Below are 131665 nucleotides of genomic sequence, written 5' to 3'. Positions count from 1 at the left end.
AATACTTTCCTTGAAATGTACCGTAAAACTTACGTATAATACAAAGCTTTTATCCATATTTTAGCACGTCAAATTTCCACCTCGCATTATATGCTGTTATGAACGGGATCCACACCGGCGATTAAATCGAAGATTCATCAACCGGCAGCGATTAAAGCAAAGATTCAACGACCGGAATGACCACATGGAAGTGGCAATTTCGACAGATCGTTGAGCCACGAGGACCCCTACAAAAAAAAAAGATGCCTCCAGGGGAAGCGGCCGCTGGGATCTTTCCCACGCACACGAAAAGGGGGAGATGACCTTCCCTTTGTCTGCAGTTCCTCGCAAGACATGACCGACGGTGTACAGTCGAAGGGGCAAGTGGGCCGTGATTGACAGTTTCGGACGAAGTAGCAGCGGACCTCCGAATCCTCCTTGCCCATTCCCACGGGGCTTTGCGGGCTATGTGCGGCGACTCTTCCAACCTGTGTCTCGTGTGGTGAAAGAGGCAGAGCCTCAGTGTATTTAATGAGCATCCTGAGTACAAACGATAGCTATGGGCCTTAGTGAAAAGGCTCATCCAGTGGCTCTGGGCCTTAGCGAGAAGGCTCATTCTGTCTCTCGACGCTATGAACTCTTAGTTCTTGACTGTTCGTTCTTTCTTTCGTAAAGTATGTAAATAAGTTTTCCTAAATGCCAGTAAATCTGTCTTCATTGTCCCAAATGTCAAGCTTCCATCCTTCCTAGTCCCTTCTCTGGCCAAACAACGCTACCCTGCATCAAAGCAACCGGCCATACTACCCAGCCCATGACAACTGCTGGCAGCGATGGGATCCGATCCCTGGAAGCCCCAACAATGCAGATCCAAACAATTTTCGGCCAAAATTCGCAGTTCTGGTTTCGTTATTATCGAGCGCCGTTATCACCACCCTATGCCACCATGCTTCGAGCGACAGGAGGCGCTCACTAGCGGTGGCACAGGTCGCTGGTTTTGATTTCAACACCCAGGACGATCGCACCTCCAATGGTATCAAGAACACAAAAGCAGTCCTTTGGTGCTCTTAAAAGGAAGTAATCGTAGCTGCCGAAAGCATTCGTACTGCATCAAGCACTGCTACATGGTGTGGATGAGGTAGGGAGAGCCTGCAGTTACTGCCGTCGGACACTGGCCTCTCCAGCTGTGCTTCGCAGTTTGATGGGGACACTTGGGCCAGCAGTCCTGAGAAGTTCACCGGTTGTATTTTCGAGAAATGCGGGATATCAAACGTGCTCGACGGTACGGAAGAAGTGTTTCTGTGAAAAGATATCTCTGACAAGGACCTTTTGGAAAACAGTACACATGATGACGATGATCACTAAAGCACTAACTATGGACACTTCCGAAGCGTGCGCACCTCAGTGTCCGCACGCTCACGCATATGCCAGACCCGGTCTGTGCATGCTCACGGCACAGGACATGAGTAGGTGCGAGCGCAGCGCCCAGATCTGTACCTGCCAGATATTTGGCACGCGCACTACATGTGTTGTATTTGGCGTCTGGCATACACAAATAATTGGGGGATGTTCAGGTTTTGAGACTTCCAGAATGTCTGAGCCGACTACCTTACTCGCATTATATGCGGATGGAAACTTTTTTTTTTCCATTTTTGCTATCTACAAACTACACCCCGTATTATATGCAGGTTTTTATGGTACTAGCAATCTTATACTTACATCCATAAATCCCTAACCTTGGGAGATGCAGTACACTTAAGAACACAGCACGGATTCTATTCAAGGGTCCCAGTGTTCCATCATGGAAACATCCCTATGCTAAATCTAACACACTCTAGAATGCTTGGTCAATTAAATTCAACATTTTTCAAGATTAATGTATGCCCTGAGCATCTCCCAGTCCTTGTCCTTAAAGGTGATGGTGTACACCCAGGAAGCATGTGCTATGCTCACTGAAGCCACGAAATTCAGTGTCTGAATTTCTGAGATGGTGGCACTAGCTCAGATTGAGCTTTTTGACAAGTGTTTCTGTACGTATCACACTACAGACTCTTCATGACACATGAAGGATGAGAACTTAAGGGTGACAAATAAATGCACATGCATGAGAACCTGAATTCTTTAAACTGAGGTTTTCTCAACAAATGGCAGAGAGTTTTCATGCAATTCCATGTTGTGAAAACTGTCATGCATACCCATTTATTCTTTAGCACCATAGTGGCTGTAATTCCAAAGAGGTTTTCTTTTTTCATGTGCACATGTGAGTGATTGATAAGCCTTATACTAGTCAGATAAGCATGAAATGAAATGCAACTGGAACAACTGAACTTAGGCAATAAACACCGCTAAAGAAATCCACTAAAAACAATGTAACAATATTTTATGTTAGGATGTACTACAGTAGGATGCAACTTAAAAAACAGTAGTATGTATAACAATGGGCCATGGCCCAGGGTGTCCTAGCTGCATGAGTCTGCTGACAAATTGGAACAACAAATGAAGTTAGCTTTTTAACGCGACTACAATCAAATAAGCCATAGGCATCAAAATTCTTATGCTTGCAATGCCTTGTCATTAGCTTCTTGTTTAGATAACAAACAAGAAAATTTTAGCAACTGACTACTTTTTCGTTGCGGAGCAATTCTTTGCTAGGGTCCTAAATGTGGGTGCAGATTCACTGTAAACTTAAGTTATTTTATTCGACTGCAGCACAGTTAATTTTCGGTTTGAAGGTTCAGTGACCATTATTTGCCGTGAAAAAAAAAGCATGCCTATATTTTGTCTCCTCCAATAAATACCTCTTTGTTTTTGATTTCACATCCGGACTGTCGTGTTTGCATTTCATTTGGCATTAAGTGCACCTCCTCAAACTACGCAGGCAACTTTGGAAAAGTTTCAGCAGTTCTGCTCAGGCTCCTGCGACTAGTGGCCAATGGTGCTTTGAGGCAGTAGAAAGAGAGGTATGCTTTTCACCACCCTGTGCCAAGAACGCCTGCAGGTCCTAAAGCGTGGCCTGAAAGCGCCTGTGGACATTCGTGATGTGGCCTGCATGCTTGCAATTAAGTGTACACCTAACACTTTATAAGCCATGCCAAAGTACAATGTTCAAAATTTTAAACTCAAACTTCGCAGACTTGCTCAAAATCAATAAAAACAATGTACAGTTGTTATCATCATCATCAGCCTATGTCCAGACCAGGACAAAGGCCTGTTCCCATTGACCTCCAACCAACTCTGTGCTGTGGAAGCTGCAGTCACCTCATTATTATTCGCAATGTCCGTAGACTGTATCACCACCTGGCGGTGAGAGCGAGAAGTGCCAGGAAGAGGGTACTGCGAGCGACTGGACGGCAGCATAAGCACGTTTCTTGCTTGGTCAGCGGCGCGTACACTCATCCTTCTTTCTTCTCAAAGACATGGAGACGAATGCAATGGTGCCTCAGTATGCTGACCGAGCCGGCTACAGCCGAAAATTCTCCCATTATTATTAGGGTCCCATTATTGTTACAGTGCGTGATGAAGCTGCGGTTAGGTGTACATATGCATGTCGCAACCTGTGAAAGTCTGCAGTGCACATTTCACTCCTATGGATTCGTTCTCTAGTACTACGACTAACAAAAATGAGTGTGCTTAGCCAGCTCATAAAAAATGTGAGTCGTTTTGCTATGAGATGTTTGCACTGCTGGAAACTGTCTGCCTTGCAAAAGCAACTGACATTATAGAATTACAAAAGCCAGGTGAATCATAAAAGACTGACGATTCTTTGCAACACCACTACTTTGAAGCCTGGCAGTTTTAAAGGTAATGAGTGCCACATTGGCTGTATTATAAGAGTCATAATTAATACCAGCTTGTGCGGTGTGATATTTACCTCGCCCTCTGTGATGCTTGCATGAGCTGGGGTGAGGAATTACAAGAGTAACCCCATTTAGCTGCTAAATGCTGCCAGCATCACACTGGTGAAAATCCGCTTTCTAACTCAGCCAATCATCGTGCGATCAAACTCGCCCTCTCTATTTCGATTTTTTCACTGGACGCTGTTGCGTTGGGTGAGAGAATAAACCAGAATGCAACCCGCACGAAATATGTATGCTCTCGTAAAAGTTTTCAAAACACAGAAGTGAAGAAGTTTTTTTTTTTTCTGCTGCCTGAAGGCACAGACTGTACCGAGAAAGGCACTGTGCAGGCCAAGCTGGGAACAGCAGAAACCACCATCCACTTAAGAGCTACATGTTTAGACTGCCAAGAGATAAGCTTTTTCGCTGTTTCCATGTTCAAAAAACATCTGCACGCACCTGTGAATTAAGTGCATTTTCCTATCTATACTTAATTCTATTGTCAAGCACCACACTCCGCACCGACGGACGCCGAGGAAGTTCTTTGGACATGCTCCGCATGCCACAAGCTTGGCACGCGTGCTCAATTTTGTGACTGCTGTGTTGTACATGGACCAAATCGGGCTATGTGCATTACAGCAAATAAAGGAAAACACAAATACCTTAACATATAAAGTATGTGCAGCTCCGATGCCTACACGCAACCAATCTAGCATTATGAAAGCTTTCACACCGAAGCAAATGATCTGAAGCATGCTTGATGGGCACTTATCCACCTGCAATAAAACATTGAATCCCAGCCTGGCCTGATCCAATGAGCCTTAGCATATCTGCCAAGTGGAGTAGGTTAGTGAATGACAGTGCCATATTGTTGCTTACTAAGCTCAGCGCACATAAAACGCCAAGACTGTGGTATGGTGCACACAGACCAAATAGCGTTACTCTCTTCCTAGCAGCCATTTTGGATTTTTGTCGCACCACCTATAGGCAGTGTGTTGCATATTATAACCAGCAGGGGGCCACGGTCGTCTGTACTTCAGTGCCACCACAATGGTACAAATAGCCTGCCCTGGTAGGGGGACGTGCTCTTCATGTTCTGTGTGTGTACCGACAAGCCGTCGGCAATAAACCGGTTCTCACCGGCCGTCTCGACTCTAACAATGGCGATGAGGAAACCACGAACCTGCCAGCCCTGACTCAAGCATCAAAGCGCAGCAGCCATCATGAACGCCGCCCAAGAATCAGCACCGTCCACTGGTCACCAGCCGTTCATCGGGTGCCTGTCAGAATTCTGTACCACGACAGGTAACATGGCTATCTACCTTGAACGGTTCGAGGCTTTCGCGAGAGTGAATAAGCTGGACGAGCAAAGCAAAACGACGTGCTTATCGCTATACTGGGGGACGGCGCATATACCGCTTTGTGGAACTTGATAAATCTTTTCAGGAACCTGCGCAAACATCAAGAGATAAAACAGGCACTTTTGAACCATTACGCGCCAAAGTGGTCGGTAGTCACAGAGCGTTATATCTTTCATAAGTGCACACAGAGACCCCGGGAGACAGCTGACGACTTCATCGTGGAATTGAAGCGATTGGCGACGAACTGCTCGTTTGGAATGTTTTTGTCTGAGGAACTCAGAGGCCAGCTTTTCGTGGGCGTGCACAGTGAGGCTATTCGGTGCAACCTGCTGGCCACTGAAGACGACAAGGGCCTAACGTGGGATAAAGCGTGCGTCGTCACCAAGTCCAAGGAAGCCGCTGAGAGCCATGCAAGAGCTGCTACCAGGACCCAGTGTGACACGAGAACCGGAGGAGGATGTCAGGTGGCAAAGTGGTGACTGTGCAGGGACTAGACGGTCAACCAGCCACAATCGGCGACGGGGGACGGCGGGTGCAAGGAAAGTGTCCGCTGACAAGGACAGGATACCGTCGTGGTTTCGTTGTGGGGGTCACCATCACCAGCATAACTGTCGGTACATCAAGGCAAGGTGCTACAGTTGTTATCAGACAGGACATTTAGCTAGCATGTGTGCCACAAGGCAAAGCAATTTCGCCGGGGAAGAAGTGTCTAGTTTAGAATTGTATGTGCTAGGAGAAAGAATTTATCCGTACAAAATTGGCATGAACGTAAACGGGTGAACCATTGCTATGGAAATAGACACTGGCTGAGCAGCATCTATTATTCCTGAAGATGAATTTGTGAAACATTTTGGACATCTGTCGTATCAGCGTGTGCCATTTCGCCTACGGACATACAATGGCTCAAGTGTGCCACTAAAGGGCAGTGTCCTTGTAACTGTAACTCATGGAGGCACTTTTACACTGCCGCTAGTGGTAGCTGCAAATGAACAAGGGCGCACTGTACCGGCATTGCTTGGCCGAGACTGGTTGAAGCACATTCGCCTAAACTGGTCGCAGGTCTTCAGAGTGAATGCAACCACTAAACAGGATGGGCTGCTAGATCAGTACAAGGACGTATTCACGGGCCCAATTGGAACTATAAAGAGGCTCGAGGGTTCTATTGTTATGAAGCAGGGAGCACAACCTGTATTCTGTAAAGCCAGCCCACTGCCGTACGCCCTGAAAGATAAGGTTGAAAAAGAGTTGAAGGAATTGGAAGCGGCAGGAGTGTTGTACCCGGTACTGGAAAGCCAATGGGCAACGCCTGTTGTAGCAGTTCTGAAGAGTGACGGAGAAGCCGTCAGGCTTTGTGGCGACTACCACGTGTCCCTAAACCTCTGTATAACGGTAGCTCATTACCCGCTGCCATTGCCGGAAGACGTGTTTGGGTCATTTGCAGGGGGGACTTGTTTCAGTGTACTTGATTTATAGAAGGCGTACTTGCAACTTGAAATGGATAGCCATTTGCATGAGTTGCTAACGGTACACACACCTCGGCCTTTTTCGCTTCACACATTTACCGTTTGGCATCGCGAGCGCTCCTGGCATTTTCCAATCGGTAATGGATCGGATATTGGTTGTCTCGGAGGGCACAGTGTGCTATCTCGATGATGTTCTCATCACAGGAAAGACCGAACACGAGTACCTGAGACGTACTGAACAGGTACTACAGAGACTACGGAAGCATGGCATACATGCCAATGCCGATAAATGTCAATTTCTGAAACACCGAGTCCGCTACCTAGGTCACGAAATTGACGCAGGCAGCATTTGTCCCACGAGAGATAAAGTGGAAGCCATATTGAGGGCTCCAACCCTGACTAGCGTCTCCAAACTGAAGGTTTTCCTAGGACTGGTGAATTTTTACACGAGGTTCCTTTCCCAAACAGCAATGACCTTAGAACCACTCTACAAGCTGCTCAGAAAAGATAGTCCGTGGGAGTGGACAAAAGAGTGTGAGAGCAGCTTTTTTCAGAAATGCAAGTTTTTAAGTGAGGAGTCAGTGGTAGCTTTGTCCGACAGAAACAAACCGCTCCGCCTGATGTGTGACGCATCGGCATATGGCCGCTGAGCGGTGCTCGCATATACTGGGTCACGACGAGAGACCTATCGCTTTCGCATCCCGCACGCTTACAGCGGCCGAAAGAAACTATGCCCAAATTGAGCGTGAAGCTCTAGCCATAATCTTTGGCATAAAAAAATTTCACAAGTACTTGCTCGGTAGGCAGTTCAAAATAGTGACTGATCATCTGCCGCTGACGCAGTTGTTGATCAGATGAGACACGGCAGTCAAGCAGCGATTGCAAAAGTGCAGCAATGGAAAAATTCAGATCCAGTGAATTTCAACACTTCTTGGAGCAAAATGGTGTAAAGTCAATTTTCACGCCACCATATCTCTCTCAGTCCAACGGTGCAGTAGAAAGACTTGTGCAGACCACAAAAAAGGTATCTTGAAATTGCAGCTCAAAGATGAGAGAGCCGGTCGAAGGCAGTCCTTACAGCACCGCATCAATAATTTTCTGTTTTCATACAGGACGACGCCTCATTCATTCACAGAATCAGCGCCATGCGAACTGTTTCTCGGACGAAAAATTTGGACCAGACTGTCCATGCTGAAACCGTACATAATGAGGGTGTGGAAAAACAGAACTGAGAAAAATAAGCTCACAGCAGATGCGAGAAGGGGAAACAGCCGCGAGTTTACGCCAGGCAAAGAGGTATATGTCCGCACAGTTCGCAATGAAAGGGTGAACTGGTGGCTTGGAAAAATTGTTCAGAAGGTCTCAAAAGTGACGTTCCTGATACGTGTAGGCGGGGTTCTTCGGTTTTGTCATGCAGATCACATAAGATGTAAAGTGGAATCATTAAGGGTTCCCTCGTCCGAGATGCCGCTGTCGGAGAATGCAGAGCCTCGAAGCAAGGCGGTACCCGAAATTTCACTGAGTAAAGGGACATTAGATGTCGGCATGTCCGTGCAGGCGTCGGGGCTCTTGGGAGAGGGGTCAGTAAGCGAGCAGACTTTCACACAATAGCCAGTAGGACCAGTGCCCCCGCGGCGATCCACTAGGACCCGGCGTGTGCCCGCAAGGTATGGGTACGAATGATCGCTTGGTAGCGATCCAAAATAAGGGGGGGGGGAAGTGCTGCATATTAAAACTAGCAGGGTGCCACGTTCGTCTGTACTTCAGTGCCACCACAATGGTACAAATAGCCTGCCCTGGTAGGAGGCGTGCTCTTCGTGTTCTGTGTGTGTACCGACAAGCCGTCGGCAATAAACCGGTTCCCACCGGCCGTCTCGACTCTAACACCGTGCACATTGCCAACACATACTTCACAACAAGAATACTTTCAGAAAAAAATTGTAAAATTAAATAAATGGTACGGTTTGTTCAAAATAAGTTCATCAGCCTAATATGAGACTCTCAGAAACATGATTAAGTAAAGAAAAGGGAACTAAACAGAGCACCTTCCAAGCATGTGGCATGGTTGTAGCCTCTGCCCATGACCAGGAGAGACTTCTGCTGGTAAAGATGCTGGGCAAGCTGCGTCCTTACGACATGTCCTTACGACATGTAATTATATAAAGATAATAATCGCGCTCAGAAGAAAATTAGAGTAATTAGTGGAGAGTTGAACCCCTGACCCTTGGATTGTGAGTATAACATGCTACCCCTAGGCCAGGTAGGCACACTTGTACAGCTTGGTTAAAGCAGGGTTTTATATGAAGAGATCATATTGTTGGGCAAGTCAGTCGTACCTGTAGGAAAGTTTACAATGGCCAAACAGGCCAACGTATCTATATGAACCACTAAGGGAACATCAGCTTATGATAAAGAACGAAAAAGCCTGGTCTATTTACCCATGCATGCAGTGCATGCCCTTTGGCTACACGTGAAAATTCATGCTGGATTTTGCTAGTAAGGACAAAAATTTTGAGGCAAAGTCATGACCAGATGGCACGTGCACTTGCCAACGCTTTTTTCATAAGGGACAAAAGGGATCACTGCGTCAGTGATACCCTGATCATATTGTATCAGAAAGAAAGCATGTTTTTGGCATGTACTTAGTGAATGATTTGGTAAACATGAAGATATAAGTATGTGTTTTCTTCTGAATGAAATCAGCCACGAGCCTGCACCTGTCCTTGAGCTTCTCACTCCATTGCGTTTCACACTCCTTTGCTTAATGAGGTTTTCTATGCATGTTATGTGGTCTTTCACTTAATGTGGTAGCTTACGACTGTTTTGTAATGAGTATGTGTGTGATTAGAGAGGCACTAACCAAGGGAAAAGTGACTACAAGCGAGTAGCAAAGTGCATGCTGGTGAGGTGTATGTGGACTTTATGCTTGTTTCACGTACGTGACATTGGTATGTTATGTGATCTGGTAATATTAGTAGGGCAAGTGATTGGGTAACATATGGTAATGAGATCAAGTGCAGATGCTGATGAGACCCATTAACGTTATTGCATCATACCCTTAAAGGTGGAGCTTCAGTGTCCCCCACCAAAATTTTTTTATTTGTTATAAATCTTGACACTGTCTAATAATACGGTCCTTAACAGCAAATGTGTATTATGCTTTCCTTGCCACCCGTACCATACTGAATGCAAGCTGCTTTCACAAGGTCACACCGCCAGAGCAGCAGAATGTAAAAACTCAAATGAGTTTAAACAGTGAGCCCTCAAAGAGCTGTCAGGAAAAGCGTGAGAGCATAAGCTTTTTGTGCAGAAGAGCCTCAGGGGACAATAGAATACAGAGCTGGTTTTATGGGGTTAAACGTCACAAAGCAACTCAGGCTATCAGGGACACCACAGTGGAGGGCTCCAAATAATTTTGACCACCTGGAGTTCTTTAATGTGCACTGAAATCGCACAGTACACAGGCTTCTAGCATTTCGCCTCCATTGAAATGCAACCACCATGGCGGGGATTGAACTCGTGTCTTTCGAGTCAGCAGCCAAGCACCATAACCACTCGGCCACCATGAAGGCAGAATACAATACTGATCTGTAAGGACAGGGAAACTTCTAGGCTGCACCTCAATGCTAGTTAGTGCAAACCTGAAGCAAACACAGTTAAACTCCAGTATGTTTTCTAAACAAGGGATTGCCATTACATCATTGTGAGTTGTCTCGTGAGTAGTCACTAGTGAAGCATGGCGGCAGCAAACGAAAACTGTGCTCAGTAACATGTGGCACTTGCATCACTTAGAAGCTAAGCCATGTTTTTTCTTCTAGCACATTCATAACCTTTTAATGCCTGTCTGTAGTATACCATGCCCGCCAACCGTGGTGGCAGCACAGGGAGCTTGTTTTGCATTCCATTATTCGAACATCTGTCTGAAGAAACAACTATAAGGAGCAATCTACCTTGTTCTGCAAAATTCAGAGCGTAGAATATTTTCTGACAAACAACTTGCATGACTCAGAGAACAGAGCCTCATCACGAAATAATTGTTACCCACACATGCGCCATGTGTATGGTGAGTTAGCACAGGAACTTGACAGTCAAGCAATCTTTTTTTGTTTCTCTGAATTCTGCATATTTGATATGCTCGAAAGACAGCTTAAAGGCAGCGAAAGACAGCATTAGGCAGCGTGCCCAAGTGATGCGGGGGATGGGGCATGGCAGGGTGCAGACTCAACCTGTTTTTTTAAATCCTTTTTATGACACATGTGGGTGTATACGATTAGAGGGGGAGAGGAGGAGTATCATTTTTAACTGTCAATATCTTCGGTATCGATGAAGCTAGCTTAAAAATGTCTAAGAGTGTTGAAAATGTGGTGATGAGTGATGGAATACGTATCACTCACGCGCTTTTCCTAACCGCAGTAAATATCGTTTCATAATCTCTTTCCGACCGACTTCCAAACCGACTTCACATTGAGATTTTCCCCCTTTAGTAAGCAACAAACAACTGGTACTTAACTTTTCACCTGTTTTTAAAGTTCTCATTTAGATAAAAGACAAATGCATTCAATTTCTGAGTAGATGCCTGCTATATGTAATTGGACATACTGCTTTGATGGAGTATACCTTTAAAAGGTAGCCAAGGAGGAGCTGCTCTATCAATTATTAGCATGTATGCTCATCAATAAGACCCTCTTCATGCAAATACTCTTTGGTAGACATGAAACTCACAGGAGACACTAAGGTACTGCATATGTTATAAGAGAGTTAGAGAGGTGCAATGTATGTACCTGAAAGTCTGTGAAGACCTTGAATGATTTCAGTGCGCCGGGGTTGCATGGAAATACGGCCCTCCCACATCATCAAGGAAAACATTACAAGAGAGACAAACTGACTTGTATATGCCTGCGAGAAAAAAAAGGGGCAATAATAAAAGTTAGAAACAAATGCAGGAAGTTACTTACTGCTGTACAAGCACACATACAAAAAAAATTAATGAAGCAGGCGTGGCTTTTCAGCTGGATTAATGATGAAAAAATAGACTGTACACAAGGAACCTGGCAACAAAGGCGCAATCTCCCACCAAGTAATGTTTGTTTCATAAAGTGCCATGCCCTCATGCTAGTACCATCTAAATATGGCCCCTTCTGTAATATATAATTTGTGGGAAACTACTGCACAGGAAATAAAAAACATTGACACATTACTAAAGAAATACAATGCATAGTGCAACTGCACAAACAAATGAGGACACAGGCAAGGAGCAACAGACTTCAAGGTTTACTACTCAGGCATGTCAAATATTTATTTAGTGTACACCTCAAATGCCCTAATAGAGGTTTTACATGAGGAAAAATACAATACAATATACAAAAAGAATCGGATATGAATGACAAAAGGGGTTAAAACAAAACACGCATTTCTGTGGCGTTTTCGAAATAGACACTAATGGTGTGGGGTGCAGCATCGACAGGCAGGCCATTCCAGTCGACTGCTGTCTCAAAAAAGAAAGAATGCAAGTGCACAGTGGTATTTGCGAGATTAAAATAAATAGCTTTAACATCACTGATGTGAAAGGAGACTTGGTAAGCTGGTTTTAAATCTGGGAGGGCAAGTAAACAAATTTGTAAAAGAGGCTCAGTCTGTAAATTTTGTGTTGCATCTCAAGGACAGGCATGTTAGCTTCACATTTCATGCCAGTGACACTAGAATGATAAAAACATGAGTGGATTGAATCAGTACAAAATCGCATAGTTAGATTCAGTGTTTTAGTCAAGTAACAAATGAGAGGGTCCCATACTGCACATGCATATTCCAGCTTTGGATGAACTAATGTTGCGTAGGCAAGAGACTTAAGAGAAGTAGAAGCTAATGGTAAACTCTGTCGTAAATAGGACAGAACACAATTAGCTTTGTCAGTAATATAGCTGATGTGCTGTTTTAATGCCCCAAAGTGACTCAGGCTATGAGGGACGCTATAATAGAGGGCTCTGGACAGTTTCAATCACCTGGGGTTCTTTATTATGCACAGAACAGAAATCGCACAGTACACAGACCTCTAGCATTTCGCCGCCATAGAAATGCGACCGCCTCGGCTGGGATCGAACCCGCGTCTTTCAGGCCAACAGTCAAGCATCATAACCACTCAGTCCCCGCGGTGGCCATTTACGCTGTTGTGTATGTATTTGACGTGGGAGTAGTAAACCTCAGCTCAAGTTCACACCTTGCCTTGTTTTTCTTGCCTGTGTCCCTGTTTATTTGTGCAGTTGTACTACACATTCTATTTGATGTCCCCAACTAGCTAGCCAGTATGTGTTAGTGAAGAAACTGCACATATCCCAACTAAACAGCAGTAAAAGAATATTACTTAAATTATTGGGGCCTTCAATTCTGACAAAATTAATCAATAAAAATAGCACTACTAAAAGCTATATGTTTTAATAGTTAAGAAAAGCAATAGTTGGTTCAGAGGACCAGGACGCTTATGAAACATTCCTGGTGTGCTTATCTCATTCTTTTTAAACTATTCTGCAAGTGCAACCTGCAGTGTGCTCTAGTTAACCAGTTCAATTATTGTATAGGTTTTATTGAACAGGCTTCATTTGGAATTGTATGACACATAAAACAAAATGTGTTAGCAGAGCTCTTGTTGAGGTGTATCAGCAATGTGGTAAAGTTTCACAAGAATGAAAGCAAAAAACTGATCTCATTGTACAACACTTTTTGACAGAAGAGTGATCAGTGAAGCCAAGTGCTATAGTGTGGCAAGTCTAATTCTAATCAAAAACAACTCTTGAGATTGTGCCACAAGAACCACATTAAATTAAGCTGCATACACCAGGTTCAGCTACAAGAAAGTGCACTGACCTTGGTGCTGGCCGCACCAATCTCTGGGCCTGCATTGATGTGAACACCACAGTGGCTTTCACGGCAGATGCTGGACCCAACAGTATTAGTAATACCGACAATCAGGGCACCACGCTGTTTGCAATAGCGTAGTGCCATGAGAGTGTCTGCAGTCTCACCTGCAGGGTGGAAAAAAACAAACGTTAGCACCAGGCATTCTTCAGTTACCAGCAAAACAAAAAGAACAAGCTTAAGCAAGGAAACTAGATTGGTGTGACCAGAACTACATTTTTAAGGATATCCTGCAATATATTTTTAAGCTTTAATACTGCGTGGTGTTTTACGAGGCACTGTATTTAGTAACAAACTAAAGTTTTAAAGTTAAGGCTTTTGTTTATGGTGCAGAGGCACCATATACACTTATGCGGCACGTACCATTTGACATTTTTGACACGAGTGTGGATTGAATAGTTCAAAATAAAACAAGCCTATTCTCACAGCATGCTGCATTTTCTTATCAGCTTTGCTCTGCTGTCTATTCCGTGCAACAACACAAAGCAGAATGACTTGTATTAATAAACAAATGATAAAAGACCTAACTGAAAACGATTTTGTTCAGTAACATTTATGGTTATGGTTTATGGGGGTTTAAACTCCCCAAGCAACTCAGGCTATGAGGGACGGCGTAGTGAAGGGCTCCGGAAATTTCGACCACCTGGGGTTCTTTAACATGAACTGACATTGCACAGTACATGAGCCTCTCCATCGAAATCCGACCGCCTTGGCTGATTATATATTTTTATGCATGGCTGTAGCAAGGTGGCATTAGAAATTCTTGCATTTAAAGCTTGCAAGTAAAGCTTGTAATTTATAATACATAAATTCCCAGGTGAAAATCTTCAACTGGAAATTCAATTGGGAGTAATTGGTTTCAACTGGGAGTAACTGGTCCCAGTTGGAAACCAGTTGGAGACCAACTGGTACCAGTTAGAAGTCAACTGGTTCCACTTGGACACCCAGATGGAGCCCAACTGGTCCCACTTGGGGACCAAGTGGGAGGCAATTGGTCAAGTTTTCCACCAACTGGGAAACATCAATTCCCAGTTGAGAGCCAAGCAGTGAAGAGAGCCAACTGAGAAGTGGTTCCATTTGTGGGTCAAGTGGGAAGCAAAAATTCCCAATTGAGGGCCAACTGGGCAGAACTGGTCGTGGGTTAAAACCAAATGGCAAGTTTTTTTACTGCTTGAAGGGACGTCGAGAAGGAAATAAATGCTGCTGCGGCTCAGCACATTGCACAGTCATTAGGCGCAGAAGTGAACGTAATGCGAAATTAGATGGAAGCTGGCTTATTGGCGAACATCATTCCGATTGCACTCTGTACAATGCATTTGAAAACGCCCGTAGGCGCTCTCCTGGCGAATAACACCACTTCCCTCAAAACATGTGTCGACACGCATATGCTGCGAAAATATCGTGTGCACGCATTACTGCTTAATTTTTTTTTGTTTTATTAAGCCTGTTCTCTTTCTGTCTCAACCTTTTTGTGACATAGGCGTTTCGGACATGGTAACATTATATTTATTTATTTATTTATAATTGCCGAACCATCCCAAAACGAACTTCCAAGACCGTGACTTCCGCGACATGCTGTGTCTTCAGCCATCAGCGGACCGGGTGTGGGTGTCATTCTCTACGCCGCCATCGCGTTGACGTTCACAATGTATTTTGTCAATAATAGCACAAACTATGCATGACAATTGCAGCTATGAGAAAAGTAATTCATTACAATTTAAAAATTATTAACTTATTTTTTATGCTAGTGAAAACAGAGTAGTAAGTAAAAAAAGTTGCCGAAACAAACGTCAGTTTCGCACACACTGTCCGTGCTAGGGTAGTCATTGCGGCAATGGTCGCGCGAATGGCGTGTGGAATTTCTCATCATGTTCCGTGGGAACGTTGTGTTTGAAGAACCTCGACATAGAATTAATTTTTCGCATACTATTGTTGGCGAGATTGTTCAGCAGTTCTTTCCTTGATAGTGCTGAAGGAAGAGAGTTTGCTTGCTTTGACTACTCGGTGAAGTGGACCCGTCAATACCAATTAGGACTACAAGTCGTTTTCACTGGATGGAATCATGCCCTTTCCAGATGCCTACTCAGTTTGCTCATTTAAGTGTATTTTATGCTATTTTTGCTATCGTAATGAAAAAATTCTAACGCATTTAGTGGCAAGTTATATTTTTATGCTAACTCGTTTGGCTGTTTTTCCAAACTAGCTGTTCATTGAAACAAAGGCTGGTGATGTATGCAACTGATCTCTACTATACGAGAAGTAGGCATGCGTTCGGATCGTGTGCCGAAGTGCATGTGGAAGCGAACTCCGCTCAGCACGATTGCGTCTTAATGCTGCAGAGAGCACCCCTGGACGCCTCATAGACTTGCGTGGGTAAAGAGGGTAAATTTTATTTGTACTTGCTGTGTGCTCTTGTCACCTATAAAAATGAACTATTATGTTTTGGTTTGCAGCAACCCTGACCTATTGAGCTCGGCAGAAGAGTATTAATGCCACCGCAGCTGTCTTAAAACATGACGAACGGGCTCAGCGAGAAGATTCAAGATTCAATGAAGGTGCAAAGGGCAATAAACATTGATGCACTCAAAACTTATCTTCAGTGTTTTGATCTCCTGTGACGACCATGCACACTCGCTTACTCAAATGTATTTGAGCTAGCTAGAGTGCTTGGATGTCCCGACGCTCCCGTGGAAACGTGTGTGAATGGGCTGCATTAGGCCCCCGCCGCATCTGGGATTGCAACGGGCCCCAGATGCATCTGGGATTGAAATGGGTTCCAGTTGCATCTGAGATTGCAACTGGTTCCAGATGCAACTGTTCCCAGATGCAACTGGTCCCAGTTGCAACTGGAAATCTGTTCCTTAAACCAGATGGACTGGGACCAGTTGGAAACCAGTTAGAAATTTTCACCTGGGTTATTTTCCTCCCACATACAGCATTGCCATTTGGTATGGGGCTCGACAACCGAATCCAATATATTATCAAACATCTATTTTTGCAAAAAAAATCTTTTGTGTTATTGAAAACCTACCCTATACAAAGCACACTGAACCTGTGTGCTTTGTATAGGGTAGGTATACAAAGCACACAAATCTATAATCAAAGACTTAAAACATTTTTATTTTAGTTCTCGAAAACATTGCATGACATTCACTGATATAGCAAACTTGGAGCAGCCTGCACCAGCACGACTAACTCGTCATACAGATGCATGGAAAGTTCCCAGATTCCATACTAATTATGGTGATCAAATGCTTCAGTGTCGCCTGCCCAAACTTCTAAATAGTTTGCACAATAGAGGCATAGAAATTCTCAACCAAACTCTGTCAGAATTCAAGTTGCTCATGAAATGTTGCCTCTAATCAATATGCTCACCACTTGCTATAGACCTCCTGCATGTTTGTAAACAAACGAGGTGGCGCTGCAGTCGCTAGCGGGCTCGTGGTAGGCAAAAGGTCAGGGAGTGGCGTTGCGGATAGGTGTTGAGCGCGGGTTTTCAAGGGCTGTAGGTGCGTTTCCAGTTTCTGCGAATCATAGCAATGGTTGATGCTTCGAACTTAGTAATTTGTCGAAGTACACGAGCTTGCGTTGGCCACGTGCGGCGTATTCAGAGAACTAGTTTGCCACTGTGATTTTTATATATTTGGTTAGTAGTAAAGATGTAGAAAGCGTTTCTGCTGTTGATTTATACGCTAGGCATTGAATGAAATAAATTTTGACACTCTGCACTATCCGGAATGATTTTACTTCGAGACAATAGTGAGGGGAAGTGCTGGCGTTGCTTCGTCGGAGCAGACGTGCGCTCATCGGCATACGTGTCGCGCTGTGCAAAAAGTGGGGACAGCGTCGTGTCCCTGATCTCCCCTGTCTCGCTTAGCACTGTTTTTAGCCGCATGACCACGCACCAGCCAGGCCGACTTGTGCTCTTGTTAAGCTGGTCGATTTGGTGAAAATTTTTTATTTCTAGAATTATTTTCTTTCCTAGCCCTGGAGTCTTGTTTCGTGACGAAAAATTATAGCAAAATATTGAGTACAAATTTATAAATTACGCTTTTTAGATGTGTGGTCGTCAAAAATTGTGAGGTAATTTCTTTGATTGCAGTGCCGCATTTCTTTGATAAAAGCGGAAGCAAAGAGGCCGTAAACGAGAGAATAAACTTTAAGGTTCGTTTTCTGACCTCTAAAATTTTCTGCGACTGGATCACTAACCTTCGTAATTTGCATGAAAATCAAATGATTCAATTTGTCGCAAACTATTCATGAGACATTGAAGAGCATAATATATCTCTTTTTCCTACACGTGCAGTACTGTATTTTTGTAAGAAACGTTTTCATGTAACTATGCATGCATAAGTACTAATCATCTTGAAAAAGATCTAATCGCGTCATCATACTGAACAGGGCTTTGTGTACATGCTGGCATAAAAAAATGGACACTATCTACTCAGTTATTTAAGACCTTGGGGTGACTTGACGAGGTTGTTAATTATAATTACCCAGAACTGCACCAGGTATAGCTATGAATAAAAGGAATTACTGAAACTAGCGTAGGAATTTCATATTTGCACCAAGTTTAGTTACATATCGCATGCATAAATAGCGAAAACAGTTTTCATTGCCACGTCCCCTCTCAATCTCGCCACGTGTCTGTTAGTAGCACGCCTGCGGCTGCTTCTTTCCAAACAAGCTTCGCGATCATATACTACCTCATGAAGCATGACACATGCATGATGCAATGAAAAAGCATATGGCGTTTGGCACACTTAAGGTACGCTATTCTAAGCACACCAACGTGACCGCGCAAGATTGACACAACTTACCAGACTTCTTTGTACTCGAATCAAATAATTACGTCGTCATATCTAGAAACAGTTTCAAGTAAATATTAAATGCCATAAAACGCACCATTAAACCATGCTGTGCTATTAACAAAAGAACGCATTCGTTGGGGGCGAGTGAACCTGCCGGCACCCCGTGCACTCAGGCTCAAGGTGATAAGTACGTGTGCAGCTACATATGTCTTTTTTTTCACTGAGCAATTATCAGCCTACTATCCTGATATTCAGGTGAATGAACGCAGTAACTTGCATGCTATTAAGTGCATTGAGTGGCAGTGTCTATCGACTCCCAGACTTCGCGCTTTACTATACGTGGCGCAATGCCTGTTAGCCAGTTTCCGAATGCGGCATTTATGTGCGAAAAACCTATCGAGACTAATTTAAATTTTTTTCTATGCTACTACGCGGATCCAGAAGTGACGCAGCTGGTCAATACATCAATACATGCTGCTTCTGCAGTGCACAGGCTTGAAGCAGCCGCCGGTAGCTGCGGTAGGCACGGGCAAGCGGAACCTGTTTTGCCTACCATGCGAAAGTCGCTGCTAACATCAGCGCCACCGCATCTTCGTGACGTCGCGGGGCGAAGGAGGTCTATGCATCTGACGCTACATTATTATATCTTTTTTTTTAAAGCAATCACTTTTTTATTATCCTTGTGTTATATACATTTTTTCATAGTATTATACCCATTAGGATTTGTCACACTGTGAAAGTGCTCCTTATACTGTGTGTATATCTTCCATTGCTGTTGTTTGTACGGGAGTTGAGGGTTCTTCAAGCTGCTTGCATGCAGCTTTTACCTCAGCTTCATCCATCCATGAGAATAGGAAATAATGAATGAATGAATATGTCAAGAAGCCACCGGAGAAGATCCGTCTAATGTACAGGACAGCAATATACCAGTTAAGTGTACAACATGCGCGCTGAAATAATGGAATTTACACTTCACAGGAGAACGCTATTTCAGTATATTCAAGTAAGCTCCCACTTTTTCAATTGCCTAAAGATAGTGATGCTGACCAAATATAGAACCCTGCTAAAGGTAGCAGTCAGAAATAACAGGCCTTCCAGCTGCCATCCAAATTTAAGAAGCAGAAAAGCAAATACAAACATACAGGACTTTTAAGAAGCATTAACATGCACAGTGGATAATGAGCTATTTTCTGTGTACTGGTATGACAACCACATGGCCACGACTTCCTTCTATATCTTCATTTATAGAAGGCATTGTCTTCGATGAGCCACTTGTCTTCAAGTAACTAACTTAAATTTCTGCCCTTTGCACGAATGTACACCAAACACAAGGTAGATTCGACTTGCTTCATATCCCAGAACACTGAGACGCAACTTTTCAATTGCAGTACATAGGCCAGGAGAAAGCACGTCATCTTCTCAGATCAGGTTGGCCACTGCGCACAAAAACTGCGCCCGATGCAACCTGTCTTTATGCATGAAGAAATCTGCTGTTCATTGTTCACCCTTGGCTGAATGCAGCACACAACTGCTTTGCTTCACTTAAAACATCAAAGCAGAGAAAGGCCCATTCAATAAAATGCTGTTGCCTGCATGTTATGCCAAGTGACAATCTCCACGCGACAATCTCAGCCACACCCGTAGTGCAGTGCTCTCTGCCCCTCGCCACTTTGCTGCTCCAGTGCAGGCGGGGCAGAGAATGTCACGTTGCATGTACGTTATAGAGGGTCGATATTTTATTGACATCACTTTGTGCCCTCCTGTACGCTTGTGGTTTTCAAATGGCATGAGAAATTACCCAAATTAGTCGAGCCACTCTGGTGAGGGTAATAGAATTTCCAAATTTCAAAAACTGATATGGCTGTAACTAATGACTAGCTACAAATCTAATTGCAATCAGGTGCCTATTGGTAATAGTTAAACAGTGAACTACTTTGAATTTAGTTAATCACTTTACTAGTTAACATGATTCTCCTATTTTTGTACACCCGCCAACACAGGTATTATTATTCCAAAGAAAGCTTCTCTATCTCTAAAACCTTTTTAATTATTCGTGACCGGCTTCACTGGAACACCTGGTATATCTCAACACGTCAAATCTGCCTTCCTTTTTAAATCATCATCATAAATGTATGAGCAACACTTGAAATAAACAGTGCCTAGGATTTACGTTTTTCAGTTTCTCTACTGGTGAATACAAAAAAGCATCAATACAGAAATGTGGGCAAACTGGTCCAAATTTACTAGTACTAATTCAGCAAAACAGACAATGAGAAGAAGAAAGAACAGGTGCTGACAACCAACTAAATTTTACCATAAAAGAAAGTTCAGAAAATAATACATGAGTGATTATAGAACATAGTAAGCATATTACAAAGTTTTTAACAACTAGGAACAATTCGCAAGCAAGAGATTAAGCTGTTCAGCCAGCGTTTTTAGTTGTCAAATGCATGGGGATCTATTTATGTTTTTCCATGCACTGTGTGCTCATTTATAAATTTGTTCGTCTGCAGTAAATACAGCTGCTAACCAGTGCTTGTAACTTGTCCTCTCTCTCGTCTTAGATATTTGTTTAGACCACAACTGTGCAAAAAAAAAAAAAAGGCTCTTGAGTAAGCACTTTTGACTGGTAAAATTTTACCATTGCTACAAAACACAAGAGAGTTAATTTGTAGAGCAGGTATTAACTGTGTGTACCAGACTGGGAAATGAAGAAGCAGACATCATCTCTGAACACAGGAGTGTTGCGGTCTAAGAAGTCGCTGGCTAACTCCACCATAACAGGCAACTCTGTGAGTTCTTCCAAGATTTGACGTGTCTGAAAAAGGTAAACAAGGAAACAATAGAGAGCTCGTACGCCAAAAGGAGAAAAGACACTATGCTTAGCTGAGCCAAGAATCAGAAATGTAAAGCCATCATTTTTAGCACGTTGGAAAAAAAATCAACAGCTCTGTCTTTACCAGGTACGGCTCGTCACCAGGAGTGACCTGCATGAATGACTTGGCTAAAAGATTTAACAGAATGCATGTACCATATTCTGCTCACTAAATAAGCTTCAGGTTAAGCATCATTTGTACAGCAGGACTTGTAGACAAAAGCACTGGTCCTTGAGGTGGACAAAGAACTTGGGAAATGCAAGCAATACTACAGTGGGCTGATGCCAACGTGTTCCTGACTCAGCCCAGATATGCCTTTGAAGAGATTTTCAATGTGCAGGAAAGGTCTCTGGCTAACATTCAGAGCTAAAGAAAGAAGACGACGGAGGAGGTGCAGCACAACTTACAGCTATGGCACTATGGTAGCTGGTGCCGCAGCCAATGAGCAGCAGTCGTCTGCAACGCTTGACCTCTGCGATGTAGTCTTTGATGCCCCCCAGAACCACAGTCTCTTTCTCAAAACTTAATCGTCCTCTCATGGTGTTGATCACAGACTCCGGCTGCTCAAAGATCTCCTTTTGCATGAAGGAGCTGAAGTTTCCTGAGTAAAAATAGAAAAATCAGGTCACATGTGATGACAAATACAAAAGCACGAGATAAATAAGTGCAGCCGTAGCTGCACAATGCATGCATCTGGCAAATAAGCCTTAAAAGAATCCAAAGTTTTTTGACTGTAGCATGACATGTCTCAAACATTGTGTTTTAATCAGTCTTGCTGCAGCCTGCAAAAACACTCCTACATCTAACAATACACAATATGCAGTGCTCTAGCTAAAGCCTAAGCCTTGAATAGATTCATGGTTGATGTATTATCGTGCAACTATACCTTTTATAATTTGCTGGATTTCCATCTTGAGTGTGATGATCTCACGGTTCACATTCTCACCAAGTGTCCTCTTCAATCTGTGAATCGCCGAATCTGAAATAATGGGAAGTGCTCAAACTGCATGACAGTCAACACAAAAGGCTATAACGACCAATGGCGCAGTCTGAAAAAGAATAGATCATCAACAAATGTGAGCCAATAAGCTTTCGAAATGATATGCATCTTCCTGCAGCTTGCATTAACATAGCAAATACAGCTGCCAACTGCCTCAAACTGACAATGAATGCCCAAAGTTTAAAAATAAACAATTTGAGCAATCAAATTCATTAAAAAGAAAGCTTAATTTCAAGTGATAACTGCCACAAGACTGCAAGAAGTGATGGAGTCATATGTGCCCTTTGATGCTCCTGAGAGATCACACCCCTGTGGGCTGCAGTGAGTGTCGTGCACACAGACTATAGCATGCATGGTGGCTGTTGTCATGAGCTGAGCATCTCACACCTGTACTACTGATAAGCACTGGTATAAGTCCAACTAGACTTCGTACAGTCCAATTGCAAAATCAAACATGCTGCAAATAAAATGGCACCGTACCCACTGTACAGAAAGATGCGCGCGGGGAAATTATTTTTATTTCTTTTTTCTTGCCTATTCTACTTTGTATAGAAATATGATGACAAAAAGTAAGCAGGATTGATTGATTGATCGACGTATCAATCAATCAATCCCAGTCTTTACTCTCCCAGCCCGTGGCACGCAGGCCTGGGAGACGGAGTTTCGTGTCTGCGGTTCAAGGCTGGCTGGCAGTCCTTGACTGGTAGCGGCCTCTTCCGCCAGATGGATGATGTTGCGCTGGAGCTCAGGGTCCAGGCTTATTAACAGGATCTCCTAGGCTTCTCTACTATCAATATTTTTGCCCGCCCCGGGAGAATTTGGGCACTCCCAAATTATGTGGTCGAGGGTCCCTCTCGCCCCAACGGTGTGTGCATCGATCCTGTGACCTCAGCTCTGTGTACACGTGGTAAGCCCACACCGGGTTCATAAATGTATTGTTTTGTAGCCGCCTCCACGCGACAGCTTCTCTATTGTTTAATTTTGGGTCTGGTAGGGGTACCAGCCTACATCCCAATTTGTAATGGTTAACAATTTCCCCGTAATTTTGTAGGTGCTCCTCTTTCCCCCGTGCTCGGGGTGCTCTAGTAAGCAGGAAAAACTGGCAAATTAAGGCTCCATAAAACTACAAAATGGCTGAGGCAAGCACTCCATCAGTGTTTTTTTTCATAATTAGGATATGAGGTGCATAGCTTGTACCAATGAGAGATTGAACGGCAGTCAGAGTAGTTATTATGATGAATTCAGGATTATGAAGCCTTTTAATGCCATGAAAAGGAGGCCAATGAGTTATCCTTCCTACAAAGAGGAGGATGGTTGAGCACCACAAAGACCAAACACTTAGAGAAGAAAGGACAAGACCAAGCACTTACTATCAGCTTGGTTCTGTCCTTTCCTCTCTGCGTGTTTCATATTCACGGTGCTCAGCAATCACGGATCTCAACCAACTTGCTCTTAGAAGAAGTTTGGAAACTTCGGAATCAGAATCTTCTTCCACTAGCATAGCTGTAGCCTTTTATGTGCTATACTAGTTTCTTTATTTTTGACAAATTAAGCCAAAAAAAAAAGGCTTTTGCTGGATTTCTGAAAGTACATTCTTTTCTGCATCTTTTCAAGTATCGTGCATTTTCTGTGGAGCACAGTTCCACTTAAAGAATAGTTTTCAAAAAGAGGAGGTGAGTGGTGGCAATGTTTTACCTGCCTTTTGAAACCCAACTCCATAACCAAAACTGTATGCCTCTCAGTTCAGTTGTAATAAAAACACATATGGCAAGAATCACAAAGCTCCTAGCGTGCATGTTAGCCTCTTAGTCTGAGTCACATTATCTGGGAGCAAGCAAATATAGGTTTCAACTCAAGATCCTGTGATAACATTCAACGATGGAAACATAGCAAGAGACACGGCCTCAGGTTAGCTTAAATGCCCCAAGAACCTAAACGCTCTCCGCTGTCTGAAAGAAGCTGACCAGCGTCGAGCTACTTTACTGACCAAGCAGTGCAGCAAGGCTCAAAAAAGACTAGGAAGCTTAACAACTGGTAAAGAAGCACAATGAGTTGAATGTTGACTATGGATGTGGCGTCTACGAAATAAATGGGTCAGGAATTTTTGGCACAGAGAAAAACTCTGTGGTGAATTTATTTTTTACTCTCATCTCATTTATCTCAAGCCAGATTTTTTGCTACAACAGCACCATTAGTTTCAAAACGAGATCAAGACAGAAAGCCAACTCTCTTAATATATTTCATACAATCATGTAGGAATATCCTGAGCCAAAAAGTGGCATGTGCTGTGAACTGTGCATTTTATAGAGAAAAAAAAAGACCAAGAGTGGCCTAAAATCTAGTCCTTCAGCATGAAATAGCTGAAGTACAGTGGAAAGAGCACAAATCACTGAAGAAAATAATATAAACTTGTAGCTGCTATCTCTTGTTTTCTGAAAAAACTACCCTAGAACATGCCTAAATATATACAAGAAGGACAGGGCTTCCCTGGTGCCCTCAAGTTCAAGTGCCATGTACGTGCCAGGAATACCAGCTCACTAGCATGCACAACAAGCTCCACTTATGCCAACCTTTGGAGGATGTCAGCCTTGCTGAGTAAAGTGGCCCTTTAGTTTGAACACTTTGTTCGAACCAATGTTAAATCCCCTCAAGGTCCCAAAGTACAAACCAAATTCAGTTGGTTTCCAACTGGGACCAGTTACTCCCATTTGAAACCAGTTACTCCCAGTTGAATTTCCAGTTGAACGTTTTCACCTGGGGTGGCCTTCAGCATAGGCAGTTATTTTCTACTGAATACTAATGAGATCCAAAATCTTGATTTCGGTTGTAACATATCCAGTATTACAGTTGTAATTAAGGAGTGACTCGTGTGACTGCTCCGAAAAGGAGTAGGAGTTTGTGGGGTCTAATGTTTCAAATCTGCATGGTACTATAACTAATGCTGGAGGCCTCCAGATTAATTTAGACCACCTGGGATAAAAAAAAACAAACAAACCAACAGGTGTAAGGTTTTGGCACCCAAAAATCAGCCAGACTGTGTGTACTTGTAGCTAGAACCAACCATTAATTAGCACTTATCTTTGAGAGCTTTCAGTGCAGGTGGCTGCTTTAGTTTTTAATGCCTGTAGAAACCCAACACATGTCTTTAGTATGTAACCCTTCCCTTGTACTGGTGTCATAATCATGCCATTGGCCATTAGAGCAAACTTGTTTATGATATCGAATTTATTTCCTGGTTCATGGCAGTTTTCAAAGAATGTCCCTCAGCAATCTTGATTAATTTCCCCAGAAATCTTGAAAATTATATTGTTACGAGCAATTCGAAGGATAACCTCCAGAGAAGACACGTAAAACTGCGGCGGTCCCTAAGTGGTCCAAGCGCGCGAGCGAGAGCGAACCATCTTTTTCTACCGATGCAGGCGCTTCTACTTCTTCTAAAGTGGCATGATCACTGCCCTCTCTTCTGCAGCATCGCCACGATGCGACTAGGGGGAAAATGTCCGCGAAAACACAGCTGCACTGAACTGCTGTTCAGTCAGGTAGTCTGTTGTGGTAAGGCTTCATGCGAACAATGTGCATGACTTCAGTACGGTGCGACCGGTGCGATGAGCAAGCCGCTTGTGCGGGAGCAACTGCATACGTCACATCACTGATGTGGCACACTACTTCGTAAGGGCTGAAGTATCTGCGCAGAAACTTTACAGAAAGGCCGCGGCGACGAACAGGTCTCCAAACCCACACCAAGTCGCCAGGCACGTACCTGACAAAGTGACGTCTGAGGTTGTACCTAGCGGCGTCAGTCTCCTGTTGACGGTTAATTCGCAGGCGTGCCAATTGCCGCGCTTCCTCAGCACGCTGAACGAAGGCGTCTGTGTAGAGGTCGGCGTCAGAGTCGCAGTAGGGGTCAATGGGCAACATAGCATCCAACGAAGTGGTCACTTGCCGACCGAAGACAAGCTGAAAGGGGGTCAGTCGGGTTGTCTCCTGCAGGGCGGTGTTGTACGCAAACGTTACGTATGGCAGAATGGTGTCTCAAGTTTGATGCTCGATGACAACATACATAGAAATCATGTCCGCTAGTGTACGGTTGAGTCGCTCTACCAACCCGTTTGTCTGTGGGTGACAGGCCGTAGCACGTCGATGGCTAGTGTGCGTCAGAGTCATCACGGACTGGACTGGGTTAAACGGGCAGTGAAAGCAGTTCCCTGGTCAGTAACAACAACGGGGGGGGGGGGGGGGGGGGGGGGCTCCGTGACACAGGACAATGTTGCGGATGAAGAACTGCACCACTTCAGCAGCAGTGCCTTTGACAAGGGATGTATTCTCAGTGTACCGTGTCAGGTAGCCGGCTGGTTTCAATGGAGGAGACTTCCGACGTTGGCAGTCACGGCATGTTCTTACGTAGGCCCACACCGATAGGAGTAACAAAAGTAATAATACTTTTGTTTAATCCGCGCGAGTGTACGACTTACTCCGTGATGGCTGGCGGTGGGTGCATCATGACAGGCACTTAAAATCTCTGGCCGCAACTGCAATGGTACGACAAGCAGGAACGCTTCTTTGTCGCTGGCAAAGTTTCACTTGTAGAGAACAGCAGATTGTAAAGTGAAGGTGTGGAGCCCACGACGAGATACACGCGGGATGCGAGCGTAGACGCCTTAGAGGTAATCGATGAGAGGCGTGAACTCCGAGTCCGCCCGCTGAAGCTGCGCCATTTCGGTGGTACTAACAGCGCACAGGAAAGGAAAATTACCCGCGGGTTCTTTGGGACAGATTGTGATAAGCGCGCGACACACAGTAAGCATCCTGATGCTTACGGCCCGACTTGTAGACGACTGTTAAGTCGTATTCTTGCAAGCGTAAGCTCCATCTAGCCAAGCGTCCTGAGGGGTCTTTGAGGCTCGCCAGCCAGCATAACGAGTGGTGGTCGTTTACCACACAGAAGGGTTGCGTGTAGAGGTACGGTCGGAACTTGCTGATGGCAAATATCACTGCAACGCACTCTTTCTCAGTCGTAGAATAATTGGTCTCGGAGCGCATAATTGGCTGGCATAACTGATGACCCGTTCGGCACCTTCTTGCCACTGGATCAGTACCACAGCAAGGCCAACATTGCTGGCATCAGTGTGGATGTCCGTGGCAGCGTGTTCACCGAAATGGGCGAGTATCGGAGTACATTGTAGACTGCTTCTAACCTCGACAAATGTAGCCTCTTGGTCACTTCCCCACACGAAGGGCGTGTCGTCGCGAGTAAGTGAGTTTAACGGTAGGCGATACGTGAGAAATTTTCAACAAAGCACCGATAATACAAGCACAGACCCAAAAAGCGGCGAACGGCCTTCTTGTCAGGGTCCGGGCAAACACCTTGTGTGCTGACAACGTGACAAGAAAGCGAAGTTCCTCAAAGTTGAAATTGCATTTCTTGGCTTAGATGGTAAGTTGTGCGGATTTGAGTGCTTGTAGCACAATGCACAACCCCTCCAAGTGTAGCTCAAACGTGGTCGAAAATATAACGACATCGTCCAGGTACACCAGGCAGGTCTCCCACTTCAAGCCGGAGAGAATGGTGTCCATCATGCGTTGGAACGTGGCCGGTGCTAAGCACAGACCAAATGGGAGCACCTTAAACTCAGAGGCCGTCGGGCATCACGAAAGCCGTCTTCTCCCGGTCTCTCTCGTCCACTTCGATTTGCCAGTACCCGCTTTTAAGATCTAATGACGAGAAGTATCGGGCATCCCGCAATCGTTCGAGCGCGTCGTCTATACTGGGCAGTGGGTAAACATCCTTTTTGGTCAAGTTATTAAGTTTTCAATAGTCAACACAGAAACGCAGAGTGTTGTCCTTTTTTTTTGCAAGAACCACTGGCGATGCCCATGGGCTGGTGGACGGCTGAATGACATCGTCCGCAAGCATTTCGGTAGCCTGATTCTGAATTGCTTCTCGCTCCATCGGGGAAACACGGTAGGGGCGCTGGCAGACTGGTCGCATAGTCTCATCAGTGATGATACGGTGCTTGGCGAGTGGAGAGCGGCCGACCTTCGAGCACATAGTGAAACAGTCTGCAAAGTCTGCCAAGAGGTCCGACAGAAGCTCCTTCTGAAGCGATGGCAGGGCCGGATTTATTTTGACTGACTGAGGAACGTGGTGTGGGCCAGCATTGTCTGGAGTGGGTCCCCCCTTGGTGCACAAACCTGGGACCTCAGCAACGTTGTGGAAGAAGGCAATAGCCGTGCCTTTGATGAGGTGCCGATATTCGTTGGAAAAGTTGGTCAGGAGGATGTGGGTATGGCCGTCACATAGTCGGACGAGACCTCGGGCAACGACAAGGCCCAGCTCAAGCAGCAGTGGAGCATGGCCCTCCGCCAGGCCCTCGTAGTCGTGAAATAGGTCGTTCCACACGAGCACCAGAACACTGCACCGCGGCGGCACGGTGACGTCATTCTCGACAATGTGCAGAGGGTTGCTGCAAGGATCTCGGGAGCCAGAGCGGGCCACGGCCTGTTTGGTCGAGAACGTGACACGTGCGTCCTTAAAGTCAATCACAGCGCCATTCGCCTGCAGGAAGTCGATAGCACAAGAGCACTCGGAGAGCACGATAGCACTCGGAGAGCACGACAAACTCACCAACGTATGTGAAACCACGAATTCCAACTCTAGCCGTGCACTTGCCAACAGGGGAAATTAGATGGCCACCAGCAGTGCGCATGTGGGTCCCTGTCCATGGTGTCAGAACCTTTTTAAGGTCTCCAGCAAAGGCACGGCTCATAACAAAATCAGCACCGGTATCGAGCAGCGTGGTAATCTCAGTGCCATCAATTATCACCCGCAAACCAGATGCAGCGCATCGGGTACTGTCGCTGCCGCTCTCTCTGTCCCGGTATCGTCTGCTCGATGGTTACGTGATACAGGATCTTGACACGTCTCGACGTCAGCGGCCTTGCCTGCAGAGGTTGCTAGTGTTAGTTTTCCCGACGTGGACTGGGTGAACAACGGCCAGCAGAGCTACTCAGGCAGCCGGGGCTGGAAGCACAACAGTGAAGAGGTGAAGGCAAATGGGACTCACGCCTTCCAGAGCAAACACAGTTCTGGCACGCCCAGAGATGCTCCGCAATCTCTTGTGGTCGTTCACCGTTCTGAGGACAAGGTGCGTCGGGATGAAAACCATGATGACCAACTTGGTGGTACGGACAGGCTCGGTAGAGATGACCGGGCTCCTCACAGTGGTAGAACAGAGACTTATGGTCCGGTGTACGCTACAAATCCGACTTCTGAGGACATGGCTCAGCTGTAGCAGGTGCAGTTGCATAATATGGGGCGGTGCTACTGATGGGAAACGTCGAGGTAATACCTTAGCCAGGTGAAGATGCTGCTCATGGCAGGCATTGGAGGAGCGGGACCGTAGCCAGCAGTGTGATGTAGAACGGGTGCATATGTGGGTCTGGCATCAACCTGGGGCGGCGCTTCGGGAACAGGAGGTGCCTGCGCAACCTGCCGCACTTCGTCCCTGATGGCTTCTGTCAGCACTGCCAGCGGCGCATGTGCAACCTGGGGCAAACGGAACTGCTGGAGTTCCTCCCGGACAAATGACCGAATTAGTTCGCGCAAGGTGTCTGCACTGCCGCTGAGGCACGAAGAAAAGGTTTCGGGCACAATGCTGTTGATGTTCCGATTGTACTGGCGGGCCCGTTGTTGGAGCGTCGTCTCCATGGTGGTCGCCTCGGTGAGAAATTCTGCTACAGTGCAGGGTGGGCTGCGTACGAGGCCTGCAAAGAGCTCCTGCTTAACTCCTCGCATGAGATGGCGAAGGTTCTCCTCCGTCATGTTGGGGTCGGCACGCTTGAATTGACGGGCCATGTCCTTGATGTACATGCACACACTTTCGTTCGTGCGCTGGTTTCGGGAGTGCAGCGCAGCTTCAGCCTTCTCGCGTCGGTCAGCATTGGGGAATGCAGCCAGGAGATTCCGGCAGAACGTCTCCCAGGTGGGAAGGGTAGTCTCGTGGTTTTCAAACCACATCCGGGCAGACTCTTCCAGAGCAAAATATACATTGTGGAGCTTGCGCTCGTCGCTCCAGCCGTTGTAGCAGGCAACCCGCTCGAAGGTCTCCAGCTAATCCTCAGCGACTTCGAACACGTCACCGTTAAAAGATGGCGGTGTTCGCGGTGAGTGGCAAAGGATTGGCGCCAGGGGCCGGGTGTAAGTGGCTATGGTAGTTGGACTCAACGGGCTAGGCTGGGTCGGCGCCGGGGACCTGGTGTCAGTAGCCATATCGATTGGAATAGGTGGCCGAAGCTGCGTCGTTCTGGTGGGCGCGGAAGGGGCCCAAAATCAGGCGACTCTCCACGGATACGGCGGCTGGGTCGCTGGTGAACAGGTGTGATGTCCGTAGTGATGCTGTGTGGAGTGCGGTGGCCGGGAAGCGTACCCGGCACTGCTCCAAAAAATGTTATGAGCAATTCGAAGGAGAACCACCAGAGAATACACGTAAAACTGCGGCGGTCCCTAAGTGGTCCGAGCGCACGAGTGAGAGAGAGCCATGTTCTCTTTCTACCGATACAGGCGCTTCTACTTCTTCTACAGTGGCACGTATCAATATAATGACATATATACAAGAAATGTATGACACATTCTAAGAGGATTCTGGTGTGGTCTAGTTGGTTCATACTTGCTACAACTCAGATTGACACAGCACAACGAGGACGAGAAGAAGAAACACTAAGCGCCCATCCTGTGTTTCGTGTTTCTTCTTCTCATCCTCATTCTTTTGTGCTGTGTCAATCTGTGTCGTAGAAAGCATGACACATATGTGCTGTTCAAGCTATGTTAAGCAAAGTAATTTACTTACGTCCCTTAGAGACAGCTGCAACTTCGTTCAATTATAGCAATAGAAGAAAACAAGCGAGAAAAAACATTCAGTTGCAGTATTCATATATGCAACAGTACTGCATGTGGAAAATGTTCTGGTCAGCAATCAATTGCTACAAACTGACATGTTGCGCAAAATGCGAATACTTTCCGATTCACATGAAGCTGTACGCGAGCTCCACAAACCATTCTCGACCCACCCAACTGCACAGCAGATTACTTCTATAATCAGAACCCTTTCAACACGCAACGTGTGCAACCGCCTCCATGGATCCCTGGACACACGGGCGATGACAACGGGAACCAGTCCGCTCGCAACGTGGCTCGGGAGAGTGTCTCGTTTCTTCCTCCGCTGGAATACCCCGCCTTTACCGACGACCCTGCTGATATGTACAACTTGGCTTTCCTAACGTGCAGACTAGAGCGTGCCAAACAGAGGAGCCGTGCACGACTTACGGCCGTTACACCACCGGGTTACCTTGATACCTCAGCTGCTCTCACATGGTATGAGCAGATCTTCATTAATAAGATCATTGCCGAAGCCGCCTATACGCCAGACATCATCCGTAAATGGCTTACCGGCCCTCGCTGGCATCAAGGGGGCTATATTAACGTTATGGAGAGCCTGTACTGTGGCTGTAGGTGTCGTGCTGACCTGTACCACCTAGTTTGGCATTGTTCAGTGTTCCACAAGGGACGCGACGACCTCGTCGCCAAACAAGGTTTCCCACCGATGGCGAGGAATTTCGTGCATTGACCAGAGCCGGAGCGAACGGCTCATTCAATCACATTCATTCATTCACATTCATTCATTTACTACTTTCAATTCCACTTAGCTATTGGAAATTTCATTTCAAAATGTGAGCTTTCATTAGCAATATGTGCTATTTTACAGTGTGCCCACACATTATGTTGCAAACCATCTCTGAATTGCATTTCAACACAATTGTGTACATAGGCCAGTATGCAACAACATAACAGTGGTCCTTTTTCAAAATGAGTTACTGCCTTCAGTGTCAGCAGTTGACAGCATGACTGGTGGCTTTCCAGACAATGTGGCTGACTAGATTCGCACTGCATTTTGCCATGTGAATGCAACAGAGTTGAATCCGGTTGATGTCGCTTTAACCGTTCTTAGCAATAAGCGGCCATGCATGCTAGCAAGCATGGCCTTCAAGAATGTCAACTAATAACTTCAGCCAGTCAGTGGAATAACTTTTCATGTCCACACAGCCTCCAATGGCAAGCATCACATACTACTGGTCGTGCTGCCAGATCTCTAATATGGTTGATACCGTAAAGAATAAAAATACACTTGCCATAAAAAGCATTTCAATCAGCATCATCCTTCTGGTATAAACTTGTGTCAGTGCAAGTAGTGCTTGTGCTCTATGTATGTGTGCTATCAAATTTCCCTATTACAAGCAGCTGGCGGCATTTCGTGAGGGTACATTAACTTGTGCTGTTCAAGCACATTATGAATATGTTAATGGGTGGACTACTGTAGGTGCACTGAAGACAAGTTAGATCTGAGCACTAGAGCACTTTTTGCTGTGTTTTGTAGTTTTAAAGACCATAATTAGGAACAGCAACAGAAAAAGAAGATAAGCATCTGACCATGCAGCATTGTAGCTCCCATATGCCATCCACTGCACTGGACAGGCACAACAGGACAGGTCTGATGGCATGATTAAAACATCCTTTTATCACGAACATAACACATGCATGAAAGCAGTAATGAGAATGTGACTGAAAACCATACATGGTAACCCATGCACATTTACATGATGTCTTGCAGCTTATTCTGTTCACCCTGTTACTTGTATGGGTGCTTCCAAAAATATACAGGACCCAATATTTTTAAGTTTGCAACTGTAGCCAAGCAGCAAGCTGTTCAACGCTGTGGAAAAGAAGGTCCAAGAGCTAGGCTGGCTGAAGAGCAAGGAGGTACCAAGAGTGCTTACAGTGCTTTCCACCATCCCTTCATTTCTGGCACTCATGTGCCAATGAAGCCCAAGAAGAAGGTTCACTGCAGTCCTTCACTAGTATATATTTCAGGATTTCTTAGCAGTTATTATTTTTTTAAAATTTGACAGACTATTTTCTGAGGTCATTTCAGAACACAGTCCGTATTTTTTTTGTGCATATTATTACCTGTGAAAGAAAGTTTTCTTTTTTTTCGGTAACATATGAGGCCCCTCTGGGCATTCGAAATTCGCGTACTAGTAGAGTCCAGATATATCGAATTAGATATTTTGAATTACTGGCTATATCAAACACACAGATGGTCCCTTGAAAATGCTGTCTAAATAAAGTATAATAGGGAAGTTACGCAGTATATCAAACTGCAATTCTGCTGGTCGTTCAGTACAATGAACGACCTTACCCCTGCAAGTGGCATTTCTCCTAACGGCCTCTTGCGTCCCTTTTATTTTGCGGAGACTGGTCATGCTCAAGAGCCAGCTAGCTATGGTGTACATCTGAAAGATGCTGACTATTTTTGGTTAAAACTGAATTTCAAAAAATAAATTAGGCGTACGTTGTTGATAGCGAAAAGTCCAACCCCTATAAACAGTGGATGCCTAGCTCTTCACCAATCTCTTTCTTTCATGCTAAAATTCCATTCTGTAGCAGTCAGTAAGCTGGATGTATCACACCATTTTTCATTTTTGGCCCACGACAAAAATTTTAATTTCACTATAGAGAAGAATGGTGCGAGTTCAATTTATTTAGGGGTACCCCAAAGTAAAGTAGACATTAAATGGAGAGTAATTACTCAATGGCATTCATCTGAGTGTCCAGCCATACAGCTACACAAAGGCTTAGCTTTCTATGCACATACCTAGCATCCGACGCAAAGAAATATTCTATTTCTTTGTCATCTCCGGGCGGGCCAAACTCAGTAGTCGATGCAGTACGTTGAAGGCCCCCAGTGTTAGAAGGAGGATGAGACTCTCTGGGTCTGTGGTCTAATCACAAACAATTGTAGAAAAAGGATTACTATCAGACACTGCTGGCATTGTGGAAATGTTATATGGTTAGACATAAGGAGATTACAAATCTATTATGGTATAGCTTATAACATCCTCATATTTCAGAGAATAAAGAACAGATTTAGGAGCTGCGGACCTAATCACATATACACTTTGAATCTAATACCAACTTGCCACAAAAGTCTGCTGAGAAGCTGATGCTACAGGAAAAACCAAAATGATGAAATTGGACAGTGGACACACACAAAAAAGACAGTGAACACACACAAAAAAAGCAGTGCCAACATAACTTATATCAGAAAAACACAAAAAATTTGATAAAGCACAAGCAGCAAATTATATTTCTAATTAAATGCAAGGCTGTAAGAATTACAGCGCACATGCAAAGCATTCTCAATGCTATGCACTTAATTGCATGCAGATGCACAATCGAAACAAGATACAAGGTGATTATGAAAGATGGAAAACCTACTGGCCAAGCCCCGCAATAATGTTCAATAATTTCAGTTTTCTGCTAATAATTTTTAAAGAATAACTCCACAAGCTTTCTCTAATGTAGATAAGTGTGAGATTGCAAAAGAAAGGTTTTTATTAGGCTTTCTGCGAGAATGATCCATATATAGTAATCTCAACTATGTTTATTCCTAACCAGTGTCAACATGTTTAAAAGGATTTGCAGACAATGTGAATTACTTGTGGATTCAAAAAAGTAAATTTGCAGCTTCCTCTTTTTCTTTACGCATGCAAATAGGGATGATGCAAACAAAACAAAAGATCTCGGAACTATGGGGCCAGACCATGCAAGAAAAAGACTGACACCCACTACAAGAGAACCTAAAAGGAGGTAAGAAAAAGTTGTCAAATTCTCTTAAACTTTGTAAGCAAAAAGATATTTGATTTGACATCGCAAAGAGAAACCAGGGACAAATCTTCAACAACAGTAGCAAAAGGAGACATACTATTACAACTTCACAGATATGTGGCTGCATTCAATTTTTAAATAGTTTTCCTTTCAGCCATCCCCTTTTGCCATTCTATAAATTAAATAAAACATGGATATGCACTTTTGTGAAGAGTTATAAAGGCAGGGGCATGGTTCTTTAAAACAAAAAAAATGTTTAACTAACACTAACACAAGTTACATCCTTAACAACTACACTTACTGCAGAATGCCTATTAGCTTCACATTCTCACTTCCATAACCACTGTTACTCCTGCCTTTTCACTAAAGTGCATGACCCCAAAAGTTTATTAATGTCTACCAGCAAATACTTTGCAAGGTGCTACCGAAGGACTGGCCAGGTAGGGTTGATAGGTGAGCCAATTGATGCTCATTCATTGTAAAACTGAGCGCTGTTTGCGGAGACAACAGACCTGCATGCATCAATACTAAAGGTGTGAATGGGAGAAGCATCACAGCACCCTGCCTCCCTTCCCAATGTTTGCTGTGCAATGAAGACTGTCAGTATGATACAAGTAATTTTTAATGCCACATCTGGAAACAGGATGTATGTGTGCATTTCACAGGTCCCTAGGGTTGGGAGAGCTGCTGCACAGGCAATGTATAATAGTTTGAATACATCAGTATCGTCCATTAAAAAGTAAACAAAACACTGGAAGAGTGCAATACTTATGGGAGTGCAAACATATGTCATCAAAACAACAAACAGAACTGTTTTCATTGCCGTCTACTAAAACACACACATTACTTCACATTAAATCCAAATTCATCTTTTAAAACACTTAACTTTTTTTTGAAGATGTATCAGGCCTTGAGCCAGGTTACAGCTTAATGTTAATTTGAGTGTATTGTCGCACCTTGCAACATACAGAGCTCCAGAATAAAACAGCAGTGCATGAATGTATGACCGATGATGCACTGCTTAGTATAAGGGAGCAAATTACTCATTGGTGTCCACCCAAGTACAGCCACAGGGCTACAAAGGAAAGCTATACAGCTTCCACAGAAACTTTGTAGTGTAGATCTAGAAAAATTTGTCCTGGTATGGGGTTTGAACCCAGGACCACCGCTTCACTTGACCAATATGTTCCCTCTTAGTTATTGATCAATTCACTCTCGCCCTACCATATGCTAGCCGTCCCGGTTAGCTCAGTTGGTACTAGAGCGAGTGCTCCGATGAAACGGTGGTCCCGGGTTCGAACTCTGGACCAGGACGAATTGTTGACTGCGAAGTTTCTGTGGAAGCTGTATAGCTTTCCTTTGGAACCGCGTGGCTGTGCTTGGATGGATATCAATGAGTAATTTGCTCCCTTATTACAAATTTACTCCACCTTGGGCGATTCCCCTAAACATTTAACCAACACTGTTTAGTATATTTCTCCCAAGAAACTACAGCATTTCAAAAAAACATTACTGAGTCTTTGCTCAAGCTGTTACTGCCTTTCAGCAAAGCATAGCATTTATGCACAGTCACCCCTGTGGACCATCACTCTCTCACCCAGCCCATAAAAATGGTAAATGATGGCTTGTGCTGCGCGAAGTGGCACAGTATTCCCATAAAATGATATGCCAAGAGCCCGCATCGGCTGCATCAAACTTCCAAATCCTCGCATTGACAATGCATAGCCTCCGCACTGGCCGTGTACCCACCTGGGTCGTCACAGCAATGATACCCAGCTTAGGTAGCACGCATAGCTCGATTCTGGCATCACTACCATTGAACACCAGCTCAGGTGGTGCGTTTAGCTGCAGCCAGTGTTCTGCAGAAACATGTACTGCCTCCCCCTCTTCTCTCTCACTGCACCTTCTGCCAGTCAGCACGATCAACACTGTTCCTGTCACTCTCACCTTACCCTTGTTTCACTTTCCCCCTCACACTTTAAAACTCCGACATCGCTACCAACTCCCAACCAAAGATTGGGTGCCTAAGATCTGCACTGTACAAAAAAAAACACTCGCCTTCTCTATGTCAAGTCTTTAGAACAAACAAACACAACTAGATCTGCACACCGTGGCACTTACTGCTGGAACTTTATGAGGTAAAACACCATGCAGTGAGCACGTGGTCTGAAAGACCTAGTTAATGCAGCTGCCAATAACCTTTAATCATATGACTACTTTTAATCCAGGTTCGTCTGGTCACCACAAAAGCTTTTCACGGCAAATGCAGGGACGTTTGTGGCAATGCATTCAAACTGCAGTTCACAAATACTTTGAGGTGTGTTGCAGCAACAAAAAGGTGTGAGATACTGGCAGAGTACCTGATGCTGTGAACATAAAATAAAAATGCAGTCTTATCAATTTGGACCATATGGCAAGGATTTGAACGAATCAAAGTGGCTAAACCAAACTCTGATGATGGTTACTATTATATATTATGGCACAGGGGCAGCATTCGGCCAAGCAGTGCCATGGTCAGAGACCCAATTTCCAAGCATTTCACTGTAGATAAGCCAAGCACCAGGCAAAAGGAGCGCTTGTACCCACCATATAACTGGTGGGTACACTGCAGTTTTGGGGATCGAACCCAGCACCTCCTCCATGCAGCTTAAGCAAACAGGTAGGACTGTACACTGCGATTGGGAAGCCGCCGGGAAGCCAGAGTACCTAGCTACATTGTTTAAAGAGGCAGTGGTGGAAATCACCAAGACCATTTTAGAACCGGCTCTTTACCAGGAGAAAATTCGATTCGGAGCAGCTTCGTCGTGTTTTGTAGCAGGAGCCCAACACAAAGAATTAAGGCAAAAATAAGATCATATAGGATGTTTCACCTAACTGGTGGCAATGCTTAAAAAATACAATGCACTGTCTGCAAATGTGCATGTTCTTGCTGCGTTGTGTGCATTGGTGCAGCCTCTCACCTGTGAATGTGAAGGCGCTTTGTCAGGTTACACTTCACATTGAAAGCCTTGCCACAATGGCAGCGCTAAAAGGGATGTCCTTGTCCTTGAAGCAGCTGTCATTACCGCACTCAGGCACACATGCTGCTTCGCTGTGTGCAATTCCATCCCAGCTGGCAAGCCACACCTGCCGTCGGTGCTGGCCAGCCCTGCGCAACGGAAGAAAGTATATGTCACCTAATATGCGAGGAATTTTCCACATTGCACAGATGAGGGCTGGCTCGCCCGCCAAGAACAGTTAATGACAAGTGAAGGTGCCTGATCATTGTGCTCGCAGACACAGTATTGAAATTCAGCAAGCCAAAGTTCGGGCATGCCTCAGTATTGAAATAAATGATTATGCACATCACATAGGCAAGATAGATCACAAACAGCAAATCACCAAAAGAAAACTAACTGTGAGTGAAAAGCTACAAACACTGCAGCGGGATATTACTTATGATCAGTATTCAAAGAAATACATATGCCTAACAGAGCAGCACACCCAATACTCCCTCTCACATGCTTGTCTTGTCTCATCTTATCAAGTGAATATGACTGAAAATCATGAAATAAAAACATGCACCAGAATGAACCTTGCAGGCAAGAGGTGCCCACAGCAGAACTGCAGTCATTGCATAGGCCCCATGACATTTTAAGATACCAACATCCCAGACAGTTATATCTGTCAGGTGGCTCCGCATAATCAATAATGGCTAAATGTGTAACAAAAAGTACCTGCAACAACTTTGCTGGTAACAAGAGCTGGTTAATGTTTACTTTTTTGCCAAAGGAGCTGAGAACAGGTGATACAACCATGAAAGAGGCTTTGTGGAATACACAATCTTGCCAATTAGACTCAAAGGGTAAGAATACACACCACTTGCCACAAAAACTTTGAAATAGGAAATAAGGAGAGCAGCACTGTAGATGCACAAAATGCTTATTTTCACGAATACATAAAAAGTGAAAGTTTCTTCACTAAATCACATATGACAATATTACTGATTACATGACAGACCACGTCTAAAAGCCTGTCCTTGTGCAAAACTCAAAAATGGAACACGGCACATGAAATCCCATAGGAAAAATTAGCTCAAAAATAGGAAGAAGAGGAATGCTGGGCCACTATACAATGCACAGGGGAAGTCAGGCACTGTCCCTTATTCCAGGATGTTTGCTCTTTCGAATGTATATAACGTGATTTGTTTTGTCGTAATGAAAGCTTTTCCGAGCATACAAACACAAACGTAACAGGTCACATTGCCCAGGACTAATGTAATCCACAGATCGGTGCAGTAGCGTCTAGCACTTCATCAATAATGTGAGAAGATCCGCTTACCATTTGCAAAAAAAGGAAAATCAAACCACCTGTAGCCAAGGCATTCCACCAATTTTATGGACTTTATTCATTGATTTTCTGGACAAACACAAATGGCATTGTGAAAATCTAAAGTTGCTCGGTGCAAAGCCAGAAGCGAGAAAAGGAGGAACAGCTACCATTTGTACTGCAAATTGAACATTCGAACTGGATCATTCCAGTCTGCTGAAAGATTAATGGCATTTCCATTAAGTTGACTGGCTTCCAAGGGCTACATCAACTTTAGAAATTCTCATGTGCACTAAAAACGTTCTACTCATCACTATATACAAGAAGCACTTTAAATAGCTCGACTCATGACATTTAAAAATGCATGCACAGTAAAGATAAAATAAAGCTTTATTTGCCAAGCCAAAGTAAAGCATCTGGAAGCTACAAAATATTTCCTTTCTCTTAATTGAATTCATCATTGAGCAAAGGTAATCTGAAAACTGGCCATAGGTAAAGAAAAAACTCGATTCTGGTACTTCAAAGAAGCAAGAATTTTTGAAAAAAAAAGAAGCCAATTTTAATTTCGGTCGACTGAAATATACCTTTAACAGAGAAGTATATTTCATGCCTCACCTCTCATCTTAAGCCAAAGTCAAAATGGATTTGATATCAGTCAGGGCACTGCTTCTTTCAAATGATTTACGCACCCTCACATCCACACATTTATTTGTACCTAAGTCCAGCATGCAAATGAGAGCGAAAAAGAGACTGACAGACGATCATGAAACCTGAAGCGAAAGAGCTTCTACTGCAAGTATTTGCCCTCGATGATTACATGATGCTCTTACACTAAGCCAAGCCTACACACCCAACAGAATTTTTCTTAAGGGCGAGGTGGCTGGCACTTCAAGAGAGTGTAGGTTGGGTGGGTTGGAGGTTCGAGAGTGGAGAGGTGGGTGGGGCTCCGAAAGAGCAGCTGGCTTTTCCACTGAGTCTGTGATGTCAATTTACACCATGATTCTTTGATCCACTGTAGTGAGGACTAGTGGGTGGAGGCCTTGTGGAAGGTACAGTAGGGTGGGCAAGGGACGATGCTTCTGGAGAGTAAAGGTGGGCAGGGGTGTGGAGGTCGATCGAATGTAGTGGTAGGTGGTTGGGCAGCATCTAGCTAGGAGGTGCCATGGGGAGGTGGCTGGTGCCTCTTTAAAAAGAAGGCTTCACACTCTGAAGCTTCAACTATACAACACCGGCATCTTTGCCATGTGCTGCTGGCACTGCTAATTGTCATTAGCAGCAGCCTTAGTACACTCACTGCGGGGCAAAGACTCTCCCTTACCTTTCCAATTAGCCTTCTCCTGTGCCATCTGTGGCCACCCTATCCCTGCAAAGTTCTTAATCTCATCCACCCACCTATAGCAGTAGAAAAAAATTGGAGGATGCTTAAACTTCGCCTTTAAGAGTGGAACGTGACAGCGTGTTGCAGCACTGCCAGGGAGTCCACGGAACGCCATCGCCTGTTCGGCGCGACGCCTTGCCCGTTAGACAAATCGCTCTGCTATGTATGGTGAAACAGACGCGGGGAGTGGCAAACCACGTAGAAGTGCTGCCAGGTGCCTTGCCAAAATGTGCGGGACTCAAGTTGCACTCGTAGTTCGTCGGCACATCATTTTTGACAAACTCGATGCCACGAACGCCAGCATAGCTTCGACAAACCCGATGCCACGAACGCCAGCGTAGCTTCCGCCCCGAACGAACGGGCAGCAAGCCGCAAGCTTCATGGTGAACACGCTTTGGATGTGCGCTGTGTTCGCCACTCACCGCGTGATTCTTGCGTGCCCGCACGGCCCCACTGCGCCCGTACGAGACAAGCGTAATAATTGGTTTTTGGGGAAAGGAAATGGTGCAGTATCTGCCTCGTATATCGTTGAACACCTGAACCGCGCCGTACGGGAAGGAATAAAGGAGGGAGTGAAAGAAGAAAGGAAGAGAGAGCTAGGTGCCGTAGTGGAGGGCTCCGGAATAATTTCGACCACCTGGGGACCTTTAATGTGCACTGACATCGCACAGCACACGGGCGGCTTAGCATTTTGCCTCCATAAAGACGCAGCCACCGCGGTCGGGTTCGAACCAGGGAACTCCGGATCAGTAGCCGAGCGCTCTAACTTCGCCCTGAGCCACCGCAGCGGGCGAAGTGGTTAGGTGCTAATTTTTTTGTTCAGTCACTTCATCACTGTCAGCTTGTTCATCCACATCAAGTGCAGTAAAAAGATTGTCTTTATTATTTCAAACTCTGCATAATCTGAACAAATTCTCAGTCTCCTTCAAGTTTAAATTATTGAGAATCAACTGTAGCACATAGCAAACCTTACAGCCAAGCCAAGTTTTATTCTTTTAGCATGAACGGAAAAAGCTGTCGAAATGAGAAAAACCAAGGTGGATAATGGCAAAATTGTTACTGATTATAGCAAGAGTTTCATTCAACAAGTGATTTTCCAAAGCCCTGAAGACTGAATTAATAAGCTTTTATGTTTACTGTAGTACCCATAGACCACATCTCCAGGTCACCACGGAAGTTTCCTTGAGCATACGCCCCCTGCCCCCAAGCCATCAATTCCATTAAAGTGCCAAAGACCATAAGGAAATTAATGGCCTACTGAACCAGAAATTATTCTACTGTATACATATTAGGCAACTTCATTTCTAGTTAAGTCCTAACTAAGTAATTACACTCCTAGTATGCGTGGAAGCAACTTCATTATATAGTTCAATGGGCCCTCCTCCTTTGACACCATATCCGTACATAGTCATGGCTCTATGCCAGCATTAGTAGTTGTGTCCGTCTTTTCTCTCAGCCATGTGCACATGTGAATTCATTCATTCATTATTTATTGCATGTCTTGCAAAATACAAACATATTGATGGACCCATAGCCACTGGCTAGTAACGGGTCCATAATCAACATAGTATACAAAATAAATGCAGCACACGAACAAATGAAACAAGAGATACAGTCCATAACGCAATAACTCATAACATGCATAGTTTATACAAAAATGAATATTGTTACGGTACGCAGTCGCCAAGCGAAGACGACGTTGTTGTGTCGCTGAGTAGTCGACCCCCGCTCCTCGCCGCAACCTTCTCGATATCTACGTGGACGGTGCACCAGTTAAGGCTCTGATTGACACTGGCTCTCAAATTTCTGTCTTGAGGTCTTCCTTTCGCCGTCGTTTGAAGAAGGTTGTGACACCCGCCGTTTCCTCAGCCGTTCGTTTCGCCGACGGCGGTGCTGCTGCCGTCGTTGGAATGCGCACTGCACGTGTTTGCGTTGCCGGGTGTAATACAGCCGTCCTGTTCACTGTGCTCGACCACTGCCCCCACGATGTGATCCTCGGCATCGACTTTTTAACAACGCATGCGGCTCTAAACGATTGCTCGACTGGCCTTCTTCGTTTAATTGGACCTGCCGCTCTGCTCTGAAATTAAGTGCCGGTTCCAAGCCGTCCCGCTTACGTGCCGCTGAATTTACTCGCCTGCCACGCGATTCTGCAGTCTATGTTCCAATGACCCCGGTTCCCCCCGTTCCTGATGGTGCCTACATCACTTGCCCAATCAAGCTAGGACGTTGTCCTTCAGCGAAATGTCATCCTTCCACACACCGTCCTGACCGTCATCGGTAACCGCACCTCCCTTCAGATTCTCAACTTTAGCCTCTCTACTCAAGTCTTACCCTGTGGAATCGCACTCCCTGAACTATTTCCTTTGGCCGAATGCACAGTTTCTGCCCTTGCAGCTCAACCTCAGACTGGTCTCCCTGATCCCCGCTCGGCAGCTTCACGTCCAGACCTTATTTCTGCAATCATCGCGGCGGATTTTCCACCTGACCACGCCAGCGCACTCACCACCCTGTTAGTTTCCTACAGTGACGTCTTCGATTTTGGGAATCGTCCTCTCGGCAAAACTACCGTCGTGACCCATCACATAAATATGGGCGATGCCAACCCCATACACAGAAGGCCCTATCGTGTCTGCCTTCTTGAGCACCATGTCATTCAGACGGAGGTGGACAAGATGCTGGCGAACAACATTATCGAGCCTTCTAGCAGTCCGTGGGCATCCCCAGTTGTGTTGGTTAAAAAGAAAGATGGCATTTGGCGCTTCTGTGTCGACTATCACCATCTTAATCAAATAACAAAGAAAGACGTCTATCCTCTTCCGAGAATTGACGCCCTCGACTGCCTACACGGCGCCAGCTATTTTTCTTTTATTGATCTCCGCTCCGGCTACTGGCAAATTGCTGTTGACGAACGGGATCATGAGAAGACAGCCTTTGTCACCCCTGATGGCCTGTACCAATTCAAGGTCATGTCTTTTGGCCTCTGCAACGCTCCTGCCACCTTTGAGCGTATGATGGACTCGCTCCTGCGTGGATTCAAATGGACGACGTGCTTGTGCTACCTGGATGACGTCGTTTTCTCCCCCACTCTCGAAAGCCACCTTTACTGTCTTTCTACTATCCTTTCCGTCTTCTGCCGCGCCGGCCTCCAACTCAACTCCAAGAAGTGCAGCTTCGGCCAGCGCCAAATCAAGGTCCTCGGCCACTTGGTCGATGCTTCTGGTGTCAAGCCCGACCCTGACAAAGTTCGTGTCGTCCACGAGTTCCCCACCCCTCGTTCCTCGAGCGATGTGCGCAGTCTCCTCGGGCTCTGCTCGTATTTCCGCCGGTTTATCCCGAACTTTGCCGACACGGCCCGTCCCCTTACTTCCCTCCTGAAGAAAGATGGGCCTTTCTCCTGGGGCCTTGACCAAGCTAGCACCTTCACCGCACTTGTTGCGGCCCTCACTGCTCCACCTGTGCTGGCCCATTTCCACCCTTCTGCGCCTACAGAACTTCGCACCGACGCCAGTGGCCATGCATGGTATTGGGGTCATCCTTGCGCAGCGCCAGCACGACCGCTATCGTGTCATTGCTTATGCCAGCCGCCTGCTATCTCCCTCTGAATGTAACTATTCCATCACTGAGCGGAAGTGCCTTGCACTTGTTTGGGTGTTAACAAAATTCCGCCCGTATTTGTTTGGGCGGCCCTTCTGTGTCGTTACGGACCACCATGCCTTGCGTTGGCTCTCCTCTCTTAGCGGTGGGGGGGGGGTAGTGTTACGGTGCGCAGTCACCAAGCGAAGACGTTGTGTCGCTTAGTAGCCGACGAAGACGCTGCCGCTAGCGCTTGTGTGTTTACTAAGGAGAAGAGGAAGAAGTGCTTGTGTGACCCGTTTCGTGGTGTCTTCTGTGTACGGCGTACTGTTTCTGCTGCTGAACTAACCTCGTAATATTATGAAGTCAATTATTCACAATATTTCTGAAAAAAGAACCTGTTTAAAGCAGGAGTAAAATTAGGGGCTTGTTTTATGTTTAGTGGCAAAGTATTCCAAATAAGAGTGCCGTTAAATTCTAAGAGCCTTTTGCCGTACAGGTTCTGACATGGAGGTAGATTAAAATTTTGGTTTGTGGCAGCTCTTGTGTTTAGTAACGGAATTTTGAACAGTGATGGGAAGTGGATCATTAGTTGCTATAATTCTATGAATGATCTGAGCAATTTTGAATTCATACAGTGCATTTAGTGGCAGAACATGGAGAATTGTACAAGTACGTGCTACTTTGAGAGGTCCTTGAAAAGGATATAATTCTTAATGCGTGCTTTTGTAGAGAGAATACAGGTTCCAGGTAAGTAGTAAAGGTGTTTCCCCATGACTCAATGCAGTAACTGAGGTGACTTTGAATAAAGGAAAAGTAAAGAATGCATAGGATGGGGTACTGGAAACATTCACAAGCCTTAAGTAAAATAAAACATCCGTATGCCAGCTTCGAACAAAGATGTGTAATATGTGTTTTCCAATGCATAATGTAGTTTCTAAGGTTTTACGACAGTCTACGAACATGCCAGAGCACTTGAGTACGAATACCGAGATATTTTTTGCAAGCTATATAGTACTTTCAGAATCCAGATGAAGCGGCAATTTACGAACTTTTCGTGGGCACTAAATTTAGCAAGGTGGCAAGCCACTCCAAGCTCTCATCTTCCATGGGACAGTAGCACGTTTTTGCATGCATAGCACAAAAATACACATTACTGCAAAGCTGAAGTGCAGTGAATGCAAAGCTATACTTAGGAGCAAGCGTGATGAAGCCATGAGTTACATGTCTTACTGAAGCGTACCTGCAAACTGAGGCGTGAAATGATGCTTCATGGACTAGATACACTTTGGCAAGCATTGTGAAAGTAATGCCACTGTTTAAGCATGAATTCCAGTCTACAGTGCTCACTAGTGTCAAACACATAATCAAAACACGGAGAAGAAAGTGCTCTTCTTAGAAATTTTGTGTACAAAACAGTGTAAGCAGTTTGCCCAAATAATTTGCAAAAACAATTTTTAGAAATTTCGACGCGATTTGTGAAAATGAGATAATTGCAAAAATTAAGTTGTTTATATTACATTTAGGCAAGCTGCATTACTATAAAAGAATAAAATAAGCAACAATGATCGATACACATCTTATTCATAAATAGGTGCAGTACCAGCATGCAATTTTTGCTAAGGCTATTATGATCATAATGTATAAATGTGTCAGAAAAATTGCACTTTATTTTGAACAGGAGTGAACAAGAAGCAAAGAATAATGAACAGTGAGGTACGCTACTTTTGTGTTGCAAAGCAGGAAGAATGCCATTAAGAATGGTCTTTTAAAGATATCGTACTTTGTCACAATGTATAAAAACATTTCATCAATCAAAATAAAGCACCATGTTAGGACAGAAGCTACCTTATGCACTTGCAAAAGGAAAATAAATTTAGAAATCTATATTTGCAAAACCATGTTCATACAAAAAAGCAAATAAAAATACTTCTGGCACCTCATATAGAAAAAAACGTGAAAATGAACTTTTGATATATATACGATCGCCTGTACACAGTTGTCCAAGTGAACATCAAGCACTGCATGAATATTCAAGTGAAATAAAATTTCACAATTCAGTGAACACAACTATCCATGACCGCAGTCCTTTTCTTAAATGACTTAGTTCCCAAGCAAAAAAATTCCAATTGTCTGCAAATGTGGGCCCCAAAATTTTACACTTCTTGAAAACATGGCAAAATGGAGCATGGAAAAGGCCTTGCTGAAATGACATCTACAAAAAAACAAGCCCAATGGAATATGAACAGGTAGCAAAGCTTGTCAATCTGTACAATGCATGATGACAGTCTACATATTGTGATCCCTGGACGCTTAAACAGAGGAGAGTTCAAAGGAAGAGGGCAATGCTTTACAGGACCTTCAATCAATCAATCAATCAATTTATTTAGCATTTCTTTCAATACAGAAATAAATGCAAGGATAAGAACAAAAAGCTGCTTCTCGAGCAGCTTGACAACGGTTCTTACCCCTTGTTTTCTCTTGACAATGGATAACAGCAGAAATAATAAAGCTGCGATTAAAAATTGTACGAAGATAAGAGCATGCAGTATACATAGAAATTGTAAACACAAAATATATAGAAACACAAAATACATAATATACATAGTAATTCCAAACACAAAATGCCGCATATTAGTAAAAAGTAATAATACCGGTTCAATGTAACTGATAGACATGGATTCAATAAGACGAATACTAATACTTAATCACCAATATTTTGCACACTGAAGAACATCTAACGGCGAAATTGACATATGGCTATACAGGACTACAAACATTTCCTGCTACATTTGCAGGCATAGAAGCGCAGACCACAGTTTTACGACACACAGCTGTAATGCAGCCACCATTGAAAATACGTGTACAGTTCTTGTTTACAAAGTACCCTAAAGTAAATGTTAAAGAAGGGAATTCTTTTTGTGGGTTTTCAGATGACTCTGTAGACTCTTCTTGCGTGCAAAGTCCAGCGGACATAGGTGGCAGTGGTATGGCCTCTCGCCCGTGTGGATGCAAAGGTGGCTTGACAGTAAATCCTTTCTTGTGAAGGCCTTGCTGCAGTGAGCACACTTGAATGGCCTGTTGCCTGTGTGGGTGCGAATGTGTCTCACTACAGAGGAACGCTGGGTGAAGGTCTTGAAGCAATGAGGGCACTTGTACGGCTTTTCGCCTGCATGTACATGAGGGTGGTCGTTCACGATTAACTCCACAGAAAAGGACTTGCTGCAAAGTGTGGACTGAAAAGGGCGCTCACCACTGTGTGTCCTGAAGTGGGCCTTGAAGTTGGTGCGAACCGCTGTAGAATAGTCGCACTCAGGGCATGCAAACCATTGTCTGCCCGCTTGAGATTTCTTTGGGCTGCATCCACTCCCAGTGCTGACTGAGCCTGCACAATGCATAAAACCATGTTTTCTAAACAGCGATATACTTTACTGATTTTGTTGGGAGCACTTTTGTTGGAGCTAGACACATGAATGATGCATGTCTTTAAGCAGGTGTTCTAATATTCGACAAAAATTATCCCACAGTCAGTGTATCAAAGCCAAACTATAAACAAAGCTTCTGATTTCAAGTCAGCATGCAGCTCACAGGAGCACTAATTGTAACAAACTATCATTGCAAAAATATAGTTGATTACATTGCAATATTCTGAATTTTTGATTACTGTTCACACACACTTATGCACACAAAACATGTATCGGGCAGAATAGTCCACACTGCCTCTAACATCCTTGTCTAGAAGTAACAATATGCATTAATAATCACATGAACCAGAAGGCAAAAAAATTGAAAGGTGGGGCTAAAAAAACAGGAAGCAAAACAGCAAGCACTGAAAGATAAAGAATAAAACAGTAAGCAAATAACACAGGGAAATGTTTCGATGAATGACCAGATTACAGATCATGTCTAGAAGACTAATTTGCCCATAATTCAAAAGCTGAACACTGCACAAAAGCACATATGTAATATCAAGAAACTCCAAAATTCACAGTTATAGACATGTCAAGTAAACATTGCATACATGTTGTAATCAACCTTCCAAAATGCTTTTTCAGGTACCGTCCCTGTAAAGTTACTAAAGAAGTGTGAGCACACAAAAAGAAATACTATACAAATCAATATGCTGTGCGGCACAGGTATTGAAATACGCGCTGAAAATCTGTCACGCTGTCTATCACTATGTTATGCACAAGCACTGAGGTTGCATGAAAATGATCTACGAAGAAAAATGCATCCCAAAATATAAGAGTAGCGCTGCAACTTCTGGAAACATAAAATGTGCATTTTCAATTTTTTTTGTTTTTGAGCAAAAAAACTGAGAAAGGATGGGCCAGAAACAACAAGCTTCCTTTACCTCCCTGCAGCACCACAGTGAAAGAAAATGCCGCAATTAAATTTGCTGCCATCATGAAAGTATCGAATTGTGCTCATTTTTTGACCACTTGGCATGTCTACATCGCAGGGTTTACTAATTTAGCATTTATATTCAGCGCTGGTATTGTTGCAACTCAAAGAAAAAGGCTTGCATATAAAAAAAACGGGCAAAAACCAAAAAACTATTTTGCAACAAAAATTGTCGATTTTTTCACCCACATGTCCCCTTAACTACAACAGTTAATAGAGCAAGCTACTGAAACTTTGGAGGTCACTGGGGACAGATTTCATGCCCCTTAGTTGTCGTTGCTCTACCGCCACTACTAAGCTCCAGCCTCGCAACACCGTCATTACATCTCAAAAGTACGATTGGAACCTCATGGTTGCGCTGCTCTGGTAACCGTGTGCGCACATGGTTCTAATAAACAGTGATAGAACCAATACACATCCAAAATAATCATCTGTTTTATCTGTAGACTTCAATGGAATTCAGTCACACAGTTCGAATTAACAAAGTCCTGAGCTTTTCCTGTATGAGGTTCCATAGATCAAAACACAGAAGGGACAAGTCACAATTTATAAGACCTTCTATTTGGGCTAGATGGTTCATTGTACTCGAGGAAGGAAAACTGTAGCACCGAAAAACATACACACAGCAGAACGACGTAGGACAAGCGCTTGTCCTAGGACAAGTCACGAGCACTACAAGACGTAACCATACATAAAATCGGAATGTTTGCAAATCGTCATGTAAAACCCCCAAGTCCAAAACAAGACGCTTAATTTTTTTACAGTGGTAAGCAAACATGCAAATACACATGACAACAAATAGACACACTCTCGAACACACTGCACTGCAGTGAAAAATCAGGCAAAGTAATAATTGCTTGGGCAAAGGTAATCCAAAGACTGGTAGTGACCTCCATTTCACCGTTTGTCACAAAGGCTTATAATGTGAAAAAAAAGAAAAAAGAATTTTTTTCACAGCCAAAATGTTCCGTGCATGACTATTTGTGCACTTTTCAGTTTTAGACTTTACCCACAAACACAGAGAGTAATGACAAGGTCATGATACAGACCTGTGCAAATGAAAAATGCATCAGCAAGGAACAAAGGAATTAATTCTGACATTTTCATGGGAATTAGGACACCAGTTATAAATTAGGATCATGAAAAAAACTGGATCATTGCAGTGCTTGTACAGTTCAGACGCCTGTGCTGTGTAGACCAACATGAAGGCACTGGATCTATCTGAAAACTGCCCTTACAAGCAAATATTCTTATGCTTGCAACTACATGCAAGTTGCATACAAACAAGTGCAAACTCAACACTCCTTTGACTCTTGTGACCATTAAGGTAAAGTTTGATCTGCCGCTCCCAAATTAAGGAGTGCAACAGCTGAAGTAGTAATTGGAGCAATTTTCAGAGCAGGAAAATTAAATTCCGGAGCAGGTCACTTGGAAAAGAAACCCCATTTTGGAGCACCAGTCCAAATTTGGAGCAGATGACGAGGAAAAAATCTTGAGCTTGGAGAGCAGCAGCACTGTAACAGGTAAGAAAGCTTACTTTTAGAACAAAAAATGAATAGATGTGAATATTACAACAGTTATTTAAAATGAACTCCAGCAATGCAACGAAGCTGCAAACCATAACAAAAAGGAGGTTCAATTTTTTTTTTCAGGTTCATTGCATAAAACTAACTTCAGTGCAAATGTTTTAGCTTCAGTGGGCAAGGTCCTGCAAATCTGTGACCAGTGAATTCTGCAGAAACCCACACGGCATAGGTCAATTTGTGCAAACCTGCAAAACAGGTTGATCCAAAGCTTAGAATATTATAGAACCAGGCAAGAGAACACAAAAATATAAGGTTGGTATAAATACTGCAAATTTATTTGTACCTGAATTTAAGTATGACCTGAAGGACCTGACTAGGCTAGACTAGAAGTGCATACACTGCGGCAGACTAGATTCGACCATGACAAGATATTTGACAAAGACCAAGCCACTTTTGCACAACTAAAACCTTACCAGCAGCGTGCATATATCTAGTACTTATGTCTAGTACTCATGTCATTAACGTGACATCAATGCTCTGCTTTCTTGGATATTAGCTTCTCCAGTTCCTTCAGTTCATTAAGTGCCTGCTCAAAGTTTGCATTCCCTGTTGTTAAAAGCATGCGGCCAATTTATGCCTTATTCATCTTTTTGCTTGAAGCCTGAGTTGATCATTTCCTCGGCATTAGTGAGCAATGCCTTGCTGCTTCAAAGTAGCATCTCCCGTTGCCTTCCGTTTGCCTCACCATCATAACACTAAAGAAAACTTTTAACATGGTGCATTCCATTAATGCTCAATGCTCGGAGTGCTCCGTCCATCTAGGATGTACTTGTTTTCGCTGAAGCCTCGTTCTAGGCCGGCACTGTCGTGGAGTGAAGAAAGAAGTGCTTTTATGGGTTTTGAAAGCAGAGGATATCTTTGTTCATCTGTTACTGTCTTCACCATTACACTTCAGCATGTGCCATTCATCGATGACAGACGATACCTCATCATCAGCTAAAACCCTAAGCAGCTGCCCCGCAACACAGCGGGAGAATCGCATCTCATGCTCAGTATCTCATACTGCAAGAACCCTTGCATGCATGATCACTTTGTTAGTCAGAGGGAGCCTCTGAAGCACTGCCTTTGAACAAGCAAGGTAAATTGCTGGGCACCAAAGCAGAACATTTTTTTCTCTGCGGGGTCTCAGCCTTCCATTGATTTCTCTGCAAAAGCCAATTCCGGACCGTGCCTTCCACAGGGATGCATTGTCCAGGTTGAGTTTGGTCAGGTCTTCCGCACTCTTGTTAGTAAAACACAGCTCAAAACTCTGGGCATAATGCCAGGCTCTCATCATGAAGGACATGTAGGAGTGCCTGCTGCCTCTGAAAAAAGTTCAGGAACCCGCTAAGGAGCTCTGCAGCATCTTTTAGAAACAGCAGCAGGCTAGAGAGTCTTGTAATGTCAGCCAGTCTGAGAAAGACATGAAGCGCTATTCCCAGTATTTCTAGGAGAACGAGAACAGAAAACTGGGCGAGTTGGAATGTATTCATCTTTAAGCAGCGCGAAACACAGGACAAGAGGAAGAAACATGAGACGACACGAGCGCTTTTCTAACTGAACTTTTATTTTAGAAAGGTTAGATATATAGACACCAAAACAATAACTGAAAAACACAAAAAACCCAGAACATAAAATCACGATAGTCCGTAAACCGTACGTGCAGGCAGTGGGAGCTTTATCGGCTCATTTTAACAAAGCGCAACAGCAATCTTAACACATGACATGCACCCAGCTATCACCCTGTCGCCACACATTCCCCAAGAGCGTGAATCTCTTATTCCACCAGATTGATAGAAGGCGAAGTGAAACAAGATTCAGACTCCTGCCTTATCAGAAATGCTTCAACTAACTCCCTGCAGGTCCAGTCTGGGTGACTAAACAAGATATTTGTCCTGTCCAAATGGGGGAAACAGTCTTTACATTTTCGGCAGTGCACAGCAAGGTTCGACGAAACTGCCCCTTTTACTGACCTTCGATGTTCAAACAGCTGCTCGTTTATACAACGGCCTGTCTGGCCGATGTACATCTTGCCACAGGAAAGCGGGATAGAATAAACCACTCCAGTGTCGCAGTCGACGAGCGGTTTTTATGTGTAACTGTACATCTGATCCTCTGGCTCTGACTCAAATATCGGAAAGAATGTTGACTAGGGGCGATAGCCTTGCAAAAAAAAAAAAGGAAAAGACGGCGCGCTAACAAGAATAGTCGGGATTCCGTACCTACATGGATTGTCAAACCAGTTGAAGAAGGTAGGGGCAAGATACGGGGTAAAAGTAGTTTTCACAGCTAAGAATAAGCTGAGCAGAGTCTGCAGTGCAGTAAGAAAGAAGCTTGAGGGCTGGGATGACCGAGGGAGGATCAGATGCACAGTTACACATAAAAAACCGCTCGTTGACTGCGACACTAGAGTGGTTTATTCTATCCCGCTTTCCTGTGGCAAGATGTACATCGGCCAGACAGGCCGCTGTATAAACGAGGGGCTGTTTGAACATCGAAGGTCAGTAAAAGGGGCAGTTTCGTCGAACCTTGCTGTGCACTGCCGAAAATGTAGACCGTTTCTCCCATTTGGACAGGACAAATATCTTGTTTAGTCACCTAGACCAGACCTGCAGGGAGTTTGTTGAAGCATTTCTGATAAGGCAGGAGTCTGAATCTTGTGTCGCTTCGCCTTCTATCAATCTGGTGGAAAAAGAGATTCACGCTCTTGAGGAATGTGTGGCAACAGGTTGATAGCTGGGTGCATGTCATGTGTTAAGATGAGGCGATAAACCTCCCACTGCCTGCACGTACGGTTTACGGACTATCGCGATTTTATGTTATGGGTTTTTTGTGTTTTTTCTGTTATTGTTTTGGTGTCTATATATCTAACCTTTCTAAAATAAAAGTTCAGTTGTTAGAAAAGCGCTCGTGTCGTCTCATGTTTCTTCCTCTTGTCCTGTGTTTCGTGCTGCTTAAAGATGAAAGATGATTTCTAGGAGTTCCTTCAGGCCCTCAGTACGCGCAGGATGATTAAAGTAATAGTAGACATCCCTCACAAGTTCCTCGACATCAGAGAGAAACGACATCAGAGAAAAGCCCTTTGAAAATGCATTGTGCACTTTGTGCAGACTGCATTCCTCAACATCGTCTAGATTTGGGTTAATCTTTTGTTTAAGTTTCGACTTCACACTCTTCATGACGTTTTGGCCGTAGCCCTTCCTTTGGTAGCTCTGTTAGGGCATCCTATACGCAGTCTACAATTATATCTCCAATGTCACTGCCGAGGTTAAAAGAGTTCAAGTATTCAACTACAACCTGTTGCACACTCTCAGAGAAATATATGATCACCACATCTAACTGCTGCATACGCTCCTCTGGTTTTGGTGTTTTATTAATCAATAAAGAAAAAAAACATTTGCACGACACAACTGTGTCATAATTTTCCGTCTGAAGTGAGGCCCCAGACCATCTGAGATGAGAGAGGAAAGCTTTTTCCCTTACACAGGTGAAATTCATTGCCACATTGCTGTCAGGAAACATCTTTCTATAAATGCATGCTGCTGTGTCGCCCCACGAGTAGGGAATGCCCTTTGAAACAACTGACATTGCAAATATGGCTTCAGCTTTGCACACTTGATCCTGCAATGAGGCACGTGGCTTTCCCTGTGCTAAAATCTATTGTAGTCTTGGGTGGTATAGGTACACCGTTTGAATCTCTCTCCTTTGCTGCTGCCTCCAGATGTTTTTTCATGTTTGCATGGCGCTTGACAGCAGCAGCACCATGCTGAGCACAGGAGATTGTAACGTTGCATAGGATGCAAAAAGCAAGTGCGTCCTTGATGCCTGGCTTGCACCAAGGGCTGATCACATGCATCCCCGTTGCAGTCCACTTCATTCAGCACTGAGGTGCTGAATCTTGTGCACCGCTTTGCAAAGAATAAAATTACCAAGAAAAGGTCAAAAGCCAGTAATTTTGTTACTAATACAACCTAACTACAGTCAAGGACTGATTTTCTGGGGGCTCCAGAGGGACCACGAAAAGTGTGTTTGGCGGTCCTGGGCTCTGCCGTGGCAATATGAAATTGAAAATCCGAGACTGCTGCGCGTTTTCACACCGGTCGAGACCCGAAGCAAACTTTTAAGAAGTTCCCCCTCATGTTATATTGGCGCCAATGCGATAGCCATAACTGATGCACAATCTGACGATGCAAATGTGATTCTATCAATGAGACAACATAGGAACAACCTCTCGTAAAATGAATGGCGCAACAGAATACCGGCAACTCCGAGGAGCCACATTAAAAAGACATGCGACACGTGCATTAAAAGAACCATGTCTGGCACCTAAAACACAATTGTATCAGTAAAAAATATGACCCGCTAATTTATGCGAGTCTGTTCAGCCACTTCAACAAAAGCAGTGCAAACGACGACACCGTCGATTTTTCTAGCAGATATGCCCGCTCAGATGGACGGCGTCAGTGCTTGCAACACCTGTCAAATGCTCAACGTCTCCGTCCAACACACTGGTGGCACTGACGTTTTCTGAACAAATCTTCTACTTTAAATGGACTCATCTTTGCTTATCTTGAATGCCTATGCACAGGAGGGGTTGCAGCCTACGGAGACAATCTGACAAAAACAGTCTCTCGGCACGCACACCAACCACGCACGTTCCTCTTTTGTTGCTGCCTCCCTGCGACTGGATTGGATTAGACTGACATCTGATAAAAACTGCTGGTTGCCAATGCTGCTCTTATTTTTCACTAAATCTAGCCTGACTTCAATCTTTTACGGCTAGTCTGGGCATCTTGGCATAGGTTGGCGCAATTTTAGCAATTTTTGCCTTTTTGGTGCACCTTGGCACACAAATTCCCAGTTGTATCAAAATGGCCCAATTAGCACAGCTCTTGCACCCCTGCAAATCGTGAAATATACAAATTTCATTGATAAATGTTTGGTTCATATGCTCAAAATTATGGACAGTTCAATGGCCCCACTTTTTTTCTGCTGCTTAATACATTGCCAGATAAGAAACTTTTCGCTAATGCCATTCATAATTTTACCAAATTCTGATCACACGATATATGCTCACTGACCAAGCACAGGAGAACAGCAGCTTTTCTGCAGTGCACTGCTGCTAGGGCGGGGAGGCTGAGAAAACGATGGTGATTTCAGAGGCCTCGGCTACATTTGCACTTGCTGTTGTTGCACCGTATATGCTGCAAAGGCTTGCACTAAGGTTAATGCAAATGTGAATAAATCCACAAACAGTAATAAAAACTCTTCAGATGTTGCACTACCAAATGAAGGTTTGCCAAATGTGTCACCGAACTCCTCTAGATTCGTCAAGTCATTTTCCAAAATCTGCAGTTTTAGGCCATATTGTCCCAGATAATATATTTTTTGTTGAACTATTTAAAAACATATAATTGCAGTTGTACTGCTCTTGATGAATTTGTTTTGCATACATTTATCACCTAGAAAAAAATTTCAATACTGTGCAATGGTAGAAACACAAATGTGGCACTGGAAGATAACAAGAAATTTGGAGAAGACCCAAATTAACTAGAATAATGCAGCTGCTTTGCATTTACTATACCCCCGACACAGTAGTAGTTTTCATGCCGCAATGCTTCAAGCAATTCAAGCTATGTGGAAAAGAACACAGTTCACACCATGGGTGTAGCATTAGACAGGACATCAAAGAACCTTTCAAGAGCCATTAGCCTTTTAAAGCCAACATCAACCACGACAAAAATGTGCCTAAATCTTTGTTCTTTTCTCTTCTCAATGCCAACATGGAATATATACAGCTACTGTCACTGTCAAACAAAAGTTGCAGTGCGATTACAATTACACTCAGTAATGCGAAATTCAGTTCAGCTATGGAGAAATAGGCTCGCACTAGACATCAGACAAACAAATGCCATATATAGTTTACAGAACCGTTTTTTTTACACAGATCACTTATCTATACCCATCCTTGTGTATACCATTACTTTCTCGCCTCGCCCATAAAAGTGATAAATGACAGCTTGTGCTCCGCAAAGTGACACACCATTCTCATCAAATGATATGCCAAGAGTTCGCATTGGCTGCTTCAAACTTCCAAATCCTCGCAGTGACAATGCATAGTAGCCTCCGCACTGGCCGTGTACACTTCTCGGTCGTCACAGCATCGATATCTAGCTTAGGCAGCACGCATCACTACCATTGAACACCAGCTCAGGTGGTGCGTTTAGCAGCTGCAGCCAGTTTTCTGCAGAAACATGTACTGCCTCCCCCTCTTCTCTCTAACTGCACCTTCTTTCAGTCAGCACGATCAACACTGTTCCTGTCACTCTCACCTTACCCTTGTTTCACTTTCCCCCTCACACTTTAAAACTCCCACATCGCTACCAACTCCCAACCAAAGATTGGGTGCCTAAGAACTGCACTGTTAAAAAAACCACCACCTTCTCCACGTCAAGTCTTGAGATCCAACTAACACATATAGCTCTGCACACCGTGGCATTTACTGCTAAACATTTACGAGGGAAACCACACTGCAGTGAGCAGGTAGCTGCCGATAACATTTAATCATATGACTACTTTGATTCCAGATAGGTCTGGTAGTCACAAAAGCTTTTCAGAGCAAATGAAGGCACGTTTGTGGCAATGCGTACAAACTGCACTTCACAAATACCTTGAAGTGTGTTGCAGCAACAAAAAAGTGTGAGATGCTGGCAGAGTAACTGTTGCTGTGAGCATAAAGTGAAAATACAGTACATGCTCAGCAATAAGCTTCAATAAAATACATTTGATATTCCAGTTGTCATTGAGTTCATTCCTTAATTCTTCATCCTTCATCTTTTTGACTGGTTTTCCTCTAATAAAAGCACATATCTAAGTCACAACATCTGCAATTTTACAATTATAAACAACAGTGAAAGAAGTTCCGCCTATGACAGCTTTCCGTTTTATTTGAAGATGGCAGCTATAAAGGCTTTGGACAATGAAACTGAGACAAGAACCAATAATTAATATCAAAAAAATTGAAGGTGGTCTCTCGAGTCGCCATGTCATGCAGTTACACAGGGCACAGTAAATAAAAACTACCACATGCGTGTTAAAATTTTTGAACTAAAAGCACACATTTGGTGATAAATTTTTGTTTTCCAAATGATAGCGCGAAGATGCTAAATACAAGGGTACACGTTTGCATTTTTATGTCATGAGAAACTCTCCACTGTCTATGCAGTAAACCGTCAACTCGAACATCTGAACGAAGTGCTGAAAAAATCAGCACAAGACTGGCAGTCAAGTCAAATGTCATTTGGCAAGACGGCATTTCAAATTCTGGTGTAGGCTGGGTATAATATGCTGATTTTATGTGAGGTTACAAGAAAGAGCTGCTCTAGGTGTCAGAGCTTTTGCATTGCTGAGATAGTTTACTCATACCCCAATGTCTACACATTCACTTGCATCAACGTTCAGAGGACAGGAACAAAGATTTCAATCAAGTTTAGAGTTCACTCAATACCAGGCTACACTGCAAAAAAGACTACTGATGTTCCTTTATAAGTAATGCTTTCACGAGTATGTACGTGCTCAGCATAAATGTCATGTTAGGAAATATGTATGCATAAGAAATGAATACAGCGACAAAGGAATTGCAGGGTAGTACATCCACAGTGAACAAGCAAGGCAGAACACTTGAGAAAACAGAAAGCTAGAGCACAAGCTCTAGGAAGATCGAGGAAAACATACACAAAGCATACAATGAGGATTCATTCCTTCTCCAAGCACAGGTTGCAAGGAAGATGAGGGGAAAAGAAGTTTAAAGGGACCAGAAAGGGGCTCTCAATAAAGTTGCAATATGTCTGGGATGTTAAAAGATGCCCTGCTTGATAATTATCCTCTAGCAAGAATAATTTTATTGCGTTTTGTGAAAGCTGAGTTATATGCAGAGAAAATTTGATTTTCCGTGTCTTCGCGCCTTTCCCTCTCCTCTAGCACGCCAAAATGGTGGCACTCCTCTACCGGCCCCACCCACTCGGCCCTTCCCCTTCCACCACTGGCTGCAAAGCACGGAGTAACCACGGCTGTGGTAGTGCGAGACGTCTGAAAGAATTTGGCGCTGTGGACATATGATAAACTCCGGCTGCTGACGTGACTTGCACAGTGTGACGTCGTGTGCCAGGTATCGCGCGAAAAAGCCCGGCACTGCGCGTCGTCGCGAGGTGCGAAAGTGGGATTTTTAGAAAATTTAAATTTCCCGCTTGCTTTTGAGGTCTCGTATGCGGCTTGGATGCTTGGTGGCCTGTACTCTACATAGTGAAAATATTTTAAAGCCAAGCTCAAACACAGCTTTCTGTGGTCTTTTAACTTGCACTGAGATCCAAAAAGTAACTGCAAAGTTTTGAGTTTGCTATTTCCTGCAGGCTCACATGTACTGCGTGCACCGCAGTGGTGGAATCTGCCTCACATGCTGGGGGTGCAGGGTTTGGTCCCCAGTACTGCCAGGTACCAGCCGGTGATACAATGAATACAAGCTTTCCTCTTAGGAAATAGGTGTTTGACTCTCCCTCGCATAATCAATAGTACCCTGTGTAATGGCACTCTTTGGCCTAAACTGCCCTTAGGCCATAAAAATTCATCATCATAAGCAGCAGCACATACTGAAATTTTCGAGGTGCAGCCCATGTACACATTGTGTGAAAATTAATTATATTTTTAAGTAAAAGCAACACTCTAATCCTTCCAGTTGAACTAGTTGCAGGATCACCAAACGCACTTCTCCTCCATGTCAAATTTCCTGCCTGTCGCATGCTTGTCATGTTCCAGAGCAAACTCTACGACTTTCAATTTGAAGACAGAAGTGGCGCTATTAGGATGCTTGCCGATTGTGCTAATTCCAATGCTTGGCAGCAGTTCATGCAAAAAAACACACAAAAGCCACAACACATGCGCACTTGACAGCCACAGAAAAAGCTGGTGCTGATAATACTGATGCTGACAAGAATAGCAGAAGTCTGCGAAGGACAAACAACTTGACAATGATGAAGACCCGCTGCCTAGTGTGCAATCTGTGCGTGGCATCTGGAAGTTCCTTTGCACGTGTGTTTTGAAGGCTATTCTTGCGTGGGTCATGATAAGGTTGGCTGCCGTCCTTACAAGAACCTTCTTTACTATTTTCTTTGGGACAACACGGTGCAGCCCTTGCATGCATTTATAACATATCTTTATCCAATCACCCATCACTGAAGGCCTCATGATGAGATGATACTCTTGACATGACAGGAAAGATTTTGATGAATCTGATTTCGCACAGACCTCAAACAATAAGATCACTGGATACACTGTTTTAAAGGATATGAGCATCAAGCTGTCCGTCTTCGTATGATGGCAACGGATGCATGGAAGGTTGTTCCTCCACCCATCTGCACCACTTGTCCTCTCAGTACTGGTCTTGATGCCTACAAAAGCAAACAAAGGAAAGCTACTTCTGTAGAATGAAAACTCCAAAGCCATAAATAGCACCGTTTACATGTTTTGCATATTCAACAGTAATAATATGGTGCCCGATTCAGCATGTGGAGCGAAGATTATTTAGTGCAACGGAAGGACATACTGAGGCTCTTTTTTGTGATACATGATGCTGCTGTAAACACGAAATAAATTTTGGCCCAGCCTGAAACCATGGCAGCAAAGTCTCCTTGCAAAAAAAACCAGGTAGTGTGCTGTTCTTGCAACTTTCCAGTGTGAGCCACCAGCTGGTGGTGCCTCCTCCACAGACTTCTAAAAGCCACCAGAGCATATCATGCAGTTCCACATGTAACTCAGTCTCCTTGTTTATAGTTGCACATGGAATCAGAAGGTTTCCAAAGAAAACATAGCTCTAGTATAAGTGCACTCTGCAAAAATCAAGTGCTCCTTTTCTCTGGAATTGAGACAACAAGGAAACGTATATGCCTAGGAGAGAAGTGAAGGGTGCATTCTACGGTATCATGCTGACAGCATTCACGCCCGGTACAGCACAACATAGGTGTGGGTAAGTCTGTTTTGTTTATACCTGCCAGTGAGTGCACCCGTAGAACTACACTTTAGAACGAAGATGTGGACGCCTCTCACTGAAGGAGGCCTCCATACAAATGGCAAGTAGATGCAAGGCTATAATAGGGTAGAAGTTCGGTCTGTTGTAGGCCCGAGACATGTGCCAGCCGCAGCGAGCCTCGCGCGAGCACGCAGCCAACCTAACCGGCCTAGCCACTGCATGTGACTACTGCCTACAACATGGTACAGATAATGGAGATACACTGCAAGGGTTACACAGCGCAGGAGGACCACAACACAAGACAGTCCGTGTCCGTCTTTTGTGTCCTGCTCCGCCTGCACAGAATAACCTGTACTACGTCAAGGTGACTCACCACAGCAGAACGACAATGGGCCTCATGCAATGGCCTTTTCAAGCCATACGTGCTATCCTATCTGGCAGATACCACAGCAAAAGGTGGCTGTAGTGATCTGACACCACATATACCACCAATGCATTCACTTTTGCACATAACACCGATTAAATATTTGTCCTGGTGCGGGGTTTGAACCCCGGACCATTATGAATTTTTCTTTAGCTGTGAAGTTTATGAGAAAACTGTATAGCTTTCACAGCCATTGAATGCGCTGGGGTGGATGCCAATGAATTACTCCATAATTATAGTTCACGTGCTTCTGCTTTGATGTGCATTCTCTGGCCACCATTACTCATGCCAGTAGGCAGGAATTGACGATTAGGTAAAAGACATTATTGGAAACATTTGTGCACAATCATGGTAGTATACCGCATATGATTGTGCACAAATATGGGAAAAGAAAAAATGTATATATATCAGCAGACCAAAAAATACCCTCCTTATGATGGGGCTAGCAACAGGAAGATTCCACAGATCAGAAACCGTGGCCATACAGAGAAGCTCGCTAACTTGCGAAGGAAGATCACGGCGAGATAAAATATTGTAAATTGCGAGGATTATAACTTCCCGAAGCGCCACATAGGCTATGCGGGAAGCCATAAAGGTGGGCGCCAATTAATTTAGACCACCTGGGGTTCCTTAACATACACTGACACCGCACACCATCATGGCCGCCTTTTGAATTTCGCCTACACCGAAACGCGGCCGCCGTGACCACGAATGAACCCAGGGCCCTCAGCCTAGCCGACTGCCCTATCCACCGTGGTGGTTGCTTGATGAGATCATACAATTTTTAAACTACGGCCCCACAAGCGTCCTCAACAGCGATTTTGAATGCACTAATATGACATCAGCTCCCAAAAGCAAGAGCGCCAGCTTGATATCATTCATAAAACAGAGAAAATAGCTGACATGTATAGCTGACAGCACAATGGTCTTGAATGTTCCAACGCTGCCCTGTCACACTAAGGGATATTTTTAAGCAGGCATACGGTTCCAGAGACAATGCTAGTGCTGGAGCAAAGCAGCATACAATTTGCCATAGAAGTGCACTGGAGCTAATTAAGTGAATATTTCAGTTTGCTTGTTCCGTAGCACACCCCTCCAGTGCTCTATAGGCAGGCGTGCTGACGACTGTGCACATGCCTTATCAGCATGAAGACAAGCAAGTGCTATTACAAAATCATGAGGATAAAGCATGTGAAACGGCAATAGATGTCGTATACAGAAGCAGACAGTGTGTTGGCAAACGCACACCAAAATGAGAGGATTAAGTGGGCACAATAATTAACAAACGCAACTGCATGCAAAATTGAAGGCGCATGTAAATAAAAAACTGCACTAGGACTTCAAGATTTCGTAACAGTCACGAGACGAGCCAATAAACGAACCACAGTGTAAGAATAGAGAGGTGTACCAACAGCGCCACTTGTCCTGTGCTCCGAACGTTGCGCGAAGTTTCGCAGTTTCACTGCCTGTTGACAGATCGTGGCACAACAGGGGGCCAACAGTTTTGGCTCATGACACCGTCGGAGGAGGATGCTTTTTTTCAAAGCTCCAGTGACTACGTCCAAAGCTAAGTGCTTTTTTGGTATTTGCGCTTGTACATGCTGTCGGGCGGTAGTTTTAAACCGAGTTAAGGGTAGGAAGGCTAGCTGAAGTCTGTGTGCCGAAGGTTTCTGTGTAGGAATTTTGGCAGGCTTTTACGTTGCATAGTCGTCCGGAAGATGGGTCGGCAAGCTAGGAAAGTCAAGGTGGATAGCGACGGGGAGTTAGTGCAGTGCCAGGAGTGCAACTGTTGGTGCTATTTAGACGAGATCAAATTCAGGAGCTTAGCCGAGGCAGATGGGGCTAGCTTCGCGTGCAAGATATGTAAGCGTTTTGAGAAGGCCGTTCAGACGTTGAAAGGGGAACGGGCAGCTAGGATTAAGGAACTCAAAGGGGACCTGAAGGTGGAATGAGGGGAGCGGATTAAGCTAGAAACTCAAGTCGCAGAGTCGCTTAAGAGGGAGGAGGCTAATGCTGACCTGTTGGAGCGAATTGTGGGTGAGTTGAAGGAGGAGCGGGAAAAGTGGGCCCAGCTACAAGAGCGGGTAGAAGTGCTCAGGTCGCGGCCGACAGGGCACCCCGGTTCGGAGCAGTGTCAAGTGGGGGACGAGGCTCGTCAATCCTACAGTGCTGTGGCGCAGCAGGCTCTGAGTGGGGAAGAGAGAGAGGTAAAAACTCGCAACAGTAGCACGGTGGTGGGAGAGGCAGGTAGTGCGATCCGGAGGGCAACAGTCGCAGTTAGGAAGCGAATGGTTAGAGCGCAGGAGGGTTCTGGTAGTCAGTGACTCGAACGTAGCGAGGGTTGAGGGAGGCGTTTTGACAGCAGTGAAGGCGGACAGGCAGGTGCAGGTGGAGGCCCAGTCAGGGAAGTGCATGGTAGATGCAATGGCCAAAGCCCAGGCCGTGGTGGGCGGCAGCATAGATGGCGAACACCTTGTCGTTATCAATGCTGGTCTCAACGATGTGCTGAAGGGGAGGAGCCAGAATCTCGAGAAACAGTTAGAAGTGAGGATGCATAGGCTTAGAGACCCCTCTGAGAGTGTGCATGTGACCATATGCACAATCCCAGAGGTCAGAGGCAGGCTAGTGAAACGGAAAGCAGGATCGTTGAGGTTAACCGTGTAATTAGGTTAATGAGTCGACGACTAAGATACAGGGTAATGGAAGTTAACAGGGAAGTGTACGAGGTCAGGCCCCACCCTTTTGCATAGGATGACATTCACTACGGTGGTGCCACTGGCAAGAGGGTGGGTAGTAGGATAGGTCGCCAGGCAACAGCTTTTTTGGGGGGACCCCAAGCTCTGAGGGAACCAGTGCAAAGAAGGAAGAACCAAGATCAAAGGGACGATGGAACCACAGGAGAAGAAATAGACACAAGCGCCAGGGCCAAGTTGATTCAGATATATGTTTCATTAACATGCAAGGTGGCAGGAATAGACTGAAATTGGAGGAAATAGAAGAACAGTTAAGGCAAGAGGAATTAATGGTATATGGTTTAGTGGAAACGCATCTTAGAGACAGGGAGCAATCACCCTGTAGCCCAGACTACGCATGGGAATCGCAATAGAACAGAGGGCAGCAGAAAGGGGGGTGGAATTGGGGCATTCATTCATAAAAGTAAGAATTTTGAAAGGGTTAAACTGGGATGCAAGGAACATTTATGGCTAACAGGAAAAGTGGCAGGGGAGCAAACACTCCTTGGCTTTGTATACCTGTGGACAGGAGCTAATAATGCCAAAGAGGAAAACAGGAAAATGTGATAATGTATTGCAAGTGACATTGATGAGCTAGGAGGACAGGGTGAGATAATTATATTAGGTGACATGAATGCACACATAGAAGACCTGGATGGGTACACAGATTCGACAGGAAGCATGCTGCAGGACATGCGTGACAGGCATGAATTAGTTTTATGCAACAGTACCGAGAAGTGTGAAGGGCTCATAACATGAGAGGCAGGGAGTCTGCACTTGACAGATTATGCCCTAATGTCACAGATGATGTATAATAGATTAGGGGTAATGAGCATAGATGAACATGGTTCCAGAAGTCTAGGTAGTGACCACAAGCGTATCAATTTGAGTTTCAGAAGAGAAACCAATGTAGGACTGAAGCGAGATGAACAATCAGAGGGGAATTTTTACTCAGAAAAGGAATTGGAGGCAGTAGCCAAACAAATTGAGAAAGTAATTTTTGAGGATAGTGAAACAGAATGGACTTATACCAAATTAACTCGATTACTGGAGCTAGAGCTAGCTCAGGTGCGAGGAAAGCTATAAGGGAAAAGACGCAAACCCAAGAGTTGGTGGGATGAGGAGGTCAAGAGGGCGATAGAGGAACGTCAGGAAGCGTCCACGGAACACAGATATTCCAAGAAGAGGGGGGAACCAGAAGTTGAAGTAGACAGAAAATGGGATACCTTCATAAAGTGTAGAAGGGAAGCATCCTATTTGATTAATGAGAAAATTAGAAGAAAGGGTGCCCAATGGATGTCAAAAGTAAATAAAAAGGATAGAAAAGCAGCTCAAAAATTCTGGAAACATATAAATGCAATGAGTAATAAGACTAGGCTAGAACAAAGGTTTATCGTTACAGATCAGGATATTCGACTAGAAGGAGATGAAGCGATAAAACACAGAGGAACAAGGATGACAGAAAAATTTAAAGAAAAAATTTGCACATAATTTATCGAAGGAGGATAGACCGGTCACTGCAACAGCTTCACTTGAGCAAAGAGAGTGGGAAATGGCAGAGAAGAAGGTTCCTAGTGGCACATCAACAGGACCAGATGGTATTCCGATTATGTTACTAAAGAAGCGAGGACCAAAATCCAAGCAAACATTAATACAGGTAGTGAATAAAATCATAGTGGATAAGAAAGTCCCCGATGAATGGCAATTAAGTAGAATGTACATGGTATATAAGGGAAAGGGGAACAAAGCTGACGTCAGTAATTACTGTCCCATAACAGTGACATCTGTGGTTTACAGGGTGGTGATGCAGATTATAAAGGACAGATTGCAGTCTTGGGTGGAGAACGAGGGGGTGCTAGGGGAGCTACAAAGTGGGTTCCGGAAACAAAGGGGGTTGGAGGACAATTTGTTTTCATTGACGCAGGGTATAGAGATTGCTCAGAAGGAACACAGGCCCCTACGGATAGCATTTCTGGGTTAAGGGAGCCTACGACGACGTTATTCAAGAGTATCTGTGGGACATACTGGGCACATTGGATGTGGAAGATGGAGTAATTAATCTTTTAAAAGATATATATATAAAGGTACCAGAGTGCTTATAAATTGGGAAAAAAATGTATCAGGGCCTGTAGAGATACAACAGGGGTTTAGGCAAGGATGTCCTCTGTCTCCTTTGTTGTTCATGTTGTACCTGCAAGGGTTGGAGATCAAGCTAGAGAGGAGCGGACTAGGCTTCAACCTTTCTTTTTTCAAGCTAGGAGAATGGATTAAACAGTCATTACTGGGGCTAATATACGCCGATGATATCGCGCGCAACCTGTGCACCTTTCGTATTGTGTAAATCGTTAATGTATATTACCTCTCCCTCTATCTCATCTTCCTGTCCCCTTACCTCTTTTATTTCATTTCTCCATTCTGCCTGCTATCCTTTATTTCCGCTTCCCAGCTCAGGTGCTTCTGTATCGGTGGCAGATGCCAGAGCTAGCAACAATCTTATCCTTCCTTTTTATTATTTTAATAAACCACTACAACAACATCTTTAACGGTGCTCTAGTTGACATCGCACAGCACACGGGCGCCTAAGTGTTTCGCCTCCGTCGAAACGCAGCCGCCGCGGTCGGGTTCGAACCCGGGTCCCGGACTCCGGATCAGTAGCCGAGCGCCCTAACCACTGATCTACCGCGGCGGGGTGGAAAGGAAATGGCGCAGTATCTGTCTCACATCTCGGCGGACACCTAGATATATGCGAGACAGACGTCATTTCCTTGTTTGACGTCTAGCTACATTCAAGACTAGCGGCCCCACTGACTGCTCGAAAAGCTGGCGTAGCGAAGCTTTTCACTTCAAAAACACCAGTGGCAGCGCAATTTCAGTTAGGTCAAATGTTTATGGAAATACCTGAGAGATTCCTCTAAACGTTTCACCAACACGTGCACTGTTCCCTCTTCGAGGTGTTAATCAATTCGCTGCTTGCCGTCTCAGTTAGCTCAGCTGGTAGAGCGACTGCTCCGGTGAAGCGGTGGTACCGGGTTCGAACCCCGAAGCAGGACGCATTTTTCTTAAACTACGAAGTTTCTGAGGAAACCATATTGTTTTCCTTTGTAGCCGTATGGCTGCGCTTTGGTGGATGCCATAGCTATTACTCTCTTAGTGAATATTTCAGTTAAAACCCATACCCAACCAACGGAGCGCAAATCAGTACGGAAATTCACCACGCTACACCGCCGAACGGAACCTTTACAACACGAAACAAATGTCCTGCATGCATGAGCGTATGTACATACATCCCTATGCAAAATCAAACAAAAAAAGATGATCGCGGTGCATGGTATCAGAAACGCTAAAGAAAAATGACGCCGCGTCGAGAACCGAGTGTCCTTGATCTCGAACGAAGCTGGACGACGCAGAAATCTGGGGAAAAAAAGTGGCACAGAAAATTAACCTCTTATGACGGTAAGCTAACCGCGGGACACCACGCGATACCACGCGCACCTGTGGATCTAACAAAATAAGTAAAGCCAAGGTATAAACTATAGCTTACAACACAACACGCAATTAAGAGGCCACAAATACGTTTTCAAAACAGAGGCGCATCGCAGCTAAGTACGCTTTTAGTTAAGACCATGCACACTCAAGCCCCACACCATTTTTTTCTTTTTAATGGTGTTTCATAGATTCCGCCTAGCTACTCCGAATTCGCATCACACACAAAAAAAGCAAAAACCATTTTAATTCAAGTGATGCCACAATGTCCTGCTTCAAGGCTGTTCGGCGTTAACATTCAAACCAAAGCAAGGGAGACCAACGCGGTGGTGCGGCCGAAAGCGCTTATAGCACCGTACGTGTTGAAAACAGAAACCATCGTTAACCGTCAGTCGAGTTGACGCCGGTATTATTTCCAGAAAATCGTAACAGATAGAGCCAAACCAACGAAGCAAGGAAACAACACAAAAAGAAACAAACAGTGCGAGCACACAGTTCGTTCCAAAGTGCACGCTCCTCCACCACAACGAAAACACACTGCCATCAAATCCACAAAAGCTGGTTGCGCTCAAACGGGTTTCAAAAACAAACGCTACATATTTAACGACAAAGACTTGTGCACTAGCAACATAAGAGCAATGTATGAAGTGTCAACCAGATTTTCCATTTTCCAGAACGCAGGGGTAGCGCCAGCCGTCACTACTTCCTATGCAGTGCCCCGGCTCCAATCGTAACAGCGGACTCTCGGAGCCAAACAATGGAGACAAAGCAACTCACCTTACACACCCAACGTCCAGCGCGGCCAGAGTAAAACAGAGTCCTAACAGTGCTACCTTGTCACGTCTCGAAAATTCCAAGTCTTCCTTGCTTTGTGAAGCGCGCCGTCCTCAACAGTTCCGACCGCTGTCATTGTTCTGCGCTCCACACCTCGCCATGGCAACGAATCCCGTTCGCTGCGCAGCCGACGCCATCTTTTCTTTCTTCCGAGCCCTCGCAGTACAATCCGCGTTCTGTTGCATTCGAACGCTGTACAGTGCTAACGGCAGCAACACGTCAGTAAATGGTTATAAGTCGTTATGTCGCCTTCTGCTCGTCGCGACGCATCAGAACTACGCAGTGATCTAACCAGACGCGTGTAACGCAGTAGCTGCTCGGTTCACGCCGTCGGTACAGTTCGTGCCGCCCGAACGCGGCGGCGCCATGCGCTCCAACAACCAGCCGGCGGCTACGAGCGCCATTAGTGGCCGTTTCGCACCAATGGTAGTGACTCCGTGTAGTGACGTCGCACATAGCAACGGTCCCTGGCAACGGTGCAGCGGAGAGAAAATAGTTGCGTCATCGTCCGACGGCTGTGTTCATGACCTTGGGAGTCCCGATAGCTCCAGCCAGCAACGTCGGCGAGTTCGCGGCGAGAAGCGCGAAGGGTCTTGCGCGTTGCGCAGGAGCGCGAAAATGAAAAAAAAAATTGGCAGTGGCTTAGCTCCGCTATGCCAGGATATACGTAGCGGGAGGTATACGTTTCCCTGGCTGAGCTTGTTGTTCCGGTAATGCCAAACGCAAAGTGTCATACATTGGATTCCTCACTGGTGCCAACTTCGTCCTTTTGGTGCCAGAGTCTGTCGCACACACCAGAAATGTGTCCAAACGGATTGTTCACAAAGTCTGCTTCAAATATGTCCGGGTCGCAGACGCACTTTCGGAAACTCGAATGGTGTGATCAGTCACACGACGTACGGGCCTTCACATCCGCTTCGGTTGGTTCCGGTTGACTGTCGCCTTCCATAGGCTCCATCTCAGTGGCTATGCGGCGTCTTTATGGCGCTCGGCTGCTCGCCCGAAAGACGCTGGTTCGATCCCGGGTTCGAATTTCGATGGAGGCGAAATTCTAAAGGGCCGTGTACTGTGCGACGTCAGTGCACGTTACTCTCGGCAGTCTGGCGTCTCCGTTTGGCAAGGCGTGCCTCTCTGTGTTCGGGCGTCTCCGCCGCTCTCTTCGCCTTCTGACGCTCATTCTCTGTTTGTAGAGAAATGTGTTTGTAGAGGAATGTGTCCAAACGGATTGCTCACAAAGTCTGCTTCAGATATGACCGGGTCGCTGATGCACTTTCGGAAACTCGAATGGTATGATCAGTCACACGACGTATAAGCCTTCACATCCTCTTCTGTTGGTTCCCGTTGACTGACGCCTTCCAAGGCTCCATCTCGGCGGCTATGCGGCGTCTATTACTCTCGGCAGTCTGGCGTCTCCGTTTGGCAAGGCGTTCCTCTCTCTGTTCGGGCGTCTCCGCTGCTCTCTTCGCCTTCTGACGCTCATTCTCTGTTTGTAGAGTAGCCAACTGCCATTCGACGACCTCGGGATCGGAAGAGTTTTATTGCTATCTTGTCCATACCGCCGTTTAGCAGCGGCTGGACTCTCCTTCTGTGCATCCATATCAAGCGTTGCGATACAGCCGCCGATTACATCTCCGCCTTTTATACGCAATGCTGCGCATGCGACGCGACGACGCGCGGTTCGGGTGATAGAGCGCCGCACGAGGCGGTGGTGACGAACGCGGCGCAGCTGTGGGGTCTCTCTGGGTCCGGATTACATAACTGTCACAAATTCTGTCAAAAGTTATTCACAGTGACGTCAACCTGTCGAAACAAAGAGACGTCACCGCTTGACGCAACGAGGAATCAGCCAATTACAGCAGGGCTGCGCCCCGAGAGCATTTATTTGCATGGCGAGGGCCCGTCTGCTAATTTTTGGTAAAAAGGAACAAGAAATAAGCAGCGATCAAAATAACTAATATTTTATTTTGCCAGAACATTGTGTTTTAAGTTCGAAAGTAGTGAGCAAAACAAAAAGCATTTGAAGTTGTGCTATTAAATTTGATGTTGGGTAACTTTAGATGCCGCGGGGATGCGCTGACGGCGGTAAAACGTCATGCCGCTTTGCACAAAAGCAGGCGATTCCACGACGTGTTATTAATTGTTTGTTACGCGGCGTCTGAAATCACTTAGATGGTAGTCTGGGCACGTTGGTGATTCATGATGGAAATGTACAGCGCAAATAAAGACGAGGACACAAGGAAGACACATGGAACACACGAGCGCTGAACTCTCGTGTGTTCCATGTGTCTTCCCTGTGTCCTCATCTTTATTTGCGCTGTACATTTCCGTCTGAAATCAAGCTAAATATGTGGTTGACCTAAGTGCGCACAAAAATTTGAACGAATGCAGTGAAGGCTACGTGCCTGCCGAGCGAACTTGCAAGAAACACTTGCTACGAAATCGACGAAGACAACTTCTTGAAGTCTGTGTTGTTCGGCTCTTTCGATCGATGACGAAAATGCCAAAAGGTGAGGTGTTGCAGTGTGTGATGTGTGGTTGTCTGTTTCTTTTCCCTTGGGAAACAGGAGACGACCACGAAGTGCGATTTTCTTGGGAAAATAAAGTGCTTTGCCAGCATAAGCGTGCTTTATTTATATAGTTTAGTTTAGTTTATGGACTTTTAACGTCCCAAAGCGACTCAGGCTACGGGAGACGCCGTAGTGAAGGGCTCCGGGAATTTCGACCACCTGGGGTTCTTTAACGTGCACTGACATCGCACAGTACACGGGCCTCTATAGAGTTTCGCCTCCACCGAAATTAGACCGCCGCGGCCGGGATCAAGCCCGCGTCTTTCGGGCCAGCAGCCGAGCGCCATAACCACTCAGCCACCACGGCGGCCCCTTTATTTATATAGAGCTGTGGCACAGAGGTGACAGGTGAGGTGACGGCGACGAAGCGCGCAGCGCACCCACTGCTCCTATGGTAACTGCGCCATGGTAACGGCGCATGCGCAAAACTGGCCTCTTCCATGTACCGGAATTCAGGATATTACTGCAAAACAGATATTCGAGTTTAACTGAGGAAGGCGATCTTGATGTTCATACAATGAAAGATAATCTGACAGCCATCATTAGGGAGTGCGCAGTAGAAGTAGGTGGTAGGACAGTTCGACAGTATACCGGAAAGCTATCTCTGGTGAAGAAAGATTTGATTAAGAAACGCCAAAGCATAAGGGCGTCGAACCCTACCGACAGAATAGAACTAACAGAGCTATCGAAGTTAATAAATAAGCGCAAGGTAGCCGACATAAGGAAGTTTAATATGGAAAGAGTCGAGCATGCTCTAAAGAACGGATGTAGCCTAAAAGCGGTGAAGAGGAAAGTAGGCATAGGTAAAAACCAGATGTATGCGCTAGGAGACAAGCAGGGCAATGTCATTAGCAATATGGTTAAGGTAGTTAAAGTAGCCGAAGAGTTCTGCACAAATCTGTACAGTAGCCAATGTAACCATAGCGTTAATGAGAGAAACAGTAGCGCTGAGCAATGTTTCATCCCGCCAGTAACGAAAGATGAAGTAAAGAAAGCCTTAGGGGGGGGGGGGGGGGGTAATGCAAAGGGGAAAAGCAGCTGGGGAGGATCAGGTAACAGCAGATATGTTGAAGGATGGAGGGGATCGAGATCATTCTAGAAAAACTAACCACCCTGTATACGCAACGCCTTCTGACCTCGACTGTACCAGAAGCTTGGAAGAATGCCAACATTATCTTAATTCATAAGAAAGGAGACGCCAAGGACTTGAAAAATGATAGACCGATGAGCTTTCTATCTGTTGCTTACAATGTATTTACTAATTAAGGTAATCGCTAATAGAGTTAGGGCAACCTTAGACTTTAATCAACCAAATGATCAGGCAGACTTTCGTAAAGGATATTCCATAATAGATCATATTCACACTATGAATCAGGTGATAGAAAAATGCGTAGAATATAACCAACCTCTATATATAGCCTTCATTGATTACGAGAAAGCATTCGACTCAGTGGAATCCTCAGCAGACATACAGACATTGCGTAAACAGGGTGTAGAAAAGCCTTATGTCAAAATACTAGAAAATATATATAGCAAGCTGCACAACTACCATAGTCCTCCATAAAGTCAGCAATAAAATTCCAATAAGAAAGGGCATCAGGCAAGGAGACACGATCTCGCCAATGCTGTTCACCGCTTGTTTATAGGAGGTATTCCGAGGCCTGAATTGGGAACAGTTGGGAATAAGAGTAAATGGAGACTACCTAAATAATCTGCGATTCGCTGATGACATTGCCTTGATGAGTCACTCAGGAGGTGAACTGCAAATCATGATCAATGAGCTAGACAGGCAGAGAGAATGCTGGGTCTAAAAATTAGCATGCAGAAAACCAAAGTAATGTTCAACATTCTAGCAAGGGAACAGCAGTTAACAATTTGGCAGTGAGCGCCTGGAAGTGGTAAAGGAATACGTCTACTTAGGGCAGATAGTGACAGCTGATCCGGATCATGAGAGGGAAATAACTAGAAGGATAAGATTGGGGTGGAGCGCATAAGGCAGGTTCTCTCAGATCATGAATGGCAGTTTACCAATTTCACTCAAGATAAAAGTGTACAACAGCTGCATCTTACCGGTACTCACCTACGGGACAGAAACGTAGAGGCTAACAAAAAGAGTTCAGCTTAAATTAAGGACAACGCAGCAAGCCATGAAAAAAAAATATGCAACGTGTAACGTTAAGAGACCGGAAGCGGGCAGAGTGAGTGGGGGAACAAACGAGGGTTAATGACATCCTAGACGAAGTCAAGAGGAAGAAATGGGCTTGGCCAGGGTGTGTAATGCGAAGGCAAGATAACCGCTGGTCCTTAAGGGTAACAGAGTGGATTCCAAGCTAGAGAAAGTAAGCGTTGCAGGGGACGGCAGAAGGTTGGGTGGGCGGATGAGATTAAGAAGTTTACAGGCAAAGGGTGCATGACTCTGGCAAAAGACAGGGTTAATTGGAGAGACATGGGACAGGCCTTTGCCCTGCAGTGGGTGTAATAAGGCTGATGATTATGATATACCGGAAAGCAAGCGGCGCAGCCACTGCTCCTCTCCGGTTGCCATAGTAACAACGGCGCATGCGCACAACTTTCCTCTCGCATGTACCGCGAAATGCTCGACTGGGAGCCTAGTATAGCTCCCGCTGCAAAATGGAAGTGAGGTCAACCTCCCACGGTGGCTCAGTGGGTTTCGATGGAGGCGAAACGCAAAAGACGTCCGTGTGCTGTGGAATATAAATGCACGCGTTCAAGATTCCCTGATAGTCGGCACTACGGCACCTCTTTATTCCTCTCTTCTTTCGCTCCCTCCTTTATGCATGCCTTACAGCGCGGTTCGGGTAAATGAAAATTGGGTTTTGAGCAAAGGAATTGGCGGACACCTGAACCGCGCCGTAAGGGAAGGGATAAAGGAGGGACTGAAAGAAGAAAGGTGGCCGTAGTGGAGGGCTCCGGAATAATTTCGACCACCTGGGGACCCTTAACGCGCACTGACAGCACACGGGCGCCTTTGCGTTTCCCCTCCATCAAAACGCCGCGTTTTGATGGAGGGGAAACGCAAAGGCGCCATTAAAGATAACCCGCCGCGGGGGCTCAGTGGTTAAGGCGCTCGGCTACTGATCCGGAGTTCCCGGGTTCGAACCCGACCGTGGCGGCCGCGTTTAGATGGAGGCGAAGCGCAAAAGGCGCCCGTGTGCTGTGCGATATCATTGCATGTTAATCCCCAGGTGGTCGAAATTATTCCGGAGCCCTCCACTACGGCACCTCTTTCTTCTTTCACTCCCCCTTTATCCCTTCCCTTACGGCGTGGCTCAGGTGACCGCCGATAGGTGAGACAGATACTGCGCCATTTCCTTTCCCCAAAAACCAATTTTCAGTTTTCCGCTGAAGATCCTTAGGCGGTCGAAATTATTCTGGAGCCCTCCACTATGGCACCTCTTCCTCTCTTCTTTCGCTCCCTCTTTCATGCCTTACGGCGCGGTTCGGGTCCCCCCCCCCCCCCCACCACCACTCGATATATATGAGACAGTTACTGCGCCATTTCCTTTCCTCAGAACGAATTTTTCATGAACCTGATGAAGGCTGGCGAGAGGCGCATTTCCTTCGACTCTGTGCACGCGCACGTATCTGCCGTCGGGCTCATCATGAGCGTTTTCGAAACGGAGTCTGAATCATCATTGTCTCAATAATCCTGCCGGCTTTACCGTCTCGCCAGCCGCCAGGTGTCTCGTGTTACCGTTGAGCGAGACGCCGAAGCGACTGCTCGTCATGTACCCGGGTTCGAACCCGACCTCGGCGGCCGCGTTTCGGTGGAGGCGAATCGCAAAAAGCGCCCATGTGCTGTGCGATCTCAGTGCACAATAAAGATCCCCAGGTAGTCGAAATTACCCCGGAGACCTCCACTACAGCGCATCTTTCTTCCTTTCTCCTTCTACTGCTGTCTGATAGAAAGCAAAGTGAACGGGCCTGCCTACTGGCTCAAGCCGAGCCACGCTCGCTACCGCTGGCTGCAATAATAATAATATTTTTGTGGGAAAGGAAATGGCGCAGTATCTAGCTGTATCATATGTCGTTGGACGCCTGAACCGCACCGTAAGGGAAAGGATAAAGGAGCGAGTGAAAGAAAGGAAGAAAGAGGTGCCATAGTGGAGGGCTCGGGAATAATTTCGACCACTTGGGGATCCTTAACGTGCACTGACATCGCACAGCACACGGGCGCCTTAGCGTTTTGAGAGAGCTGAAAGTAGGAGAGCTAATTAAAGGATAGGAGAGGAAAGATAAAGAAAAGGCGAGCGCTAATATGCCCCGGGCCGATCCCGTAGGCAGTGCAATACCGGGCTGACCCGTGCCAGAGTGCTTCAAGCCAAACACTCCGATTTCCTGTCTCCTTTCACTTCCTCCTTTATCCATTTCCTTACGGCCTAGCCGACCTCAACCCAGGCGAACGGGCGTACAATTATGTTAAAGCCTTCCTAGAAAATAGAACGGTGGAAATCACCGTTGGACCACTGAAATCCACCCCAATCAGGCTCGGAAACAGAGGGACACCACAAGGAGCAGTCTTGTCGCCCTTCCTCTTTATTCTGGCTTTAATCAAGCTTCCAGACAGGCTCAACGCAATTATTCCATACATCCATCACACTCTGTATGCAGACGACATAACTATCTGGACGGTGGTGGTGGTGGTGAAAAACATTTATAAGCAATTAAATTTTTACAGAAAGGTGATTGGGGTAGGACCCTATTGGCCCTTTCCCCTCACAGTACTAGGTGGAGCCCCTATTCCGGGGCCCCATTGGCAAGCAACGCCGCCCGCGTCCGTTGAACCAAGGCCTTTTGGCTCTTCAGGTCTTGACAGCCGAGCAGGGCCGCCTCCCAGTCCTCTCTGGTGGGGTTGGGGGGGATAGATGGGTTAGATTGACACGCCCAAACCATGTGGAAGTTGTCAGACACCTCCCCACAGAACTGGCACGTGCCATCAAAGGATGTAGTGAAGTGTTTAAGCACCGCCGGGCACAGTACAGTGTTAGTGAGAATTTTGATGAGGAGGCGCTCGTCAGCGCGATCCAGACCCTTACAAGGGGCCGGGTAGCGCCGGTGCTCCTCCTTGTAGTAATCGGTGATTTGTTTGAATGTAATGGCCAGATTGTCTGATTGGGAGTACCCTTCCAAGTACAGGGAGATAGCCCGGGGAGAGAGTGCGCGGGCGGCCTGATCGGCCTGTTCGTTTCCCTGGAGGCCCTGGTGACCGGGGGCCCAAATCAGGTTGCGTGGAGTTGGATCTTCAGATCGACAGCGATATTCCAGTATGCGCCAGGCAAGCGGGGGAGCCCAGCCCAACTCGTAGTTCCGACAGGCCCCTCGCGAGTCGGTGATGATGTGTTTTGACTTGGGATTCGTGAGAGCCAGAGCAATGGCAATCTCCTCCGCGTGTGTTGCGCTGTAGGCTTTGAAAGTGAGCCCGTTAACTGTGTTTGTGTTGTGTACGAGTGCGGCCGTGTACCACCCCCCGTGGTGTGGGCCGGCAACGTCTACGTAATACACATGTTCTTGGTTACCATAGTATCGCGCCAACGCTTCCGCGCGCGCCTGGCGACGACCGCTATGGTCTTCACTGGACATGTTGCGGGGAAGGGGTCGGACCCGGAGGGCACGTCTCCAGGGTTCTGGCACTCTCTCCCTTTCCTCAATGTGGTAGTCGTGTTTGATGTGTAGCCGGTCCAAGAGGCGGCGACCGGACATGGTCTGTGCAAGACGCGTGTATTGGTTGCATAAGTGGGCCTCTCGAAGCTCCCGAAATGTGTTCACCACGCCCAAGGTCAGAAGCCTCTGGTTGGACGTGGTGAACGGAAGATCGAGAGCCCGCTTGATGACTTTCCGCAGGATGACCTCCAGTTGGGCATCATCATGTTTGCGCAGGTGCAAGTAGGGAGTTGAGTAGAGGATTCTACTCGTTACGAAAGCATGGGCAAGCCGCAATGCATCCTTGCTTCGTAATCCGGCCCGCTTGTTTGAGACCCGGCGGACCATTCGGCCCACCTGGTCTCCCACCGTGCGAAGTTTGGCTATGGTGGTGTCGACTCTGCGTTGGTGGTGTATGAAGAGGCCAAGGACGCGGATCTCCTTGGCCTCCCGGAACCGCGGCTCCGATGGACAAATTGGAGAAGCTCTCCAAGCAGCGGCTGAAACGGTTGAGTTGGAGGCAAGGAGAGCCGGCCTCGAGTGTTCTCAACCAAAATCAGAACTCCTGATCGTACGGCGGAGCAAGAAACCTGAAGACAGGATCCCCATCAACATTACGATCCAAGGCAAAAACATAGATGAAGTGGAGAACATACGGGTCTTAGGACTCCACATCTCCAACACCTCCCGCAACACTGTAGCACTGGGGAGACTCGAAAGCTCAGTACACCGGGTGGCGCGCATGATCAGGCGCATCGCCAACAAGAGACGAGGCATGAAGGAGCACGACCTATACAAACTCCTTCAAGCATTCGTCATCAGCAAAATTACATATGCCTTCCCATATCTCCATCTCAAGAAAGGAGAACAAAAGATCGATACCCTAATACGGCATGCATACAAAACGGCGCTGGGCCTTCCTAAATTCACAGCCAAAGAGAAACTCCTCGCCCTGGGAGTACACAATACCTTTTCTGAACTTAAGGACGCCCACCTAACAACACAGACGGCTCGACTCTCCAGCACTGCAGCGGGCAGAATCATCCTGGACAGACTTGGAATCGAAGGGGAGCCTATGGCGGACCATCCAGGCCCCGTTCCTAGCCATATCCGAAAAAAGATAAAAATATTACCTCTACCCAAGAACATGAACCCGCAAACCCAACAGGGTCGGCGGGAAGCAAGAGCCAGAGCTCTGCATCGACGCCTGCAGAGTCTTCCAGACGTCATCTACGTCGATGCAGCCAACTACCAAGACAGCGAATCTGTGGGGTATCTCATCCTCAGGACCCGGACCCGGCCACTCCACTCATGGCCGCTACAGTATTTACCAAGAACGCGGAAACCGCGGAAGAAGCTGCAATTGCAGATGCTATCGCCCTTACAGACGCTACAACCATCGTTAGCGATTCCAAATATGTCATTGCGAACTTTGCCAAAGGCCGCATCTCACTCACGGCCAGAAATATCCTGGAAAATGTTAGACACATCCCCCCTCCGAGACATTGACCTGGTATGGCTCCCGGCGCACGCCGGAAACCCCGGAAACGAGGCCGCCAACGCACAAGCTCGAGTTAAAGCCGGCCGAGCAGTAGACGGTCCGAACTCGGAGGCAACCGGTGAAGCGCTAACCTCCTATCACGACCACACCACCCATTTTAGACTCGCACGTAGGCAGTTCCCGCCGCCGCACCCCTCCCTGTCAAGGGAGCAGCAGGTGGCGTGGAGAAGACTACAAACCGACTCTTTCCCCAACCCAAATGTGTACTCGCACATATTTATTACAACCTCCAGCCCTAACTGCCGCTTCTGCGGTGCAAAAGCTACTTTAGACCACATAATCTGGGACTGTAAAGCACATCCCCCACCCCCAGATCTCATGGCTGCTCCCTCACCTGACACGTGGCTTTCAATAAAGGTCAGCGACGACCGAGGCACTCAAGTCAAGGCTGTCAAATGGGCCTGTGCGGTACGAGACCTACATGGTCTGGACCTCACTTACTGACCACGAATATACACTTTCTTTCAATAAAGTTTTTACTCACTCACTCACTCACTCCTTACGGCGCGGTTAGGGGGTCCACCTGAGATATGTGACACAGTTACTGCATCATTTCCTTTCCTCAAAAACTAATTTTCATGACAAGCTTGCGCGGGTAGGCTTTCCTTCCCGCGTGGCGCTCGAACGTTCAGTTCGTAAGTGGCTTCTTTTCGTTTTTTGAGGAAAGTAAAATGACGAAGTAACTCTTTCACTTCTCCATGACCACCTCAACCGTGCCGTGTGGGAAGCGATGGAGGGAGCGAAAGAAGAAAGAGAGGAATAGGTGCCATAGTGGGGGCGCTCCGGAATAATTTCGGCCGCCTGGGGATTATGAACCAGCACTGACAACGAACAACTTGCAACGCTGCAAGGAACAACACTGCAACTTGCACCGTCGCGCTTGCTGACTGGCTCGCGCGGGCGCCGCAACCACCGTCGACATATCGAACTGCTGGAGCAATGGGGTCGTCGCGCCATACCAGCAGCTGATTTCATTCACTCAAGCCAGGATTGAGAGCAGCACAATAGTGGCGCGCGAATGCGCTAGTCACGTGATTTTTTTCGCGGTCTTTCTTTGGATCTCGGAAAAAAAGCTACACGCGAGGCTTTCTTATCGCAAATAAATGGAATGGGTTTTATGAAGGTGCTCTCCAGCTTTGCTATTCATATTTGCTGTCTAAACTCAATATTTATGCATTTAAGAAAAATTTCTTAATTGCTAAATAATTAATTGCAAAGCAAAAAATTGCCTATAATACGCAAGCCAGTTGATAGGTGTATGTAAGTGGATTCCCTAGCCTACCTCAAATATTTTATCTTTTAAGCCTTTGCTAAAGTTAGCCTGGAGGCCCTGCATATACTTGGCCAGAAGCTCACACCGTACCCCCATAACTTTGTCAGCTTTCCGCCACCAGGCTTCAGCCTTCTCGTAGATTTCAGCCTCCTGCTCACCGAGTGGCACGTCCATTTGGGACGGACCGCACATGCACCTAGTGTGGGCTTGACATGTGTGGCTACAACGGGAATAACTCCTTGCCCACTCAGCAAATGTGTAATGCTAGGCTACAAGAATTAAGGAGGCCTAAAATACATATCTGCCATGCATACGTATCCTGGACAATCACTAAGGCCAAGTAAATCTGTCATTCTTCAGACATCTTGATGCAGTCAAAGAGAGATTTTATCTGTTCTGGTATGTCTCCCTCGAGATATATTACAACACAGTGTGCTACCTGGGTTACGGCTGTGGCCACGGCACTTGCTTTCTCCAGGTAGACAAGTGCTGGCGCTGTCAGAGCTAGTTGTATGTCTCACTATTGATCTGGATCTTCCATGTTCATCTGCTGGTTCATAGAAGTCAGGGCCTATGTGAATATGTTATTCACGTGGGCCATGCGGTCAGCACTCTAACAGGATGGAAAGGGTGGCAGTACAGCTAACATTTAAGCTTCTTCACTTTGAGAGGATGGTTCAGGAAAAATTAGGAGAACCGAAGACTGCTTGAGTTGTTATTGGTTAACCATAGTGAAACAACACAAAATAGATGACACAAGAACAGACAAGGCATATGATATAACAACTCGGCTCTTTCTCGGCTCCTTCTCGGCTTTTGGGTTGTGCTCCATTTCGCACTGTTTCTGTATATGTCCAGGAAAAGTCTGGTGGCTCCACCTTTTGTACTAATTGATACCTTCTCTAAAAACACATCCAGGAATTTGATTAACTGTTCTCAGTGCCTGCGCCCAGAATAAACTTACACACAATCAATCACATCCTTTATTAAATAGTTATACTTCTGGCTGCTGGATGAAGTTTTGGATGATGAGGGATATCTGCATGAAAAATACAAGTGTTATTAGATTTTCACTGAAACCATGCAACATTTCATGCTTGCTGGCCAACACCCTACAGTGCAATAGTCTTCAGTACAGAAAAGGTGTCCAAAATATTCAGCTAAAAACCTAAACATAATCCCAAAAAATTATGCAGAAAGGATCAATTGCGGAACATATAGGTTCAATGATTTTTGTGGAAAGTAAGCATACAGGTGCATATCAGACCGAAGTTATCACTATTCTGTATAATCTGTGTTCTGTACACTTAGAAAGCTTCAAAGTTCGTTTATTGTGCTTCTGACATTGCATGAGTACTGCCTTGAAGCAAGGAAAAAGGTGATAACAAAGATCAAACTAGGTCTCTATAGTGGAGATCCAATTAACAAGGCTTTACTGTACTCGGACAAGAAACCTTTAAATATATTCTGCAACAATTTCCCCATGGAGGACTTGTTATATCAAATGTGTGGAGCCATTCTTGCTTCAGAAACCTTGCATTATTTTGGCAAGCAAGTGCGTACAGTTATTAAAGTTTCTAGGCCACTTTATGAATGGAATAGGCTTGGCCAGCTTGGAAATTCATTGTAACACAGTAAGCACAGCGTGGGAAGAACACAGAACGTCCTATCTCGTTTTCGTCTTGCATTCTTCCCGCACTATGCCTACTGTGTTACACTTGATGAATGACTGTACAGATCCTGAACCACACTATAATGCTCCTACAGTAAAGAGGCTTTAGCAAGGTCTTCTTTTTGTTGCCTAATTTCTTGATCCCCAAAAATCACTACACGCTACATTATGGCTAAGATATTGCTCTGTGACAAATGCCAGAGGGCTCAAGAATTTGTGAAAAGTAGTCAGCATCTAGGAGCTAGCTAAAACTGCTCCTCGGTGTGCATCCTTCAATGAGAAAAATTCCCAACAGTTGGAACAGCTTACCAGACACAAATTTGAAGAGTAAGTGTTAAATAAATGCTGATAATGTGGGCCATCACATCTTGAAAGACTGCTCTTGCTATAGACCATTACCATGCAGATGTGGGCAGCATGCACAGGTGGGAGGTACATGACGCTAATTAAGCCAAAAGGCTAATGTAATACTATGCTCACTTCCAGTCATGTTAACTACATACTCAGCAGTTCACTTTCAATAATGTGCATTTAATGCAACATACACGCCCCCTCATGAACTCTTAACTGCATGTGATTTAAAGCAATCTCCTATCCACGTCCCTTTTGATTATCTTGCCAACATTTAGACCGCATTACTTTCTTTTTCACCCGAGTAATGCAACATGCAGGTGTATGAAGTATCATGACCGCCTATATGCCACGATGAGAATGAAGCACAACAGTGCACATGCTTCATAATCCCATATGTCCATGTCACCACGTGCTAATGGCTGACAACAAGGAAGATTTACAGATCTGTTGATAGGCATAAGTGGTACAGAGGGAGATAAATTAGGTTTCAAGTTTAGTAAGGAAAAATCTGCAGTCATGATATTTAATGATGAGGTCGGTGAGCGTAGAATACAGGAGTTCACGCTAGAAGTAGTGGATGAGTACAAGTATCTTGGGGTGTGGATAAATAACTGTGCTGAGTATCTGACAGAGCATGACAAATATGTAATGAATAAAGCTAGTAGGAATGCAGCTGTCATGAAAAATAGGGCACTGTGGAATTACAATAGGTATGAATTAAGTGATAAGAGGGATCTGGAAAGGGGTGATGGTTCCTAGCCTGACTTTCGGTAATGCAGTCCTGTGCAAGAGACCAGATGTTCAAGCAAGGTTACAAATTAAACAATGTGGCGTAGGGAGGCTAGCGTTGGGAGCACATGGCAATACACAAAATCAGGGGGTACAGGGTGATATGGGATGGGCGTCGTTCGAGAGCAGAGAAGCTAGCAGTAAGATAGCACTTGAGGAGCGATTGAGAAAAATGGGGGAAAAGCAGTGGGCTAGGAAAGTTTTCAGATACCTGTTCATAAGGAATGTTGACACGAAATGGAGAAAGCGAAGTAGAAAATTGACAAGCAAATATCTGGACAGCAGTAGAGGGTCAAATCAGCAATTATCGGTTAAGAAAAGGTTAAAGAAACAGAGAGAGCTCTGTGGAAAACCGGGATGCTGACGAAATCAGCACCGGGAACATACAGGATTTTTAAGCAGGAAATTGCCAAATAAAATATCTATGATAATTGTAGGGGAAGCTCTTTGTTGTTTGAGGCCAGGACGGCAGTTTTGCGGACTTAACAGACATATAGAGTCGGGTACCATGAGCTAGACACGTGCGTTGCGAGCGGAGAGGAGGAGGAAACGGCTGAACACTTGATGCTTTTTTGTAAAGGGCTTCACCCTACAGTGGATTGAAAGCAGCGGGGCTGATTCATCCAAGGCATTGGGGATTAAGGACAGTGAAGGGAAAGTAGATTTTAAGCGGGTAGAAGTAACCAAGCGAAGGTTATCTGATTGGTGGCTAAAATCAAGACGAGAGTAAAATTTCACAAGTCATGGCTGGGTGGCTTGAGCCACCGCCCGATTTAAAGGGTTCAGCCGTATCCATCCATCCACCCATCCCTCCCGCCGTTCGTGTCGTAGTCGTCTGCTTAATTGCAGTAAACGCGCCGTTGAACATATGGTTTCTTCGGCACGGACTTTCAATTCGGTCTGTATTGTTCTTCGATTGAAATATTACAGTACTGTGAGTCTGGTGGTGTATGGTGCTGTCGCCGGTGCCTCGGTGCTTCGACAATGGGATGAAATTGTGCTTTACAGGCACCCACTTTTTATCGGACTGGTGGCAAGCAAATTGTTGGAAGTCCCAATGTTTCGCACACGATAAATAACCTGTAGGCCACGAGAACGACTAGTAAACACTGTGAATTATCGGAAAATATGCGTCTTATTTTCTGGTTATTTACTTATTTTGGTTAAGCTTTGTATTTAAACTAGTTGTGCTCATTGCCTCTCAATGTATATATTTCCATTATATTCCAACATTTCCTTGCTAACGTCTATTCCTGCCCCATTTACTTCGCTGTTTCTATAAGGGGCCGTAGTCGTGTGGCGCCATCTGGCCGAGAGCAGACAACTGCGAGGGGTTCTGCGCCACCTGCCGAGCGCTCGTTGAGATCTATTCTTACGCCGTGTAAACGAACACACATCACCCACCCAGCAAATATCCTTCACTGTTGACAGTCGCCGTAGTTTAGCGATTATCTGTAATGCTGCAGTAATGGTTAAGGTGACACACACACACACACACGTACGCGCGTGCGCGCACACACACACACACACACACACACACACACACACACACACACACACACACACACACACACACACACACACACACACACACACACACACACACACACACACTATATATATATATATATATATATATATATATATATATATATATATATATATATATATATATATATATATATATATATATATATATATATATATATATATATATATATATATATATATATATTGGGCAGGATAAACCACAGTATACCTCTAACATCTTTATCTAGGGAAAATTTTAAAATGTTGCATGGGAAACGTACATTTAGTTATAAGTTTTTAAAACATTTGTGAATAAACCTCTTCTGTCAGTATGTTTACATTTGTGACGATATATACCATTTGTGTCAGTATGTCGTTAAAATGTTTGTGGATAAACCTCCATTGCTCAGATGTTTTTTAAATGTTTTAATCTAGAGTTAGATGTTGCTAGATGTTTAATTGGAGTTGTTTGAAGACGTTTTATAGAAGTTATGTGTATAGTAAATAACTTCAAAACATTAGGAATTAGTAACTATCACATGGACCAGAAAGAAAAAAAAAATGAAAGGTGGGACCAACAAATGAGGAAGCAAAACAGATCGGGTAAAGGTGGGCCTAGAATTCGGCTTGCTCCGCGGTGCAACATGGTAACACACTTCAATTAGTAATTGCATGTATACAATGTTTACCTGTCATTTAATTGTGGTTTTATTTCTATACCAACACCCATAGGGTTTTATTTGCCTACCAAAGGGTGCCCCTTGTTGGAGTATATATAGCAGAACGAATTGTCCAGTGATAATTATCCAGTGACTCTGGATAATTATCACTGACTCTAAGGGTGATAGCAGACCCCACGAAATCTCGAAACGTGATAAGTAGTTACTGCCACAGATGGCGGTGTGATCTCATGGTGGTAGCAGACCCCACAAAATCTCGAAACGTGGTCAGAGCTCACGCTCTTAAAAGCATGAGCACTAAACCTAAACCTAATTGTTTTTAGAGGGTTCTAAATATATTGCATACTGATCTTGAGTCTGTAGGCTTAATATATAAGCAGCCATTTCCAAAAAATAAAAATGTCTAAATATGTTCTTAGTGAGTTCTTGCGAAGAAGTTTTCTATATCTTTTTGGCGGAGCATTAGCGGGCAATGATGACACCTCTTTTTGCCTCATTGTCTACAGAACACCTGAAAATAGATTTCTTCTAGACAATACCTTACACTTTTGTAGACGTTTGTTACACGTTGCGTAGCCCTTGTCGTGTTTCATGGGTACAGCATTGTTCTAATTGTGTCTTTTGATCGAAAAATTACAACCTTTGTTTTCTTAGTATTAATATAGTTAATCTATTACTAAATGACCAATCAGTTACCTTAGATAAATCTTGACTGTCATGTGTTGGCCGACGTAGAAAACTCGTCTGGCAACTGATGTAGGGGCACAGGGGGGGAAGAAAACAACATGGCGTTCCACTAAAACGTGTTCGTAGCTTGCTCTCCGGAGTCGGACTTATTACTGCTTGTGGTGGCTCCGGCACGCCAGCAAGTGGACAACAAGTGGCGACGAGGATGGGATGAAGACGGAATGAACGTACGACACCCACCAAAACAAGCCGACGACTCTACGTGAGACGCAAGAACCGGCGCGACAAGTAGGTGGCATGGCGCAAGCACTTGGCGCTCAGCCATTGTTCGCGTCACCTCCGCAGTTCGATTCGAATGCGGAAACATGGACAAACTACTCCGAGCGGCTAGAGTCTTACTTCGATGCTAACGAAATCACCGACGACGCTCGGAAGCGCGCGATTCTCATAACATGTCTCAACCCGGAGGTATATGGTCGTCTCCGAAGCCTACTGGCGCCGAAAAAGCCGCGGGACGAACCTTATGAAGCCATCATTGCACTTCTCAAGCAGCACCTGAACCCGGCACCGTCGGAAATTTACGAAACGTACCGGTTTCAAACCCGCGTACAGAAAACCGGCGAGAACTAAGGAAGATCGCGGACAACTGGCTTCGGGAGCGCGTTGGAACGAAACCTGCGTGACAGATTTGTCATCGGGTTGCGAGAAAAGATGGTCCAACGAGTACTTCTGGCTAAGCCAAAGTCTCTTACTCTCCAAGAAGCAGTAGATATCGCCACGTCGGCGGAATTGGCGATACAAAATGTTGAGCGCCTACCCCACGCGAGCACCGCGGAATCGGCGAACGAAGTCAACGCCACAGCGTTTAAGAAGAAAACGAATCCGCAATACCGACACACCAAGGCAAAGACGCCGCGCCCGTGCATTCGTTTTGGCGACTGCTCACACGATGCTCCCAACTGTCCGCATAAGACGTCGACTTGCTATAAGTGCCACAAGCAGGGGCACTTAGCTACAAGGTGTTTCGGTGGGGTAAAAGCGAAAAGGCCGACGAAATTTCAGGCCAACGCGGTAAGTGCCGAAGCTGGCGACAGTAGCTGCACTCCAGTCCTTGATATTTACACGGTTACCAGCGAAAGTACTGCGGTCGAGCCGGTCTACAAGACGGTGAAGTGGGGACCAGTGAATCTCGACATGCAGGTGGATACGGGTTCGCCAGTCTGCATAATTCCTGAAGAAATATACCATTGCCATGCCAAGCAGTGGCCAGCCCTGAAGCCCACAAACAAAGAGCTCCATTGTTACTTGGGGAAGCTACCTATCAGTGGGGTGCTTCATATGAAAGCGCAGCACCAGAACTGCAATGCAACTGCTGAACTGTATGTGGTGCAATGTCCAGGACCTTCACTGTGTGGTAGAGATGTGATCCAAAAACTTCATCTGCTGCCCGACCAAGAGGTAGGCACAATCCTGACTCCAGACTGTGAAATCTCAAGTGTCACAGAACAACTGAAAGAAAAGTTCAAAGAACTCTTCGAGCTGGGCACAGGACTGATGAAGGGACCTCCTGCCAGCATTGCCATGAAAAAAGATGCAACTCCAAGATTCCTGAAAGCCCGTTCACTACCTTATGCATTGCGCGAAAAAGTAGGAATGGAACTGGACAGAATGTGTCAGCAAGGGATCTTGTCTCCAGTCAGCCACAGCTGCTGGGCAACGCCAATCGTTCCAGTGGTAAAAAAAGCAGATGGAACCTTGAGAATTTGTGGGGATTTCAAGGTCACTGTCAACCCAGAGTGTGATGTCGGCCAGTACCCACTCCCAAAAATGGGAGACATTTTCGCCTCTCTCAAGGGTGGCTTTTGGTTTTCAAAATTGGACCTACGTGAAGCCTACTGCCACATACCACTGGACGATCAAGCAAAGCAAGTTGCTGTACTGAACACTCACAAAGGTCTATTTGCTTACAATAGGCTACCATATGGCATTGCATCAGCCCCTGCCATATTCCAAAGGAAGATGGAAGAACTTCTGAAAAATGTGCCGGGCACGCAAGTCTTTTTAGATGATGTTCTGATTGCAGAGGATAAGAATAGCTATGGGAACACTGTGAACAAGGTACTGGAAATCTTTCGAGAAAATGGTATCCGTTTGCGGAAAGACAAGTGTGTGTTCGGAGCACAGGAAGTGACCTACCTGGGACACAAAATTGACCGACACGGCTTGCATCCAGCGGAAAAGATACTGGACACTATCGTGAGAGCACCAGCACCCAGAAATGTCCAAGAACTCGGATCCTTCCTGGGCCTGATCACCTATTACCGCAGTTTTCTGCCCAACATGTCAAGTCTCCTTGCACCTCTGTACCGGTTGCTACAGAAAGAGAGCAAATGGAAGTGGGCATCTGAAGAGAAGAGAGCATTTGAAGCTGTGAAGAACTCTCTGATTAACCCTAATATGCTCGTGCACTTTGACCCCACGAAGGAACTAGTGCTAGAATGTGATGCCTCACCAGAGGGAATTGGTGCAGTGCTATCTCATGTGATCGATGGCATTGAAAGGCCAATAGCGTTCAGGTCCCGCACCCTCACAAAGACAGAGAAGAACTATTCTCAGTTGGAAAGGGAAGCCCTGGCTCTGGTGTTTGCAGTGGTAAAGTTCCGTGACTACTTGTTGTGTAGGGAGTTCACGTTGAAGACTGATCACGAACCACTGGTTGGATTCTTCAAGGAAAATAGACCAATTCCTACTACTGCAGCATCACGCATTCAAAGGTGGGCAATTACCCTTGGTGCCTACAAATACGCCATAAAGTATAAGCCCGGATCCCGCAACCAAAATGCAGATGCACTGAGTCGACTACCTGTGCCAGCCAGTGAGACTGAACTGCAGATGCAAGACCCTGACCAACAAGACAGTGCACTAGTAGCCAGCATCTTGGACACGGAACCGGTCTCAAGGAAGCAACTCGAAGACGTTGCTGGGAAGGACCAACTCATGCAATGCCTTCATGAATACATACTGGGAGGATGGCCTAAGAAACTCCCACAGTCTAACCATGACCAAGTACTGCCATTCTGGAGACGTAGGAATTTCCTCACTGCGGATGGACAACTCATCTTCATGGGAGACCGACTAGTGATCCCTGAGGCAGCTAGAAGAGCATTCCTCTTGGAACTGCACGAAGCACATTCCGGACTCAGTACCACAAAAGCTTTGGCAAGGAAACTTGTGTGGTGGCCAGGAATTGATCAAGACATAGAACAGCTCCTGCGGAATTGCCCTATCTGCCAACAGACGGCATCAATGCCACCCTCCGAGAAGGCAGCGGCATGGCCCGCAACAACCCAGCCGTGGACACGTGTTCACATAGACTATGCTGGTCCAATTGAAAACAAGATGGTGTTGGTTGTTGTGGACAGCTATTCAGGCTGGATCGAAGCAGTCGCAACAAATAGTGAAACGACTACAGCAACCATTGAGATCTTAAGGAGCATATTTGCATGATTTGGTCTGCCCAATTGTCTGGTGTCTGATAATGGCAGTGCCTTCGTCAGTGCCGAATTCCAAGAATTCATCACGAAGAATGCCATACGGCACATCCGTACAGCGCCCTTCCACCCTCAATCTAATGGGCTTGCAGAAAGAGCAGTGAGGGCAGTCAAAGACGGTCTCAAGAGACTCACACGTGGAACACTCTCAGCTCGCTTAAACCGGTGGCTGCATGACCACAGACGCACACCATCCGGAAGTAGGGACAAATCCCCAGCTGAAATGCTCCTGAGCTATCGACCCTAAGGACGCCTGGACCTGCTTCTGCAGAAACCACAAGAGCCGAACGTTGAAAGGCACACGCTAACAAAAGGGAAATGGGTCCGTGGCCAGACTGTCTTGTTCCTCAACTTCGGTCTTGGCCAGCGTTGGATGAAGGGTACGGTTCAACATGTCTTGGGAAACAGGATGCTCAAGCTCAACACAGCCGGAGGACCCGTTACCCGACATTTCGACCAGGTTCGTCGTTGTGATAACGGTAGCCCTACTGAGCAGAGTGAATGGTGGGACCTACATGAACAACAGTCAAGTTCAGCACCAACCCCTGCAGCCGAAGGTCAACCCGGACGACCCACTCGTATCCGGCGACCGCCAAACCGACTGAACTTGTAATGTGAGTGTCAGTGGTGTGATTCTCAAACCAAGTGTGGGGGAGTGTTGGCCGACGTAGAAAACTCGTCTGGCAACTGATGTAGGGGCACAGGGGGGGAAGAAAACAACATGGCGTTCCAGTAAAACATGTTCGTATCTTGCTCTCTGGAGTCGGACTTATTACTGCTTGTGGTGGCTCCGGCACGCCAACAAGTGGACAACACATGGCAAAAAAAGCTTTATTATCCCTACCTGCAATAAACAAGCTAGCGTCATCAGTGCAGATTATGTATCTTATGGCCTGATGATTTTGTTTTATATAAAATGTTAAAAGGCTCTAAAATGCCTTGTGGTACACCAAATGACATTGTTTTAGTCAATGAAGACCAACTGTTTAAAGATACATACTGTTCATGGTTGTCAAAGTGACTTCATCATATATATTAAGCGCAGGGCCCCATATATCATATAATTCTGACTTTTTCAGCAGTAAGTTGCGATTTAAGGAATCAAAGGCCTTACTAAAATCAACGAATATTCATAAGACTTATTTTGTTCAAAGTTCTGTAGAACATATTCTTTTTAGTTTAGCAGAACAAGTTCAGTGGAGTGATTTTTTCGAAATCCAAATTTTGAGTCATGTATTGTACTGTGCTGATCTGTAACTGACACCAAACGAGAAAAAAACACTGATAGGCAATATTGACATAAGCCAGTAATTTTCTAGGCTGTTCCTGTCTCCCTTCTTATAAATTATGTTCATTTTAGAAATCTGCAACTCAGAAGAAAAGATGCCAGCATTGAAACAAAGATTGAAGATGCAAGTTAAGGACTGGCAGTGATGACCGTTACAAATTTCACTGGGTGAAGCTTGAATATAAAAGAAGTAACAAGAAGTGCTGTTTATTTATTACATGAATTTACAGGGCTCAGGAAAACCAACTTTGCGCACATAATTTTTATTGCAGAAATCGGAGTGAAAGCAAGCTCAGAAGAAACCGTGCCTGTATGCTTAATTTTCACTTGAGTTTGAAATCCAGGCTGTTCTGCATTTATTAAAGGGCAGAAAGGCATATGCACTGAATAATGTTCGGTAAGGTTTCGAGGTTCGATGTTGATAGAAAACCAGATGATTTTCTTTTTTTTAGTACCCAGTGTTCTTAAGGCATAAAATTGCAACTCTGAAATTTCATGTTCTCATTTCTTCAGCTTCAGAATAAGCGCACTTGGCAAATCCTCCATTTGTAATTTTACAACTTTCATGCAATATCTCCAGTGATAAAAAAATTTAGGATGGAAACAAACCAACACACTGCATGTGAAGATGAAGGCACGCACAGAAGAAAGCACTGACAATTGCCACAGCTGAATTTAACGTGGGACAAGTGGATGGTTAAGCACTGAAGCTAAAACACAAATTCCTGTATTAAATTCAGTTGCAAATGTCAAAGCTGGTGTGTTTCTGTTACTTGCTCTAATTGTCTTCAGTGTACTCTTTTGTTTGTACTGAGTAACCCCCAACAGCTCAATCAGCAATTTTTTAGCTTAAAAATTTTTGTTCATAATGCTGGTTGACAATAACAATATAAAAGCAGCAACAAAAGTTCTGCTTTCTTCTTGCTGGGCATGACCACACATGTACAAATCAATTTAACAAAAACAGGCTGGTAGAGCTGTGGCTAAAGATAGTATCAACAAAAGTGACCACCTCCTCCTGTGTATACATAGCCCAGTAGATGTATCCCAGAGGACAATATGTGGCACTACAAGTGATACGCAGGCTTTCAATTCACAGCATGTCATACTGCATAGAGCAAGCATACAGCATGGTGACTTCACATTATAATTTTTTCCTTTCACCAAAGTGACAGTTCATAGGCCAGCTGAGGAAGGCTTAACAGCAGCTGCTCAGTTATCAAGCATGCAGGCTTCCACTACAACTCATCTTTTGATGCCACACATCCTGCCACCTGGCAGCCAGAACTAAATTTCTAGGTTCTCACCTAAGGATCACACACTAACATAAAAAAATGAGTCATTTATCATTCTAGCCCACAAATGGCTTACTGCTTCAGGGGAGCCACTTGCAGCAAATTCAGTTCCACAGCAGCACACAATGTACACAGTCTATTGACTTATCACGGGCTACAATATATAGCTGCACTAGATATGCCCCTGTACATATCTCGACAGCCACCCAATGCAGTAATAAAATATGACCATCTCCCACTGAGAAAGGCAAACCATTCTCGAATCTTTCCCTTGTGAGCCAAAGTAAAATTAATATTTTAGCTCGGAAGTAAGAAGCCACATATAAGCTATGAGGGGTGCTGTAGTGGAGGAGTCTGGGTTAATTTAGACCACCTGGGGTTCTTTAACATGCTCCAACATTGCACAGCACACAGTTGTTTCTGCATTTCTCCTCCATCGAAATGCAGCCGCCACAAACGGGATACATTATATCTGCGCAGTTAAGCTATATGATGGCATATATAACATACAGTGACTAGAAGAAAATTGTTAACAATAAAATTTCAGAAAAACTAGAAAAAATATGAAGGACAGAAAAGTAGAGGCAAAGTAATCATCCCTTCAATAACTGCCACACTTATTTCAAAATATTTTACAGCTACAAAGAAAAACTTAAAATTGTCCCCATAATTCTAGTTGACTATGGCTGCACAGGACTTCTGTTACCATTGATGAGAAATGTGGCAAAAAAAAAGTTGACCAAGTTTATTCAAAAATTGGACTATAGTAGTTTTGCCCGATCACCAACAGCTAATCATTAGAGTAGTAATGGAGCATTGCAGAAAAGAGCCAGAATGCACGCAAAGTTCACTGGTACAAGAAACAAAAAAAAAATCAGTGGCACGGCTGTTCCGAGGCTTCATGCTTTGAGCAGCAACTTAATTGTACGTGTCATTCAACTGTGCCACTCAGCCCTCCACTGTCATAGAATGAGAAATATTAAATTGCCCTACCTCTTGCAAATTGGTCTCTTGACATTAAGAAGCAACACAAAGCTGCTGAATTTTGCTTGGCTGCACAGTTTTGGCTTAATTTTGCAGAAACAGATATTGTGTCAAACATGTAGAGTGAAGTTTCTTCCCTTTCTCATCATGGCTGTTGAGGGCACAAGAATACAGATTTAATAGAGAATATAAATTTGCTAACACTCAAAACTTAAAATTACTGTTCTCGTTAATAAAAGTGGGATGGACTTTTATTAAAACACTAATATTCAGAACTTGAAAATTAAAAACAGACACCTTAGAACTAACCTTTGCTTTGATATTACAATCACACTCCACGTACATAAAAATTCAAATGTAAATTTCTTGCAGAAATAACCAATATAGTGTTCACTGCCACATTCCCTTAAGTGCCATGAAACTCATTTCCTCATGTGCTATAAGTTCAGTGCTTTCCAATTGGAAAGCTTTTGAAGTTTAAAGTTATTTTTGCAAGGCGGCATCTCCCTCCATACTTCACAGTCACTGCCATCTGAGAAGAGCCTGCTTCAGGATAAAAGCACCATTCAAGTACCTCCAATTATACGCATCTTGCTTCAGCTGCAGTCGTGTTATTCCAGCATATTCTTATAAGCTGGAAGCATTCGTATACTTTTGCAGCAGTGCAAATTGTTGGTTTTGCTTCTGTTATATGCTTGAGCTACAAGAAAGAGAAGGAACTCATGTAGATTATTTGAATCTACAGACGTATTTGCCACCAGCCATGCAAGACTTCAGATGGCACAATCTGTTCCATGGTATACTTGTTTGACAGCAATGCCCTTTTCGAAAAGGGGAATTTCTTGTGTTTGGGTTATCTGATGTATTTTGTTCGAATCCAGCTTCCAGCAGCAATAAGATCACAGCACACATGTATTGGTGGAAGACTTTATTAAAAAGCATGTAAAGAGATTCTCCACAGTTTCAATATAAATGACATGCCACACGTCCCCTTAATCACTGGCTAAAACAAATGCAGAACTTTTGAAATACGCATATATACAAAAGCAAAAGGAGAGAGTCTAGGCTATATAAGCTCGCATGGGTGTAGATATACTAAAAATGAAAATTTTTATTGCCGCTGGAATAAAGATGGTAAGATAAAGCTACACAGAACTTGAAAGTTGAACCAAGAGAAATTATTTCTTGAATAACGTTCTTTTACACAAATGGTAAACTTGCAGAAACAAATTGCTCTTCACAGTATCGCTTCATGGAGTTTGATTTAAAAATATATATTTGCTGCTGCTACTTTCATGGCAATTAAATTCATATTAAGCACACAGCCTTGAAGATATCTGAACATAAAAGTATGTCATATCCTGTTGGCAGTAGATGTGTGCATGTAGCATATTATATATTCATAGATATAACTTTTTTTTTTATCACCATAGATATAACTTTTTTTTGGGGGGGCAAGTATCAATTTTTGCATGAACCTATTCCACAGTGACTGACTTTGCCAGGTTTCGAGGGCAGTCCACCTGCAAGGCAGAAAGTTTCATAATTTATTCAATTGCATGGACATAGAAAGAGGCTAGCAAAAAGGCAACTGTGTGTACTACTAGTGACAACATCAAAACAAATCATGAAATTTACATCAGTAAAGCATGAAATCATGTCACTGAATGCTAGGGCAGTGGCCATATTTTGGAGGCTTGGTCATTTCCGTGACTGGATACACACTGCCTGTAGCACCAATAGGATGGCACAAATATGCATACTACGGGTGTGAATGCCATAAGCTAAACTTCAGGGATTCCCCTGCAAATAAGTGCTGAAACAACTTTATTTTTGTATTACGTGGTGCATGCTTTCAGGAGCACATAAGGCTGTTAGTAAACCAGGAAGCTTTGTTCGAAAGACACCAGTCGGAGTGTCTGATCATATAAGAATCATTTAGTGCTCTTAACTCTATGCATTAAATATGTACAATCACTGCACTTTATTCTGATGTTAAAATCATCAGTTCCATCTGAATTCCTGCCTCAGTGAAAAATTATGAAAGACAATGCCTGCTCCCGTGTCACAAGTACACTATTAGCACATACAAAAATACTAATCATCGAATAGATACGTCCTTTACTGCGAAGCATCACTGACTGAAAAAGCTCACAAAGCCCCCAATAGTCAATAGCCAGTAGTCATAACCCTCGTTTTCTCATGCTCTATGCACACAGTGCAGAAACGTGCAGTTGCATACAGATGCAACAGAAGTACAAACTGTGCGTTCTATCTCCATGCTGGTCTAGGCTGTGAGGAAATTAGATGACATTAGATTAGAGTGTTCATTAGAGAGTACACTTGGTGCCAAAAGTTTACAGGGCATGCCACTGTGAAAAACTTCAATTCTATAGAAGCTACTAGATATACCCTGAAATAAAAACCTGAAACTTGTGCATCAGGGTGAGAACTCTGCACAGCCCATGCCATTTTCAGGCAATCTGCACAGGTTACATGGAAATAGTGTTATTCTGAGACATGTGTGCCCCAAGAACTTCTGAGATTGGACGCACATGCAAGGAGATGAAGGGCAGTAACTATTTCTTATATTTGCTCTTTTTCTGTCTGTCAATAAAGAGTAACTTCTTGATTCTTCTAAATATGTTCCAATTACATACATTTCAACAAAATATTAACTCCCCAGGGATACTTTTGATATGCATGTCAAGTGGCTGATGACTAGGAACGCAGTTTTTTTACAATGCTAAGAAATATACATGAGGGCATCTCCATGATGTGGTGCAGCTGCCATCGGGTCGCCTAGTTTTACCACTGCTAGAACCACGAGTCTAATAGCGATAGCATTTCCTCACAATTAGTGCTGCATTTTTCAGCAAAGGTGCATTTTGAGGCTCAAAGTCATATTATGAAACTATGAAGATGTTTTCCATTTGTAAATGTGTGCAACCAACAAAAGTATACTAGAATGGCTGCAAATTAAAGACTGCAAGTAGAGTTAACAATCCAAATGATAATATGGCAAGTCCTGATGCAGCCAGAACACGTAAAATGTTACAGATGTGCTAAGATAAGGAACGTTCAGGTGCTGTAAGCCTGGAGGATGGAACATGATTAGTATGTGCCAATGATTAATTAGGACACCCTCAGGGTGATGTCACCACACCCTCACCTTGTAAATATAATGCTGGCTAGCATTTAGGTTGCTCGTGTCCTAGTTTCATCACTGCATGAATATTCTGTTTGTTTCAGTGCAATGCCAGCACAAGCCAGCTGAATATATGTTCCATATATATTGAGCATTAAGAATGAAGACACACTGCCAGTCTCGCAGTGGCATATATTCAAACAAATTAAACAATCAATGCTCATTGAATTTGCATTAGTTGTATGTGGCAAATAAGCTGATTACAGGAGATTTAATGCACAGTAGGTGTCATGCACGGAACAGTACAGGAGGACGATGACAAAAATAAGAAATAAGCTGGATGCTATTGTAAGCATCAGACATCTCACAAAAAATAGAGAGATAGAACAAAGAGGCACATGGTGATGTTAACCATGCAAGACAGATAGTTGACCTCATGTGAATAATAACATTGTAACAACAAAGAAACAAGAGCAAAAAAAAACAGCTCTTGGGCCTGAATGTTTTAAGAGTAGGAGTGAATTAAAATGGCAAGCCAGTACTTATATGGCAGTTTTAATGCCTCATGTGGTGCAAAGTCCACTTGCACATCATATCTACAGTCCCACTGTTAGAACCAACACTTATACAGCATAATATGATAAATTAAATTCTAAATTATTCACTAGGCACAGCCAAACTCCAAGTCATGATCCATGAGTATTAATGTCTTATGCAATATTGCAAAGACGAAACCATACAACCAAAAATTTGGTGTCTGCATTCCTTTAACAGAAATGAAGGCTATGAAAGAAACAGTGGGAATATCTCATCTGTTTACTGGAACTAGTAGCAAAGTATCAAAGTGGATGAAAAAAAAACTCATATTGCAACCCTTAAGCATAGCAATGTGGTAAGACATGAGCTGAAGTGAAGTAACAGTCAGCACGCCTTGCAGGCAGTCTACTCTATGTGGTACCTTGAGGTACTTGAAGGCCAGCTTCTTAGTCTCCTCGTCGCCCTTCTCGCAGATAATGATGGGACGTCGATCGCGTGCAATGACCTGCAGCAAGAGCACAAGGGACAGTGCAAATGAAATGGTGAGACCAGGTATAAGACGTGTTTGACCAACTTGCTTCATTAAACTTGTGAGAAGCACTTATTCTAGCACTTTTGCATGGCACTGCAGCCAGCAATGTTCACTGTTACTCCCAGCTGTCTTTTTCAGTGCTGAGAGCAATCGCACCCACATCACACATGATCGATCGCTTTCAGTTGCACCATTTCAACACAATGCACAAATCAAACACCTTCAATTTTGCTGGCTACACGAGTTAATATTTGAAATTCACAGGCTATTTCATTACTAGCACAGGTCTGGCCAAAATAGTATGAAGCAATGCTTGGTGTTTGAACTTTTCTTATGTATTCCACAGAAATAGTATCAAGGTTTGTTGGGGTTATATGTCAGCACACCAGTGACCTTTGCTAGCATTTTTATTAAGTACCTCCCAATTTTTCATAGTTAGCAGTAAAAGCAGTTTGATCAACAAAGCATGCTTTGTATTATTATATATGACTGCAACTGCACATGGCAACGTACAATTATGGTTTATGGGGGTTTAACATCCCAAAGCGACTCAGGCTATGAGGGACGCCGTAGTGAAGGGCTCCGGAAATTTCGACCACCTGGGATTCTTTCATGTGCACTGACATCGCACAGCACACGGGCCTCTAGAATTTCGCCTCCATCGAAATTCGACCGCCGCGGCCAGGATCGAACCCGCGTCTTTCGGGCTGGCAGCCGAGCGCCATAACAACTCAGCCACCGCGGCGGCGCAACATATAATTAACCACAATGCTGAGAGCACCTATATTTAACCTTTACTGTGGATGTGTGTAGTGATACCTAAATCCCTTAAAAAACACCTGTTTGTAAATAACCAGAAAAAATTTGGAATTGGTAGCTTGTGCTAAATATAATGTAATCCCAAAAATATTTCTCGGGTGTCAATGACAATGAAATTGAAGGTGTAGAAGGTAATATTTATTCTGGTTTTGTGACTTCCCTTAGCATGAGTCCCCCGCCCCTTATTTTTCCCGACGTTCTACTACCTTAATCAAGAGAGCAGAGATGAACCAGTGTATGTGCGTAGTACATGTCTGTTACACAGTATGCGTATATGATATGGTTCCTCGTGGACCCGTTGGAAACATGTGGCCACTATCAGCCTATTCCATGTTTCTGCTAACACTTCCTGCTCACGTTCCAGCTATATAGTTTCACGAGCAACACCCCATATACCAGCATTGCATCGCATCACAGAACACCCACCAAAAACCACTGGAAAACTGACAAAAACGGTGACAATAAAAATGTAGAAAAGGTGGTGCAAAGCTACATTTAACCAACCTCCAGCAAATGCCAGTGCATTTCTAACAGAGCTGTACTGTTCAGCAGAGTTAATATGATTTCTGTTGCACATAGTGGATTCAAGTTATAAATTTGTTGAACTGTTAGAAGTTAATGTGTTATTAAGAGAAATTGTAGGAGGATTTACATGTAATATTAGGAAGATTTTCTACAAGACATCTGTGCAGTGATGCGCAGACATGTATGGTTGATGTACCAACATAGCTTCACAGGAGGCCGGCCCCACCCTGATTACGGTTGGAGGTTGACCACAGTTCAGATTATAAAATCCCAAAAAAGCTTATACTATCAAGGAAGGAGAGCTGGAATAACTTTCAGTCATGAGTGCTATATGCGATGTAGGAAAGTAGGCTGGCTTGATGTTCATGGGTAAATATTTTACCTGCTTATTGCTTACCACGCACAAAGGGTAGTTCATGCACATAACGCTCATGCAGTGCAGAGTCTACGATTGCACATGACGCTTTCAAAATATATAGGACATTTCATGCCTAAAAAAAAAGGATCACTTTTCAAAAACAAGATATAAAGATATGGACATTTCGAAATTCTACGGTGCACCTAAAAAGTGCTGTCTGGTGCTGTCACTTTTGTCTTGCACATGGTGGAATGATTTACTAAACGACACTGTAGCTGATTTTTTGTAGCACAGACAGTTCTGGATGATAAGAAAAACAATAATCCATAAATGTGTTTGATAAAAGAATAATGCTGCAGGTCTTTAGCCATTCATGGGGCTATAAACATACACAAGAATTTTCAGATTTTTCTTGGTGGCGAACATAATGGGTGTCCGAAATGATTGAACTATGGTTTTATAAGTATCAGCCAATGTGCTTTCGTAAGCCTAAGACCATAGCTCCTTAAATCGTAAGTGTGGGGCTTAACATCCTGAGGCAGGACAGGGGATATGAGGGACATTATAGTGGAGGGCACTGAATTGATTTAGACCACCTGAGGTTTTTAAATATGCGCTGATATCGTATAGCACATGGGAAACTTTTGCATTACGCCTCCACCGAAATACAGCTGCCGCAACCGGGATCAAATCTGGGTCCTCCAGCTCAGTAGCCAGGCACCCTAAGCACCAAGTCATCATGGCAGGTCTCATACTGCCTTCTGGTGTCTACCCTGTGTCACAGTGTTATTAGCCAAACAAGTACCTGTAGTAGTAAACTCTCTTTATAAAATAGTCCCTTCTTTAGTGAAACCAACATATAGTAGATAAATTGTGCTCAGAGTTGTACAGCTGCCACTTCATCAGAGATTTCAACCGCTTGAAAGCTCAGACTTGTAGTGGCAACAACTATTGTCAGCTAACAATACCAACTATTTCAAATAATCTAAAGCAAAGTTTTCAATAAAGTGGCACATTTTATGGTAATAAAACTGAAGCAGCATTGTTAGCAGTTGCCTTGCATACCTAGGAGTGCCTCATTCATCCAGAGCCCAAATAAAGAAGATCAACTAAGCAGAAGGTGTACAAAGAGTTTCAAATGGAAAGCTCTACAGAATGAAAAACCTTGGTGATATTTTTGTGATGGCAGCATTATTCTGAACTTTTTTTTGTGTTTTGAACAAAGTGCACAAAGGTGAAATCTTCACAGCGTAAGTGCAGTCGCCACCAAAAGTAAGCATCATGCGTGTGCCGAGGAAATTAAATTGCATTGTCTCCCGACTAAGTCTCCTGAAAATGACGAGTAGATGAAGCATGCACACCTCCTCATAGGTTTTAGGTGATAGGATAGAGTGACTGTACTGATACAAAATTTTTTTTCTCCAGTCCTGCATCCAGTAAGCTTTTGTTGCCAACTGCACCTGTTATGAAACACCTGAGCTCCTGGCAGAGCTTGGTAATAAGCCACTATCACAGTGTTCTTAATTTGACAGATATACCGTAAAAACCCGCATATAATACAAGATTTTTTCCCATAATTAGCATCCTAAATTTCCACCTCGTACTATTTGCAGATCCGAACAAAAATTTTCGAAGTTGCTCGAAGTTTGGGTTTCGTTATTGCGGCGTGGCTATGGCTTGGCTTCGCTACTCTCGACAAACAACGTCACGATGTCGTTTCTTTGTTGGTGATCCGTTGGGTGTGCCGGGGGGTCGTGGTGTGCCGTGTGCCTGTTGACAACGCACGTGCTCGCATGTAAGCCACGCTTCGTGGAGTGGATGTCTTTTTGGGAGCAAGATGTCAGAGTCTTGAAAACAGTATATCGGCTGCTTTCAAGCAGAAAGTGATTTCAGCTGCGGAGAACATCGGCAACAGTGCGGCCAGGAGGCAGTCTGGTGTCGTCGAGGGAAGCATTCGTGGATGGCAACAACAGGAAGAAGCCCTTTTGCGTGCAGCAGAACGCGACGATCTTTTGCGGCCCGAAGAATTGCGCATTCCCAAAAATTCAATTTGGCCTGACGGAGTTGGTAAGGCAACAGCGAGCCGCAAATCTAGCTGTGAGCGTGGAGCTTATGCAGGCAAAAGCTAGAGAGCTTGCAAAAGAAAAAGGGATACTGCGCTTTCCTTCAAAGCGAGCAAGCACTGGTTCCATCGCTACATGTGCCGTGCAGGCTTTTCACTATGTGAGCGGACCTCGATTTCACAGAAGCTGCCCGAAGTGTTCGAAGAGCTGCTTGTGAATTTCCAGCGCCATATTATTTTTTTGCGCAAGTCAAAGAACTTTCTGTTGGACCAAATAGGCAATGCTGATCAGACGCTGGTTTACCTGGACATGCCATCGCCCCTCTTTGTGCACGAGAAGGGGTCTAAACAAGTTAGCGTGCGGTCCACTGACAACGAGAAGACGTGAGTTACAGTCATCGTGCGCGGCAGATGGCCGCAAGTTCCCCGTTACGCAATCTTCAAGAAGAAAACATTGCCGAAAGGTGAAGAGCTGCAGAAAAATGTCATCCTGAGATGTCAAGAGAAAGGGTGGATGAATGAGGATCTAGTCTTGGACTGGGTAAAGTCCGTGTGGTGTAGGCGATGTGGTGCACTGTTGTCTCTGGCGTCCATCCTTGTGCTAAATGCGTTTCGTTGCCATTTGGCCGACTCGGTGAAGAGGCTGCTACGCGACTGCGGCACTGAACTCGTGATTCCGGGTGGGATGATGTCACAACTACAGCCCCTTGATGTTTGTGTAAACAAGCGCTTCAAGGACACAGTCAAGCATTGCTACGCAGAGTGGATACGCTCAGGTGAGCCTGCAGTGACGCCAACCGGGAGGCTGAAGCGGGCTTCGCCAGCCACGCTGTGCAAATGGATCACGGACGCGTGGGTGGCCATCCCAGAAGATCTTGTGCGTAGTTCTTTTAAGAAGTGCGGCATCTCGAACGCCCTCGATGGCACGGAAGATGAGTACATTTGGGATGATTTGGCGGACAAAGAAATATTTGAAGAAAGCACTGCTGAAGATGAAAGTGATTAAAGTGAAGTGTGGGATGTGATTTGAATAAATGTCTTCTCTGAGCTTTCGTCACTCGTATTATACGTGGGCAAAATTTTTTTCCATTTCGAGTCTCTAAAACTTCACACCTCATATTATATTCGTGTTCATTTTATACGCAGGTTTTTATGGTAGCTCTCATTAGCGCATGCAAGCTGTCACACCACTGGTAACCTCCAATATTATGTGCATACTTCATTTGAGCTGTGGAAAAATAAAAATGTTCACAACAGAGCCATCTTTTCAGTAAACAGGCTATTTTGTTTCTCTTTGATGCTCTATACAGCTTTATAATTTAAGCTTTTTGCATATTTACAGCTGCTGAGAGGTTTAATAATTCTTGACTTAACAATCAGCCCATTAGAAAATTAAATGGCTTTCTGGTTTTAGGGGGCTTAATGTCTCAAACCAATTCAGGCTATGAGGCACCACATGGGGTTCTTTAATGTGCACTGACATTGCACAGATAGCCTCTACTGAAATGTAATTGCCACAGCCAGGATCAAACTCATCTTTTGGTACAGTAGCTGAGCATCATAACCACAGAGCCACCAAAGTAGCGGAAAATATACTGCTGTATGCACTGGGTGGTAAACTATAGGAAACCAGTCAGTTTCATTTGCAAGTGTATTTTTACTATTCAGTGAAACATTCTTCAGTACAAAGAGTAAGGTAAACAGTTTGAAATGATATGTGCAGCTTAACTTTCAGTGCAGTGCACCTCAAATTAAGCTAACTAGCAGTAATGAAAAAATTCTACAATACTGAAAATGTGTGACACCCGTTACCAAACTGAAAACTTGTTGAAAACTTCTCATGAACCAAGGGCAGCGAGCTTGTCAAAACAGCAAATGAGGCACCATTTCAAAAATGCCAGCAGACATTACAGACTGCCTAATGAAGCAGTACAACAACATTACGACAAGAAGGGCTGCCAAGTAGCATCATTCTTGAGATGCACACAAGTATTTCTTCACATTACTTACATATACATAGGTCCTTATATTTCTGTGCAAAGCCAAAATTTCGCTGCTTTCATCCCTTTGAGGAAGTTTTGTACCTATTGGGTCAAACCAGATTCCTCTTGAAACTCTATTGAAAGTATTTTGCCACTGCAAGCATCCATAGCAAGGCAACGTATGAAAACAAGCAACGGAACTAAACTATTTTCATCAAGACCTCTACAATTATTCAGTGAGACAGTAAAACCCCAATACAATGAAATTCATGGGACATACAGAAAGTTTTGAGAAAGTGATAACTTAAATGTATTGGTCCAAAACCGTGATTGATTGGACTAGATGACTCATTCTGCAGAGGTTTGGGAGCCTTCACAGTTTCAACATCAGTGCAGTGTTGAAATTTTTTCACTGAATTAGCAGCTGCACTGGGACCTTATTTTTGTGTTTTCCAGTAGTATTTCTACCACCTGAAGCTTCAAAGACGTTGCCAACTAATTTTTAAACAACGGGGAGTGTTCAAGCAACTAACTTAAAACTGGCAGTAAAAAAAAACAATTTCAGCCTCTCTTCCTTCCCCATGGCTACAAAACAAAATAAATTTCAATTACTAAACACTAAAAACCAACCACAAGTCGTTCTGAAAGTTTTACTTTCGGGATCTCTGCACGTGGTACAACAATCCACACACTATTGTTAAGTATCACTTTTGATGCAAGTCTCGAATAAAGGAATTACTAATACTAATAAAACCACATAAAAAAAAATGGAAGAGTTTTACTTTTGAAACCATGACAAAGTTGTCAATTTAGCTCACCTGCTGTAGAGCATTCATGCATTTGGGGAAAACTGGGTCCCGTGTGAGCACCATCATGACCGGCATAGCCTTGTCCACAAGGGTCAATGGGCCATGTTTCAGCTCTCCGGCAGGGATGCCCTCAGAGTGCATGTACATCAGCTCCTTAATTTTCTGAAATCGTAAGCAGAGACATATGTACTATCGCGCACAATATGAGCTGCAACGTGCGAGCTGTGGCAGGAACTCAGTTCACGAAGCATTGCAAGCCCAGTGGTGCTGAAAATTTATACATTTAGCGGTGGATGCAAAGCACAAGGTACACTGAATGGTTGTGCAAGCTTGATGCTATGTAAAGGAGCACTGATTTACTATAAAGAGAAAACCTCAGTTGGCTGACTTTGGTGCTGCAAGTCATATTGAGCACGATAGCGCATACCATAGACAGGAGTTTGTGCACATGATAGATCAAGCAAACTTTGATTTAGTCAGGGGCAGAAAAGGCTCTCACTCACTGACGGTATGAAAAAGGCTGTACAGCTGCACACAGTGCAGAGACTTAACTCAAAGATACAATGGCCAGAACACGTAACCAGTTCTGATCACTACTGGGCCATTAATGTTGTTTTGTCATTCTGCATAAGCAGTAAAAGCTGCGAACGTTAGTCATTTTTACTACCACCTCTGACATGCTTCAAGTGAAAAATGCAAAGCGTATCCAACTTGCAAGAACCTTCTGCTCCCAATTATGTTGCGATACTTCTGGCCCGAAATCAAACAAACACTTATTAAATCCCATTCACTTCCTTCTCCAGCTTTTCTTGCCAAAGTTTCACAATTATCCCGGATAAGTCCCACAGGTATGTTGGGAGACAAACTGTCTCTTGGAATGACTCAAGTTTTAACACCGATAATGGGCAATAGGCATTCCATGCAAAGCGGTATATTTCCCTTTCTTCTGCATGCACAGCTTACAGCAAGGAATACTACTATACTAACAAATACTTTCCTTGAAATGTACCGTAAAACTTACGTATAATACAAAGCTTTTATCCATATTTTAGCACGTCAAATTTCCACCTCGCATTATATGCTGTTATGAACGGGATCCACACCGGCGATTAAATCGAAGATTCATCAACCGGCAGCGATTAAAGCAAAGATTCAACGACCGGAATGACCACATGGAAGTGGCAATTTCGACAGATCGTTGAGCCACGAGGACCCCTACAAAAAAAAAAGATGCCTCCCGGGGAAGCGGCCGCTGGGATCTTTCCCACGCACACGAAAAGGGGGAGATGACCTTCCCTTTGTCTGCAGTTCCTCGCAAGACATGACCGACTGTGTACAGTCGAAGGGGCAAGTGGGCCGTGATTGACAGTTTCGGACGAAGTAGCAGCGGACCTCCGAATCCTCCTTGCCCATTCCCACGGGGCTTTGCGGGCTATGTGCGGCGACTCTTCCAACCTGTGTCTCGTGTGGTGAAAGAGGCAGAGCCTCAGTGTATTTAATGAGCATCCTGAGTACAAACGATAGCTATGGGCCTTAGTGAAAAGGCTCATCCAGTGGCTCTGGGCCTTAGCGAGAAGGCTCATTCTGTCTCTCGACGCTATGAACTCTTAGTTCTTGACTGTTCGTTCTTTCTTTCGTAAAGTACGTAAATAAGTTTTCCTAAATGCCAGTAAATCTGTCTTCATTGTCCCAAATGTCAAGCTTCCATCCTTCCTAGTCCCTTCTCTGGCCAAACAACGCTACCCTGCATCAAAGCAACCGGCCATACTACCCAGCCCATGACAACTGCTGGCAGCGATGGGATCCGATCCCTGGAAGCCCCAACAATGCGGATCCAAACAATTTTCGGCCAAAATTCGCAGTTCTGGTTTCGTTATTATCGAGCGCCGTTATCACCACCCTATGCCACCATGCTTCGAGCGACAGGAGGCGCTCACTAGCGGTGGCACAGGTCGCTGGTTTTGATTTCAACACCCAGGACGATCGCACCTCCAATGGTATCAAGAACACAAAAGCAGTCCTTTGGTGCTCTTAAAAGGAAGTAATTGTAGCTGCCGAAAGCATTCGTACTGCATCAAGCACTGCTACATGGTGTGGATGAGGTAGGGAGAGCCTGCAGTTACTGCCGTAGGACACTGGCCTCTCCAGCTGTGCTTCGCAGTTTGATGGGGACACTTGGGCCAGCAGTCCTGAGAAGTTCACCGGTTGTATTTTCGAGAAATGCGGGATATCAAACGTGCTCGACGGTACGGAAGAAGTGTTTCTGTGAAAAGATATCTCTGACAAGGACCTTTTGGAAAACAGTACACATGATGACGATGATCACTAAAGCACTAACTATGGACACTTCCGAAGCGTGCGCACCTCAGTGTCCGCACGCTCACGCATATGCCAGACCCGGTCTGTGCATGCTCACGGCACAGGACATGAGTAGGTGCGAGCGCAGCGCCCAGATCTGTACCTGCCAGATATTTGGCACGCGCACTACATGTGTTGTATTTGGCGTCTGGCATACACAAATAATTGGGGGATGTTCAGGTTTTGAGACTTCCAGAATGTCTGAGCCGACTACCTTACTCGCATTATATGCGGATGGAAACTTTTTTTTTTCCATTTTTGCTATCTACAAACTACACCCCGTATTATATGCAGGTTTTTATGGTACTAGCAATCTTATACTTACATCCATAAATCCCTAACCTTGGGAGATGCAGTACACTTAAGAACACAGCACGGATTCTATTCAAGGGTCCCAGTGTTTCATCATGGAAACATCCCTATGCTAAATCTAACACACTCTAGAATGCTTGGTCAATTAAATTCAACATTTTTCAAGATTAATGTATGCCCTGAGCATCTCCCAGTTCTTGTCCTTAAAGGTGATGGTGTACACCCAGGAAGCATGTGCTATGCTCACTGAAGCCACGAAATTCAGTGCCTGAATTTCTGAGATGGTGGCACTAGCTCAGATTGAGCTTTTTGACAAGTGTTTCTGTACGTATCACACTACAGACTCTTCATGACACATGAAGGATGAGAACTTAAGGGTGACAAATAAATGCACATGCATGAGAACCTGAATTCTTTAAACTGAGGTTTTCTCAACAAATGGCAGAGAGTTTTCATGCAATTCCATGTTCTGAAAACTGTCATGCATACCCATTTATTCTTTAGCACCATAGTGGCTGTAATTTCAAAGAGGTTTTCTTTTTTCATGTGCACATGTGAGTGATTGATAAGCCTTATACTAGTCAGATAAGCATGAAATGAAATGCAACTGGAACAACTGAACTTAGGCAATAAACACCGCTAAGAAATCCACTAAAAACAATGTAACAATATTTTATGTTAGGATGTACTACAGTAGGATGCAACTTAAAAAACAGTAGTATGTACAACAATGGGCCATGGCCCAGGGTGTCCTAGCTGCATGAGTCTGCTGACAAATTGGAACAACAAATGAAATTAGCTTTTTAACGCGACTACAATCAAATAAGCCATATGCATCAAAATTCTTATGCTCGCAATGCCTTGTCATTAGCTTCTTGTTTAGATAACAAACAAGAAAATTTTAGCAACTGACTACTTTTTCGTTGCGGAGCAATTCTTTGCTAGGGTCCTAAATGTGGGTGCAGATTCACTGTAAACTTAAGTTATTTTATTCGACTGCAGCACAGTTAATTTTCTGTTTGAAGGTTCAGTGACCATTATTTGCCGTGAAAAAAAAAGCATGCCTATATTTTGTCTCCTCCAATAAATACCTCTTTGTTTTTGATTTCACATCCGGACTGTCGTGTTTGCATTTCATTTGGCATTAAGTGCACCTCCTCAAACTACGCAGGCAACTTTGGAAAAGTTTCAGCAGTTCTGCTCAGGCTCCTGCGACTAGTGGCCAATGGTGCTTTGAGGCAGTAGAAAGAGAGGTATGCTTTTCACCACCCTGTGCCAAGAACGCCTGCAGGTCCTAAAGCGTGGCCTGAAAGCACCTGTGGACATTCGTGATGTGGCCTGCATGCTTGCAATTAAGTGTACACCTAACACTTTTAAGCCATGCCAAAGTACAATGTTCAAAATTTTAAACTCAAACTTCGCAGACTTGCTCAAAATCAATAAAAACAATGTACAGTTGTTATCATCATCATCAGCCTATGTCCAGACCAGGACAAAGGCCTGTTCCCATTGACCTCCAACCAACTCTGTGCTGTGGAAGCTGCAGTCACCTCATTATTATTCGCAATGTCCGTAGACTGTATCACCACCTGGCGGTGAGAGCGAGAAGTGCCAGGAAGAGGGTACTTCGAGCGACTGGACGGCAGCATAAGCACGTTTCTTGCTTGGTCAGCGGCGCGTACACTCATCCTTCTTTCTTCTCAAAGACATGGAGACGAATGCAATGGTGCCTCAGTATGCTGACCGAGCCGGCTACAGCCGAAAATTCTCCCATTATTATTAGAGTTCCATTATTGTTACAGTGCGTGATGAAGCTGCAGTTAGGTGTACATATGCATGTCGCAACCTGTGAAAGTCTGCAGTGCACATTTCACTCCTATGGATTCGTTCTCTAGTACTACGACTAACAAAAATGAGTGTGCTTAGCCAGCTCATAAAAAATGTGAGTCGTTTTGCTATGAGATGTTTGCACTGCTGGAAACTGTCTGCCTTGCAAAAGCAACTGACATTATAGAATTACAAAAGCCAGGTGAATCATAAAAGACTGACGATTCTTTGCAACACCACTACTTTGAAGCCTGGCAGTTTTAAAGGTAATGAGTGCCACATTGGCTGTATTATAAGAGTCATAATTGATACCAGCTTGTGCGGTGTGATATTTACCTTGCCCTCTGTGATGCTTGCATGAGCTGGGGTGAGGAATTACAAGAGGAACCCCATTTAGCTGCTAAATGCTGCCAGCATCACACTGGTGAAAATCCGCTTTCTAACTCAGCCAATCATCGTGCGATCAAACTCGCCCTCTCTATTTCGATTTATTCACTGGACGCTGTTGCGTTGGGTGAGAGAATAAACCAGAATGCAACCCGCACGAAATATGTATGCTCTCGTAAAAGTTTTCAAAACACAGAAGTGAAGAAGTTTTTTTTTTCTGCTGCCTGAAGGCACAGACTGTACCGAGAAAGGCACTGTGCAGGTCAAGCTGGGAACAGCAGAAACCACCATCCACTTAAGAGCTACATGTTTAGACTGCCAAGAGATAAGCTTTTTCGCTGTTTCCATGTTCAAAAAACATCTGCACGCACCTGTGAATTAAGTGCATTTTCCTATCTATACTTAATTCTATTGTCAAGCACCACACTCCGCACCGACGGACGCCGAGGAAGTTCTTTGGACATGCTCCGCATGCCACAAGCTTGGCACGCGTGCTCAATTTTGCGACTGCTGTGTTGTACATGGACCAAATCGGGCTATGTGCATTACAGCAAATAAAGGAAAACACAAATACCTTAACATATAAAGTATGTGCAGCTCCGATGCCTACACGCAACCAATCTAGCATTATGAAAGCTTTCACACCGAAGCAAATGATCTGAAGTATGCTTGATGGGCACTTATCCACCTGCAATAAAACATTGAATCCCAGCCTGGCCTGATCCAATGAGCCTTAGCATATCTGCCAAGTGGAGTAGGTTAGTGAATGACAGTGCCATATTGTTGCTTACTAAGCTCAGCGCACATAAAACGCCAAGACTGTGGTATGGTGCACACAGACCAAATAGCGTTACTCTCTTCCTAGCAGCCATTTTGGATTTTTGTCGCACCACCTATAGGCAGTGTGTTGCATATTATAACCAGCAGGGGGCCACGGTCGTCTGTACTTCAGTGCCACCACAATGGTACAAATAGCCTGCCCTGGTAGGGGGACGTGCTCTTCATGTTCTGTGTGTGTACCGACAAGCCGTCGGCAATAAACCGGTTCTCACCGGCCGTCTCGACTCTAACAATGGCGATGAGGAAACCACGAACCTGCCAGCCCTGACTCGAGCATCAAAGCGCAGCAGCCATCATGAACGCCGCCCAAGAATCAGCACCGTCCACTGGTCACCAGCCGTTCATCGGGTGCCTGTCAGAATTCTGTACCACGACAGGTAACATGGCTATCTACCTTGAGCGGTTCGAGGCTTTCGCGAGAGTGAATAAGCTGGACGAGCAAAGCAAAACGATGTGCTTATCGCTATACTGGGGGACGGCGCATATACCGCTTTGTGGAACTTGATAAATCTTTTCGGAAACCTGCGTAAACATCAAGAGATGAAACAGGCACTTTTGAACCATTACGCGCCAAAGTGGTCGGTAGTCACAGAGCGTTATATCTTTCATAAGTGCACACAGAGACCCCGGGAGACAGCTGACGACTTCATCGTGGAATTGAAGCGATTGGCGACGAACTGCTCGTTTGGAATGTTTTTGTCTGAGGAACTCAGAGGCCAGCTTTTCGTGGGCGTGCACAGTGAGGCTATTCGGTGCAACCTGCTGGCCACTGAAGACGACAAGGGCCTAACGTGGGATAAAGCGTGCGTCGTCACCAAGTCTAAGGAAGCCGCTGAGAGCCATGCAAGAGCTGCTACCAGGACCCAGTGTGACACGAGAGCCGGAGGAGGATGTCAGGTGGCAAAGTGGTGACTGTGCAGGGACTAGACGGTCAACCAGCCACAATCGGCGACGGGGGACGGCGGGCGCAAGGAAAGTGTCCGCTGACAAGAACAGGATACCGTCGTGGTTTCGTTGTGGGGGTCACCATCACCAGCATAACTGTTGGTACATCAAGGCAAGGTGCTACAGTTGTTATCAGACAGGACATTTAGCTAGCATGTGTGCCACAAGGCAAAGCAATTTCGCCGGGGAAGAAGTGTCTAGTTAAGAATTGTATGTGCTAGGAGAAAGAATTTATCCGTACAAAATTGGCATGAACGTAAACGGGTGAACCATTGCTATGGAAATAGACACAGGCTCAGCGGTATCTATTATTCCTGAAGATGAATTTGTGAAACATTTTGGACATCTGCCATATCAGCATGTGCCATTTCGCCTATGGACATACAATGGCTCAAGTGTGCCACTAAAGGGCAGTGTCCTTGTAACTGTAACTCATGGAGGCACTTTTACACTGCCGCTAGTGGTAGCTGCAAATGAACAAGGGCGCACTGTACCGGCATTGCTTGGCCGAGACTGGTTGAAGCACATTCGCCTAAACTGGTCGCAGGTCTTCAGAGTGAATGCAACCACTAAACAGGATGGGCTGCTAGATCAGTACAAGGACGTATTAACGGGCCCAATTGGAACTATAAAGAGGCTCGAGGGTTCCATTGTTTTGAAGCAGGGAGCACAACCTGTATTCTGTAAAGCCAGCCCACTGCCGTACGCCCTGAAAGATAAGGTTGAAAAAGAGTTGAAGGAATTGGAAGCGGCAGGAGTGTTGTACCCGGTACAGGAAAGCCAATGGGCAACGCCTGTTATAGCAGTTCTGAAGAGTGACGGAGAAGCCATCAGGCTATGTGGCGACTACCACGTGTCCCTAAACCTCTGTATAACGGTAGCTCATTACCCGCTGCCATTGCCGGAAGACGTGTTTGCGTCATTTGCAGGGGGGACTTGTTTCAGTGTACTTGATTTATAGAAGGCGTACTTGCAACTTGAAATGGATAGCCATTCGCATGAGTTGCTAACGGTACACACACCTCGGCCTTTTTCGCTTCACACATTTACCGTTTGGCATCGCGAGCGCTCCTGGCATTTTCCAATCGGTAATGGATCGGATATTGGTTGTCTCGGAGGGCACAGTGTGCTATCTCGATGATGTTCTCATCACAGGAAAGACCGAACACGAGTACCTGAGACGTACTGAACAGGTGCTACAGAGACTACGAAAGCATGGCATACATGCCAATGCCGATAAATGTCAATTTCTGAAACACCGAGTCCGCTACCTAGGTCACGAAATTGACGCAGGCAGCATTTGTCCCACGAGAGATAAAGTGGAAGCCATATTGAGGGCTCCAACCCTGACTAGCGTCTCCAAACTGAAGGTTTTCCTAGGACTGGTGAATTTTTACACGAGGTTCCTTTCCCAAACAGCAATGACCTTAGAACCACTCTACAAGCTGCTCAGAAAAGATAGTCCGTGGGAGTGGACAAAAGAGTGTGAGAGCAGCTTTTTTCAGAAATGCAAGTTTTTAAGTGAGGAGTCAGTGGTAGCTTTGTCTGACAGAAACAAACCGCTCCGCCTGATGTGTGACGCATCGGCATATGGCCGCTGAGCGGTGCTCGCATATACTGAGGGTCACGACGAGAGACCTATCGCTTTCGCATCCCGCACGCTTACAGCGGCCGAAAGAAACTATGCCCAAATTGAGCGTGAAGCTCTAGCCATAATCTTTGGCATAAAAAAATTTCACAAGTACTTGCTCGGTAGGCAGTTCAAAATAGTGACTGATCATCTGCCGCTGACGCAGTTGTTGATCAGAGGAGACACGGCAGTCAAGCAGCGATTGCAAAAGTGCAGCGATGGAAAAATTCAGATCCAGTGAATTTCAACACATCTTGGAGCAAAATGGTGTAAAGTCAATTTTCACGCCACCATATCTCTCTCAGTCCAACGGTGCAGTAGAAAGACTTGTGCAGACCACAAAAAGAGGTATCTTGAAATTGCAGCTCAAAGGTGAGAGAGCTGGTCGAAGGCAGTCCTTACAGCACCGCATCAATAATTTTCTGTTTTCATACAGGACGACGCCTCATTCATTCACAGAATCAGCGCCATGCGAACTGTTTCTCGGATGAAAAATCTGGACCAGACTGTCCATGCTGAAACCGTACCTAATGAGGGTGTGGAAAAACAGAACTGAGAAAAATAAGCTCACAGCAGATGCGAGAAGGGGAAACAGCCGCGAGTTTACGCCAGGCAAAGAGGTATATGTCCGCACCGTTCGCAATGAAAGGGTGAACTGGTGGCTTGGAAAAATTGTTCAGGTCTCAAAAGTGACGTTCCTGATACGTGTAGGCGGGGTTCTTCGGTTTTGTCATGCAGATCACACAAGATGTTATGTGGAATCGTTAAGGGGAATTCCCTGGTCCGAGATGCCGCTGTCGGAGAATGCAGAGCCTCAGAGCCTCAAAATTTCACCGAGTAAAGGGACATTAGATATCGGCACGTCAGTGCAGGTGTCAGGGCCCTTGGGAGAGAGGTCAGTAAATGAGCAGACTTTCACGCAACAGCCAGTAGGACCAGTGCCCCCGCGGCGATCCACTAGGACCCGGCGTGCGCCCGCAAGGTATGTGTATGGGTACGAATGATCGCTTGGTAGCGATCCAAAATAAGGGGGGGGGGAAGTGCTGCATATTAAAACTAGCAGGGTGCCACGGTCGTCTGTACTTCAGTGCCACCACAATGGTACAAATAGCCTGCCCTGGTAGGAGGCGTGCTCTTCGTGTTCTGTGTGTGTACCGACAAGCCGTCGGCAATAAACCGGTTCCCACCAGCCGTCTCAACTCTAACACCGTGCACATTGCCAACACATACTTCACAACAAGAATACTTTCAGAAAAAAATTGTAAAATTAAATAAATGGTACGGTTTGTTCAAAATAAGTTCATCAGCCTAATATGAGACTCTCAGAAACATGATTAAGTAAAGAAAAGGGAACTAAACAGAGCACCTTCCAAGCATGTGGCATGGTTGTAGCCTCTGCCCATGACCAGGAGAGACTTCTGCTGGTAAAGATGCTGGGCAAGCTGCTTCACTTCGTCATCTAGCTTGAGCACTTCCTTTATTTGGTCTAGAAGCATTAGCATGAAAGCATTGAAAACAAGTATATATTACCAATATTTATCAAGCAGGACTAATAACAACATAGAGAAAATGAAAGCATCATTGTTGACACTGCTTCACAAAAGCCCGATTTCATACCTTTTTAGTAATGGTATGTACAAAAAAAGGGACAAATATAAGAAGGTACACAACACAGATTGTCTTGTTTTTGTCCTGGCTGCAGCATCGTATTAATCTTTGAATTACAAAACTAGACCACAAATGCACACTGCAAATGGCACATCTTTGTTAGCTTTTGCTTTAGGTTATCTTTTTTCGGTGGTACCTAGCCCTTCAACCAGACGAAGCTGAAAGAGCAAACCTAACTGCTGCACAGTGATAGCCGAAAGTTGTAACCTCAATATGATCCGCCATTAGACAGACCCTAAATTCAACTCCTGTTCATTTATTCGTTCAATGCTATCAAACAGTTGACATCCTTGGAATTATACCTCTATATTTGCTCAGCACAAAATGCCTTTTCTTCACACAAGGAAACCAAATGTATTTCATGCAGAGGTCAAATTTGTGATGTCAAAGTATGACAATTATAACACTTGACACCATGAATGATACAATGAATGGTGCCTCTGCTGGTAGAGATGCGAAAAATGGCCAAAGAATGTCATGAGAAACTTGTGTGGTGGCAGCTAAAAACAAAGACAAGGCAAAAAAAAATATTTGCAGTGCGGTCCTATCAGCAAGTTATGCTTCTAATGTGGCAGTGTTAAGGGCCCTGTCAGTATCCGGAGTTGTTTTGGCACGAAACTCAAGATTGGTCGAAAAGGTCTGATGTCTCCATGTGGAGAAGAGGTGGAATTGCAGAGTGATTAAAACATTACATAAACTATGGTTACAAGGTTGCAACATCACTCAAACGTCCTTACGACATGTAATTATATAAAGATAATAATCGCGCTCAGAGGAAAATTAGAGTAATTAGTGGAGAGTTGAACCCCTGACCCTTGGATTGTGAGTATAACATGCTACCCCTAGGCCAGGTAGGCACACTTGTACAGCTTGGTTAAAGCAGGGTTTTATATGAAGAGAGCATATTGTTGGGCAAGTCAGTCATACCTGTAGAAAAGTTTACAATGGCCAAACAGGCCAACGTATCTATATGAACCACTAAGGGAACATCAGCTTATGATAAAGAACGAAAAAGCTTGGTCTATTTACCCTTGCATGCAGTGCATGCCCTTTGGCTACACGTGACAATCCATGCTGGATTTTGCTAGTAAGGACAAAAATTTTGAGGCAAAGTCATGACCAGATGGCACGTGCACTTGCCAACGCTTTTTTCATACGGGACAAAAGGGATCACTGCGTCAGTGATACCCTGATCATATTGTATCAGAAAGAAAGCATGTTTTTGGCATGTACTTAGTGAATGATTTGGTAAACATGAAGATATAAGTATGTGTTTTCTTCTGAATGAAATCAGCCACGAGTCTGCACCTGTCCTTGAGCTTTTCACTCCATTGCGTTTCACACTCCCTAGCTTAATGAGGTTTTCTATGCATGTTATGTGGTCTTTCACTTATTGTGGTAGCTTACGACTGTTTTTTAATGAGTATGTGTGTGATTAGAGAGGCACTAACTAAGGGAGAAGTGACTACAAGCGAGTAGCAAAGTGCATGCTGGTGAGGTGTATGTGGACTTTATGCTTGTGTCACGTACGTGACATTGGTATGTTATGTGATCTAGTAATATTAGTAGGGCAAGTGATTGGGTAACATATGGTAATGAGATCAAGTGCAGATGCTGATGAGACCCATTAACGTTATTGCATCATACCCTTAAAGGTGGAGCTTCAGTGTCCCCCGCCAAAATTTTTTTATTTGTTATAAATCTTGACACTGTCTAATAATACGGTCCTTAACAGCAAATGTGTATTATGCTTTCCTTGCCACCTGTACCATACTGAATGCAAGCTGCTTTCACAAGGTCACACTGCCAGAGCAGCAGAATGTAAAAACTCAAATGAGTTTAAACAGTGAGCCCTCAAAGAGCTGTCAGGAAAAGCGTGAGAGCATAAGCTTTTTGTGCAGAAGAGCCTCAGGGGACAATAGGATACAGAGCTGGTTTTATGGGGTTAAACGTCACAAAGCAACTCAGGCTATCAGGGACACCGCAGTGGAGGGCTCCAAATAATTTTGACCACCTGGAGTTCTTTAATGTGCACTGAAATCGCACAGTACACAGGCTTCTAGCATTTCGCCTTCATTGAAATGCAACCACCATGGCAGGGATTGAACTCGTGTCTTTCGAGTCAGCAGCCAAGCACCATAACCACTCGGCCAAGATGAAGGCAGAATACAATACTGATCTGTAAGGACACGGAAACTTCTAGGCTGCACCTCAATGCTAGTTAGTGCAAATCTGAAGCAAACACAGTTAAACTCCAGTATGTTTTCTAAACAAGGGTTTGCCATTACATCATTGTGAGTTGTCTCGTGAGTAGTCACTAGTGAAGCATGGCGGCAGCAAACGAAAACTGTGCTCAGTAACCTTGTGGGCACGGCTACAAACTGAAGCCCAAGAACATGTGGCACTTGCATCACTTAGAAGCTAAGCCATGTTTTTTCTTCTAGCACATTCATAACCTTTTAATGCCTGTCTGTAGTATACCATGCCCGCCAACCGTGGTGGCAGCACAGGGAGCTTGTTTTGCATTCCATTATTCGAGCATCCGTCTGAAGAAACAACTATAAGGAGCGATGTACCTTGTTCTGCAAAATTCCGAGCGTAGAATATTTTCTGACAAACAACTTGCATGACTCAGAGAACAGAGCCTCATCACGAAATAATTGTTACCCACACATGCGCAATGTGTATGGTGAGTTAGCACAGGAACTTGACAGTGAAGCAATCTTTTTTTGTTTCTCTGAATTCTGCATATTTGATATGCTCGAAAGACAGCTTAAAGGCAGCGAAAGACAGCATTAGGCAGCGTGCCCAAGTGATGCGGGGGATGGGGCATGGCGGGGTGCAGACTCAACCTGTTTTTTTAAATCCTTTTTATGGCACATGTGGGTGTATATGATTAGAGGGGGAGAGGAGGAGTATCATTTTTAACTGTCAATATCTTCGGTATCAATGAAGCTAGCTTAAAAATGTCTAAGAGTGTTGAAAATGGGGTGATGAGTGATGGAATACGTATCACTCACGCGCTTTTCCTAACCGCAGTAAATATCGTTTCATAATCCCTTTCCGACCGACTTCCAAACGGACTTCACATTGAGATTTTCCCCCTTTAGTAAGCAACAAACAACTGGCACTTAACTTTTCACCTGTTTTTAAAGTTCTCATTTAGATAAAAGACAAATGCATTCAATTTCTGAGCAGATGCCTGCTATATGTAATTGGACATACTGCTTTGATGGAGTATACCTTTAAAAGGTAGCCAAGGAGGAGCTGCTCTATCAATTATTAGCATGTATGCTCATCAATAAGACCCTCTTCATGCAAATACTTTTTGGTAGACATGAAACTCACAGGAGACACTAAGGTACTGCATATGTTATAAGAGAGTTAGAGAGGTGCAATGTATGTACCTGGAAGTCTGTGAAGACCTTGAATGATTTCAGTGCGCCGGGGTTGCATGGAAATACGGTCCTCACACATCATCAAGGAAAACATTACAAGAGAGACAAACTGACTTGTATATGCCTGCGAGAAAAAAAAGGGCAATAATAAAAGTTAGAAACAAATGCAGGAAGTTACTTACTGCTGTACAAGCACACATACAAAAAAAATTAATGAAGCAGGCGTGGCTTTTGAGCTGGATTAATGATGAAAAAATAGACTGTACACAAGGAACCTGGCAACAAAGGCGCAATCTCCCACCAAGTAATGTTACACGAGCTTGCGTTGGCCACGTGCGGCGTATTCAGAGAACTAGTTTGCCACTGTGATTTTTATAAATTTGGTTAGTAGTAAAGATGTAGAAAGCGTTTCTGCTGTTGATTTATACGCTAGGCATTGAATGAAATAAATTTTGACACTCTGCACTATCCGGAATGATTTTACTTCGAGACAATAGTGAGGGGAAGTGCTGGCGTTGCTTCGTCGGAGCAGACGTGCGCTCATCGGCATACGTGTCGCGCTGTGCAAAAAGTGGGGACAGCGTCGTGTCCCTGATCTCCCCTGTCTCGCTTAGCACTGTTTTTAGCCGCATGACCACGCACCAGCCAGGCCGACTTGTCCTCTTGTTAAGCTGGTCGATTTGGTGAAAATTTTTTATTTCTAGAATTATTTTCGTTCCTAGCCCTGGAGTCTTGTTTCGTGACGAAAAATTATAGCAAAATATTGAGTACAAATTTATAAATTACGCTTTTTAGATGTGTGGTCGTCAAAAATTGTGAGGTAATTTCTTTGATTGCAGTGCCGCATTTCTTTGATAAAAGCGGAAGCAAAGAGGCCGTAAACGAGAGAATAAACTTTAAGGTTCGTTTTCTGACCTCTAAAATTTTCTGCGACTGGATCACTAACCTTCGTAATTTGCATGAAAATCAAATGATTCAATTTGTCGCAAACTATTCATGAGACATTGAAGAGCATAATATATCTCTTTTTCCTACACGTGCAGTACTGTATTTTTGTAAGAAACGTTTTCATGTAACTATGCATGCATAAGTACTAATCATCTTGAAAAAGATCTAATCGCATCATCATACTGAACAGGGCTTTGTGTACATGCTGGCATAAAAAAATGGACACTATCTACTCAGTTATTTAAGACCTTGGGGTGACTTGACGAGGTTGTTAATTATAATTACCCAGAACTGCACCAGGTATAGCTATGAATAAAAGGAATTACTGAAACTAGCGTAGGAATTTCATATTTGCACCAAGTTTAGTTACATATCGCATGCATAAATAGCGAAAACAGTTTTCATTGCCACGTCCCCTCTCAATCTCGCCACGTGTCTGTTAGTAGCACGCCTGTGGCTGCTTCTTTCCAAACAAGCTTCGCGATCATATACTACCTCATGAAGCATGACACATGCATGATGCAATGAAAAAGCATATGGCGTTTGGCACACTTAAGGTACGCTATTCTAAGCACACCAACGTGACCGCGCAAGATTGACACAACTTACCAGACTTCTTTGTACTCGAATCAAATAATTACGTCGTCATATCTAGAAACAGTTTCAAGTAAATATTAAATGCCATAAAACGCACCATTAAACCATGCTGTGCTATTAACAAAAGAACGCATTCGTTGGGGGCGAGTGAACCTGCCGGCACCCCGTGCACTCAGGCTCAAGGTGATAAGTACGTGTGCAGCTACATATGTTCTTTTTTTCACTGAGCAATTATCAGCCTACTATCCTGATATTCAGGTGAATGAACGCAGTAACTTGCATGCTATTAAGTGCATTGAGTGGCAGTGTCTATCGACTCCCAGACTTCGCGCTTTACTATACGTGGCGCAATGCCTGTTAGCCAGTTTCCGAATGCGGCATTTATGTGCGAAAAACCTATCGAGACTAATTTAAATTTTTTTCTATGCTACTACGCGGATCCAGAAGTGACGCAGCTGGTCAATACATCAATACATGCTGCTTCTGCAGTGCACAGGCTTGAAGCAGCCGCCGGTAGCTGCGGTAGGCACGGGCAAGCGGAACCTGTTTTGCCTACCATGCGAAAGTCGCTGCTAACATCAGCGCCACCGCATCTTCGTGACGTCGCGGGGCGAAGGAGGTCTATGCATCTGACGCTACATTATTATATCTTTTTTTTTAAAGCAATCACTTTTTTATTATCCTTGTGTTATATACATTTTTTCATAGTAATATACCCATTATGATTTGTCACACTGTGAAAGTGCTCCATATACTGTGTGTATATCTTCCATTGCTGTTGTTTGTACGGGAGTTGAGGGTTCTTCAAGCTGCTTGCATGCAGCTTTTACCTCGGCTTCATCCATCTATGAGAATAGGAAATAATGAATGAATGAATATGTCAAGAAGCCACCGGAGAAGATCCGTCTAATGTACAGGACAGCAATATACCAGTTAAGTGTACAACATGCGCGCTGAAATAATGGAATTTACACTTCACAGGAGAATGCTATTTCAGTATATTCAAGTAAGCTCCCACTTTTTCAATTGCCTAAAGATAGTGATGCTGACCAAATATAGAACCCTGCTAAAGGTAGCAGTCAGAAATAACAGGCCTTCCAGCTGCCATCCAAATTTAAGAAGCAGAAAAGCAAATACAAACATACAGGACTTTTAAGAAGCATTAACATGCACAGTGGATAATGAGCTATTTTCTGTGTACTGGTATGACAACCACATGGCCACGACTTCCTTCTATATCTTCATTTATAGAAGGCATTGTCTTCGATGAGCCACTTGTCTTCAAGTAACTAACTTAAATTTCTGCCCTTTGCACGAATGTACACCAAACACAAGGTAGATTCGACTTGCTTCATATCCCAGAACACTGAGACGCAACTTTTCAATTGCAGTACATAGGCCAGGAGAAAGCACGTCATCTTCTCAGATCAGGTTGGCCACTGCGCACAAAAAACTGCGCCCGATGCAACCTGTCTTTATGCATGAAGAAATCTGCTGTTCATTGTTCACCCTTGGATGAATGCAGCACACAACTGCTTTGCTTCACTTAAAACATCAAAGCAGAGAAAGGCCCATTCAATAAAATGCTGTTGCCTGCATGTTATGCCAAGTGACAATCTCCACGCGACAATCTCAGCCACACCCGTAGTGCAGTGCTCTCTGCCCCTCGCCACTTTGCTGCTCCAGTGCAGGCGGGGCAGAGAATGTCACGTTGCATGTACGTTATAGAGGGTCGATATTTTATTGACATCACTTTGTGCCCTCCTGTACGCTTGTGGTTTTCAAATGGCATGAGAAATTACCCAAATTAGTCGAGCCACTCTGGTGAGGGTAATAGAATTTCCAAATTTCAAAAACTGATATGGCTGTAACTAATGACTAGCTACAAATCTAACTGCAATCAGGTGCCTATTGGTAATAGTTAAACAGTGAACTACTTTGAATTTAGTTAATCACTTTACTAGTTAACATGATTCTCCTATTTTTGTACACCCGCCAACACAGGTATTATTATTCCAAAGAAAGCTTCTCTATCTCTAAAACCTTTTTAATTATTCGTGACCGGCTTCACTGGAACACCTGGTATATCTCAACACGTCAAATCTGCCTTCCTTTTTAAATCATCATCATAAATGTATGAGCAACACTTGAAATAAACAGTGCCTAGGATTTACGTTTTTCAGTTTCTCTACTGGTGAATACAAAAAAGCATCAATACAGAAATGTGGGCAAACTGGTCCAAATTTACTAGTACTAATTCAGCAAAACAGACAATGAGAAGAAGAAAGAACAGGTGCTGACAACCAACTAAATTTTACCATAAAAGAAAGTTCAGAAAATAATACATGAGTGATTATAGAACATAGTAAGCATATTACAAAGTTTTTAACAACTAGGAACAATTCGCAAGCAAGAGATTAAGCTGTTCAGCCAGCGTTTTTAGTTGTCAAATGCATGGGGATCTATTTATGTTTTTCCATGCACTGTGTGCTCATTTATAAATTTGTTCGTCTGCAGTAAATACAGCTGCTAACCAGTGCTTGTAACTTGTCCTCTCTCTCGTCTTAGATATTTGTTTAGACCACAACTGTGCAAAAAAAAAAAAAAGGCTCTTGAGTAAGCACTTTTGACTGGTAAAATTTTACCATTGCTACAAAACACAAGAGAGTTAATTTGTAGAGCAGGTATTAACTGTGTGTACCAGACTGGGAAATGAAGAAGCAGACATCATCTCTGAACACAGGAGTGTTGCGGTCTAAGAAGTCGCTGGCTAACTCCACCATAACAGGCAACTCTGTGAGTTCTTCCAAGATTTGACGTGTCTGAAAAAGGTAAACAAGGAAACAATAGAGAGCTCGTACGCCAAAAGGAGAAAAGACACTATGCTTAGCTGAGCCAAGAATCAGAAATGTAAAGCCATCATTTTTAGCACGTTGGAAAAAAAATCAACAGCTCTGTCTTTACCAGGTACGGCTCGTCACCAGGAGTGACCTGCATGAATGACTTGGCTAAAAGATTTAACAGAATGCATGTACTATATTCTGCTCACTAAATAAGCTTCAGGTTAAGCATCATTTGTACAGCAGGACTTGTAGACAAAAGCACTGGTCCTTGAGGTGGATAAAGAACTTGGGAAATGCAAGCAATACTACAGTGGGCTGATGCCAACGTGTTCCTGACTCAGCCCAGATATGCCTTTGAAGAGTTTTTCAATGTGCAGGAAAGGTCTCTGGCTAACATTCAGAGCTAAAGAAAGAAGACGACGGAGGAGGTGCAGCACAACTTACAGCTATGGCACTATGGTAGCTGGTGCCGCAGCCAATGAGCAGCAGTCGTCTGCAACGCTTGACCTCTGCGATGTAGTCTTTGATGCCCCCCAGAACCACAGTCTCTTTCTCAAAACTTAATCGTCCTCTCATGGTGTTGATCACAGACTCCGGCTGCTCAAAGATCTCCTTTTGCATGAAGGAGCTGAAGTTTCCTGAGTAAAAATAGAAAAATTAGGTCACATGTGATGACAAATACAAAAGCACGAGATAAATAAGTGCAGCCGTAGCTGCACAATGCATGCATCTAGCAAATAAGCCTTAAAAGAATCCAAAGTTTTTTGACTGTAGCATGACATGTCTCAAACATTGTGTTTTAATCAGTCTTGCTGCAGCCTGCAAAAACACTCCTACATCTAACAATACACAATATGCAGTGCTCTAGCTAAAGCCTAAGCCTTGAATAGATTCATGGTTGATGTATTATCGTGCAACTATACCTTTTATAATTTGCTGGATTTCCATCTTGAGTGTGATGATCTCACGGTTCACATTCTCACCAAGTGTCCTCTTCAATCTGTGAATCGCCGAATCTGAAATAATGGGAAGTGCTCAAACTGCATGACAGTCAACACAAAAGGCTATAACGACCAATGGCGCAGTCTGAAAATGGATAGATCATTAACAAATGTGAGCCAATAAGCTTTCAAAATTATATGCATCTTCCTGCAGCTTGCATTAACATAGCAAATACAGCTGCCAACTGCCTCAAACTGACAATGAATGCCCAAAGTTTAAAAATAAACAATTTGAGCAATCAAATTCATTAAAAAGAAAGCTTAATTTCAAGTGATAACTGCCACAAGACAGCAAGAAGTGATGGAGTCATATGTGCCCTTTGATGCTCCTGAGAGATCACACCCCTGTGGGCTGCAGTGAGTGTCGTGCACACAGACTATATCATGCATGGTGGCTGTTGTCATGAGCTGAGCATCTCACACCTGTACTACTGATAAGCACTGGTATAAGTCCAACTAGACTTCGTACAAAGTCCAATTGCAAAATCAAACATGCTGCAAATAAAATGGCACCGTACCCACTGTACAGAAAGATGCGCGCGGGGAAATTATTTTTATTTCTTTTTTCTTGCCTATTCTACTTTTGTATAGAAATATGATGACAAAAAGTAAGCAGGATTGATTGATTGATCGACGTATCAATCAATCAATCCCAGTCTTTACTCTCCCAGCCCGTGGCACGCAGGCCTGGGAGACGGAGTTTCGTGTCTGCGGTTCAAGGCTGGCTGGCAGTCCTTGACTGGTAGCGGCCTCTTCCGCCAGATGGATGATGTTGCGCTGGAGCTCAGGGTCCGAGCTTATTAACAGGATCTCCTAGGCTTCTCTACTATCAATATTTTTGCCCGCCCCGGGAGAATTTGGGCACTCCCATATTATGTGGTCGAGGGTCCCTCTCGCCCCACGGTGTGTGCATCGATCCTGCGACCTCAGCTCTGGGTACACGTGGTAAGCCCACACCGGGTTCATAAATGTATTGTTTTGTAGCCGCCTCCACGCGACAGCTTCTCTATTGTTTAATTTTGGGTCTGGTGGGGGTACCAGCCTACATCCCAATTTGTAATGGTTAACAATTTCCCCGTAATTTTGCAGGTGCTCCTCTTTCCCCCGTGCTCGGGGTGCTCTAGTAAGCAGGAAAAACTGGCAAATTAAGGCTCCATAAAACTACAAAATGGCTGAGGCAAGCACTCCATCAGTGTTTTCTTTCATAATTAGGATATGAGGTGCATAGCTTGTACCAATGAGAGATTGAACGGCAGTCAGAGTAGTTATTATGATGAATTCAGGATTATGAAGCCTTTTAATGCCATGAAAAGGAGGCCAATGAGTTATCCTTCCTACAAAGAGGAGGATGGTTGAGCACCACAAAGACCAAACACTTAGAGAAGAAAGGACAAGACCAAGCACTTACTATCAGCTTGGTTCTGTCCTTTCCTCTCTGCGTGTTTCATATTCACGGTGCTCAGCAATCACGGATCTCAACCAACTTGCTCTTAGAAGAAGTTTGGAAACTTCGGAATCAGAATCTTCTTCCACTAGCATAGCTGTAGCCTTTTATGTGCTATACTAGTTTCTTTATTTTTGACAAATTAAGCAAAAAAAAAAGGCTTTTGCTGGATTTCTGAAAGTACATTCTTTTCTGCATCTTTTCAAGTATCGTGCATTTTCTGTGAAGCACAGTTCCACTTAAAGAATAGTTTTCAAAAAGAGGAGGCGAGTGGTGGCAATGTTTTACCTGCCTTTTGAAACCCAACTCCATGACCAAAACTGTATGCCTCTCAGTTCAGTTGTAATAAAAACACATATGGCAAGAATCACAAAGCTCCTAGCGTGCATGTTAGCCTCTTAGTCTGAGTCACATTATCTGGGAGCAAGCAAATATAGGTTTCAACACTAGATGCTGTGATAACATTCAACGATGGAAACATAGCAAGAGACACGGCCTCAGGTTAGCTTAAATGCCCCAAGAACCTAAACGCTCTCCGCTATCTGAAAGAAGCTGACCAGCGTCGAGCTACTTTACTGACCAAGCAGTGCAGCAAGGCTCAAAAAAGACCAGGAAGCTTAACAACTGGTAAAGAAGCACAATGCGTTGAATGTTGACTATGGATGTGGCGTCTACGAAATAAATGGGTCAGGAATTTTTGGCACAGAGAAAAACTCTGCGGTGAATTTATTTTTTACTCTCATCTCATTTATCTCAAGCAAGATTTTTTGCTACAACAGCACCATTAGTTTCAAAACGAGATCAAGACAGAAAGCCAACTCGCTTAATATATTTCATACAATCATGTAGGAATATCCTGAGCCAAAAAGTGGCATGTGCTGTGAACTGTGCATTTTATAGAGAAAAAAAAAAGACCAAGAGTGGCCTAAAATCTAGTCCTTCAGCATGAAATAGCTGAAGTACAGTGGAAAGAGCACAAATCAGTGAAGAAAATAATATAAACTTGTAGCTGCTATCTCTTGTTTTCTGAAAAAACTACCCTAGAACATGCCTAAATATATACAAGGAGGACAGGGCTTCCCTGGTGCCCTCAAGTTCAAGTGCCATGTATGTGCCAGGAATACCAGCTCACTAGCGTGCACAACAAGCTCCACTTATGCCAACCTTTGGAGGATGTCAGCCTTGCTGAGTAAAGTGGCCCTTCAGTTTGAACACTTTGTTCGAACCAATGTTATATCTCCTCAAGGTCCCAAAGTACAAACCAAATTCAGTTGGTTTCCAACTGGGACCAGTTACTCCCAGTTGAAACCAGTTGCTCCCATTTGAATTTCCAGTTGAACGTTTTCACCTGTGGTGGCCTTCAGCATAGGCAGTTATTTTGTACTGAATACTAATGAGATCCAAAATCTTGATTTTGGTTGTAACATATCCAGTATTACAGTTGTAATTAAGGAGTGACTCGTGTGACTGCTCCGAAAAGGAGTAGGAGTTTGTGGGGTCTAATGTTTCAAATCTGCATGGTACTATAACTAATGCTGGAGGGCTCCAGATTAATTTAGACCACCTGGGATAAAAACAAACAAACAAACCAACAGGTCTAAGGTTTTGGCACCCAAAAATCAGCCAGACTGTGTGTACTTGTAGCTAGAACCAACCATTAATTAGCACTTATCTTTGAGAGCTTTCAGTGCAGGTGGCTGCTTTAGTTTTTAATGCCTGTAGAAACCCAACACATGTCTTTAGTATGTAACCCTTCCCTTGTACTGGTGTCATAATCATGCCATTGGCCATTAAAGCAAACTTGTTTATGATATCGAATTTATTTCCTGGTTCATGGCAGTTTTCAAAGAATGTCCCTCAGCAATCTTGATTAATTTCCCCAGAAATCTTGAAAATTATATTGTTATGAGCAATTCGAAGGAGAACCTCCAGAGAACACACGTAAAACTGAGGCGGTCCCTAAGTGGTCCGAGCGCGCGAGCGAGAGCGAACCATCTTTTTCTACCAATGCAGGCGCTTCTACTTCTTCTAAAGTTGCATGATCACTGCCCTCTCTTCTGCAGCATTGCCACGATGCGACTAGGGGGAAAATGTCCGCAAAAACACAGCTGCACTGAACTGCTGTTCAGTCAGGTAGTCTGTTGTGGTAAGGCTTCATGCGAACAATGTGCATGACTTCAGTACGGTGCGACCGGTGCGATGAGCAAGCCGCTTGTGCGGGAGCAACTGCATACGTCACATCACTGATGTGGCACACTACTTCGTAAGGGCTGAAGTATCTGCGCAGAAACTTTACAGAAAGGCCGCGGCGACGAACAGGTGTCCAAACCCACACCAAGTCGCCAGGCACGTACCTGACGAAGCGACGTCTGAGGTTGTACCTAGCGGCGTCAGTCTCCTGTTGACGGTTAATTCGCAGGCGTGCCAATTGCCGCGCTTCCTCAGCACGCTAAACGAAGGCATCTGCGTAGAGGTCGGCGTCAGAGTCGCAGTAGGGGTCAATGGGCAACATAGCATCCAACGAAGTGGTCACTTGCCGACCGAAGACAAGCTGAAAGGGGGTCAGTCGGGTTGTCTCCTGCAGGGCGGTGTTGTACGCAAACGTTACGTATGGCAGAATGGTGTCCCAAGTTTGATGCTCGATGACAACATACATAGAAATCATGTCCGCTAGTGTACGGTTGAGTCGCTCTACCAACCCGTTTGTCTGTGGGTGACAGGCCGTAGCACGTCGATGGCTAGTGTGCGTCAGAGTCATCACGGACTGGACTGGGTTAAACGGGCAGTGAAAGCAGTTCCCTGGTCAGTAACAACAACGGGGGGGGGGCTCCATGACACAGGACAATGTTGCGGATGAAGAGCTGCACCACTTCAGCAGCAGTGCCTTTGACAAGGGATGTATTCTCAGTGTACCGTGTCAGGTAGCCGGTGGCAACGATGATCCAACGCTTTCCAGACGAAGACTTCGGAAAAGGACCAAGGAGGTCCATGCCCATTTGGTGAAAAGTAGTCTTCGGTGGATCGACGGCGTGAAAAATCCGGCTGGTTTCAATGGAGGAGACTTCCGACGTTGGCAGTCACGGCATGTTTTTACGTAGGCCCACACCGATAGGAGTAACAAAAGTAATAATACTTTTGTTTAATCCGCGCGAGTGTACGACTTACTCCGTGATGGCTGGCGGTGGGTGCATCATGACAGGCACTTAAAATCTCTGGCCGCAACTGCAATGGTACGACAAGCAGGAATGCTTCTTTGTCGCTGGCAAAGTTTCACTTGTAGAGAACAGCAGATTGTAAAGTGAAGGTGTGGAGCCCACGACGAGAAACACGCGGGATGCGAGCGTAGACGCCTTAGAGGTAATCGATGAGAGGCGTGAACTCCGAGTCCGCCCGCTGAAGCTGCGCCATTTCGGTGGTACTAACAGCGCACAGGAAAGGAAAATCAACCGCAGGTTCTTTGGGACAGATTGTGATAAGCGCGCGACACACAGTAAGCATCCTGATGCTTACGGCCCGACTTGTAGACGACTGTTAAGTCGTATTCTTGCAAGCGTAAGCTCCATCTAGCCAAGCGTCCCGAGGGGTCTTTGAGGCTTGCCAGCCAGCATAACGAGTGGTGGTCGTTTACCACACAGAAGGGTTGCCTGTAGAGGTACGGTCGGAACTTGCTGATGGCAAATATCACTGCAATGCACTCTTTCTCAGTCGTAGAATAATTGGTCTCGGAGCGCATAATTGGCTGGCATAACTGATGACCCGTTCGGCACCTTCTTGCCACTGGATCAGTACCACACCAAGGCCAACATTGCTGGAATCAGTGTGGATGTCCATGGCAGCGTGTTCACCGAAATGGGCGAGTATCGGAGTACGTTGTAGACTGCTTCTAACCTCGACAAATGTAGCCTCTTGGTCACTTCCCCACACGAAGGGCGTGTCGTCGCAAGTAAGTAAGTTTAACGGTAGGCGATACGTGAGAAATTTTCAACAAAGCACCGATAATACAAGCACAGACCCAAAAAGCGGCGAACGGCCTTCTTGTCAGGGTCCGGGCAAACACCTTGTGTGCTGACAACGTGACCAAGAAAGCGAAGTTCCTCAAAGCTGAAATTGCATTTCTTGGCTTAGATGGTAAGTTGTGCGGATTTGAGTGCTTGTAGCACAATGCACGACCCCTCCAAGTGTAGCTCAAACGTGGTCGAAAATATAACGACATCGTCCAGGTACACCAGGCAGGTCTCCCACTTCAAGCCGGAGAGAATGGTGTCCATCATGCGTTGGAACGTGGCCGGTGCTAAGCACAGACCAAATGGGAGCACCTTAAACTCAGAGGCCGTCGGGCATCACGAAAGCCGTCTTCTCCCGGTCTCTCTCGTCCACTTCGATTTGCCAGTACCTGCTTTTAAGATCTAATGACGAGAAGTATCGGGCATCCCGCAATCGTTCGAGCGCGTCGTCTATACTGGGCAGTGGGTAAACATCCTTTTTGGTCAAGTTATTAAGTTTTCAATAGTCAACACAGAAACGCAGAGTGTTGTCCTTTTTTTTTGCAAGAACCACTGGCGATGCCCATGGGCTCGTGGACGGCTGAATGACATCGTCCGCAAGCATTTCGGTAGCCTGATTCTGAATTGCTTCTCGCTCCATCGGGGAAACACGGTAGGGGCGCTGGCAGACTGGTCGCATAGTCTCATCAGTGATGATACGGTGCTTGGCGAGTGGAGTGCGGCCGACCTTCGAGCACGTAGTGAAACAGTCTGCAAAGTCTGCCAAGAGGTCCGACAGAAGCTCCTTCTGAACCGATGGCAGGGCCGGATTTGTTTTGACTGACTGAGGAACGTGGTGTGGGCCAGCATTGTCTGGAGTGGGTCCCCCCTTGGTGCACAAACCTGGGACCTCAGCAACGTTGTGGAAGAAGGCAATAGCCGTGCCTTTGATGAGGTGCCGATATTCGTTGGAAAAGTTGGTCAGGAGGATGTGGGTATGGCCGTCACATAGTCGGACGAGACCTCGGGCAACGACAAGGCCCAGCTCAAGCAGCAGTGGAGCATGGCCCTCCACCAGGCCCTCGTAGTCGTGAAATAGGTCGTTCCACACGAGCACCAGAACAATGCACCGCGGCGGCACGGTGACGTCATTCTCGACAATGTGCAGAGGGTTGCTGCAAGGATCTCGAGAGCCAGAGCGGGCCACGGCCTGTTTGGTCGAGAACGTGACACGTGCGTCCTTAAAGTCAATCACAGCGCCATTCGCCTGCAGGAAGTCGATAGCACAAGAGCACTCGGAGAGCACGATAGCATTTGGAGAGCACGACAAACTCACCAACGTATGTGAAACCACGAATTCCAACTCTAGCCGTGCACTTGCCAACAGGGGAAATTAGATGGCCACCAGCAGTGCGCATGTGGGTCCCTGTCCATGGTGTCAGAACCTTTTTAAGGTCTCCAGCAAAGGCACGGCTCATAACAGAATCAGCACCGGTATCGAGCAGCGTGGTAATCTCAGTGCCATCAATTATCACCCGCAAACCAGATGCAGCGCATCGGGTACTGTCGCTGCCGCTCTCTCTGTCCCGGTATCGTCGGCTCGATGGTTACGTGATACAGGATCTTGACACGTCTCGACGTCAGCGGCCTTGCCTGCAGAGGTTGCTAGTGTTAGTTTTCCCGACGTGGACTGGGTGAACAATGGCCAGCAGAGCTACTCAGGCAGCCGGGGCTGGAAGCACGACAGTGAAGAGGTGAAGGCAAATGGGACTCACGCCTTCCAGAGCAAACACAGTTCTGGCACGCCCAGAGATGCTCCGCAATCTCTTGTGGTCGTTCACCGTTCTGAGGACAAGGTGCGTCGGGATGAAAACCATGATGACCAACTTGGTGGTACGGACAGGCTCGGTAGAGATGACCGGGCTCCTCACAGTGGTAGAACAGAGACCTATGGTCCGGTGTACGCCACAAATCCGACTTCTGAGGACATGGCTCAGCTGTAGCAGGTGCAGTTGCATAATATGGGGCGGTGCTACTGATGGGAAACGTCGAGGTAATACCTTAGCCAGGTGAAGATGCTGCTCATGGCAGGCATTGGAGGAGCGGGACCGTAGCCAGCAGTGTGACGTAGAACGGGTGCATATGTGGGTCTGGCATCAAACTGGGGCGGCGCTTCGGGAACAGGAGGTGCCTGCGCAACGTGCCGCACTTCGTCCCTGACGACTTCTGTCAGCGCTGCCAGCGGGGCATGCGCAACCTGGGGCAAACGGAACTGCTGGAGTTCCTCCCGGACAAATGACCGAATTAGTTCGCGCAAGGTGTCTGCACTGCCGCTGAGGCACGAAGAAAAGGTTTCGGGCACAATGCTGTTGATGTTCCGATTGTACTGACGGGCCTGTTGTTGGAGCGTCGTCTCCATGGTGGTCGCCTCGGTGAGAAATTCCGCTACAGTGCAGGGTGGGCTGCGTACGAGGCCTGCAAAGAGCTCCTGCTTAACTCCTCGCATGAGATGGCGAAGGTTCTCCTCCGTCATGTTGGGGTCGGCACGCTTGAATTGACGGGCCATGTCCTTGATGTACATGCACACACTTTCGTTCGTGCGCTGGTTTCGGGAGTGCAGCGCAGCTTCAGCCTTCTCGCGTCGGTCAGCGTTGGGGAATGCAGCCAGGAGATTCCGGCAGAACGTCTCCCAGGTGGGAAGGGTAGTCTCGTGGTTTTCAAACCACATCCGGGCAGACTCTTCCAGAGCAAAATATACATTGTGGAGCTTGCGCTCGTCACTCCAGCCGTTGTAGCAGGCAACCCGCTCGAAGGTCTCCAGCTAATCCTCAGCGTCTTCGAACACGTCACCGTTAAAAGATGGCGGTGTTCGCGGTGAGTGGCAAAGGATTGGCGCCAGGGGCCGGGTGTAAGTGGCCATGGTAGTTGGACTCAACGGGCTAGGCTGGGTCGGCGCAGGGGACCTGGTGTCAGTAGCCATATCGATTGGAATAGGTGGCCGAAGCTGCGTCGTTCTGGTGGGCGCGGAAGGGGCCCAAAATCAGGCGACTCTCCACGGATACGGCGGCTGGGTTGCTGGTGAACAGGTGTGATGTCCGTAGTGATGCTGTGTGGAGTGCGGTGGCCGGGAAGCGTACCCGGCACTGCTCCAAAAAATGTTATGAGCAATTCGAAGGAGAACCACCAGAGAATACACGTAAAACTGCGGCGGTCCCTAAGTGGTCCGAGCGCACGAGTGAGAGAGAGCCATCTTCTCTTTCTACCGATACAGGCGCTTCTACTTCTTCTACAGTGGCACGTATCAATATAATGACATATATACAAGAAATGTATGACACATTCTAAGAGGATTCTGGTGTGGTCTAGTTGGTTCATACTTTCTACAACTCAGATTGACACAGCACAACGAGGACGAGAAGAAGAAACACTAAACGCCCATCTCGTGTTTCGTGTTTCTTCTTCTCATCCTCATTCTTTTGTGCTGTGTCAATCTGTGTCGTAGAAAGCATGACACATATGTGCTGTTCAAGCTATGTTAAGCAAAGTAATTTACTTACGTCCCTTAGAGACAGCTGCAACTTCGTTCAATTAAAGCAATAGAAGAGAAGAAGCGAGAAAAAACATTCAGTTGCAGTATTCATATATGCAACAGTACTGCATGTGGAAAATGTTCTGGTCAGCAATCAATTGCTACAAACTGACATGTTGCGCAAAATGCGAATACTCTCCGATTCACATGAAGCTGTACGCGAGCTCCACAAACCATTCTCGACCCACCCAATTGCACAGCAGATTACTTCTATAATCAGAACCCTTTCAACACGCAACGTGCGCATCCGCCTCGCATGGATCCCTGGACACACGGGCGATGACGACGGGAACCAGTCCGCTCGCAACGTGGCTCGGGAGAGTGTCTCGTTTCTTCCTCCGCTGGAATACCCCGCCTTTACCGACGACCCTGCTGATATGTACAACTTGGCTTTCCTAACGTGCAGACTAGAGCGTGCCAAACAGAGGAGCCGTGCACGACTTACGGCCGTGACACCACCGGGTTACCTTGATACCTCAGCTGCTCTCACATGGTATGAGCAGATCTTCATTAATAAGATCATTGCCGATGCCGCCTATACGCCAGACATCATCCGTAAATGGCTTACCGGCCCTCGCTGGCATCAAGGGGGCTATATTAACGTTATGGAGAGCCTGTACTGTGGCTGTAGGTGTCGTGCTGACCTGTACCACCTAGTTTGGCATTGTTCAGTGTTCCACAAGGGACGCGACGACCTCGTCGCCAAACAAGGTTTCCCACCGATGGCGAGGAATTTCGTGCATTGACCAGAGCCGGAGCGAACGGCTCATTCAATCACATTCATTCATTCATTCATTCATTCACATTCATTCATTCACTACTTTCATTTCCACTTAGCTATTGGAAATTTCATTTCAAAATGTGAGCTTTCATTAGCAATATGTGCTATTTTACAGTGTGCCCACACATTATGTTGCAAACCATCTCTGAATTGCATTTCAACACAATTGTGTACATAGGTCAGTATGCAACAACATAACAGTGGTCCTTTTTCAAAATGAGTTACTGCCTTCAGTGTCAGCAGTTGACAGCATGACTGGTGGCTTTCCAGACAATGCGGCTGACTAGATTCGCACTGCATTTTGCCATGTGAATGCAACAGAGTTGAATCCGGTTGATGTCGCTTTAACCGTTCTTAGCAATAAGCGGGCATGCATGCTAGCAAGCATGGCCTTCAAGAATGTCAACTAATAACTTTAGCCAGTCAGTGGAATAGCTTTTCATGTCCACACAGCCTCCAATGGCAAGCATCACATACTACAGGTCGTGCTGCCAGATCTCTAATATGGTTGATACCGTAAAGAATAAAAATGCACTTGCCATAAAAAGCATTTCAATTAGCATCATCTTTCTGGTATAAACTTGTGTCAGTGCAAGTAGTGCTTGTGCTCTATGTATGTGTGCTATCAAATTTCCCTATTACAAGCAGCTGGCGGCATTTCGTGAGGGTACATTAACTTGTGCTGTTCAAGCACATTATGAATATGTTAATGGGTGGACTACTGTAGGTGCACTGAAGACAAGCTAGATATGAGCACTAGAGCACTTTTTGC

The 131665-nt window shown here is 44.9% G+C and overlaps 2 protein-coding genes, 2 long non-coding RNA genes and 2 pseudogenes across 4 annotated transcripts; 1 reads left to right on the top strand and 5 right to left on the bottom strand.

Moving 5' to 3' along the window:
* Positions 1 to 11233: 11233 nt before the first annotated feature.
* LOC144115277 (glutamine--fructose-6-phosphate aminotransferase [isomerizing] 2-like) lies at positions 11234 to 29078 on the bottom strand. The gene is made up of 7 exons (XM_077649599.1): positions 29065 to 29078; positions 28425 to 28696; positions 22119 to 22211; positions 21640 to 21833; positions 21054 to 21174; positions 13495 to 13652; positions 11234 to 11532 (listed from the first exon to the last, which is right to left on the bottom strand). The coding sequence occupies exons 1-7, from the start codon at positions 29076 to 29078 to the stop codon at positions 11395 to 11397; spliced, it is 990 nt and encodes a 329-aa protein (XP_077505725.1). The 3' UTR covers positions 11234 to 11394.
* On the top strand, positions 13659 to 16138 carry LOC144114417 (uncharacterized). The gene is made up of 2 exons (XR_013311036.1): positions 13659 to 15927; positions 15999 to 16138. It is a non-coding gene; the product is annotated as an uncharacterized LOC144114417 (long non-coding RNA).
* A 157-nt stretch (positions 29079 to 29235) lies between the features above and the next one.
* LOC144115274 (uncharacterized) lies at positions 29236 to 31693 on the bottom strand (annotated as a pseudogene).
* A 14170-nt stretch (positions 31694 to 45863) lies between these two features.
* Positions 45864 to 51739, bottom strand: LOC144114416 (uncharacterized). The gene is made up of 2 exons (XR_013311035.1): positions 47469 to 51739; positions 45864 to 47384 (listed from the first exon to the last, which is right to left on the bottom strand). It is a non-coding gene; the product is annotated as an uncharacterized LOC144114416 (long non-coding RNA).
* A 1396-nt stretch (positions 51740 to 53135) lies between these two features.
* Positions 53136 to 78914, bottom strand: LOC144115267 (uncharacterized; annotated as a pseudogene).
* A 21856-nt stretch (positions 78915 to 100770) lies between these two features.
* On the bottom strand, positions 100771 to 129089 carry LOC144115253 (glutamine--fructose-6-phosphate aminotransferase [isomerizing] 2-like). Its single transcript, XM_077649554.1, has 9 exons — positions 128994 to 129089; positions 127427 to 127790; positions 121019 to 121111; positions 120540 to 120733; positions 119954 to 120074; positions 112008 to 112127; positions 107176 to 107201; positions 102352 to 102504; positions 100771 to 100779 (listed from the first exon to the last, which is right to left on the bottom strand). The coding sequence occupies exons 1-9, from the start codon at positions 129087 to 129089 to the stop codon at positions 100771 to 100773; spliced, it is 1176 nt and encodes a 391-aa protein (XP_077505680.1).
* Between the last annotated feature and the right edge of the window lie 2576 nt (positions 129090 to 131665).

The sequence above is a fragment of the Amblyomma americanum genome, chromosome 1 (genome assembly GCF_052857255.1).
Source record: "Amblyomma americanum isolate KBUSLIRL-KWMA chromosome 1, ASM5285725v1, whole genome shotgun sequence".
Classification (NCBI taxonomy): Eukaryota; Metazoa; Arthropoda; class Arachnida; order Ixodida; family Ixodidae; genus Amblyomma; species Amblyomma americanum.
This window is presented reverse-complemented; position numbering and strand designations above follow the sequence as displayed.

Excerpts from the sequence above, each read along its gene's own strand:
- LOC144115277 (XM_077649599.1), bottom strand. Across the intron at positions 21,834-22,118 it reads AATCCAGCAAATTATAAAAG|GAAACTTCAGCTCCTTCATG; the intron begins GTATAGTTGCAC and ends ATTTTTACTCAG. Across the intron at positions 13,653-21,053 it reads CTTCTTCATTTCCCAGTCTG|GTGAGACTGCAGACACTCTC; the intron begins GTACACACAGTT and ends TCCACCCTGCAG.
- LOC144115253 (XM_077649554.1), bottom strand. The coding sequence starts at position 129,089 with ATGGCCCGTCAATTCAAGCGTGCCGACCCCAACATGACGGAGGAGAAC. Across the intron at positions 121,112-127,426 it reads CAACGTTGCTGAGGTCCCAG|ATTCGGCGATTCACAGATTG; the intron begins GTTTGTGCACCA and ends CCATTATTTCAG. Across the intron at positions 120,734-121,018 it reads AATCCAGCAAATTATAAAAG|GAAACTTCAGCTCCTTCATG; the intron begins GTATAGTTGCAC and ends ATTTTTACTCAG.